This window comes from Gobius niger (genome assembly GCF_951799975.1).
Source record: "Gobius niger genome assembly, chromosome: 24".
NCBI classification, from domain to species: domain Eukaryota; kingdom Metazoa; phylum Chordata; class Actinopteri; order Gobiiformes; family Gobiidae; genus Gobius; species Gobius niger.
Genome location: NC_136875.1, coordinates 16700327 through 16843926, shown reverse-complemented (window position 1 = coordinate 16843926; position 143600 = coordinate 16700327). Strand labels below are relative to the sequence as shown.

The following is a 143600-nucleotide window of genomic DNA, read 5'->3' as shown; positions in this document are numbered from 1 at the left end:
TAACCCTAACCCTAACCCTAACCCTAACCCTAACCCTAACCCTAACCCTAACCCTAACCCTAACCCTAACCCTAACCCTAACCCTAACCCTAACCCTAACCCTAACCTAACCCTAACCCTAACCCTAACCCTAACCCTAACCCTAACCCTAACCCTAACCCTAACCCTAACCCTAACCCTAACCCTAACCCTAACCCTAACCCTAACCCTAACCCTAACCCTAACCCTAACCCTAACCCTAACCCTAACCCTAACCCTAACCCTAACCCTAACCCTAACCCTAACCCTAACCCTAACCCTAACCCTAACCCTAACCCTAACCCTAACCCTAACCCTAACCCTAACCCTAACCCTAACCCTAACCCTAACCCTAACCCTAACCCTAACCCTAACCCTAACCCTAACCTAACCCTAACCCTAACCCTAACCCTAACCCTAACCCTAACCCTAACCCTAACCCTAACCCTAACCCTAACCCTAACCCTAACCCTAACCCTAACCCTAACCCTAACCCTAACCCTAACCCTAACCCTAACCCTAACCCTAACCCTAACCCTAACCCTAACCCTAACCCTAACCCTAACCCTAACCCTAACCCTAACCCTAACCCTAACCCTAACCCTAACCCTAACCCTAACCCTAACCCTAACCCTAACCCTAACCCTAACCCTAACCCTAACCCTAACCCTAACCCTAACCCTAACCCTAACCCTAACCCTAACCCTAACCCTAACCCTAACCCTAACCCTAACCCTAACCCTAACCCTAACCCTAACCCTAACCCTAACCCTAACCCTAACCCTAACCCTAACCCTAACCCTAACCCTAACCCTAACCCTAACCCTAACCCTAACCCTAACCCTAACCCTAACCCTAACCCTAACCCTAACCCTAACCCTAACCCTAACCCTAACCCTAACCCTAACCCTAACCCTAACCCTAACCCTAACCCTAACCCTAACCCTAACCCTAACCCTAACCCTAACCCTAACCCTAACCCTAACCCTAACCCTAACCCTAACCCTAACCCTAACCCTAACCCTAACCCTAACCCTAACCCTAACCCTAACCCTAACCCTAACCCTAACCCTAACCCTAACCCTAACCCTAACCCTAACCCTAACCCTAACCCTAACCCTAACCCTAACCCTAACCCTAACCCTAACCCTAACCCTAACCCTAACCCTAACCCTAACCCTAACCCTAACCCTAACCCTAACCCTAACCCTAACCCTAACCCTAACCCTAACCCTAACCCTAACCCTAACCCTAACCCTAACCCTAACCCTAACCCTAACCCTAACCCTAACCCTAACCCTAACCCTAACCCTAACCCTAACCCTAACCCTAACCCTAACCCTAACCCTAACCCTAACCCTAACCCTAACCCTAACCCTAACCCTAACCCTAACCCTAACCCTAACCCTAACCCTAACCCTAACCCTAACCCTAACCCTAACCCTAACCCTAACCCTAACCCTAACCCTAACCCTAACCCTAACCCTAACCCTAACCCTAACCCTAACCCTAACCCTAACCCTAACCCTAACCCTAACCCTAACCCTAACCCTAACCCTAACCCTAACCCTAACCCTAACCCTAACCCTAACCCTAACCCTAACCCTAACCCTAACCCTAACCCTAACCCTAACCCTAACCCTAACCCTAACCCTAACCCTAACCCTAACCCTAACCCTAACCCTAACCCTAACCCTAACCCTAACCCTAACCCTAACCTAACCCTAACCCTAACCCTAACCCTAACCCTAACCCTAACCCTAACCCTAACCCTAACCCTAACCCTAACCCTAACCCTAACCCTAACCCTAACCCTAACCCTAACCCTAACCCTAACCCTAACCCTAACCCTAACCCTAACCCTAACCCTAACCCTAACCCTAACCCTAACCCTAACCCTAACCCTAACCCTAACCCTAACCCTAACCCTAACCCTAACCCTAACCCTAACCCTAACCCTAACCCTAACCCTAACCCTAACCCTAACCCTAACCCTAACCCTAACCCTAACCCTAACCCTAACCCTAACCCTAACCCTAACCCTAACCCTAACCCTAACCCTAACCCTAACCCTAACCCTAACCCTAACCCTAACCCTAACCCTAACCCTAACCCTAACCCTAACCCTAACCCTAACCCTAACCCTAACCCTAACCCTAACCTAACCCTAACCCTAACCCTAACCCTAACCCTAACCCTAACCCTAACCCTAACCCTAACCCTAACCCTAACCCTAACCCTAACCCTAACCCTAACCCTAACCCTAACCCTAACCCTAACCCTAACCCTAACCCTAACCCTAACCCTAACCCTAACCCTAACCCTAACCCTAACCCTAACCCTAACCCTAACCCTAACCCTAACCCTAACCCTAACCCTAACCCTAACCCTAACCCTAACCCTAACCCTAACCCTAACCCTAACCCTAACCCTAACCCTAACCCTAACCCTAACCCTAACCCTAACCCTAACCCTAACCCTAACCCTAACCCTAACCCTAACCCTAACCCTAACCCTAACCCTAACCCTAACCCTAACCCTAACCCTAACCCTAACCCTAACCCTAACCCTAACCCTAAACGTTGCCACATATGCAAATGAGAGTCTTGGCTTTCCAGAGTCATCTGCACTTTCTTCTCTAACCCTAACCCTAACCCTAACCCTAACCCTAACCCTAACCCTAACCCTAACCCTACCCTAACCCTAACCCTAACCTCCACTAGGGAGTTGGGTCTAACTCATAAACCTAACCCTAACCCTAACCCCCTAACCCTAACATAATCCTTATTTAGATTTAGGAGATTTCTCCCACTTTCTACAATATTTCTTTGGAATCTTATGAACTACATTATTTTTTCCCCTCAATTAAGAAACCATAAACCAACTACAATAACCAATTGACCACCTAAAATCAACCAATACCAAACACTGGTCCCTTAGGATAAACTTTAAAGTGGACCCCTTTAAACAGCATCCGTTCCAAAATAATCTTAGTATAAACCCAGCCCAAACACGTACGATCCTTACATAAAAACACAAAAATACGACTTTTAAAACGCATGTATCGACACTTCCTTTTAAATACAGTTTTTTCTCACTATTTACCACGTTTTAAATTAGAAACTCGCCCCAAAACCTACTATATTATCGCTTTAACTCCGGCTTTGGAACTCCAACTAATGGTTAATCATCACTCTAGCTAAGATCCTTTACCTTGAACAAAACTATTATTCTAAGACACAATTTTTAGCGCCGCTGGAATAAGGAAACTGCAGATGACGCAAGTGGGCCAGTCTAACCTAACCCCAAAGGGCCAATGTTAGCATCATTAATCCAAACCTAACCCATTTTCATGAGTGGAACTAATTGGAGATGAGCTCAGGTATGTTACAAAAAAGGACTCTGAAGAAACACAGACAATATATGTTTAATGTGTGACATAAAGCTTTTACTGACTGTGGAGCGAGTAACTTTTCTTTTACTCAAGTAAAAGTACAGATACTTCATTATAATTTTACCCAAACTAGGTTTCAGCAAATGTGTGAAAGTGATTTCGGAAACAAGCAGAGTTTTCTGCTGAAGTGTTTTGAGAAACACATTTAAACTTCAGAAAATATCTGATTTGAGATAAACGTGCCAAAGCGTCGGGGAAAAGGGTGACGCCACAGGACGATCTTATCAGTTCAGAGAAAAGGAAGCTCAGCCTGACAATGAACTCAGTAACTTTGACTGACAAACACCTCATATCTTCAGCCTCATTTTTTTGTAGTAAAACAACATTAGTTGTGCCCTCTTTTAGTTTATTGTAAACTCAGACATTTGTAGGAAAAACACACTTTAAAACTTTTGTATCAATTTATTGATTTATTGATTGTAGCATTTCTGCAACACTGAACAATGACCCTGAACAATGACCCTGAACGTAATTCGAAACAGGGACACTCGAGGTGCCCGGGTCACACTGTAGGAAACAGGGTCACACTGTGGGAAACAGGGTCACACTGTGGGAAAAGGGGACACTCGAGGTGCCCGGGTCACACTGTGGGAAACAGGGATACTTGAGGTGCCCGGGTCACACTGTGGGAAACAGGGACACTCGAGGTGCCCGGGTCACACTGTGGGAAACAGGGACACTCGAGGTGCCCGGGTCACACTGTGGGAAACAGGGACACTCGAGGTGCCCGGGTCACACTGTGGGAAACAGGGACACTCGAGGTGCCCGGGTCACACTGGGAAACAGGGACACTCGAGGTACCCGGGTCACGCTGTGGGAAACAGGGACACTCGAGGTGCCCGGGTCACACTGTGGGAAACAGGGACACTCGAGGTGCCCGGGTCACACTGTGGGAAACAGGGACACTCGAGGTGCCCGGGTCACGCTGTGGGAAACAGAGACACTCGAGGTGCCCGGGTCACACTGTGGGAAACAGGGACACTCGAGGTGCCCGGGTCACACTGTGGGAAACAGGGACACTCGAGGTGCCCGGGTCACACTGTGGGAAACAGGGACACTCGAGGTGCCCGGGTCACACTGTGGGAAACAGGGACACTCGAGGTGCCCGGGTCACACTGTGGGAAACAGGGACACTCCAGGTGCCCGGGTCACACTGGGAAACAGGGACACTCGAGGTACCCGGGTCACGCTGTGGGAAACAGGGACACTCGAGGTGCCCGGGTCACACTGTGGGAAACAGGGACACTCCAGGTGCCCGGGTCACACTGTGGGAAACAGGGACACTCGAGGTGCCCGGGTCACACTGTGGGAAACAGGGACACTCGAGGTGTCCGGGTCACACTGTGGGAAACAGGGACACTCGAGGTGCCCGGGTCACACTGTGGGAAACAGGGACACTCGAGGTGCCCGGGTCACGCTGTGGGAAACAGGGACACTCGAGGTGTCCGGGTCATGCTGTGGGAAACAGGGACACTCGAGGTGCCCGGGTCACACTGTGGGAAACAGGGACACTCGAGGTGTCCGGGTCATGCTGTGGGAAACAGGGACACTCGAGGTGCCCGGGTCACACTGTGGGAAACAGGGACACTCGAGGTGCCCGGGTCACACTGTGGGAAACAGGGACACTCGAGGTGCCCGGGTCACGCTGTGGGAAACAGGGACACTCGAGGTGTCCGGGTCACACTGTAGGAAACAGGGACACTCGAGGTGCCCGGGTCACACTGTGGGAAACAGAGACACTCGAGGTGCCCGGGTCACACTGTGGGAAACAGGGACACTCGAGGTGCCCGGGTCACACTGGGAAACAGGGACACTCGAGGTGCCCGGGTCACACTGTGGGAAACAGGGACACTCGAGGTGCCCGGGTCACACTGTGGGAAACAGGGACACTCGAGGTGCCCGGGTCACACTGTGGGAAACAGAGACACTCGAGGTGCCCGGGTCACACTGTGGGAAACAGGGACACTCGAGGTGCCCGGGTCACACTGTGGGAAACAGGGACACTCGAGGTGCCCGGGTCACACTGTGGGAAACAGGGACACTCGAGGTGCCCGGGTCACACTGTGGGAAACAGGGACACTCGAGGTGCCCGGGTCACACTGGGAAACAGGGACACTCGAGGTGCCCGGGTCACACTGTGGGAAATAGAGACACTCGAGGTGCCCGGGTCACACTGTGGGAAACAGGGACACTCGAGGTGCCCGGGTCACACTGGGAAACAGGGACACTCGAGGTGCCCGGGTCACACTGTGGGAAATAGAGACACTCGAGGTGCCCGGGTCACACTGTAGGAAACAGGGACACTCGAGGTGCCCGGGTCACGCTGTAGGAAACAGGACACTCGAGGTGCCCGGGTCACACTGTGGGAAACAGAGACACTCGAGGTGCCCGGGTCACACTGGGAAACAGGGACACTCGAGGTGCCCGGGTCACACTGTGGGAAACAGGGACACTCGAGGTGCCCGGGTCACACTGTGGGAAACAGAGACACTCGAGGTGCCCGGGTCACACTGTGGGAAACAGGGACACTCGAGGTGCCCGGGTCACACTGGGAAACAGAGACACTCGAGGTGCCCGGGTCACACTGTGGGAAACAGGGACACTCGAGGTGCCCGGGTCACGCTGTGGGAAACAGGGACACTCGAGGTGCCCGGGTCACACTGTGGGAAACAGGGACACTCGAGGTGCCCGGGTCACACTGGGAAACAGGGACACTCGAGGTGCCCGGGTCACACTGGGAAACAGGGACACTCGAGGTGCCCGGGTCACACTGTGGGAAACAGGGACACTCGAGGTGCCCGGGTCACACTGTGGGAAACAGAGACACTCGAGGTGCCCGGGTCACACTGTGGGAAACAGGGACACTCGAGGTGCCCGGGTCACACTGGGAAACAGGGACACTCGAGGTGCCCGGGTCACACTGTGGGAAACAGGGACACTCGAGGTGCCCGGGTCACACTGTGGGAAACAGGGACACTCCAGGTGCCCGGGTCACACTGTGGGAAACAGGGACACTCGAGGTGCCCGGGTCACGCTGGGAAACAGAGACACTCGAGGTGCCCGGGTCATACTGGGAAACAGAGACACTCGAGGTGCCCGGGTCATACTGGGAAACAGAGACACTCGAGGTGCCCGGGTCACACTGTGGGAAACAGGGACACTCGAGGTGCCCGGGTCACACTGTGGGAAACAGGGACACTCGAGGTGCCCGGGTCACACTGTGGAAACAGGGACACTCGAGGTGCCCGGGTCACACTGTGGGAAACAGGGACACTCGAGGTGCCCGGGTCACACTGTGGGAAACAGGGACACTCGAGGTGCCCGGGTCACACTGTGGGAAACAGGGACACTCAAGGTGCCCGGGTCACACTGTGGGAAACAGGGACACTCGAGGTGCCCGGGTCACACTGTGGGAAACAGGGACACTCGAGGTGCCCGGGTCACACTGGGAAACAGGGACACTCGAGGTGCCCGGGTCACACTGTGGGAAACAGAGACACTCGAGGTGCCCGGGTCACACTGGGAAACAGGGACACTCGAGGTGCCCGGGTCACACTGTGGGAAACAGGGACACTCGAGGTGCCCGGGTCACACTGTGGGAAACAGGGACACTCGAGGTGCCCGGGTCACACTGGGAAACAGGGACACTCGAGGTGCCCGGGTCACACTGGGAAACAGGGACACTCGAGGTGTCCGGGTCACACTGTGGGAAACAGGGACACTCGAGGTGCCCGGGTCACACTGTGGGAAACAGGGACACTCGAGGTGCCCGGGTCACACTGGGAAACAGGGACACTCGAGGTGCCCGGGTCACACTGTGGGAAACAGGGACACTCGAGGTGCCCGGGTCACACTGTGGGAAACAGGGACACTCGAGGTGCCCGGGTCACACTGTGGAAACAGGGACACTCGAGGTGCCCGGGTCACACTGTGGGAAACAGGGACACTCGAGGTGCCCGGGTCACACTGTGGGAAACAGGGACACTCGAGGTGCCCGGGTCACACTGGGAAACAGGGACACTCGAGGTGCCCGGGTCACACTGGGAAACAGGGACACTCGAGGTGCCCGGGTCACACTGTGGGAAACAGGGACACTCGAGGTGCCCGGGTCACACTGTGGGAAACAGGGACACTCGAGGTGCCCGGGTCACACTGTGGGAAACAGGGACACTCGAGGTGCCCGGGTCACGCTGGGAAACAGAGACACTCGAGGTGCCCGGGTCACACTGTGGAAACAGGGACACTCGAGGTGCCCGGGTCACACTGTGGGAAACAGGGACACTCGAGGTGCCCGGGTCACACTGGGAAACAGGGACACTCGAGGTGCCCGGGTCACACTGGGAAACAGGGACACTCGAGGTGTCCGGGTCACACTGTGGGAAACAGAGACACTCGAGGTGCCCGGGTCACACTGTGGGAAACAGGGACACTCGAGGTGCCCGGGTCACACTGTGGAAACAGGGACACTCGAGGTGCCCGGGTCACACTGGGAAACAGGGACACTCGAGGTGCCCGGGTCACACTGTGGGAAACAGGGACACTCGAGGTGCCCGGGTCACACTGTGGGAAACAGGGACACTCGAGGTGCCCGGGTCACACTGTGGGAAACAGGGACACTCGAGGTGCCCGGGTCACACTGTGGGAAACAGGGACACTCGAGGTGCCCGGGTCACACTGTGGGAAACAGAGACACTCGAGGTGCCCGGGTCACACTGTGGGAAACAGGGACACTCGAGGTGCCCGGGTCACACTGTGGGAAACAGGGACACTCGAGGTGCCCGGGTCACACTGTGGGAAACAGGGACACTCGAGGTGCCCGGGTCACACTGTGGGAAACAGGGACACTCGAGGTGCCCGGGTCACACTGTGGGAAACAGGGACACTCGAGGTGCCCGGGTCACACTGTGGGAAACAGGGACACTCGAGGTGCCCGGGTCACACTGTGGGAAACAGGGACACTCGAGGTGCCCGGGTCACACTGTGGGAAACAGAGACACTCGAGGTGCCCGGGTCACACTGTGGGAAACAGAGACACTCGAGGTGCCCGGGTCACACTGTGGGAAACAGGGACACTCGAGGTGCCCGGGTCACACTGTAGGAAACAGGGACACTCGAGGTGCCCGGGTCACACTGTGGGAAACAGGGACACTCGAGGTGCCCGGGTCACACTGTGGGAAACAGGGACACTCGAGGTGCCCGGGTCACACTGTAGGAAACAGGGACACTCGAGGTGCCCGGGTCACACTGTGGGAAACAGGGACACTCGAGGTGCCCGGGTCACACTGTGGGAAACAGGGACACTCGAGGTGCCCGGGTCACGCTGTGGGAAACAGGGACACTCGAGGTGCCCGGGTCACACTGGGAAACAGAGACACTCGAGGTGCCCGGTTCACACTGTGGGAAACAGGGACACTCGAGGTGCCCGGGTCACACTGTGGAAACAGGGACACTCGAGGTGCCCGGGTCACACTGGGAAACAGGGACACTCGAGGTGCCCGGGTCACGCTGTGGGAAACAGGGACACTCGAGGTGCCCGGGTCACACTGTGGGAAACAGGACACTCGAGGTGCCCGGGTCACACTGTGGGAAACAGGGACACTCGAGGTGCCCGGGTCACACTGTGGGAAACAGGGACACTCGAGGTGCCCGGGTCACACTGTGGAAACAGGGACACTCGAGGTGCCCGGGTCACGCTGTGGGAAACAGGGACACTCGAGGTGCCCGGGTCACACTGTGGGAAACAGGGACACTCGAGGTGCCCGGGTCACGCTGTGGGAAACAGGGACACTCGAGGTGCCCGGGTCACACTGTGGGAAACAGGGACACTCGAGGTGCCCGGGTCACACTGTGGGAAACAGGGACACTCGAGGTGCCCGGGTCACACTGTGGAAACAGGGACACTCGAGGTGCCCGGGTCACACTGTGGGAAACAGGGACACTCGAGGTGCCCGGGTCACACTGTGGGAAACAGGGACACTCGAGGTGTCCGGGTCACACTGTGGGAAACAGGGACACTCGAGGTGCCCGGGTCACACTGGGAAACAGGGACACTCGAGGTACCCGGGTCACACTGTGGGAAACAGGGACACTCGAGGTGCCCGGGTCACACTGTGGGAAACAGGGACACTCGAGGTGCCCGGGTCACACTGTGGGAAACAGGGACACTCGAGGTGCCCGGGTCACACTGTGGGAAACAGGGACACTCGAGGTGCCCGGGTCACGCTGTAGGAAACAGAGACACTCGAGGTGCCCGGGTCACACTGTGGGAAACAGGGACACTCGAGGTGCCCGGGTCACACTGTGGGAAACAGGGACACTCGAGGTGCCCGGGTCACACTGTGGGAAACAGGGACACTCGAGGTGCCCGGGTCACACTGTGGGAAACAGGGACACTCGAGGTGCCCGGGTCACACTGGGAAACAGGGACACTCGAGGTGCCCGGGTCACACTGTGGGAAACAGGGACACTCGAGGTGCCCGGGTCACACTGTGGGAAACAGGGACACTCGAGGTGCCCGGGTCACACTGGGAAACAGGGACACTCGAGGTGCCCGGGTCACACTGTGGGAAACAGGGACACTCGAGGTGCCCGGGTCACACTGTGGAAACAGGGACACTCGAGGTGCCCGGGTCACGCTGTGGGAAACAGGGACACTCGAGGTGCCCGGGTCACACTGTGGGAAACAGAGACACTCGAGGTGTCCGGGTCACACTGTGGGAAACAGGGACACTCGAGGTGCCCGAGTCACACTGTGGGAAACAGAGACACTCGAGGTGCCCGGGTCACACTGTGGGAAACAGGGACACTCGAGGTGCCCGGGTCACACTGGGAAACAGAGACACTCGAGGTGCCCGGGTCACACTGTGGGAAACAGGGACACTCGAGGTGCCCGGGTCACACTGTGGGAAACAGGGACACTCGAGGTGCCCGGGTCACACTGGGAAACAGGGACACTCGAGGTGCCCGGGTCACGCTGTGGGAAACAGGGACACTCGAGGTGTCCGGGTCACACTGTGGGAAACAGGGACACTCCAGGTGCCCGGGTCACACTGGGAAACAGGGACACTCGAGGTGCCCGGGTCACACTGGGAAACAGGGACACTCGAGGTGCCCGGGTCACACTGTGGGAAACAGGGACACTCCAGGTGCCCGGGTCACACTGTGGGAAACAGGGACACTCGAGGTGCCCGGGTCACACTGTGGGAAACAGGGACACTCCAGGTGCCCGGGTCACACTGTGGGAAACAGGGACACTCGAGGTGCCCGGGTCACACTGTGGGAAACAGGGACACTCGAGGTGCCCGGGTCACACTGTGGGAAACAGGGACACTCGAGGTGCCCGGGTCACACTGTGGGAAACAGGGACACTCGAGGTGCCCGGGTCACACTGTGGGAAACAGGGACACTCGAGGTGCCCGGGTCACACTGGGAAACAGGGACACTCGAGGTACCCGGGTCACACTGTGGGAAACAGGGACACTCGAGGTGCCCGGGTCACACTGTAGGAAACAGGGACACTCGAGGTGCCCGGGTCACACTGTAGGAAACAGGGACACTCGAGGTGCCCGGGTCACACTGTGGGAAACAGGGACACTCGAGGTGCCCGGGTCACACTGTGGGAAACAGGGACACTCGAGGTGCCCGGGTCACACTGTAGGAAACAGGGACACTCGAGGTGCCCGGGTCACACTGGGAAACAGGGACACTCGAGGTGCCCGAGTCACACTGTGGGAAACAGGGACACTCCAGGTGCCCGGGTCACACTGTGGGAAACAGGGACACTCGAGGTGCCCGGGTCACACTGTGGGAAACAGGGACACTCGAGGTGCCCGGGTCACGCTGTGGGAAACAGGGACACTCGAGGTGCCCGGGTCACACTGTGGGAAACAGGGACACTCGAGGTGCCCGGGTCACACTGTGGGAAACAGGGACACTCGAGGTGCCCGGGTCACACTGTGGGAAACAGGGACACTCGAGGTGCCCGGGTCACACTGTGGGAAACAGGGACACTCGAGGTGCCCGGGTCACACTGGGAAACAGGGACACTCGAGGTGCCCGGGTCACACTGGGAAACAGGGACACTCGAGGTGCCCGGGTCACGCTGGGAAACAGGGACACTCGAGGTGCCCGGGTCACACTGTGGGAAACAGAGACACTCGAGGTGCCCGGGTCACGCTGTGGGAAACAGGGACACTCGAGGTGCCCGGGTCACACTGGGAAACAGGGACACTCGAGGTGCCCGGGTCACACTGGGAAACAGGGACACTCGAGGTGCCCGGGTCACACTGTGGGAAACAGGGACACTCGAGGTGCCCGGGTCACACTGTGGGAAACAGAGACACTCGAGGTGCCCGGGTCACACTGTGGGAAACAGAGACACTCGAGGTGCCCGGGTCACACTGTGGGAAACAGGGACACTCGAGGTGCCCGGGTCACACTGTGGGAAACAGGGACACTCCAGGTGCCCGGGTCACACTGTAGGAAACAGGGACACTCGAGGTGCCCGGGTCACACTGGGAAACAGGGACACTCGAGGTGCCCGAGTCACACTGTGGGAAACAGGGACACTCCAGGTGCCCGGGTCACACTGTGGGAAACAGGGACACTCGAGGTGCCCGGGTCACACTGGGAAACAGGGACACTCCAGGTGCCCGGGTCACGCTGTGGGAAACAGGGACACTCGAGGTGCCCGGGTCACGCTGGGAAACAGGGACACTCGAGGTGCCCGAGTCACACTGTGGGAAACAGGGACACTCCAGGTGCCCGGGTCACGCTGTAGGAAACAGGGACACTCGAGGTGCCCGGGTCACACTGGGAAACAGGGACACTCGAGGTGCCCGAGTCACACTGTGGGAAACAGGGACACTCCAGGTGCCCGGGTCACACTGTGGGAAACAGGGACACTCGAGGTGCCCGGGTCACACTGTGGGAAACAGGGACACTCGAGGTGCCCGGGTCACACTGGGAAACAGGGACACTCGAGGTGCCCGGGTCACACTGTGGGAAACAGGGACACTCGAGGTGCCCGGGTCACACTGGGAAACAGAGACACTCGAGGTGCCCGGGTCACACTGTGGGAAACAGGGACACTCGAGGTGCCCGGGTCACACTGTGGGAAACAGGGACACTCGAGGTGCCCGGGTCACACTGTGGGAAACAGGGACACTCGAGGTGCCCGGGTCACGCTGGGAAACAGGGACACTCGAGGTGCCCGGGTCACACTGTGGGAAACAGGGACACTCGAGGTGCCCGGGTCACACTGTGGGAAACAGGGACACTCGAGGTGCCCGGGTCACACTGTGGGAAACAGGGACACTCGAGGTGCCCGGGTCACACTGTGGGAAACAGGGACACTCGAGGTGCCCGGGTCACACTGGGAAACAGGGACACTCGAGGTGCCCGGGTCACACTGGGAAACAGGGACACTCGAGGTGCCCGGGTCACACTGTGGGAAACAGAGACACTCGAGGTGCCCGGGTCACACTGTGGGAAACAGGGACACTCGAGGTGCCCGGGTCACACTGGGAAACAGGGACACTCGAGGTGCCCGAGTCACACTGTGGGAAACAGGGACACTCGAGGTGCCCGGGTCACACTGGGAAACAGAGACACTCGAGGTGCCCGGGTCACACTGTGGGAAACAGGGACACTCGAGGTGCCCGGGTCACGCTGGGAAACAGGGACACTCGAGGTGCCCGGGTCACACTGTGGGAAACAGGGACACTCGAGGTGCCCGGGTCACACTGTGGGAAACAGAGACACTCGAGGTGCCCGGGTCACACTGTGGGAAACAGGGACACTCGAGGTGCCCGGGTCACACTGTGGGAAACAGAGACACTCGAGGTGCCCGGGTCACACTGTGGGAAACAGAGACACTCGAGGTGCCCGGGTCACACTGTGGGAAACAGGGACACTCGAGGTGCCCGGGTCACACTGTGGGAAACAGAGACACTCGAGGTGCCCGGGTCACACTGTGGGAAACAGGGACACTCGAGGTGCCCGGGTCACACTGTGGGAAACAGGGACACTCGAGGTGCCCGGGTCACACTGGGAAACAGGGACACTCGAGGTGCCCGGGTCACACTGGGAAACAGGGACACTCGAGGTGCCCGGGTCACACTGTGGGAAACAGGGACACTCGAGGTGCCCGGGTCACACTGTGGAAACAGGGACACTCGAGGTGCCCGGGTCACACTGTGGGAAACAGGGACACTCGAGGTGCCCGGGTCACACTGTGGAAACAGGGACACTCGAGGTGCCCGGGTCACACTGTGGGAAACAGGGACACTCGAGGTGCCCGGGTCACACTGTGGAAACATTAGCCCATATAATTATTAACAAACAAATCAAAATCAAACCATTCACATTAACCCGGATCTAAAAATGTCTTGAAAAAAGCCTAAAAAGAGCGACAAAAAAAAGCAAAAACTTAGACAAAAAAAGAGACGAAAACACGACACAAACATTTAAAAAATGTGACTAATATGCGGCGACAACGTGACAAAAAAGAACGATCAATTTTGTCAATCTAGGTTTTTAAATGAGGTGTATCTCTGGCTAATAGGCTGTAGCCTTTTAGATTTGGGTAAAGCTGAAGTAGAGAAAATGTGTTTGGTTAAATTGGGGCATAACAGGTTAATAACAAATCAAGACACTCCATAAAATATTAATAATGTATTTTTTAAATTCTACATGATCTGACGACGCCTGATTTCAACACATTCACATCAGTGACGCAGGTTCTGGTTTTCAGTTGAAAAACCTCAGATGATCAGATAAGAACGTGTTGAAAGAGGATGTTCAGCAGGTCCTGCTTCAGATCTGCTCTGAGACGCCTCTGAAACATGTCTCTCCTCGTGCTCAGCGTGGTCTCGTTTCTCTGCACACACGGTAAGTGGAGACTCATTTCGTAATAGAGCCACATTCTGCTATAAGTCACTATGTCACGCTGTCAAAGCATTTGTAAATCATTATTATTGATATATTATCATTTATGAGTAATTACCTTCCTTTGTTTAGAGGCTATAAAAGACACAAACCCTTATGATCAGTGTTTACTTTTACAAACTTAATACAATCAAATACAAGCAGTTATTTTATTGCAGAGGTCATGTCTTTAAAGTCAGCATTAATGTGACTTTAAACTATAGAAGCAGTATTTGATCAGGCTGTTTCCTCATTTGGTATTGACCTCTTTTCTCCTCTTGACTCACTGCTGTGGGTCTAAAATCCTCTGAACACTGACTTTGATCTAGATTTGTATTTCTATTCCACTCACAAAGTCCAAGACATGGCGGTCCCTTATGTTGCCTCAGGAGCCCCTCAGTAATAATAATAATAATAATATACAAAGGAATTTGTTATTATTTTACTGCTAAAGTAACATTAAAAGTGAGACTTAGATCTGCATTAATCGACTGCTGCTTCTTTGCTTTGGCTTTAAATCACATTGAGCTGGACATTTTGATGATGCTGCAGTGTTTATTTTTTGTTCTGTTTTACATTTTGTTTTATTATTTTGTTTAGTTGTTGTTGTGCAGTTTGTATTTTTGCTTTGAACGTGGAAACACTTTTACTACTTCCTACATTATAGCAGATAAAGCCTGTGAGGCCCCCCCACTTTGGGAGCCTCTTTCTAGCACTTTCTAATTCAAAACCATGAAAGCAATGATGCTTTAACTTTGAATTCTCCATATTCCTGTTATTGTAAAAGACACTGATACATTTTAAAAATGCCCAAACTGTGCGTGAGACTCTGACTTTGAAAGTGTGGAAAGTAACGTAAAATTCTGTACGCAAAGTTTGTTTCCTATATTGTATATATCCTGTATTGTTTCTATAAAATCCTTCGTATGCGCCGGTACCGCACCTGACCGCAATCTTTCCTCCATTGACAACACCTGGACCCAAAGTGACTTATGAATGAGACGATCATGAGTGTCCGGGTGGTGTGAGTGAGGAGAGGTCAGTGTCCGGGTGGAGTGAGTGAGGAGAGGTCAGTGTCCGGGTGGACTGAGGAGAGGTCAGTGTCCGGGTGGAGTGAGTGAGGAGAGGTCAGTGTCCGGGTGGACTGAGGAGAGGTCAGTGTCCGGGTGGAGTGAGTGAGGAGAGGTCAGTGTCCGGGTGGTGTGAGTGAGGAGAGGTCAGTGTCCGGGTGGAGTGAGGAGAGGTCAGTGTCCGGGTGGAGTGAGGAGAGGTCAGTGTCCGGGTGGAGTGAGGAGAGGTCAGTGTCCGGGTGGAGTGAGTGAGGAGAGGTCAGTGTCCGGGTGGAGTGAGTGAGGAGAGGTCAGTGTCCGGGTGGTGTGAGTGAGGAGAGGTCAGTGTCCGGGTGGAGTGAGTGAGGAGAGGTCAGTGTCCGGGTGGAGTGAGTGAGGAGAGGTCAGTGTCCGGGTGGAGTGAGTGAGGAGAGGTCAGTGTCCGGGTGGTGTGAGTGAGGAGAGGTCAGTGTCCGGGTGGAGTGAGTGAGGAGAGGTCAGTGTCCGGGTGGAGTGAGTGAGGAGAGGTCAGTGTCCGGGTGGAGTGAGTGAGGAGAGGTCAGTGTCCGGGTGGAGTGAGGAGAGGTCAGTGTCCGGGTGGAGTGAGTGAGGAGAGGTCAGTGTCCGGGGGGAGTGAGTGAGGAGAGGTCAGTGTCCGGGTGGAGTGAGTGAGGAGAGGTCAGTGTCCGGGTGGAGTGAGTGAGGAGAGGTCAGTGTCCGGGTGGAGTGAGGAGAGGTCAGTGTCCGGGTGGAGTGAGTGAGGAGAGGTCAGTGTCCGAGTGGAGTGAGTGAGGAGAGGTCAGTGTCCGGGTGGAGTGAGTGAGGAGAGGTCAGTGTCCGGGTGGAGTGTGTGAGGAGAGGTCAGTGTCCGGGTGGAGTGAGGAGAGGTCTGTGTCCGGGTGGAGTGAGTGAGGAGAGGTCAGTGTCCGGGTGGAGTGAGGAGAGGTCTGTGTCCGGGTGGAGTGAGTGAGGAGAGGTCAGTGTCCGGGTGGAGTGAGGAGAGGTCAGTGTCCGGGTGGAGTGAGTGAGGAGAGGTCAGTGTCCGGGTGGAGTGAGGAGAGGTCAGTGTCCGGGTGGTGTGAGTGAGGAGAGGTCAGTGTCCGGGTGGAGTGAGTGAGGAGAGGTCAGTGTCCGGGTGGAGTGAGTGAGGAGAGGTCAGTGTCCGGGTGGAGTGAGTGAGGAGAGGTCAGTGTCTGGGTGGAGTGAGTGAGGAGAGGTCAGTGTCCGGGTGGTGTGAGTGAGGAGAGGTCAGTGTCCGGGTGGTGTGAGTGAGGAGAGGTCAGTGTCCGGGTGGAGTGAGTGAGGAGAGGTCAGTGTCCGGGTGGAGTGAGTGAGGAGAGGTCAGTGTCCGGGTGGAGTGAGGAGAGGTCAGTGTCCGGGTGGAGTGAGGAGAGGTCAGTGTCCGGGTGGAGTGAGTGAGGAGAGGTCAGTGTCCGGGTGGAGTGAGTGAGGAGAGGTCAGTGTCCGGGTGGAGTGAGGAGAGGTCAGTGTCCGGGTGGAGTGAGGAGAGGTCAGTGTCCGGGTGGAGTGAGTGAGGAGAGGTCAGTGTCTGGGTGGAGTGAGTGAGGAGAGGTCAGTGTCCGGGTGGAGTGAGGAGAGGTCAGTGTCCGGGTGGAGTGAGTGAGGAGAGGTCAGTGTCCGGGTGGAGTGAGGAGAGGTCAGTGTCCGGGTGGAGTGAGTGAGGAGAGGTCAGTGTCCGGGTGGTGTGAGTGAGGAGAGGTCAGTGTCCGGGTGGAGTGAGGAGAGGTCAGTGTCCGGGTGGTGTGAGTGAGGAGAGGTCAGTGTCCGGGTGGTGTGAGTGAGGAGAGGTCAGTGTCCGGGTGGAGTGAGGAGAGGTCAGTGTCCGGGTGGTGTGAGGAGAGGTCAGCGTCCGGGTGGAGTGAGTGAGGAGAGGTCAGTGTCCGGGTGGAGTGAGGAGAGGTCAGCGTCCGGGTGGAGTGAGTGAGGAGAGGTCAGTGTCCGGGTGGTGTGAGTGAGGAGAGGTCAGTGTCCGGGTGGAGTGAGGAGAGGTCAGTGTCCGGGTGGAGTGAGGAGAGGTCAGTGTCCGGGTGGTGTGAGGAGAGGTCAGTGTCCGGGTGGAGTAAGGAGAGGTCAGTGTCCGGGTGGTGTGAGGAGAGGTCAGTGTCCGGGTGGAGTGAGTGAGGAGAGGTCAGTGTCCGGGTGGAGTGAGGAGAGGTCAGTGTCCGGGTGGAGTGAGTGAGGAGAGGTCAGTGTCCGGGTGGAGTGAGTGAGGAGAGGTCAGTGTCCGGGTGGTGTGAGTGAGGAGAGGTCAGTGTCCGGGTGGAGTGAGGAGAGGTCAGTGTCCGGGTGGAGTGAGGAGAGGTCAGTGTCCGGGTGGTGTGAGGAGAGGTCAGTGTCCGGGTGGAGTAAGGAGAGGTCAGTGTCCGGGTGGTGTGAGGAGAGGTCAGTGTCCGGGTGGAGTGAGGAGAGGTCAGTGTCCGGGTGGAGTGAGGAGAGGTCAGTGTCCGGGTGGTGTGAGGAGAGGTCAGTGTCCGGGTGGAGTGAGGAGAGGTCAGTGTCCGGGTGGAGTGAGGAGAGGTCAGTGTCCGGGTGGAGTAAGGAGAGGTCAGTGTCCGGGTGGTGTGAGGAGAGGTCAGTGTCCGGGTGGAGTAAGGAGAGGTCAGTGTCCGGGTGGTGTGAGGAGAGGTCAGTGTCCGGGTGGTGCATAAAGACGGCCTCGTCTGAAGGTCATGTGACCCGAGCTTTGGACCTAAACCCAGTTGGTCAGACTTAAGTCCAGAGACGACTCAGGACAGCGGTCATTCCTGCTTCCCGTTGAAAAGGCTTTAGCGCCAGTGCCCATACGTGCACGGGTACGAGCGTGCACGGGTACGAGCGTGCACGGGTACGAGCGTGCACGTATGGGCGCACCAGTATTCACAAATATATATTGATAAGTATATTTGTTATTGTTGCTTATTTCATTATAATCTTTGTAGTTGCTGAAGAAAGTAAATTCAAACCTGACTTCCTCACAGTCCTGTCTCTCACGTCTCTCAGTGTTTCTGAAAAGTTCAGACTTCGTACGGCAGATCTTTAGTTTACGTGGACGAGCACAATGTTTCACGTTCAGTTTGTTTTCTATAAATACCAACTTTGGCGCAGAGGAGCGGCTATGCAAAGATTTGGCCTCATTTTGTGAGCAGCAAGTTTGATAAATGAGGCCCCAGGATGTTCCACAGGAGAAGAGGTGCTTTTACAGCTAATCCTGCAGCGCCCTCTACTGGGCTCATGTGGTATTACTCATGTAAACTCTAATTACTCATATTTGGATGTTGAAAACAAACAAAACAAAATATGTTTTATTTTTTAATAAATTGAATTTTGAAATGGAAACAATAGAAAATATGTAATAATTTGTGATTGATTGATTGATTGATTGATTGATTGATTGATTGATTGATTGATTGATTGATTGATTGATTGATTGATTGATTGATTGGACTGACAGAGCAGTTTTTAAGCTGTACCTGCAGCAGAGCTTATGTGCGCCTACCCCTCATTCATCATTATTGATCACCCTCGTGCTGTACATATTCAGTAGTACCTTTGAGTTCTGTTTTGTTTGTTTTTTTCAACAGCAAAACAAATCAGAATTACTTTTGTTTCTATACTCAAGTATACACACAGTAACATGCATGCACTTGCCTCTTCCAACCATTCAAGGCAAGGCAAGTTTATTAGTAGAGCACAATTCATGCACAAGGCAGTTCAAAGTGCTTCACAGTTGCATCAAATTACAAGAAAACAGACAAAATTAATAAAAAATTAACATAAAAAATGATCAATTACAGTAAAAGGCGAGAGTGCAGATAAAATACTTTCAGTGTCATATTCACAGATAAAAAGAACTGTTTTCAGCCTGGGTTTGAACATTGTCAGAGTCGAGGCCTGTCTCACATCCACAGGTTTCAGCTTTAGCCTCAGTGTGTTTATCCCTCGTGTTCAGTTAAGAAACACCGCCTTCTTCTCATGTCAGTGCTTTTTTTGACGGCTGTAAAAATATTGTAGATGAACAATTTTTCTAACTTTTATTTACATTAATTTTATGTAAAGTTGAGTTTTTGCATTTTCTGCCTCCTAGACTCAATTATAAACTTTCTGCCGTCACACTTTAAAATCCGATTTTTTTTATTATTTGTGGTTTCTTCTGACATTTGGGATTTTTACAGCTCAAACTGAATTTTGAGTATTTGGGAAAATCCTAATATCACAATGAAGCTGTTTCTGTGGAGTTCTGAGGCTCATTGGGGCATATACCAATCAACACTGGCAGATAACTCCTATACTGGCCACTGTTTAACACTAAGTCATAAAGCAACATTTAAGTGTTAAAAACTCCAATGTATTTAAACCTGAAATGTTAAAACTGCAGTTTTTTCTGTGTACACACCACCCCAGGTCATTATACCCTAACACACACCAATGCTCGAAATTCAGTTTGAACTGTAAAAATCACAAATGTTTCCTCCTCTGATCAGAAGAAACATCAAATAATCCAAAAACATGATTTTAAAATACAGCTTCATTTTCCTTCATTTTCATTTTTAAACTAAATAAACAGGGTCCAACAGGTCGGTTGTGTTTTCTGTTTCAGGAGCTGCAGCTGAGAATGAGAACTTAACAGGTAAATACAACACACGGCTAACCACTCTGCCACTGACACAGCTAACCACTCTGCCACACAGCTAACCACTCTGCCACTGACACACTAACCACTGTGCCACCCTGCCTGTTGTTTCAGAGCCGTGGCTGCGGTTGGTCGGTGGTAACAGTCGGTGTCAGGGGCAGCTGCAGGTGGAGAGGGCGGGTCTGCAAGCAAAGAGGGCGGGGCTAAAGGTGGAGAGGGCGGGACAGGACTGGGCTGAACTGACTCCATTTGTAGCCCCTTATTGGGTCGGTATCAAACTGTGTGAGTATTTGGACTGTGGCCCAGCTCTGAGTGTGAAGAAGAAAACAGTACCAGAAAGAGAAGCACTCTTTCTCAATACTCACCACTGTTTCGATTCCTCACTGATCACCTGTTTTGGGTCACATCCATTTCCCTCTGACGAAAGTCTGGAGCTGACCTGTTCAGGTGAGTCTGAAATACTGCAATAATAGATAATCCTACTTATACTTTTCAGTGACATCACTAAAAGTATCTACTTTCAGAAGTACTTTCACTAAAAAGAATTTGAGACATAATTCACACTTTAACCACTGTGAGGTCAGGCTGGGGTCACTGTGTTTACACACCCTGTTTGATATTTTGGTAAGTTTTCAGAGAATTTGAAAGATAACATTTTTTTTTTTTAGTGGTTGTGCAAAGCTATTTAGAGTCAAACAACTGAGTTTACTCTTTTTAAATGAAAATGACAAAAGACTCTCTAAGAAACATTACTGACCTTTACTACATAAAGGAGAGACTTCCTGCAGAGCCGCTCACACTGTGACCTCATCTTCATACACAGACTCGGTGCGGCTGGTCGGGGGGAGCCTGTGTTCAGGATCTCTGCAGATCCAGGACCGATCCTTGGGCCAGTCCTGGGCCGGGGTCTGTGAGGGGGCCTTGGACCGTCGCGGGGCAGAGGTGCTGTGCAGGGAGCTGAGCTGTGGGGCTCCTCTCCTCCAGGGGGCGCTCTCTCCTCTGGGGCAGACGTTCCACTGTGAGGGCAACGAGTCTAAGCTGATGGACTGTCCCCGGACCAGGACCGGCCCAGAGACCTGCCCCACTCTCAACCTCACCTGCACAGGTAAGGGGCGGGGCCAGGGGCGGGGCCTGTAGAGGGGCGGGGCTCACCTGTGTTTGTGTCCAGAGCTGAGGCTGGTGGGAGGGGCCAGTCGCTGTGAGGGGACGGTGGAGCTGGAGCGCAGTGGACAGTGGAGTCGAATGTGGACCTATGACACCCTTGGCCCCTGGGACCTGGACGCAGCGACCGTCGTGTGTCGAGACCTGGACTGCGGCGTCTCGGTTCTTGCAGAAAAGAGGAGCTTGTTAGAATATCGTGATATTTGGGGCGTCGGCGCGGACTGTCTAAAGAAGAGAGCGACTGTGAGAGGCTGTAATGAACATTATTCCTCAGGTGATTACGGCCTCCAGCTCGTCTGCTCAGGTACGTTTAAATCCAGAGCTTCTTCTTCTCCAGAGCTGCTCACACTCTCAGGTCAGCGCCCCCTAGAGGAGGACACAGATAATCCGCTGCTCCCATTGGCCGAGGCGGGGAGTACTCAGTTACTTTTACTCAGTTACTTTTATTTAACCTGTTACCACCCACCTTAACAGAGCACATTTTCACCAGTTCAGCTTTACCCAAATCTAAATCTTCTCTAAAGGACTTTACAGTCTATAGGCCAGAGCAACGCCTCATTTGAAAGCTTAGAACTAACTGATCTGTTCCTTTAAGTTGTTGCCATGTTGTCGTCAGTTTTTTCACTTTCTTTTTTATTTAATTTTTGCCACATTTGTGTTGCTTGTTCTGGTCACATTGTGATGTTTGTTTTGTGGCGTTTTCACCCCTGTTTTCTTTTCATTTTTTGTCACTATTTTGACGCTTTTTTCAAGAAGCTTTTAGATTTCTACAGTAGTTTATTTAGAATTAACAGTAGAGTCGACTATTCTCATCTCCTTTGACTAATGGACAAATGTTTACTTTTTTGTCCTGTTTCCATGAAATTGAAACATAAATCAGACTTTTACTCAAGAATTTCACCAAGTACTTCATTACTTTTACTGGAGTATGGTTATGGCGATATCCTTGAGTGACATCCTTTTAAATTCGCGTTACTCTTATGTGGCTGAATATTGTGGCGTCTCTGCCATTGGTCGATTTAGTCACGTGACCATAAGGACGTCTCCCTGACCACCTCCCCCTTTGTCTCCTCAGATCTGCTGAATGTCCCGGAGGTGTCTGTGTCTGAGGGGGTGTGGGCACCGCGGGCAGAGGGCGAGCTCTGGGGGCCGCGGGCACAGGAGGGTGAGTGGGCGTCGCCGGGAGAGGGCGGGGTCTGGGTGCAGATGGGGGCACATTTCCGGGTCAAATGCTCCGTGGAGCCTCAGTACCCGGGAGGCTCCTTCCAGCTGCTCTCTCCCACTCTCAACCTCACCCTGCCGGCCGTCAATCACTCCGCCCACTTCCTGTTTACTGACGTGGGCCCCGCCCACAAAGGGAACTACACCTGTGTTTACCTCCTGCAGGTGTTCAACCACAACTTCACCTCCAACAGCTCCCTCTACATCCACCCAGGAGGTAAGGGGTCCGGGGGGAACATAATTAAGTTCTTCTACACAGCAGTTTATAGATCGGTGCCGAGAACTACATGGGCCCGAACGGGAGATCAAATGGGGATCATATGGGAGGACTGGGATCGTTTCTTGTTCTGGGGATAAAATATTCCAGAAAAGTGAAAAACAAACAATAATAATATTCATTTATTCATTTATATTTCTGTGTTTTTCTCTCGTGCACACGCACAAAGCATCTTTCTGAATTTTCACTTTTGGTTTTCGGATTCTTTCCCCCTAATATGTCAGGGGCTGTACAAAAGTGCATTGAATGATCGTCTTCATATTCTAGATTTTAGTTTAATAGGATTTAACTTTGCTGCAGTAGAAGCAGGATGTCAATCTGATAAAGGGCTTCACAAAGACGGTCCATCTCGGAAAACCTCAAAAATGTAAACTCCTCCTTCTGCAGCCTGTACTGTCTGCCGGTTTGGTGGGTCATCACGTCCACAGCACAAAGAACGGGATGAAATGGCACCAACACTGGTCTTGGCAAGTCTGCAGGCAACTATTGAGAATCAGATTCTCACTGCCAAGGACATGTACAAATGGGCAAGTGCAAATATCAAAGGAGTACTTTTCTTCTGTCTCACCAAGGACAATATCCAACAGAAGTCCTCTTCATTTGGCTGAGAGCAACGTTTTACAGCTGCAAAGACTGTTGTTGGCACATGTTCGCATCATTTGTTTATTCCAGTGTCTAATGGTAAAATGGAAATGCGAAGAGTATCTGACGACCGTGTCTGTACTGGTGTGGACTGAGCCTCTCAACAGTACTAATACACCTTGAACGTTTGCACATTGTGTCACATTTACAACCATAAACATATAGATTTTATTTAGATTTTTTTACTAAAAAAGTTCTCACACAAGTAACAGACAACTGTGAAGTGAAATGATACATGATTCTGTTATTTTTCAAAACATAGAAAAGTGAAAAGTGGGGCGTGCATAAGTATCATACAGCATTTTCTGAGTGCATTAAATTGCCTTTAAAACATTCCTAATGACTCCAGAATGTTCACTCCTTGGCCTAACGGTTAAATAGAGGCACCTGTGTGTAATCTACTCTCAGTATAATTACAGCTGTTCTTTCAGGCCCTCAGAGCTGTGGTCGGAGTGGCCCAAATGCAAAAAAGAGGAATGGGCTAAAATGTCAGTCTCTACATGTGCTAATCTTGTACAGTCAGACCCCAAGACTTGCTGTTATTATTGCAGTAAAAGGGGTTCCACAAAGTATTCATTCATGCTGTATGATACTTATGCACTTTCACTTCACAGTTGTCTGTTACTTCAGTAAAACAATTCAAAATAAAATCTTTATGTTTATGGTTGTGTGAGGAAGCAAAGTTAAACCGGTTTCCTCCGGCCACATGGTCCAGCCTGAGATTTTAAAATGGCCGACAAAGACCACGCCCCTTCCTTTCTCACCAGGTGGTTCAGGTAAATGTCTGAGTAAGTTTTAAATGGACAATGTGATATAAATATTAAGTTATACATGAATCTGAGGGTAATTGTCGGCTGGTGTTTATGCAAATGAGACAAACAAAGCAAAGTAACCAAAACACATAATGGGACAAACCCACTTTGTCACAGGTTGTAAACATCAAAAAATGTGCAAAGGTTCAAGGTATATTAGCACTTTCCAGAGGCTCTGTATTCAAAAAATTGGCGATGTTGATGATGGCGGAGCATGGACCTCCTGGGGTTCAAAAATGAAAGCACAATTAGGCGCCCCCTCCAGCAGATGGCGCCGTAGGCGGCTGCCTGGGTCGCCTATGCCCTGTCAGAGCCGTTCTCTCTCACGGACACATCAGTTTACTGTCAGAAGATGATTGGGAGCTATTCTATTTTGTGTGTGAAAATATTTGCGCGAGTTCCCAGCTCAAATACTACTAGATCCTTAAAGTCTACTGAAGTACAGTACTTGAGTAAATGTACTCTGTTACTGACCCTCTGGATAGTGTGTGTGATGTCCCGGTTTGTCCCGGTTTAGTGGCATTTGTCCCATGTGTTCCAGAGTCTGACTCCGAGTTCCTCATCCGAGCACTGGTTCTTCTCCTGCTGCTGTCGCTGAACTTCATCCCGTTCTTCTTCTTCCGTCAGGTACGAGCTCACGTCCTAACTCCGCTCGTTGTTTTCTCGTTACCGTGGTTACACACTGGGCCGTGCACCGCAAGTTGGGAAACAGTGATCGTGATTAAAAATGAACCCTAATTCTTTTGTGCGGTGCTGTTTCAGGCCACCAGGGGGAGTGAGAGGGCGCAGAGAGCCAGGAGACGCAGAGCCCGCGCTGAAGAAGAACTCACTGACGTCGTCTTCGACCAGATGTGATCGACAAACTTCTCCTGCTCACATCATCACCGAAGATTAATCATGACAGACACGCCTCTAAACATCCAAATATGGGCATGACAAGCGAGCAGAGGCCACACTTTTCTGTTACTAGAGCAACTTTTTGAAGCAATTTTACTTTTTTTATTCAGTCATTTTGAATAAATCTACGTTACAAGACCTTCATGTAACGTGACCTGTAATGTTGCATTGTCTGACACAAGAGATGTGAGCAGGATGAACGAAAACTCTGTTCTGTGGCCATTAATATGTGATTCTAAAGTTTAATTCATTAAACTTACATGTAATCACATGACGATCTCGAAAGTCGTCCTTTTCTAAACTGTAATCTACAGCTTTTTGACTGATATTAGAATTGGTCAAACTCTTGAAACGACATCACCTCCTCGTTGTTAAAGTGACTGAAAACATTAAAGGAGGAAGAAGCACGTGTTAAACTTAATGTTCCATATAAAGTCACAGCGCCCCCTAGTGTGGCTGAGAAAACGAGCGTGACAACCAGCCCCAGTCTCTCCTCCAACTCAGGAACAGCCGACGGTGAAAGTGCCACAGGACAGGTGTAAATATCCAAACGTTTGAAGAGTTTCTATGATGTGTGTTTTTATACTTTTAATAGTTTTACTTTGGTGTTTCTGTGTTTTTTGCTGTAAACTCTTTGGTAACTCAAATGTAAACAGGAAATAGATGACAGATCGATCGATGCTTTGGCGGATTCTGCTACTTTCATAATATTACTTTTGTTGCATTGATTCATTTTTTAGACAAAAAAAAAAAAAAAATTCCATGAGAAACAGCCACAGAAAAGAGTGACGTCTCTGTTAGTTTTCTCTACTCCCTAGTCTTTACTCCTTAAGCTGATTCTGATCTACAGTAAATCTCCAAAAGTCTGGATTTATAACCAGGTTCTGACAGAAGCAACATCTGGAAACATCTGGAAACATCTGGAAACATCTGGAAACATCTGGAAACATGTGCGTTGATCCTTCAGAGTTTGTGATGTTTGAGGCTAATGCATCAGCGGAGAATGAAGAGTCCAACATTTATTTTTTCAGTTTTTATTTCACTTAAATCTTAAAAACATTTGTCATTAATAAAAACAGTTCGTCAGAATGAAAGTCCCGCTCCTGATCCGCCCGGCAACTGCGAGGCTCCGCCGTCCAATCAGAAGCAGCGAGCTCCCGATCCGCCCGGCGACAGCGTGATCCGACCGTCCAATCAGAAGCAGGAGAGCCACGTGTCTCTGATTGTTGTTTTTTTTCACGTTTTCAAAATCTTTATTGGGACAAAACTGAACCTCGGCGACGTTTTCCGGAAGAGTCCGTTTCACAGCAGCTCCAAAGACGAAACGACAGAGTTTGAAAAGGACCAGACTTTTCCTACAGAGCGAAACGTACAAACAAACGCTGAGGACGAGAGATTCTGGGTTTCTATATTTGAAGATCTTTTTCTCTATTAAAATCCAAAAATGTATTGTCTGGCCAAGCCTCACTCTGCAACACATTCCATTTTTGTTTGCCACATGGACATGGGGCAAGGTTTAAAGAGTAGTCATCTGTACTTGGTTGAAGCCAAATCTCGTCTTTGACCCCCCAAACACCTCCCAAAGACCTCTTGGAGACTCCGCTGGAATCGCACCTGTTTGTTTCACCGAGTACCTGGAGACTCGCCGTATCCCCATGAGATGTTTTGGGGACATCTCCGTGACTAGCGGTAACTCGAGTCTCCAACTCCACTACCTGACTCTGAAAAGGCTCCCGGACTGGCCGACTTGCTAACTGTCTTCATACGCCGCTTCTGCGCCATATTGTTTACATTTCTTCTCCTTTTTTTTGCGTTTTCTGACACACTTCCAGCGCCCTCTGGTGGTAGCTTTCAATAACACACGCTGGACATTAGGAGTGTGTGGAAGCATAAATGCAGCGACCGTAACTGCGCTTGGAACACATGGATCTCTTTACGTACGAAATGGGAGATGAATGACCCTTAAACAGCGCAGCTAATGCTACAACAGTCGGCTAATAAGACGCTAACCTTATTCGTTTCTTCACCTGGAAAATGACGTCGTACTGAAGGCTTCAGCCAGTGCTCAGGAGAGGACTTCTTTAGTTACAGAATACGGAACAAGTGTAATCAGGTATCGGTGTCTTCAGAGTTTCAGTTCAGCCCAAAGTCTGAACGTGGCCAACGAGGCGCCTGCTGCTGCTGCAAGTGCTCCTCTGGTGGTGAGGAGTGAGACTGCGCCCGTTCTCCGGCCTGTGACACTGTTCTGTTTGTGTCTTTGCTGCTGTGAAACCGGACTCCTCCAGAAGGGGGCGCCGCTCTACGAAGTTCCTACCTACGTCACGTCTACGTTAAACTGGAGTTAAACTGCGTCTTAGTGCAACGTTAGTCCACACCCACGGAGCCCTCTGATTGGTTCATCACAGCTCAGGAACAGCCCAGATGCATGATGGGAACAGACGCGGCCATGTGACCAGAGCGAGCCAATCAGCCGCTCAGACACTTTTACCCAAACATCAATCATCCACCAGAAACAGTTCTTTTCTTTCTTCGTTTTTAGCCCTTAATCTGCCCGACGACAGCGGCCACTCGACCATTACGGCCAATCACGCGCCAAAGAACGTATTATCGACATGTTGTGTAATCATCGAAGTAAGTCTCGTTATTCAGTCACACTGATCGATGGTTTTGATGCAGACTCCATAATGCACAGTAATGCAGATAAAAGAGTCGATACATGATCCACGGCTCGATATTCACGATTCATCATGATCTTTATCCTTTTTAAACATGATTCACAAACAGCTGCAAACTCCCTGTTTTTATGATGTACTTTAGCGTTCACGTGTCCCCTTCTGACTCCATCTTTACTCTGTTTCTGTTGGATGTTTGATTTTGAAATTGTTCTGTCATTTAATTGCGTCCTTTCCCCATCTCCTTCTCTCCTCGTCTCCTCTCCTCGTCTCCTCGTCTCCTCTCCTCGTCTCCTTGTCTCCTTGTCTCCTCTCCTCGTTTCCTCTCCTCGTCTCCTCTCCTCGTCTCCTCGTCTCCTCGTCTCCTCGTCTCCTCTCCTCGTCTCCTCTCCTCGTCTCCTCGTCTCCTCGTCTCCTCGTCTCCTCTCCTCGTCTCCTCTCCTCGTCTCCTCGTCTCCTCGTCTCCTCGTCTCCTCTCCTCGTCTCCTCTCCTCGTCTCCTTGTCTCCTTGTCTCCTCTCCTCGTTTCCTCTCCTCGTTTCCTCTCCTCGTCTCCTCTCCTCGTCTCCTCGTCTCCTCGTCTCCTCGTCTCCTCTCCTCGTCTCCTCGTCTCCTCGTCTCCTCTCCTCGTCTCCTTGTCTCCTCGTCTCCTCTCCTCGTCTCTTCTCCTCGTCTCCTCTCCTCGTCTCCTCGTCTCCTCGTCTCCTCGTCTCCTCGTCTCCTCGTCTCTTCTCCTCGTCTCCTCTCCTCGTCTCCTCGTCTCGTTCCCTTCGTCCTCGCCTCCTCTCCTCGTCTCCTCGTCTCCTCCTCTCCTCTCCTCGTCTCCTCTCCTCGTCTCCTCTCCTTGTCTCCTCTCCTCATCTCCTCGTCTCCTTGTCTCCTCTCCTCGTCTCCTCTCCTCGTCTCCTCCTCTCCTCGTTTCCTCTCCTCCTCGTCTCTTCCAGTGGACTTCCTGCTGGGCTCCGCAAACAGGAAGACTTCTCGTTGTTGTCGCTGGTCACATGATGAAGGAACCCCCGCCCCTTTTCAAAGAAGAGGATGATCACGGGCCACGCCCCCTTTAGGGCTGAGCCAATGGGAACGCAGAGCAGCTCCAACTGAACTCTAGTCTTTTAAAGGTGCGATTGTAATCGCAGTGCAGAGAGCGGAGCGCACGATAACAGCGGACTTTCCAATATGTAAACCCTTCATATTTATTATTGCTCGAGTCTGTTCTAAAGAGCTGATGGAGCTGCTCTCTGCTGTGTCTCCTCTGGAGTCTCTGCTCCAGGAGGAAACATGAGTCTGTTCTAAAGAGATGATGGAGCTGCTCTCTGCTGTGTCTCCTCTGGAGTCTCTGCTCCAGGAGGAAACATGAGTCTGTTCTAAAGAGATGATGGAGCTTCTCTCTGCTGTGTCTCCTCTGGAGTCTCTGCTCTGGGAGGAAACATGAGTCTGTTCTAAAGAGATGATGGAGCTGCTCTCTGCTGTGTCTCCTCTGGAGTCTCTGCTCTAGGAGGAAACATGAGTCTGTTCTAAAGAGCTGATGGAGCTGCTCTCTGCTGTGTCTCCTCTGCTGTGTCTCCTCTAGGAGGAAACATGAGTCTGTTCTAAAGAGCTGATGGAGCTGCCCTCTGCTGTGTCTCCTCTGCTGTGTCTCCTCTAGGAGGAAACATGAGTCTGTTCTAAAGAGCTGATGGAGCTGCTCTCTGCTGTGTCTCCTCTGCTGTGTCTCCTCTAGGAGGAAACATGAGTCTGTTCTAAAGAGCTGATGGAGCTGCTCTCTGCTGTGTCTCCTCTGCTGTGTCTGCTCCAGGAGGAAACATGAGTCTGTTCTAAAGAGCTGATGGAGCTGCTCTCTGCTGTGTCTCCTCTGGAGTCTCTGCTCCAGGAGGAAACATGAGTCTGTTCTAAAGAGCTGATGGAGCTGCTCTCTGCTGTGTCTCCTCTGGGAGGAAACATGAGTCTGTTCTAAAGAGCTGCTGGAGCTGCTCTCTGCTGTGTCTCCTCTGCTGTGTCTCCTCTGGGAGGAAACATGAGTCTGTTCTAAAGAGCTGAAGGAGCTGCTCTCTGCTGTGTCTCCTCTGGGAGGAAACATGAGTCTGTTCTAAAGAGCTGATGGAGCTGCTCTCTGCTGTGTCTCCTCTAGGAGGAAACATGAGTCTGTTCTAAGGAGATGCTGGAGCTGCTCTCTGCTGTTTCCCACTGTCGCCTTCATGGACCCACAGAACCTCAGGAAACCCCACTTTCATGAACTGTGCCGTGTTTTGTTCATATTAAAGTTCATAAGATATGTGTCTCCTTGACGTTTGACTTGTATTTATGGATTTTTCTGCCTCTCTTCACTTGGAACTCTTCGATACCACAGACGGTAAACCAGGATTAGCTCGGCTCTCGTTGGCCCTCGCTGAGCTTGTTTACCGGCTCAGTCTCGATGATCGGGCAAAGGTCGCTATGAAGTTTAGCAAAAGGTCTTTTATTTGATGTTTTTCAGCCGGACACTAAAGTCTGCTTCTCACGGCAGGATATTGAGGCTGATTTTAGCCCTTATTCTCCGATCATGATGACACTGATTTTATCGACAGAACTCTCTTCAGTTTGGACCCGGAAGTGGCTCGGTTATCGCGTGTGATGTCATACCTGATTGGGCTCTGATTGGTCAGGCTAAGGAAGTAAAGCCTCTGTGGTGTTTTTCTAGACCTAACTACAGCGGTGGGGTTTCCCGAGGTTCCCTTGGCGCCTGAAAGCAGCCTGCTCCTCACCTGTGGACGTGGCGCCCTCCGGTGGTGCGTCTGTAAAAAGGCGGTCTGTCCGTGCTGCTGTGGTGTGTCCGTGTGCTGCTCCGTAAAGTGCTCATTATTTCGTGGTTATTACGGTTATTGTCGTTATTAAAACAGTGCTTTTCCTGCTCCGTCCCCGAAAAGGGCAAAATAAATCTCCCGGAATGTCTCTGTCACAACAACAGTCCCGCTCCACCGTCGCCTCCGCGCTGTCAGACCGAACTGGAGCCCGGCGCCTGCAACAGGAAGTGACACATTTACACAGGAAGTGACACATTTACACAGGAAGTGACACATTTACACAGGAAGTGACACATTCACACTTCCATACAAACGTCAGGACATGTATCAACCAATCAGCTTCACCCTGAGCCCGCCCTAAACACTGACCTAACGTCTTAAGGCGAGACACGGCAGGTGGAAGTATTGATGTTTCACGCAGTGGTCGAAGTGGAGTTTTATCTTTTTTCCTCCCTTTACATCGTAGTTTTCATGTCAGATATAATAATGACAGAACTCACCCACATGATGCTTATTTTATGACGTTCTGTCGCCTGTGAGGCCGAGGTAACCGGGAAATAACCCAAAGACCGTCTTTCCCAAAGGGTGTTCCCAGATTTTACTGCCTAATTATCCTAATTCTAATCCTGATTTATTCAGCTTTGAACCATAAAAAACAAGGCAGATTTTGAGCTTTACAGATTTTTTTCACTTAGGTTAGGGTTAGCGAGTTTAGGGGGGATTAGTTTATTGGAAAACTAATCAATTTATCCAAAATCCCCTCTGAAAACATCTCACATTTTAATCTGTCTCAATCCATCACCATTTCATTTTTTTACATGAAAACATAAAATGAAAAATTGCAATACATTTTTTCTCATATTTATATCAGTAATGTTCAGCAAAAGTTTCAAATTGACATCTCTACATTTATTTGTTTTTTTCCCTGTTCACCTGCAGTGTCTCGCCTTAACCCCTGCCTCAACCCAGGACATTTTCTCCAGTTTGGCTTTACACAAATCTAGAAGCTTCTTGACAAAAGGGTGAACATAGCTACTTCATATGAGGCGTTACTCTGGCCTATAGGCTGTGAGAAGCCTTTAGATTTGGGTAAAGCTGAACTGGAGAACATGCGCTTGGTTCAGGCGGGGGTTAAGAGGTTAATACATCTCTGATTGGATGATACATGTTAGTGGCATCAGCAGAAGGAACAGCGTAATAAATAATGATGAAAGACTGAAGTGGATGAAACTTAAAAGATGGACAAAATAAATAAAACATAAAGAACTCGTATGAAAATAAACCTTGAAAGTAGAAAAATAAAACTTACATCTCTATTATCCTACAAGAAAGAAATAGCTCCCAGGCCCTTTGGTACAGGATTGGACATGTTTGTGACATTTATACCGTGCCTGTTGATACATGTACGGCTTCTGCTAACGGCCATGGAGAAAATACACTGAGCTAATGCTAATGCTAATGGATATAGAGGGAATACTTTGAGCTAATGCTAATGCTAATGGATATAGAGGGAATACTTTGAGCTAATGCTAATGCTAATGGATATAGGGGGAATATATTGAGCTAATGCTAATGGATATGGGGATAATACATTGAGCTAATGCTAATGGATATAGGGGGAATACATTGTGCTAATGCTAATGCTAATGGATATAGGGGGAATACATTGAGCTAATGCTAATGGATATAGGGATAACACATTGAGCTAATGCTAATAGCTATAGGGGAAATACATTGAGCTAAGGCTAATGGCTAAAGGGAAAATACATTGAGCAGGTTAATGCTAATGCTAACTAGTTTAGTATATATATCCATATACAAACGCAGCATCAGCCGTGATTAACCTGAGCTAATGATCAGCACCGAGCTGGAAGTGTCTTTTTACAACTTTTACGAATTGAGATCTCTGGATACCTGGAAACTCTAGGTTTTGAACATGTTTTGGACTTATATTATTTATCCTCTTACCTGCGTTTTTGTCACATTTTCAGCTCTTTTTGTTACATTTGCATCCTTGTTTTTGTCGCTTTTTGACGAGGGTTATAAGATTAAACTTGTTAAAGGATGTATTTGATCAATTTCATACTAACTGTGTTTTTGATTGTGAGGGTCTTATATAAATCACGCTATTTACAGACGTTTAGCTCATCATGCTGTGATGTTTTGTAATAGATCGTTGATAAATATGTTTACGTGTGACTAGGGCTGGGCACCGTTAAACAATATCAGTCTGGTATCGGAAAAACTGAAGTATCGAAAACTGGAACCGAAAATCTTCTCTCTTTAGATCCAGGTTTTGATGCTGTTGGGACAGGAGTAAAGGAAGTGACTTGTTTATTTCAGCTCAAATAAAGGATCCCCCCCCCAAATTTTACTAGTTTTTTACTAATTCTTTTTCAATTGTTTTGCCCAATCTTTTAGAATTTTTCCCATTTTTATTTTCCTCAAATTTATTCCACTTTTTTCCCCCAAATTATTCCACATTTATTTTCAATTGAGATGAACCTGATGTTGTAAATGACCTTCCACACATTATTGTTCTGTTTTCTGCTTCTAGACGATATGATGTTTATCCTTTGAAGATAATCTCTTGAATACGTATCTTTTATACACAAACTAAGTTATGACAATTGTGAAATACAAATCAAAGGCAAACTGGGTCAAACCAATTGACAGGACACTGGGCACTATTTGGGCTTTTTATGTGAGGAAGGCAGAGTCTCTCAGCACGTATGATGGAGCTTCTTTCTCTCTGAGTAATTATGGGCCCTGTAATACTGCTCGTTCGAAAATGAAAAGTTAGTGTTGAACCACATGACATGCAGAAAACGGCCAAAACATATATGGGACATAGATATTCCATGCATGCGCTCAAACCATGTGACATTTTTGGAACGTGGACAGGATTTTCACTGAAACATTTTGATGTCCTGATGAAAGATTTAGTATGTTGTAATAAAACCCATATGAGGCATCTTTAAATTAAATATTTGACATTTTGTATTTATTTTTTATTGAAATAAACATATTATGTCACTGACCCAAGGAAATAATTGTATCTTGTAACGTGAACAGTTTGTGCAGAGGCTGATGTTGATTCGATAAAGGGGACGGGACAGTTAGCATAAGATCAGTTTAGCTAACTGTCAGTTAAATCTACCTTTTATTTCTATGGATTATATTATAAAACTTTCATTTACAAATCCAGCTGTAAAGTTTTTGCTCAATCGATGTTATATTTTAAGTCAGTGTTTTTCTCAGTGTGCCGTGAGATATTGTCTGTGTGCCTTGGAAAATTATCCAATTTCACCAAGTGCTGTCTAGAGTAGAGTAACCATGTAATAAATACTCCATATTAGGCTATTTTCTTTGAAACAAGAGAAATAGTGATGCTTGGATGCGACAGGTGGCGGTGACTGTGAGACTATACGCTGTTCCTATTCAAGACACTTTGATGAGAACGACTGAATACAGGCTACAGGGTTACATTTTTAAATATTTTCTGCTGGTGGTGCCTCATGATTTTTTCAATGACAAAAATGTGCATTGGTTCAAAAAAGGTTGAAAACACTGTTTTAAGTTACTTTAAGTTTTATGTTAATAATTATTCCTACAGAACACACCAGTGGCACAAACTGCCATTAACGTTTTGTCAAACTGATTGTAATAACCACATAAAGTGACCAAAATAACAATATGAACTTTAAATTATAATTTATACCTGAGGAAGGTAACTCTGCTGTTTTGTAGTGACTGATTAAAACTGCACAGGAAACTTTGCTCTGGTTGTGAGCCGTAAAGCTCCTGCTTCAAACCAAAATGCTAACGAACGCTAACTACAAATGAAAGGTGAAGGCAGCGACAGTACAGCGAAGTGTGACATATTTCACAGTATTTATATACTTTTCTGTGGTTTCTTTATCATGTACAAATCATAAGGTGATGTTTATCAGATGTGTATTTGTAAATCAGACCCATGATAATCAGAAACTTTAGCTTTTACACACTAATTTGAATCTAAAGTAAATTATCCAAAGGTCTGTACATGTAATGATTATTTCTAACTAGGCTTTGGCCTCCCCTAGATGTGGTCGATGGGTTACAACATCTGAAAACATCTGAATTGTTCATAATTGGAGATGTTTGGTGGCTAATGCTAACGGCTATAGGGAAAAGACATTGAGCAAGCTAACAGAATCTGAAAAGTCTAACAGAGTAGCTTCTTTGCTAACTGTCCGCATGCGTAAGGATCGAATGACGCTTCTACTTTTTATTTCTATAGATACAGACGACATCTCTGGAATCACCCATATATGGTGATGTTTTGAAGCAGTTAAGGAAACAAAAATTATGAATATAGTTTTGTACTAAATAAAGATATGAAGACATGGGATGTGGTTCAACATAATTACAGAAATAATGGAGAATGCTAACATCATGCTACATGCTAACGTTAGCTACGACTAAATGGCAGTCGTTTTGCTTCTACTGAAGAATCTGCTGAGAAACATCCACATGGACCCGATTTACACTTGACTTTATTTGTGATAAATTCAAATTCTGCCAGAAAATGTCTAAGAAGAGAGAGAAACTTGTGTTTGCCAAAAGAATCTTGACTCAAAATGAAAAGTGGAAGTGATGGTAAATAAACTGACTTAATGCGTTTTTTTAACGATATCACGCCATTCAAAGGAAAATCGATTCAAATGGATTAATTAAACCCAGTGGTATTAGTCTTATTATAATAATGAGAGAATGAAGTGAATGAATGAAATAAATGGATGAAACTAAAAAGATGAATCTGTTTATTAAGAAACATTCGTCACAAAGGCACAAAATAAACAAAGGCACAAATGACAAAATAAACAAAACAAAATTGTATAAAAATATAGTTTAAAATAGAAAAATAAAAATGATGTAGAGACAAAATGGCGTCAGTTCGTGCGGTTAGTTCTGTGGGCGTCACGCGGCGGCTGGCTTCGTGTGGGCGGGGCCAGTGCTGTGGGCGGGGCTTGTGCGTGTGTGGGCGTGTGTGAGCGGCGTGCAAAGCAGGAAGAGCGTGCACGTGGGCAGGTAGAGCCCCAGGAAGAGCAGGAAGTCCTCAGTGAAGGTCTGGACCAACGCGGGGTCCCGGGCCGTCACCAGGTCCACCACCAGAGCCAGAGCCAGGACGGGCACGTGACACGCCTCAAGCTCCGCCCACTCCTCACTCTGAAGCTCCGCCCACTCCTCACTCTGAAGCTCCGCCCACTCCTCGCTCTGAAGCACCGCCCCCTCCTCGCTCTGTAGCACCGCCCCCTCCTCACTCACCATGGGCTCCGACTCCGCCCCTTTCACTCGCCGCCGGCTCAAGCCTCGCTCCACGCGGCGACTGCTCTCCACGAACTCCTGCAACGACCAGAGGAAGATTTAGCATCAGAAGAACACAAGCACCAGAAGAACACAAGCATCAGAAGAACACAAGCATCAGAAGAACACAAACGAGGAACACGAGTGAAGCTCCATGGCGACTGCACTCCACAAACTTCTGCAACGACCAGAGGAAGATTCAGGAACAGGAACACAAACATCAGAAGAACACAAGCATCAGAGGAACACAAGCATCAGAAGAACACAAGCACCAGAAGAACACAAGCATCAGAAGAACACAAGCATCAGAAGAACACAAGCATCAGAAGAACACAAGCACCAGAAGAACACAAGCATCAGAAGAACACAAGCATCAGAAGAACACAAGCATCAGAAGAACACAAGCATCAGAAGAACACAAGTGAAGCTCCGTGGTGACTGCTCTCCATGAACTCCTGCTAAAACATCAGAAGAAGATAGATAGATTTGTCTTTGTGACAGTTCCACCTCCTCTGTCTGATCCACCGCTCCGTTCCTCGACCACAAAAATACGAATCAAGTCAAGTCTATTTTCGGCTCCGTCCCACACAGGAAAGAGAAACAACATCTGGAAGGAAATAACTTCTACACAGGCTTGATTTGAATAAACAACAAAAGTCTCACTGTTTGAGTATAACTATGATTTATTACAGTTGTATATGGACTCACTGGCTGCTGAGCCTATACAGGAGATAAATGTATTGTTTTTATGTGTGTTTTTTCTTTTAATATGGACCATATTCTAGTGTCCGGAATAAAGTCAATAATAATAATTGATCGGCTTCAAAAATCATCACACACAATCATTGCACTCATTCATGTAACTTTCCTTCTCTCATGTCACTGCAGTAGAACGAGTCTTATTGTGAAAGGTTCACATTTACAGCAGCATTTACCAAACCCAGTCTTCTCGTCTTATATTTACTTTCATTTTGTTTTTTTGTTATGTTTTTTCATCATTTATTGCGAGTTTGTTACTGTGTCGGTACAAGTTTATTTTCTACAGTGTGTAATTTAAGTTCTATTTGTCATTGTGAATAAACTGTGATGTTTTTCTAGAATATAATATATTATTTGCTCTTCATTTGGCCATAGCCTTTTCCATATTTGAGATATTAGAATAATTCTTTGTTACAAAGCGTATTTTGACCAACATTTGGCCCACAGCGTGTCTCACCATCAGGGCTTTGTCCATGTAGAACTCTTTTCCTGGCGTGCCGTCGTTGTACTTGGTGTCGATGGCGAAGCACAGGAACAGCACGTCCACCACGATCTCGAACACGGACAGGAAGCAGTGAGCCACGAGGAAGGCGCCGAGACACACGCACACCAGGGGGAGGAGCCACTCCGACAGGTCGCGCTGGTAATTCAGCACCAGGACGCCAGCGAAGGCCGTGCACGACACGATCAGGACCTGGAGAGAGGACGCAGAGGACGGGACAGGACTGAAGACTTTAATAAGACCTAACGGGAAAGTGTTTGATGAGACAGAGGACGAGGTCAGACACGAGGCCTGGGTTCCATTAAAATATCAATGTGGTATTGAATAAAAGAGGTTCATTTCAACTGATATCGAAATAACAAGTATGGAAAGCAGAAACTGGAAAAAATCTTATATATTGCCCCTTAGACAATCCAGCTTTACAGAACTGCAGGGTGTAAGATGCTGCAGGGAAAGCAGAGTATGGGCTGGAAACCCCAAGGTCAAAGTGGGAAACACTTCCAAAGGTGGTGGAGAACGACCGAGCCAAGATCCTGTGGGACGTCCAGATCCAGACGGACAGAAGGTGATGAACCAACCGGACATTGTGGTGGTGACAAAGAGCAGAGGAAACATCACCAAGACTTCAACATCAGGAAAAAGGAACGGGAGAAACTAGAGAAATACCAGGGGCTCAGAGAAGAGCTGGAGAAAACCTGGAGGGTGAAGCATCAGTGGTGCCCGTGGTCGTTGGGGCACTCGGGGCAGTGACCCCCAAACTGGAGGAGCGGCTCCAGCAGATCCCAGGAAATACATCAGACATCTTGGTCCAGAAAAGTGCAGTTCTAGGAACAGCAAAGACACTGAACCCTCAAGCTCCCAGGACGACGGTACCCGAGCTTAGAGGAAAACGAGACCGCGAACGGTGGGTGAGGAAGAGTTTTTTATATATAGTTTTGAGGCTGTTGGTCCAGGGACAGGATTAAAGAAATTGACTTGGTTTCAGCTAAAAAAAAAAATTTTCTCCTCCAATTTTCTCTTCTTATTTTTGCCCCATTTATTCCTTTTTTTCCCTTAATTCTCTCTGGTGCTTACGCCTGTTTAGCCTCTTTGAAAACTAAGAAGAATATCCGTATGATCCACCGGTCTTTGCTCGTTTCTCCCAGTGTTTTGAGAAGCCGCGTGCGAGTGTGTGACTTCACTGTGGCTCTGCTTCTCTGTGATTGGCTTCAGGACTGACCTTGAACCAGCCCCTATGTGTGTGTATGAGCTGGGACCATGCGCCATCTACTGGTCACTGTCATGTTTGCATGTGTTTGAGCGCAGGACTAATAAAAACAAGTCAGTTTTCTGTTATGTGGCAAAATCATGATGCATCAAACTACAAAGATTATATGGGTTATATGAGGGGCTGAAGAAGGTAAACTTTAACTGAGATGATGCTGCATAATCTATATCTGGCTCGATGCTTCCATGACTTTACGGTCCTGTCATGAGTGAAAAGTGTCTGACCTTTCTGAGGAACAGTATCTGGCTCGATGCTTCCATGACTTTACGGTCCTGTGATGAGTGAAAAGTGTCTGATCTTTCTGAGGAACAGTATCTGGCTCGATGCTTCCATGACTTTACAGTCCTGTCATGACTGAAAAGTGTCTGACCTTTCTGAGGAGCAGTATCTGGCTCGATGCTTCCATGACTTTACAGTCCTGTCATGAGTGAAAAGTGTCTGACCTTTCTGAGGATCAGTATCTGGCTCGATGCTTCCATGACTTTACGGTCCTGTCGTCAGTGAAAAGTGTCTGACCTTTCTGAGGAACAGTATCTGGCTCGATGCTTCCATGACTTTACAGTCCTGTCATGAGTGAAAAGTGTCTGACCTTTCTGAGGAGCAGTATCTGGCTCGATGCTTCTATGACTTTACGGTCCTGTCATGAGTGAAAAGTGTCTGACCTTTCTGAGGAACAGTATCTGGCTCGATGCTTCCATGACTTTACAGTCCTGTCATGAGTGAAAAGTGTCTGACCTTTCTGAGGAGCAGTATCTGGCTCGATGCTTCCATGACTTTACAGTCCTGTCATGAGTGAAAAGTGTCTGACCTTTCTGAGGAACAGTATCTGGCTCGATGCTTCCATGACTTTACGGTCCTGTCATGAGTGAAAAGTGTCTGACCTTTCTGAGGAGCAGTATCTGGCTCGATGCTTCCATGACTTTACAGTCCTGTCATGAGTGAAAAGTGTCTGACTTTCTGAGGAGCAGTATCTGGCTCGATGCTTCCATGACTTTACAGTCCTGTCATGAGTGAAAAGTGTCTGACTTTCTGAGGAGCAGTATCTGGCTGGATGCTTCCATGACTTTACAGTCCTGTCATGAGTGAAAAGTGTCTGACTTTCTGAGGAACAGTATCTGGCTGGATGCTTCCATGACTTTACGGTCCTGTCGTGAGTGAAAAGTGTCTGATCTTTCTGAGGAACAGTATCTGGCTCGATGCTTCCATGACTTTACGGTCCTGTCATGAGTGAAAAGTGTCTGACTTTCTGAGGAACAGTATCTGGCTCGATGCTTCCATGACTTTACGGTCCTGTCGTGAGTGAAAAGTGTCTGATCTTTCTGAGGATCAGTATCTGGCTGGATGCTTCCATGACTTTACGGTCCTGTCGTGAGTGAAAAGTGTCTGATCTTTCTGAGGATCAGTATCTGGCTCGATGCTTCCATGACTTTACGGTCCTGTCGTCAGTGAAAAGTGTCTGACCTTTCTGAGGAACAGTATCTGGCTCGATGCTTCCATGACTTTACAGTCCTGTCATGAGTGAAAAGTGTCTGACCTTTCTGAGGAGCAGTATCTGGCTCGATGCTTCTATGACTTTACGGTCCTGTCATGAGTGAAAAGTGTCTGACCTTTCTGAGGAACAGTATCTGGCTCGATGCTTCCATGACTTTACAGTCCTGTCATGAGTGAAAAGTGTCTGACCTTTCTGAGGAGCAGTATCTGGCTCGATGCTTCCATGACTTTACAGTCCTGTCATGAGTGAAAAGTGTCTGACCTTTCTGAGGAACAGTATCTGGCTCGATGCTTCCATGACTTTACGGTCCTGTCATGAGTGAAAAGTGTCTGACCTTTCTGAGGAGCAGTATCTGGCTCGATGCTTCCATGACTTTACAGTCCTGTCATGAGTGAAAAGTGTCTGACTTTCTGAGGAGCAGTATCTGGCTCGATGCTTCCATGACTTTACAGTCCTGTCATGAGTGAAAAGTGTCTGACTTTCTGAGGAGCAGTATCTGGCTCGATGCTTCCATGACTTTACAGTCCTGTCATGAGTGAAAAGTGTCTGACTTTCTGAGGAACAGTATCTGGCTGGATGCTTCCATGACTTTACGGTCCTGTCGTGAGTGAAAAGTGTCTGATCTTTCTGAGGAACAGTATCTGGCTCGATGCTTCCATGACTTTACGGTCCTGTCATGAGTGAAAAGTGTCTGACTTTCTGAGGAACAGTATCTGGCTCGATGCTTCCATGACTTTACGGTCCTGTCATGAGTGAAAAGTGTCTGACCTTTCTGAGGAACAGTATCTGGCTCGATGCTTCCATGACTTTACGGTCCTGTCATGAGTGAAAAGTGTCTGACCTTTCTGAGGAACAGTATCTGGCTCGATGCTTCCATGACTTTAAAGTCCTGTCATGAGTGAAAAGTGTCTGACCTTTCTGAGGAACAGTATCTGGCTCGATGCTTCTATGACTTTACGGTCCTGTCATGAGTGAAAAGTGTCTGACCTTTCTGAGGAACAGTATCTGGCTCGATGCTTCCATGACTTTACAGTCCTGTCATGAGTGAAAAGTGTCTGACCTTTCTGAGGAACAGTATCTGGCTCGATGCTTCCATGACTTTACGGTCCTGTCATGAGTGAAAAGTGTCTGACCTTTCTGAGGAACAGTATCTGGCTCGATGCTTCCATGACTTTACAGTCCTGTCATGAGTGAAAAGTGTCTGACCTTTCTGAGGAACAGTATCTGGCTCGATGCTTCCATGACTTTAAAGTCCTGTCATGAGTGAAAAGTGTCTGACCTTTCTGAGGAACAGTATCTGGCTCGATGCTTCCATGACTTTACGGTCCTGTCATGAGTGAAAAGTGTCTGACCTTTCTGAGGAACAGTATCTGGCTCGATGCTTCCATGACTTTAAAGTCCTGTCATGAGTGAAAAGTGTCTGACCTTTCCGAGGAACAGCACGAAGTCTCCCACAGCGTTGATGGTGGCGACTCTCAGAGCGTTCTCCACCAGGATCACGAAGGCGTCGCGCGCAGACACGCAGAAACTGGTGCTGTTGATGGCCGTGGCCGCGTACGCGTTCTGCAAAAGGGGAGGAAGGAGAGAGAGAGGAGACGATGAGTCTGCGACTGTCCTGCAAAGTCATCTTGAAATGGTAAATGGTCTCAGATTTTCTCCTGTAATTCAGCCCAAAGTGCTTTACAGCAAGAAACTACTGGCCCATTCACCCTCTCATTCATCTGGTGCACACTGACATGAGCTCATGAGCTCCTCCTCAAACCTAACTCTAACTCACACCACACTCCACCGAGTCCTGACCTGGTTCAGGTAGTTGAGGCACTTCTCCAAACACCAGAGGCAGCAGATGCAGGACTTGAGTAGGCAGCGAGCGCAGGCGTTCTCCTGAAACAACACCAGAGTGTCAGATGTCCCGCCCACCACTAGGGTTAAGGTTGGGACCGGCTGTTAGGGTTGGGACCAGCCTCTCAGGGACCGGCCGTTAGGGTTGGGACCGGCCGTTAGGATTTGGACCGGCCGTTAGAGTTGGGACCGACCGTTAGAGTTGGGACCGGCCGTTAGGGTTGGGACAAGCCGTTAAGGTTGGGACCGGCCGTTAGGGTTTGGACCGGCCGTTAGGGTTGGGACCGGCCGTTAGGGTTGGGACAAGCCGTTAGGGTTTGGACCGGCCGTTAGGGTTGGGACCGGCCGTTAGAGTTGGGACCGACCGTTAAGGTCGGGACCGGCCGTTAGGGTTGGGACCGCCCGTTAGAGTTGGGACCGGCCGTTAAGGTTGGGACCGGTCGTTAGGGTTGGGACCGACCGTTAAGGTTGGGACCGGCCGTTAGGGTTGGGACCGACCGTTAAGGTTGGGACCGGTCGTTAGAGTTGGGACCGACCGTTAAGGTTGGGACCGGCCGTTAGGGTTGGGACCGGCCGATAGGGTTTGGACCGGTCGTTAGGGTTGGGACCGACCGTTAAGGTTGGGACCGGCCGTTAGGGTTGGGACCGGCCGTTAGAGTTGGGACCGACCGTTAAGGTCGGGACCGGCCGTAAGGGTTGGGACCGCCCGTTAGAGTTGGGACCGGCCGTTAAGGTTGGGACCGGTCGTTAGGGTTGGGACCGACCGTTAAGGTTGGGACCGGCCGTTAGGGTTGGGACCGGTCGTTAGGGTTGGGACCGACCGTTAAGGTTGGGACCGGTCGTTAGAGTTGGGACCGGTCGTTAGAGTTGGGACCGACCGTTAAGGTTGGGACCGGTCGTTAGGGTTGGGACCGACCGTTAAGGTTGGGACCGGTCGTTAGAGTTGGGACCGACCGTTAAGGTTGGGACCGGTCGTTAGAGTTGGGACCGACCGTTAAGGTTGGGACCGGCCGTTAGAGTTGGGACCGACCGTTAAGGTCGGGACCGGTCGTTAGAGTTGGGACCGACCGTTAAGGTTGGGACCGGCCGTTAGGGTTGGGACCGACCGTTAAGGTCGGGACCGGCCGTTAGGGTTGGGACCGGCCGATAGGGTTGGGACCGACCGTTAAGGTCGGGACCGGCCGTTAGGGTTGGGACCGGCCGATAGGGTTTGGACCGGCCGTTAGAGTTGGGACCGACCGTTAGGGTTGGGACCGGCCGTTAGGGTCGGGACCGGCCGATAGGGTTTGGACCGGTCGTTAGGGTTGGGACCGACCGTTAAGGTCGGGACCGGCCGTTAGAGTTGGGACCGACCGTTAGAGTTGGGACCGACCGTTAAGGTCGGGACCGGCCGTTAGGGTTGGGACCGGCCGATAGGGTTTGGACCGGTCGTTAGGGTTGGGACCGACCGTTAAGGTTGGGACCGACCGTTAAGGTCGGGACCGGCCGTTAGAGTTGGGACCGACCGTTAGGGTTTGGACCGGTCGTTAGGGTTGGGACCGACCGTTAAGGTTGGGACCGGTCGTTAGGGTTGGGACCGGTCGTTAGGGTTGGGACCGGCCGTTAGAGTTGGGACCGACCGTTAAGGTTGGGACCGGCCGTTAGAGTTGGGACCGACCGTTAGAGTTGGGACCGGCCGTTAAGGTTGGGACCGGCCGTTAAGGTTGGGACCGACCGTTAAGGTTGGGACCGGCCGTTAGAGTTGGGACCGGTCGTTAGGGTTGGGACCGGTCGTTAGGGTTGGGACCGGTCGTTAGAGTTGGGACCGGCCGTTAAGGTTGGGACCGGTCGTTAGGGTTGGGACCGACCGTTAAGGTTGGGACCGGCCGTTAGGGTTGGGACCGGTCGTTAGGGTTGGGACCGACCGTTAAGGTTGGGACCGGTCGTTAGAGTTGGGACCGGCCGTTAGAGTTGGGACCGACCGTTAGAGTTGGGACCGGCCGTTAAGGTTGGGACCGGCCGTTAAGGTTGGGACCGACCGTTAAGGTTGGGACCGGCCGTTAGAGTTGGGACCGGCCGTTAGAGTTGGGACCGGCCGTTAAGGTTGGGACCGGCCGTTAGAGTTGGGACCGACCGTTAGAGTTGGGACCGGCCGTTAGAGTTGGGACCGACCGTTAAGGTTGGGACCGGCCGTTAGAGTTGGGACCGACCGTTAGAGTTGGGACCGGCCGTTAGAGTTGGGACCGGCCGTTAGAGTTGGGACCGACCGTTAAGGTTGGGACCGACCGTTAAGGTTGGGACCGGCCGTTAGAGTTGGGACCGACCGTTAGAGTTGGGACCGACCGTTAGAGTTGGGACCGACCGTTAAGGTTGGGACCGGCCGTTAGAGTTGGGACCGACCGTTAGAGTTGGGACCGGCCGTTAGGGTTGGGACCGGCCGTTAGGGTTGGGACCGACCGTTAAGGTTGGGACCGGCCGTTAGGGTTGGGACCGGCCGATAGGGTTTGGACCGGTCGTTAGAGTTGGGACCGGCCGTTAGGGTTGGGACCGACCGTTAAGGTTGGGACCGGTCGTTAGAGTTGGGACCGACCGTTAAGGTTGGGACCGGTCGTTAGAGTTGGGACCGACCGTTAAGGTTGGGACCGGCCGATAGGGTTTGGACCGGTCGTTAGGGTTGGGACCGACCGTTAAGGTTGGGACCGGTCGTTAGGGTTGGGACCGGTCGTTAGGGTTGGGACCGACCGTTAAGGTTGGGACCGGCCGTTAGGGTTAGGACCGGTCGTTAGGGTTGGGACCGACCGTTAGAGTTGGGACCGACCGTTAAGGTTGGGACCGCCCGTTAGGGTTGGGACCAGCCTCTCAGGGACCGCCCGTTAGGGTTGGGACCAGCCTCTCAGGGACCGCCCGTTAGGGTTGGGACCAGCCTCTCAGGGACCGCCCGTTAGGGTTGGGACCAGCCTCTCAGGGACCGGCCGATAGGGTTGGGACCGGCCGATAGGGTTGGGACCGACCGTTAAGGTCGGGACCGACCGTTAAGGTCGGGACCGGCCGATAGGGTTGGGACCGGCCGTTAGGGTTGGGACCGGCCGTTAGAGTTGGGACCGGCCGTTAGGGTTGGGACCGGCCGTTAAGGTTGGGACCGGTCGTTAGGGTTGGGACCGGTCGTTAGGGTTGGGACCGGTCGTTAGGGTTGGGACCGGTCGTTAGGGTTGGGACCGGTCGTTAGGGTTGGGACCGGCCATTAGGGTTGGGTCCGCCCGCTAGGGTTGGGACCAGCCTCTCAGGGACCGCCCGTTAGGGTTGGGACCAGCCTCTCAGGGACCGCCCGTTAGGGTTGGGACCAGCCTCTCAGGGACCACCCGTTAGGGTTGGGACCAGCCTCTCAGGGACCGTCCGTTAGGGTTGGGACCAGCCTCTCAGGGACCGCCCGTTAGGGTTGGGACCAGCCTCTCAGGGACCGGCCGTTAGGGTTGGGACCAGCCTCTCAGGGACCGCCCGTTAGGGTTGGGACCAGCCTCTCAGGGACCGCCCGTTAGGGTTGGGACCAGCCTCTCAGGGACCGCCCGTTAGGGTTGGGACCAGCCTCTCAGGGACCGTCCGTTAGGGTTGGGACCAGCCTCTCAGGGACCACCCGTCGGGGGGTTGGGACCAGCCTCTCAGGGACCGGCCGTTAGGGTTGGGACCGGCCGTTAGGGTTGGGACCGGCCGTTAGGGTTGGGACCGGCCGTTAGGGTTGGGACCGGCCGTCGGGGTTGGGACCAGCCTCTCAGGGACCGCCCGTTAGGGGGTTGGGACCAGCCTCTCAGGGACCGGCCGTTAGGGTTGGGACCGGCCGTTAGGGTTGGGACCGGCCGTTAGGGTTGGGACCGGCCTCTCAGGGACCGGCCGTTAGGGTTGGGACCGGCCGTCGGGGTTGGGACCGCCCGTTAGGGTTGGGACCGGCCGTTAGGGTTGGGACCGGCCTCTCAGGGACCGCCCGTTAGGGTTGGGACCGGCCGTCGGGGTTGGGACCGGCCGTTAGGGTTGGGACCGGCCGTTAGGGTTGGGACCGGCCTCTCAGGGACCGCCCGTTAGGGTTGGGACCGGCCTCTCAGGGACCGCCCGTTAGGGTTGGGACCGGCCGTCGGGGTTGGGACCGGCCGTTAGGGTTGGGACCGGCCGTTAGGGTTGGGACCGGCCTCTCAGGGACCGGCCGTTAGGGTTGGGACCGGCCGTCGGGGTTGGGACCGCCCGTTAGCGTTGGGACCGCCCCTTAAAGACTCACCCGGCCGCGCAGCTGGTTGTGCAGGTACATGAGCAGCAGCCGCGGCGCTTTGACCAGTGTGATGATGAACGAGCCTTTGGCCACGGTGCCCAGGTGGTAACGCACCAACCGCAGCACTGACGACAGGATGGGCGTGGCCGGGAGGCGGGCCTTATCCCTGAAACAGAAGCAGGTGAAGCAGTTAGAGGAAGGGAGAATGTCACTCTGAAACTTCTACTGGAGATTACAGACAGAACGATGGGAAGATTCCTCTCAGAAAGGTGTAAATCTAAATAAAATCTAATCTAAATCATGTTCAATCTCTGTTTCAAGGCGACACCAGGGGGCGCTCTGACCACCAGGGGGCGCTCTGACCACCAGGGGGCGCTCTGACCACCAGGTGGCGCTCTGACCACCAGGGGGCGCTCTGACCTGGTGAAGTAGTACGTGACCACGGCTCCGGCGATGGTCATCTGCTGACACGCCAGGATGAACTCGGAGATCCACACCAGCCCCACGGCGTGGAACCAGGGCAGGTACTGGAGGTTCCCCTGGAGCCGAAACTCCACCAGCCCCGAGTCCGGGTCCGGGACCGGCTCCCCCGACGTCCCTGCAACAACGGGGACACAGACTCATGACGGGACACGGACTCATGACGGGACACAGACTCATGACGGGACACGGACTCATGACGGGACACAGACTCATGACGGGACACACGGACTCATGACGGGACCGTGTGTGTGTGTGTGTGTGTGTGTGTGTGTGCATGTGTTTGTGTGTGTGTGTGTGTGTGTTTGTGTGTGTGTGTGTGTGTGTGTGTGTGCATGTGTTTGTGTGTGTGGTACCCAGGAAGAGCAGCACGAGGACCCAGTAGGCCCAGAAGAGCAGCAGGAACAGCAGGGTGATGAAGGGCAGCGCGGCCAGCAGGGGGAGACACAGGAAGACCTTCCCCGCCACGTGGAACAGCGCCACCGTCAGGGCAACGCGCTTCCTCATGAAGAGCATGAGCAGCAGCAGCACCAGCTGAGGAGAGAGAAGGAGACCGGGTCAGGACCAGAGAGACCGGGTCAGGACCAGAGAGACCGGGTCAGGACCGGGTCAGGACCGGGTCAGAACCGGGTCAGGACCAGAGAGACCGGGTCAGGACCAGAGAGACCAGGTCAGGACCAGAGAGACCAGGTCAGGACCAGAGAGACCAGGTCAGGACCAGAGAGACCAGGTCAGGACCGGGTCAGAACCAGAGAGACCGGGTCAGGACCAGAGAGACCAGGTCAGGACCAGAGAGACCAGGTCAGGACCGGGTCAGGACCGGAGAGACCAGGTCAGGACCAGAGAGACCGGGTCAGGACCAGAGAGACCGGGTCAGGACCAGGTCAGGACCGGGTCAGGACCAGAGAGACCGGGTCAGGACCAGAGAGACCGGGTCAGGACCAGAGAGACCGGGTCAGGACCGGGTCAGGACCAGAGAGACCGGGTCAGGACCAGAGAGACCGGGTCAGGACCGGGTCAGGACCAGAGAGACCGGGTCAGGACCAGGTCAGGATCGGGTCAGGACCAGAGAGACCGGGTCAGAACCAGAGAGACCGGGTCAGGACCGGGTCAGGACCAGAGAGACCGGGTCAGAACCGGGTCAGGACCGGGTCAGGACCAGAGAGACCGGGTCAGGACCGGGTCAGGACCAGGTCAGGACCAGAGAGACCGGGTCAGGACCAGAGAGACCGGGTCAGGACCGGGTCAGGACCGGGTCAGGACCAGAGAGACCGGGTCAGGACCAGAGAGACCGGGTCAGGACCGGGTCAGAACCAGAGAGACCGGGTTAGGACCAGAGAGACCGGGTCAGGACCAGAGAGACCGGGTCAGGACCAGAGAGACCGGGTCAGGACCAGAGAGACCGGGTCAGGACCAGAGAGACCGGGTCAGGACCAGAGAGACCGGGTCAGGACCAGAGAGACCGGGTCAGGACCAGAGAGACCGAGTCAGGACCAGAGAAACAAAACAAAATAATAAAAAATATAAAGTGTTTTTTCATGGTTGTTTCACCTCAATAAAAAAAATTCATTGGAAGGAAAATCCATCAGTATTTCTCTGTTTCCTGGTTCTCTGTTTCTCTGTTTCCTGGTTCTATGTTTCCTGGTTCTCTGTTTCCTGGTTCTATGTTTCCTGGTTCTATGTTTCCTGGTTCTCTGTTTCCTGGTTCTCTGTTTCCTGGTTCTCTGTTTCCTGGTTCTCTGTTTCCTGGTTCTCTGTTTCCTGGTTATGTTTCCTGGTTCTCTGTTTCCTGGTTCTCTGTTTCCTGGTTCTCTGTTTCCTGTTTCTCTGTTTCCTGGTTCTCTGTTTCCTGGTTCTCTGTGTCCTGGTTCTATGTTTCCTGGTTCTCTGTTTCCTGGTTCTCTGTTTCCTGGTTCTCTGTTTCCTGGTTCTCTGTTTCCTGGTTCTCTGTTTCCTGGTTCTCTGTGTCCCGGTTCTATGTTTCCTGGTTCTCTGTTTCCTGGTTCTCTGTTTCCTGGTTCTCTGTTTCCTGGTTCTCTGTGTCCTGGTTCTATGTTTCCTGGTTCTCTGTTTCCTGGTTCTCTGTTTCCTGGTTCTCTGTTTCCTGGTTCTCTGTTTCCTGGTTCTCTGTTTCCTGGTTCTCTGTGTCCTGGTTCTATGTTTCCTGGTTCTCTGTTTCCTGGTTCTATGTTTCCTGGTTCTCTGTTTCCTGGTTCTCTGTTTCCTGGTTCTCTGTTTCCTGGTTCTCTGTTTCCTGGTTCTCTGTTTCCTGTTTCTCTGTTTCCTGTTTCTCTGTTTCCTGGTTCTCGGTTTCCTGGTTCTTTGTTTCCTGGTTCTCTGTTTCCTGGTTCTCTGTTTCCTGGTTCTCTGTTTCCTGGTTCTCTGTTTCCTGGTTCTCTGTGTCCTGGTTCTATGTTTCCTGGTTCTCTGTTTCCTGGTTCTATGTTTCCTGGTTCTCTGTTTCCTGGTTCTCTGTTTCCTGGTTCTCTGTTTCCTGGTTCTCTGTTTCCTGGTTCTCTGTTTCCTGTTTCTCTGTTTCCTGTTTCTCTGTTTCCTGGTTCTCGGTTTCCTGGTTCTTTGTTTCCTGGTTCTCTGTTTCCTGGTTCTCTGTTTCCTGGTTCTCTGTTTCCTGGTTCTCTGTTTCCTGGTTCTCTGTTTCCTGGTTCTCTGGTTAACGGTATCTTCAGCCCTGGTCCTGGATAAACTGAACTGAATCTGTTTGATCTTTTAGCTCAGAGACACTTTGTATCAGGCTCCTCCTGATCTAACGTGAATCTCCTACAGTCGGAACATTCATGAAGGACGTAGAACCAGCTGGAAACATCTGGATGTGACTCACGGTGAAGACGGTCGCGGCCGCTGCGTAAACCAGCAGCGCCTGGTTCTTCGTCACCGCGTCTTTCGCGTCGCTGTTGCCGCGGTTCCCGTCGCCGCGCGGCCGGACCGCCGTGGTGGTGTCGTTCCCATGGAGACGGTGGTCGATGTACAGCCACCAGAGGACGCCGGTGCCCCCTGCAGGACGGAGGTCGATTGTGAATCACATGATTAAAGCAGCAGCTCTTCCACACACTGACAGTTTCAAACATTCACTCGCCATCTGTCATACGGCCTTACGTCAATCAAGACATTCTCCATAAAAGGCCTTAAACTTGTGTAAAGCGCAGGACTGTAGCAGCTGTAGGAGCTTATTAAGGAGGTTTGGAGATATACTTTAACATATAGTTATGAAGAAAAGTTGTTTTCGTGAGCAACATAAAAACATATTACTGAGAAGATCTGAAACACAGCTGCAAACATCTCCCTTTAATAATATGCAGAGGATTTGTATTAATCTGGATTCTTCCCATTGAGTTCCTTTCGAGCCAATCTGATGGAAAAACCATTATTGCCATCCAGTTTTGAGCAACAGATTTGAATGATTTACCCAAAGATCCGAGCACCACGAGCCCAGTGAGGACCCAGACCAGGACGGTGGAGATGTAGCGGATGATGAGCATCAGCAGCATGGACAGCACTGCGGGAAAAAGAGCACACGTGAGACTTCAGCACCACGGACAGAGACTTCAGCACCACAAACAGAGACTTCAGCACCACAAACAGAGACTTCAACACCACAAACAGAGACTTCAGCACCACAAACAGAGACTTCAGCACCACAAACAGAGACTTCAGACACAAACAGAGACTTCAACACCACAAACAGAGACTTCAGACACAAACAGAGACTTCAACACCACAAACAGAGACTTCAACACCACAAACAGAGACTTCAGACACAAACAGAGACTTCAACACCACAAACAGAGACTTCAGACACAAACAGAGACTTCAACACCACAAACAGAGACTTCAACACCACAGACAGAGACTTCAACACCACAAACAGAGACTTCAGACACAAACAGAGACTTCAACACCACAAACAGAGACTTCAGACACAAACAGAGACTTCAACACCACAAACAGAGACTTCAACACCACAAACAGAGACTTCAACACCACAAACAGAGACTTCAACACCACAAACAGAGACTTCAACACCACAAACAGAGACTTCAACACCACAAACAGAGACTTCAACACCACAAACAGAGACTTCAGCACCACAGACAGAGACTTCAACACCACAAACAGAGACTTCAGACACAAACAGAGACTTCAACACCACAAACAGAGACTTCAACACCACAAACAGAGACTTCAACACCACAAACAGACACTTCAACACCACAAACAGAGACTTCAGACACAAACAGAGACTTCAACACCACAAACAGAGACTTCAACACCACAAACAGAGACTTCAACACCACAAACAGAGACTTCAGCACCACAAACAGAGACTTCAACACCACAAACAGAGACTTCAACACCACAAACAGAGACTTCAGACACAAACAGAGACTTCAACACCACAAACAGAGACTTCAACACCACAAACAGAGACTTCAACACCACAAACAGAGACTTCAACACCACAAACAGAGACTTCAACACCACAAACAGAGACTTCAACACCACAAACAGAGACTTCAACACCACAAACAGAGACTTCAGCACCACAGACAGAGACTTCAACACCACAAACAGAGACTTCAGACACAAACAGAGACTTCAACACCACAAACAGAGACTTCAACACCACAAACAGAGACTTCAACACCACAAACAGAGACTTCAGACACAAACAGAGACTTCAGCACCACAAACAGAGACTTCAGCTCCAAAAACAGAGACTTCAGCAACACAAAACGAGACTTCAACACCACAAACAGAGACTTCAACACCACAAACAGAGACTTCAGCACCACAAACAGAGACTTCAGACACAAACAGAGACTTCAGCACCACAAACAGAGACTTCAACACCACAAACAGAGACTTCAACACTACAAACAGAGACTTCAACACCACAAACAGAGACTTCAGCACCACAAACAGAGACTTCAACACCACAAACAGAGACTTCAACACCACAAACAGAGACTTCAACACCACAAACACAGACTTCAGCACCACAAACAGAGACTTCAGCACCACAAACAGAGACTTCAACACCACAAACAGAGACTTCAACACCACAAACACAGACTTCAGCACCACAAACAGAGACTTCAGCACCACAAACAGAGACTTCAACACCACAAACAGAGACTTCAACACCACAAACACAGACTTCAGCACCACAAACAGAGACTTCAACACCACAAACAGAGACTTCAGCACCACAAACAGAGACTTCAACACCACAAACAGAGACTTCAGCACCACAAACAGAGACTTCAACACCACAAACAGAGACTTCAGACACAAACAGAGACTTCAGACACAAACAGAGACTTCAGCACCACAAACAGAGACTTCAACACCACAAACAGAGACTTCAGCACCACAAACAGAGACTTCAACACCACAAACAGAGACTTCAGCACCACAAACAGAGACTTCAACACCACAAACAGAGACTTCAGCACCACAAACAGAGACTTCAGCACCACAAACAGAGACTTCAGCAACACAAACAGAGACTTCAGCACCACAAACAGAGACTTCAGCACCACAAACAGAGACTTCAGACACAAACAGAGACTTCAACACCACAAACAGAGACTTCAGCACCACAAACAGAGACTTCAGCACCACAAACAGAGACTTCAACACCACAAACACAGACTTCAACACCACAAACAGAGACTTCAACACCACAAACAGAGACTTCAACACCACAAACAGAGACTTCAGCACCACAAACAGAGACTTCAACACCACAAACAGAGACTTCAACACCACAAACAGAAACTTCAACACCACAAACAGAGACTTCAGCACCACAAACAGAGACTTCAACACCACAAACAGAAACTTCAACACCACAAACAGAGACTTCAGCACCACAAACAGAGACTTCAACACCACAAACACAGACTTCAGCACCACAAACAGAGACTTCAACACCACAAACAGAGACTTCAACAACACAGACAGAGACTTCAACACCACAGACAGAGACTTCAACACCACAAACAGAGACTTCAGACACAAACAGAGACTTCAACACCACAAACAGAGACTTCAACACCACAGAGACTTCAACACCACAAACAGAGACTTCAACACCACAAACAGAGACTTCAGACACAAACAGAGACTTCAGACACAAACAGAGACTTCAACACCACAAACAGAGACTTCAACACCACAAACAGAGACTTCAACACCACAAACAGAGACTTCAGCACCACAAACAGAGACTTCAACACCACAAACAGAGACTTCAACACCACAAACAGAGACTTCAACACCACAAACAGAGACTTCAACACCACAAACAGAGACTTCAACACCACAAACAGAGACTTCAACACCACAAACAGAGACTTCAACACCACAAACAGAGACTTCAACACCACAAACAGAGACTTCAGACACAAACAGAGACTTCAACACCACAAACAGAGACTTCAACACCACAAACAGAGACTTCAACACCACAAACAGAGACTTCAACACCACAAACAGAGACTTCAGCACCACAAACAGAGACTTCAACACCACAAACAGAGACTTCAACACCACAAACAGAGACTTCAACACCACAAACAGAGACTTCAACACCACAAACAGAGACTTCAACACCACAAACAGAGACTTCAACACCACAAACAGAGACTTCAACACCACAAACAGAGACTTCAACACCACAAACAGAGACTTCAGACACAAACACAGACTTCAGCACCACAAACAGAGACTTCAACACCACAAACAGAGACTTCAACACCACAAACAGAGACTTCAACACCACAAACAGAGACTTCAGCACCACAAACAGAGACTTCAGCACCACAAACAGAGACTTCAGACACAAACAGAGACTTCAGACACAAACAGAGACTTCAACACCACGGACAGAGACTTCAGCACCACAAACAGAGACTTCAGCACCACAAACAGAGACTTCAGACACAAACAGAGACTTCAACACCACAAACAGAGACTTCAACACCACAAACAGAGACTTCAACACCACAAACAGAGACTTCAGCACCACAAACAGAGACTTCAACACCACAAACAGAGACTTCAACACCACAAACAGAGACTTCAACACCACAAACAGAGACTTCAGCACCACAGACAGAGACTTCAACACCACAAACACAGACTTCAGACACAAACAGAGACTTCAGCACCACAAACAGAGACTTCAACACCACAAACAGAGACTTCAACACCACAAACAGAGACTTCAGCACCACAAACAGAGACTTCAACACCACAAACAGAGACTTCAACACCACAAACAGAGACTTCAACACCACAAACAGAGACTTCAACACCACAAACAGAGACTTCAGCACCACAAACAGAGACTTCAACACCACAAACAGAGACTTCAACACCACAAACAGAGACTTCAACACCACAAACAGAGACTTCAACACCACAAACAGAGACTTCAGCACCACAAACAGAGACTTCAACACCACAAACAGAGACTTCAACACCACAAACAGAGACTTCAGCACCACAAACAGAGACTTCAGCACCACAAACAGAGACTTCAGACACAAACAGAGACTTCAGACACAAACAGAGACTTCAACACCACGGACAGAGACTTCAGCACCACAAACAGAGACTTCAGCACCACAAACAGAGACTTCAGACACAAACAGAGACTTCAACACCACAAACAGAGACTTCAACACCACAAACAGAGACTTCAACACCACAAACAGAGACTTCAGCACCACAAACAGAGACTTCAACACCACAAACAGAGACTTCAACACCACAAACAGAGACTTCAACACCACAAACAGAGACTTCAGCACCACAGACAGAGACTTCAACACCACAAACACAGACTTCAGACACAAACAGAGACTTCAGCACCACAAACAGAGACTTCAACACCACAAACAGAGACTTCAACACCACAAACAGAGACTTCAGCACCACAAACAGAGACTTCAACACCACAAACAGAGACTTCAACACCACAAACAGAGACTTCAACACCACAAACAGAGACTTCAACACCACAAACAGAGACTTCAGCACCACAAACAGAGACTTCAGCACCATGGACAGCGCCGCCTATAGACCCTTCATTAGCTCCATGAAGAGAAATGACTCCACAGTAACCCCTTCATACACAGTAACCCCTTCATACACAGTAACCCCTTCATACACAGTAACCCTTTCATACACAGTAACCCCTTCATACACAGTAACCCCTTCACAGAACCCCAGTTACCCCCAGTTACCCCTAGTTACCGAGGGCCAGGAAGCACAGTCCGATGATGACGTCGCGACTCGCCGACACGCCTGCGATCAGACGGTGTAAAACGCTGTCGTCTCCGACAAACGTCACCACGGCAACGGCCAGGCGGGCGTAACACGACACCTGCACAGGTGAGCAACGCCGCAGCAGGGGGAGGGGCTTACTGTGGAACGAGAGAGTTCAGCCAATGGTAAATTCATCAAGACATAATAATCTACTAAAACTAAATCAAAACATGTCAAAATAACAATGGAATTATCAGGAACAGAAGAAAATAAAGACAAAGCAGTAGTAGTAGTAGTAGTAGTAGTAGTAGTAGTAGTAGTAGTAGTAGTAGTAGTAGTAGTAGTAGTAGTAGTACTAATACACACCTGCGGGGCACGGGCAGTTTGGGGCAGCGGTCGAACCTCTCCGGTAGAGACGGGTATTTGTGGGCGGGGAGTTCGTACGAGCACAACTCGGAGCCTGGACAAAAACATTCAGACATTAGAAAACAAACCAACATCCAGCGTTTTCCTGGACACATTGTGTTATTCATTCACTCCAGACTCGGTGGTGGTAGCTACTATTGTAGCCACAGCTGCCCTGGGGCAGACTGACGGAAGTGAGGCAACCAGTCAGTGCCATCAGCGTCTCCCACCACTACATTCACCCAGGCTTCCTGGTGTTTCCACACGGTCTCCAGGGCTGGATCCTCTGCTTTAGTTTAGATACAACACACTGTCCAGTGAAGCAGCTCCTGTTGTGATATCGGGTTATACAAACCAAGAACTCCTCCAGCCAATCATGTTCATATGTTCTGGTCCTGCTAAAAAATTCACCTCCTGTGGCTTAATATTTTTACACTAATAAATTCTGCACTTGATAAGTCATTACAACCACGCCCCCTATTGGCCATATTTGGTGCCTCCAACATTCCAGGCTTAAAGCTGAGCCAGACTCCATGTCTTCATCTCACTTTTGGCCCATCGAATTATTTTATTCAAATGGAAAGATCACCTGCCACCCACCTATACACAGTGGGTTCATGATTTTCTTTTATGTCTAAAACTTGAAAAAATCAAGTTTACCCTGCGCGGAAACTTAAATGCTTTTTACGCCCAGTGGAATCCACATCTGTCTGCCTTAAAACAATGTGTTCTGCAAACTCCAACTTCATCTTTCTAATACATATGTACAACGAATCATATCCATAGCCCATGAATCAGCCTTTGTCTGTGTGTGAGAGAACGTGTGTGACTGTGTTATTAGTATTATTTTTTATTTATCCCCTGCTGCAAAACAGAGACTCAAGAGACCCAAATGTATCCAACGCTGGTGTTAAGACCGGGAGGAAGTGGTACAAAAGCAGAGTCAGGACTGCACTAAAAGGCAGGTCCAGGAGGAACTTTGAGCTGGCCTGGATGAGGAGAGATCTTACAGAACACTTTTATTTTAGTAGTGCTGGTGCTACCAACCTTTTCATTTGGTCGCACAGACTCGAGACACAATATCAAAATTCATAATTTTAATAAATCAAAACAAAGACAATTATAAACATGTTCAATCACTAATAATTGATCTTAATAATGGTTAAAATAATCTAGTTTAGTTTTTAGCTAATCGTAAGTGAAAAAATCTGAATTAAAAATTCAAATGTCTTTTTTGGGGGTTCGAAGATCAATAAATCTGACAGGAATCAGCTGTTGTACTGGAGACGTAACTCTGCTCCTCACAAAAGGCGTCTCTGTTGTTTGTTTATTTATTGGTTTATTTGGACAGTGCATGTTAATGAACATACATGGGTCTCATGCATGTAAACAAGCCACCCTGGTTCACTGTGTTCATGTTTTCTCCTCTGGGTCGGGTTATGGTGCTGGACTCACCGTTGTTCATGGCGAAGCTCTGCAGGTCCTCGTAGGTTCTCAGCTCGCGGCCGGGGCACTGCGACACGCACAGCGCCATGGAGCGGATCCGCCGCTGCACCAGGTCGATGTCACACGGGTCCAGGAAGAACACGAACCTGTGACAGACAGAGAGGAGTCAGAGCGAGCAAGAAGAACATGAACCTGAGACAAACAGAGGAGTCAGAGCGAGCAAGAAGAACAAGAACCTGAGACAGACAGAGAGGAGTCAGAGCGAGCAAGAAGAACATGAACCTGTGACAGACAGAGGAGTCAGAGCGAGCAAGAAGAACATGAACCTGTGACAGACAGAGAGGAGTCAGAGCGAGCAAGAAGAACAAGAACCTGAGACAAACAGAGGAGTCAGAGCGAGCAAGAAGAACATGAACCTGTGACAGACAGAGGAGTCAGAGCGAGCAAGAAGAACATGAACCTGTGACAGACAGAGGAGTCAGAGCGAGCAAGAAGAACAAGAACCTGAGACAAACAGAGGAGTCAGAGCGAGCAAGAAGAACATGAACCTGTGACAGACAGAGAGGAGTCAGAGCGAGCAAGAAGAACAAGAACCTGAGACAGACAGAGAGGAGTCAGAGCGAGCAAGAAGAACATGAACCTGTGACAGACAGAGGAGTCAGAGCGAGCAAGAAGAACAAGAACCTGAGACAGACAGAGAGGAGTCAGAGCGAGCAAGAAGAACATGAACCTGAGACAGACAGAGGAGTCAGAGCGAGCAAGAAGAACATGAACCTCTGACAAACAGAGGAGTCAGAGCGAGCAAGAAGAACATGAACCTGAGACAGACAGAGAGGAGTCAGAGCGAGCAAGAAGAACATGAACCTGAGACAGACAGAGGAGTCAGAGCGAGCAAGAAGAACAAGAACCTGAGACAGACAGAGAGGAGTCAGAGCGAGCAAGAAGAACATGAACCTGAGACAGACAGAGGAGTCAGAGCAAGAAGAACATGAACCTGTGACAGACAGAGGAGTCAGAGCGAGCAAGAAGAACATGAACCTGAGACAGACAGAGAGGAGTCAGAGCGAGCAAGAACATGAACCTGTGACAGACAGAGAGGAGTCAGAGCGAGCAAGAAGAACATGAACCTGTGACAGACAGAGAGGAGTCAGAGCGAGCAAGAAGAACATGAACCTGTGACAGACAGAGAGGAGTCAGAGCGAGCAAGAAGAACATGAACCTGTGACAGACAGAGAGGAGTCAGAGCGAGCAAGAAGAACAAGAACCTGAGACAGACAGAGAGGAGTCAGAGCGAGCAAGAAGAACATGAACCTGAGACAGACAGAGAGGAGTCAGAGCGAGCAAGAAGAACATGAACCTGTGACAGACAGAGGAGTCAGAGCGAGCAAGAAGAACATGAACCTGAGACAGACAGAGAGGAGTCAGAGCGAGCAAGAAGAACAAGAACCTGAGACAGACAGAGAGGAGTCAGAGCGAGCAAGAAGAACATGAACCTGTGACAGACAGAGGAGTCAGAGCGAGCAAGAAGAACATGAACCTGTGACAGACAGAGGAGTCAGAGCGAGCAAGAAGAACATGAACCTGTGACAGACAGAGGAGTCAGAGCGAGCAAGAAGAACATGAACCTGTGACAAACAGAGAGGAGTCAGAGCGAGCAAGAAGAACATGAACCTGAGACAGACAGAGGAGTCAGAGCGAGCAAGAAGAACATGAACCTGTGACAGACAGAGGAGTCAGAGCGAGCAAGAAGAACATGAACCTGAGACAGACAGAGGAGTCAGAGCGAGCAAGAAGAACATGAACCTGTGACAGACAGAGAGGAGTCAGAGCGAGCAAGAACACGAACCTGTGACAGACAGAGAGGAGTCAGAGCGAGCAAGAACATGAACCTGAGACAGACAGAGAGGAGTCAGAGCGAGCAAGAAGAACATGAACCTGTGACAGACAGAGAGGAGTCAGAGCGAGCAAGAAGAACAAGAACCTGTGACAGAGAGAGAGGAGTCAGAGCGAACAAGAAGAACATGAACCTGTGACAGACAGAGAGGAGTCAGAGCGAGCAAGAAGAACAAGAACCTGTGACAGAGAGAGAGGAGTCAGAGCGAGCAAGAAGAACATGAACCTGAGACAGACAGAGGAGTCAGAGCGAGCAAGAAGAACATGAACCTGAGACAGACAGAGGAGTCAGAGCGAGCAAGAAGAACAAGAACCTGTGACAGACAGAGGAGTCAGAGCGAGCAAGAAGAACATGAACCTGAGACAGACAGAGAGGAGTCAGAGCGAACAAGAAGAACATGAACCTGTGACAGACAGAGAGGAGTCAGAGCGAGCAAGAAGAACATGAACCTGAGACAGACAGAGAGGAGTCAGAGCGAGCAAGAAGAACATGAACCTGAGACAGACAGAGAGGAGTCAGAGCGAGCAAGAACATGAACCTGTGACAGACAGAGAGGAGTCAGAGCGAGCAAGAAGAACATGAACCTGTGACAGACAGAGAGGAGTCAGAGCGAGCAAGAAGAACATGAACCTGAGACAGACAGAGAGGAGTCAGAGCGAGCAAGAAGAACATGAACCTGAGACAGACAGAGGAGTCAGAGCGAGCAAGAAGAACATGAACCTGAGACAGACAGAGAGGAGTCAGAGCGAGCAAGAAGAACATGAACCTGAGACAGACAGAGGAGTCAGAGCGAGCAAGAACATGAACCTGTGACAGACAGAGAGGAGTCAGAGCGAGCAAGAACATGAACCTGAGACAGACAGAGAGGAGTCAGAGCGAGCAAGAACATGAACCTGAGACAGACAGAGAGGAGTCAGAGCGAGCAAGAAGTCCAGCTCTATCATAGACCCACCTGTGGTCCAGCTCTATCATAGACCCACCTGTGGTCCAGCTCTATCATAGACCCACGTGTGGTCCAGCTCTATCATAGACCCACCTGTGGTCCAGCTCTATCATAGACCCACGTGTGGTCCAGCTCTATCATAGACCCACCTGTGGTCCAGCTCTATCATAGACCCACCTGTGGTCCAGCTCCATCATAGACCCCCCTGTGGTCCAGCTCTACCATAGACCCACCTGCGGTCCGTGTGGTCCAGCCCGCTGAGCTGAACGCCCTCCAGCCGCTCGTTTCGGTCTCCACACGTGTTTCCGAAGCTGTCGTATCCAAAGAGCAGGCGTGCGGCGCCCCCGGTGGCCACAGTGAAGCTGCAGATCCCGCCCTGAAACACACGAGACACGATTATTATTAACTATAAACGACTGAAACACACGATTATTATTAACTATAAACGACTGAAACACATGATTATTATTAACTATAAACGACTGAAACACGTGATTATTATTAACTATAAACGACTGAAACACATGATTATTATTAACTATAAACGACTGAAACACGTGATTATTATTAACTATAAACGACTGAAACACACGATTATTATTAACTATAAACGACTGAAACACGTGATTATTATTAACTATAAACGACTGAAACACATGATTATTATTAACTATAAACGACTGAAACACGTGATTATTATTAACTATAAACGACTGAAACACATGATTATTATTAACTATAAACGACTGAAACACGTGATTATTATTAACTATAAACGACTGAAACACATGATTATTATTAACTATAAACGACTGAAACACGTGATTATTATTAACTATAAACGACTGAAACACATGATTATTATTAACTATAAACGACTGAAACACATAATTATTATTAACTATAAACGACTGAAACACATGATTATTATTAACTATAAACGACTGAAACACACGATTATTATTAACTATAAACGACTGAAACACACGATTATTATTAACTATAAACGACTGAAACACACGATTATTATTAACTATAAACGACTGAAACACACGATTATTATTAACTATAAACGACTGAAACACACGATTATTATTAACTATAAACGACTGAAACATGTGATTATTATTAACTATAAACGACTGAAACACGTGATTATTATTAACTATAAACGACTGAAACACATGATTATTATTAACTATAAACAACTGAAACACGTGATTATTATCAACTATAAACGACTGAAACACGTGATTATTATTAACTATAAACGACTGAAACACGTGATTATTATTAACTATAAACGACTGAAACACATGATTATTATTAACTATAAACGACTGAAACACGTGATTATTATTAACTATAAACGACTGAAACACATGATTATTATTAACTATAAACAACTGAAACACGTGATTATTATCAACTATAAACGACTGAAACACGTGATTATTATTAACTATAAACGACTGAAACACGTGATTATTATTAACTATAAACGACTGAAACACGTGATTATTATTAACTATAAACGACTGAAACACATGATTATTATTAACTATAAACGACTGAAACACATGATTATTATTAACTATAAACGACTGAAACACGTTATTATTATTAACTATAAACGACTGAAACACGTGATTATTATTAACTATAAACGACTGAAACACATGATTATTATTAACTATAAACGACTGAAACACGTGATTATTATTAACTATAAACGACTGAAACACATGATTATTATTAACTATAAACGACTGAAACACATGATTATTATTAACTATAAACGACTGAAACACATGATTATTATTAACTATAAACGACTGAAACACATGATTATTATTAACTATAAACGACTGAAACACGTGATTATTATTAACTATAAACGACTGAAACATGATTATTATTAACTATAAACGACTGAAACACATGATTATTATTAACTATAAACGACTGAAACACATGATTATTATTAACTATAAACGACTGAAACACGTGATTATTATTAACTATAAACGACTGAAACACGTGATTATTAATAACTATAAACGACTGAAACACGTGATTATTATTAACTATAAACGACTGAAACATGATTATTATTAACTATAAACGACTGAAACACATGATTATTATTAACTATAAACGACTGAAACACGTGATTATTATTAACTATAAACGACTGAAACACATGATTATTATTAACTATAAACGACTGAAACACATGATTATTATTAACTATAAACGACTGAAACACGTGATTATTATTAACTATAAACGACTGAAACACGTGATTATTATTAACTATAAACGACTGAAACACGTGATTATTATTAACTATAAACGACTGAAACACGTGATTATTATTAACTATAAACGACTGAAACACATGATTATTATTAACTATAAACGACTGAAACACATGATTATTATTAACTATAAACGACTGAAACACATGATTATTATTAACTATAAACGACTGAAACACATGATTATTATTAACTATAAACGACTGAAACACACGATTATTATTAACTATAAACGACTGAAACACACGATTATTATTAACTATAAACGAATGAAACACATGATTATTATTAACTATAAACGACTGAAACACATGATTATTATTAACTATAAACGACTGAAACACACGATTATTATTAACTATAAACAACTGAAACACATGATTATTATTAACTATAAACGACTGAAACACATGATTATTATTAACTATAAACGACTGAAACACATGATTATTATTAACTATAAACGACTGAAACACATGATTATTATTAACTATAAACGACTGAAACACACGATTATTATTAACTATAAACGACTGAAACACATGATTATTATTAACTATAAACGACTGAAACACACGATTATTATTAACTATAAACAACTGAAACACATGATTATTATTAACTATAAACAACTGAAACACATGATTATTATTAACTATAAACGACTGAAACACATGATTATTATTAACTATAAACGACTGAAACACGTTATTATTATTAACTATAAACGACTGAAACACGTGATTATTATTAACTATAAACGACTGAAACACATGATTATTATTAACTATAAACGACTGAAACACGTGATTATTATTAACTATAAACGACTGAAACACATGATTATTATTAACTATAAACGACTGAAACACATGATTATTATTAACTATAAACGACTGAAACACATGATTATTATTAACTATAAACGACTGAAACACATGATTATTATTAACTATAAACGACTGAAACACATGATTATTATTAACTATAAACGACTGAAACACATGATTATTATTAACTATAAACGACTGAAACACATGATTATTATTAACTATAAACGACTGAAACACATGATTATTATTAACTATAAACGACTGAAACACGTGATTATTATTAACTATAAACGACTGAAACACGTGATTATTATTAACTATAAACGACTGAAACACGTGATTATTATTAACTATAAACGACTGAAACATGATTATTATTAACTATAAACGACTGAAACACATGATTATTATTAACTATAAACGACTGAAACACATGATTATTATTAACTATAAACGACTGAAACACATGATTATTATTAACTATAAACGACTGAAACACATGATTATTATTAACTATAAACAACTGAAACACATGATTATTATTAACTATAAACGACTGAAACACGTGATTATTATTAACTATAAACGACTGAAACACATGATTATTATTAACTATAAACGACTGAAACACATGATTATTATTAACTATAAACGACTGAAACACGTGATTATTATTAACTATAAACGACTGAAACACATGATTATTATTAACTATAAACGACTGAAACACGTGATTATTATTAACTATAAACGACTGAAACACGTGATTATTATTAACTATAAACGACTGAAACACAAGATTATTATTAACTATAAACGACTGAAACACGTGATTATTATTAACTATAAACGACTGAAACACACGATTATTATTAACTATAAACGACTGAAACACAAGATTATTATTAACTATAAACGACTGAAACACATGATTATTATTAACTATAAACGACTGAAACACATGATTATTATTAACTATAAACGACTGAAACACATGATTATTATTAACTATAAACGACTGAAACACGTGATTATTATTAACTATAAACGACTGAAACACGTGATTATTATTAACTATAAACGACTGAAACACGTGATTATTATTAACTATAAACGACTGAAACACGTGATTATTATTAACTATAAACGACTGAAACACATGATTATTATTAACTATAAACGACTGAAACACGTGATTATTATTAACTATAAACGACTGAAACACGTGATTATTATTAACTATAAACGACTGAAACACGTGATTATTATTAACTATAAACGACTGAAACACATGATTATTATTAACTATAAACGACTGAAACACATGATTATTATTAACTATAAACGACTGAAACACATGATTATTATTAACTATAAACGACTGAAACACATGATTATTATTAACTATAAACGACTGAAACACGTGATTATTATTAACTATAAACGACTGAAACACATGATTATTATTAACTATAAACGACTGAAACACACGATTATTATTAACTATAAACAACTGAAACACACGATTATTATTAACTATAAACGACTGAAACACATGATTATTATTAACTATAAACGACTGAAACACGTGATTATTATTAACTATAAACGACTGAAACACATGATTATTATTAACTATAAACGACTGAAACACATGATTATTATTAACTATAAACGACTGAAACACATGATTATTATTAACTATAAACGACTGAAACATGTGATTATTATTAACTATAAACGACTGAAACATGATTATTATTAACTATAAACGACTGAAACACATGATTATTATTAACTATAAACGACTGAAACACATGATTATTATTAACTATAAACGACTGAAACACACGATTATTATTAACTATAAACGACTGAAACACATGATTATTGTTAACTATAAACGACTGAAACACGTGATTATTATTAACTATAAACGACTGAAACACATGATTATTATTAACTATAAACGACTGAAACACATGATTATTATTAACTATAAACGACTGAAACACATGATTATTATTAACTATAAACGACTGAAACACGTGATTATTATTAACTATAAACGACTGAAACACGTGATTATTATTAACTATAAACGACTGAAACACATGATTATTATTAACTATAAACGACTGAAACACATGATTATTATTAACTATAAACAACTGAAACACATGATTATTATTAACTATAAACGACTGAAACACACGATTATTATTAACTATAAACGACTGAAACACATGATTATTATTAACTATAAACGACTGAAACACATGATTATTATTAACTATAAACGACTGAAACACATGATTATTATTAACTATAAACGACTGAAACACATGATTATTATTAACTATAAACGACTGAAACACACGATTATTATTAACTATAAACGACTGAAACACATGATTATTATTAACTATAAACGACTGAAACATGTGATTATTATTAACTATAAACGACTGAAACACGTGATTATTATTAACTATAAACGACTGAAACACATGATTATTATTAACTATAAACGACTGAAACACGTGATTATTATTAACTATAAACGACTGAAACACACGATTATTATTAACTATAAACGACTGAAACACATGATTATTATTAACTATAAACGACTGAAACACATGATTATTATTAACTATAAACGACTGAAACACATGATTATTATTAACTATAAACGACTGAAACACATGATTATTATTAACTATAAACGACTGAAACACATGATTATTATTAACTATAAACGACTGAAACACATGATTATTATTAACTATAAACGACTGAAACACATGATTATTATTAACTATAAACGACTGAAACACACGATTATTATTAACTATAAACGACTGAAACACATGATTATTATTAACTATAAACGACTGAAACACATGATTATTATTAACTATAAACGACTGAAACACATGATTATTATTAACTATAAACGACTGAAACACATGATTATTATTAACTATAAACGACTGAAACACATGATTATTATTAACTATAAACGACTGAAACACACGATTATTATTAACTATAAACGACTGAAACACATGATTATTATTAACTATAAACGACTGAAACACACGATTATTATTAACTATAAACGACTGAAACACATGATTATTATTAACTATAAACGACTGAAACACATGATTATTATTAACTATAAACGACTGAAACACATGATTAACATTAACTATAAACGACTGAAACACATGATTATTATTAACTATAAACGACTGAAACACGTGATTATTATTAACTATAAACGACTGAAACATGATTATTATTAACTATAAACGACTGAAACATGATTATTATTAACTACTAACGGTAGATCGAGCAAAGTCAGTGCCGCATTGTAGCTTTTCCACATAAATATGATGTCGTGTTATAGCCTGTGTTTTACGTTTCACGTAATTGAGCCACAAATAAACTTGTAAAACTGTTGTTAAACATCATGATTGTCATATATTACATTTCAGCTTCATCAGCAACAAGATACAAATCTGTGAGAGACAAAGAGGCGTTTAAGCAGCTCTGAAAACAAACCCCACGTGTGTCTCGCACAAACACGCTCGTAACAAACAGCGAGTGTCACAGAATCATCATTTGTTCATGAATCGAGCTGAGGACGTGGAAAAAGCCCATGACCTACACGTACATGCGTCTCACTGTGTTAAACTGTGTCGAAATGTAACATGTTTACGGGTTTTTCACCTAAACATGAGGCGGATTTTCATAAAACAGCAGCGTTTTACAGTTTGTGATTCGGTGAATGCATTTCTGCAGCTGAATAAGGAGAAAGAGTGAGACATTTAATAAGAAGCTTCTTAAACGCCTCTTTGCCTCTCGCAGATTTGGATCGAACAGTTTCAGAAGTTTATCTACCGCTCAAGTGCATGAAAAATAAAACATATGCTACATATGAAATATTAAAATCTAATCTCAATTAGGTTTTGTGTTAAAGTCGTGAAGCCCTTGTTTGATTGATTTGTTTTCTTTGATATGGACATAGACACAGATGGGTCTGATGTCGGTCTCATAGAGACAGCTCTTCACGTCTAATACAGAGATCCGTGAGAACAGAGATGAATCTGCTTTTTACCACCTGAACCTGAACCTGCTCTGTGAATAAAAGATGATTCCTGGTCCTTGAACGATTCCGACCCACAGGCGCCAAACGCACCTTATTTTGTTCATCAGTTTGTGGAGTTTGTTTTCAGCGACTGAGGCTCCATGTTCTGATGAACATGAGGAGCGAGGCAGAAATAAAACCACCTCAGCTTTGAGGTTCAGCTCCTGCAGCTCAAACCTGAGCTTCACTGATGCTTTAGGAGCAAACTTAAAACCCACCGGTTTCTGGGCGACGCAGCACCAGCAGATTAAGGTAAAGCTCTGGACATTCATTACAGGGACGATCCCTCATTTTGAACCTTTTTAGTTCAAATGTGACGAAATGTGTATTTGTAGCATCACGGTCGTCACAAACTGATCCTGAGTCAGATCAACAAATCACGTTACCATGCCGACGCAGAAGGCGGTGAAGAGCAGGAACCAGGGCAGGTCTGTGCAGCTGCGGTCCTCCAGGGGGCGCCACTCTCTCTTAGGCCTCTGCCAGAAACAAATCACAACACGGCTTTAAACACGGGAACAAGGAAACACGGGAACAAGGAAACACGGGAACAAGGAAACACGGGAACAAGGAAACACGGGAACAAGGAAACACGGGAACAAGGAAACACGGGAACAAGGAAACACGGGAACTAGGAAACACGGGAACAAGGAAACACGGGAACAAGGAAACACGGGAACAAGGAAACACGGGAACAAGGAAACACGGGAACAAGGAAACACGGGAACAAGGAAACACAGGAACAAGGAAACACGGGAACAAGGAAACACGGGAACAAGGAAACACGGGAACAAGGAAACACAGGAACAAGGAAACACGGGAACAAGGAAACACAGGAACAAGGAAACACGGGAACAAGGAAACACGGGAACAAGGAAACACGGGAACAAGGAAACTCCGTTGTAAATATAAATAAATAAATAATAAATAAAAAAGGAAGTGCCTGAGGCGTCCGCTCTGTCCCTGCAGAGAAAACAAACCTGAGTGTCTGAACAGACGTCATGTTTGCTCTGAAAGCTGAAGAAGGAGCTCTTTCTAACCCACTCTGGACACGCCTGTGCTTTTCCTAACGATAACGTCACGGGCAAAAGCGCGTTTGGCTACGAGGACTTTATTCAACCTTCCTAAAGCAGAGGCCGCTCGCCAGGAGTTGGTTTTTCTCTCCGGCGACTTTCACCAAAACAGTGTTTTCTGTGACTCTGTGTCTCTGATGGATGTTTGTGAACCAGAACCTGAACCAAAGTGGCTGGCCCCGCCCACCAGGACCGGCCCCGCCCACCAGGACCGGCCCCAGGCCTGGCCCCGCCCCACCGGGACCGGCCCCGCCCCACCAGGACCGGCCCCGCCCCACCAGGACCGGCCCCGCCCCACCAGGAAACAGCGACTGCACTTTATATCAGAAGTGTCTCATAGTGATTAACCTCTTACTCCCGCCTTAACAGAGCACATTTTCTCCCGTTCGGCTTTACCCAAATCTAAAGCTTCTCGACCGGAGTTCACAGCCTCTGGACCAGAGCAACGCCTCATTTGAAAGCTAAGACCTTCAAAACTGATCCTCTCTGTTTGTAAGTAAGAAGCTTTTAGATTTGGATAAAACCAAACTGGAGAAAACGTGGGGGTTAAGAGGTTAAACCTTCAGTCTCAGCCCTAACCCTTGAGCAAGACACTCTCTGGGACAGAAGGACATTGTCTCCTCAGTCCACTCTCTGGGACAGAGTCTCCGCTCTCTGGGACAGAGTCTCCGCTCTCTTGGACAGAGTCTCCGCTCTCAGGGACAGGGTCTCCACTCTCTGGGACAGAGTCTCCGCTCTCAGGGACAGGGTCTCCACTCTCTGGGACAGAGTCTCCGCTCTCTGGGACAGAGTCTCCGCTCTCTGGGACAGAGTCTCCGCTCTCTGGGACAGAGTCTCCGCTCTCTGGGACAGAGTCTCCGCTCTCTTGGACAGAGTCTCCGCTCTCAGGGACAGGGTCTCCACTCTCTGGGACAGAGTCTCCGCTCTCAGGGACAGGGTCTCCGCTCTCAGGGACAGAGTCTCCGCTCTCTGGGACAGAGTCTCCGCTCTCTGGGACAGAGTCTCCGCTCTCTGGGACAGAGTCTCCACTCTCTGGGACAGAGTCTCCGCTCTCTGGGACAGAGTCTCCGCTCTCTGGGACAGAGTCTCCGCTCTCTGGGACAGAGTCTCCGCTCTCTGGGACAGAGTCTCCACTCTCTGGGACAGAGTCTCCGCTCTCTGGGACAGAGTCTCCGCTCTCTGGGACAGAGTCTCCGCTCTCTGGGACAGAGTCTCCACTCTCTGGGACAGAGTCTCCGCTCTCTGGGACAGAGTCTCCGCTCTCTGGGACAGAGTCTCCGCTCTCTGGGACAGAGTCTCCACTCTCTGGGACAGAGTCTCCACTCTCTGGGACAGAGTCTCCGCTCTCTGGGACAGGGTCTCCGCTCTCTGGGACAGAGTCTCCGCTCTCTGGGACAGAGTCTCCGCTCTCTGGGACAGAGTCTCCGCTCTCTGGGACAGAGTCTCCACTCTCTGGGACAGAGTCTCCGCTCTCTGGGACAGAGTCTCCGCTCTCTGGGACAGAGTCTCCACTCTCTGGGACAGAGTCTCCGCTCTCTGGGACAGAGTCTCCGCTCTCTGGGACAGAGTCTCCGCTCTCTGGGACAGAGTCTCCACTCTCTGGGACAGAGTCTCCGCTCTCTGGGACAGAGTCTCCGCTCTCTGGGACAGGGTCTCCGCTCTCAGGGACAGAGTCTCCGCTCTCTGGGACAGAGTCTCCGCTCTCTGGGACAGAGTCTCCTCAGTCCACTCTCTGGGACAGAGTCTCCGCTCTCTGGGACAGAGTCTCCACTCTCTGGGACAGAGTCTCCGCTCTCTGGGACAGAGTCTCCGCTCTCTGGGACAGAGTCTCCGCTCTCTGGGACAGAGTCTCCGCTCTCTGGGACAGAGTCTCCTCAGTCCACTCTCTGGGACAGAGTCTCCGCTCTCTGGGACAGAGTCTCCGCTCTCTGGGACAGAGTCTCCGCTCTCTGGGACAGAGGGACAGAGTCTCCGCTCTCTGGGACAGAGTCTCCGCTCTCTGGGACAGAGTCTCCGCTCTCTGGGACAGGGGCCTGCAGAGGGACAGGTCTCACACTCAGAGCTGCTCTCGCTTTAATCGCTTTTATCGCTTCTTCTAAAGGAACAAAGCGCGCCCGTGACCTGCGTGTGCGCCGCGTGTGCGCCGCGTGTGCGCCGCGTGTGCGCCGCGTGTGCGCCGCGTGTGCGCCGCGTCCCGCCGCCTCTCGGTCCCGGACAGGCTCGGTTCTGACGGTCCCGGGCGCGGACCTGGGCCTGGGCCGCAGGAGGCGCGTGAGGAGCGCGCGGTGCTCGGATTAGCGCGGCTCTAATCTGGGCCTGAGTCCTGAGTCTGAGTCCTGAGTCTGAGTCCTGGGCCCGGATTAGAGCCAGAGTCGGTGGCAGGTGTCGGTTCCGTTCCTCTCCCCGCACGTACGTACCTCCGCGCTGCCGCAGCATCCCATCGCAGAGCCCCGGCAGCAGAGCCCCCCGGCGGCAGAGGAGCAGGAGGAGGCGCTGCTGATGCAGGAGGAGCAGGAGGAGCAGGAGGAGGACACGGAGCGCTTCCTGTGGCCGCGTCAGGCGCTTTGGCCAGGAGCATGCGCAGAGCGAGGCATTTTAATAACGCGGATACAAAGGGCTGCAGTACCGCGAGCGGCCACTGAAGGGACGTGTACGGGCAAAGGGCGGCGCTGTGGAGCCCGTTTATACAACGGTTAAACCGCCTAAAAGAGACGTTTCATCAGAATCATGTTTCTGTGTCAGATAATAATGAAGCTCATCCTTATATTAGTTTGTGTTTAATATGGTTTTATTATTATTATTTAAAACTTGTGTCATTTAAATGTTTCATATAAGAAATAAAGCGTTTTATTCATAAAAATGGATAATAAATTGCTGGTATTTTTGATGAACAAATCTAAATTAAAGCCGCAAGCGGCATTGAACGGCCCTGGTGCCTCCATCACCGCACCTACAACCCTGCAGGGGGCGCCAACGCGGCCACTGCGTTCTATTGATTGGTCTCTTGTTTCCTGATGAACCAGACTTTAGCCTATAGGAGTGTCCGTGTGGGGGCGTGTGGGGGATCAGCCTATAGGAGCGCCCGTGTGGGGGCGTGTGGGGGATCAGCCTATAGGAGCGCCCGTGTGGGCCCGTGTGGGGATTACCCGGTAGTATCTGGTCTGGCTTTGGCCGCTGCTCTGTCGTTTGTACTCCTCCATCTCTGGGTCTCCTGCTCTTCGTCCTGTTGCTCCGTCTCCGTGAGTCAAAGACCTGATCCTCCAGACCTGATCCAGACCGGCCTCAGAGGGTGGTCCTCAGAGGGTGGTCCTCAGAGGGTGGTCCTCAGAGGGTGGTCCTCAGAAGGTGGTCCTCAGGGCCCCGCCCCACTCCGCCATGGCCCCTGTGAAAAAGTCGTATGTGAGGAGTCGTCCAACATGTGTAGGATTAAAACCCCTAACACTCCAGTCAAGGAAATGTTTAGATTTGGGTAAGGCCGAACTGGAGGCCCCTTTGTATTGAAGTGTCCGGTATCTGCGTCCAAATCTAAAAGCTGGACTGGAGCCCATGGGCCAGGGTGACGCCTGTGAAAGCTCAGACCTAAGACCTAAGATTAGTCCTTTAGTCGTCTCTTTACAGCAGAAACAGCATCATAGAGCCTGGAAACAACAAGACAAAGGATCATTATTAAAAACACTAAACGTCTGTGTTGATGAACAAACAAGAAAAACCCTAAAAAACACGAATCCAGATAAACTCTGGTGAAGAAGAACTATAGTTTGTGGTAATGTCGAGAAAACAAAACATGAGGGAAAGAAAAGGAAATCTCTGACTGCACTTTTGGGTATTATGACTATTTTTACTTTTACCCCATACTCCCGGAGCACCCCCCACAGGGCACCACGAGGGCCCCGGACCCCATACTCCCGGAGCACCCCCACAGGGCACCACGAGGGCCCCGGACCCCATACTCCCGGAGCACCCCCACAGGGCACCACGAGGGCCCCGGACCCCATACTCCCGGAGCACCCCCACAGGGCACCACGAGGGCCCCGGACCCCATACTCCCGGAGCCCCCCCCACAGGCACCACGAGGGCCCTGGACCCCATACTCCCGGAGCACCCCCCACAGGCACCACGAGGGCCCTGGACCCCATACTCCCGGAGCACCCCCCACAGGCACCACGAGGGCCCCATACTCCCGGAGCACCCCCCACAGGGCACCACGAGGGCCCTGGACCCCATACTCCCGGAGCACCCCACACAGTGCACCACGAGGGCCCTGGACCCCATACTCCCGGAGCACCCCACACAGTGCACCACGAGGGCCCCATACTCCCGGAGCCCCCCCCACACAGGGCACCACGAGGGCCCCGGACCCCATACTCCCGGAGCACCCCCCACAGTGCACCACGAGGGCCCTGGACCCCATACTCCCGGAGCACCCCCCACAGGCACCACGAGGGCCCTGGACCCCATACTCCCGGAGCACCCCCCACAGGCACCACGAGGGCCCCATACTCCCGGAGCACCCCCCACAGGCACCACGAGGGCCCTGGACCCCATACTCCCGGAGCACCCCCCACAGGCACCACGAGGGCCCCATTCTCCCGGAGCACCCCCCACAGGGCACCACGAGGGCCCTGGACCCCATACTCCCGGAGCACCCCCCACAGGGCACCACGAGGGCCCCATGCTCCCGGAGCACCCCCCACAGGGCACCACGAGGGCCCCATACTCCCGGAGCCTCCGCACAGGGCACCACGAGGGCCCCATACTCCCGGAGCACCCCCCACAGGGCACCACGAGGGCCCTGGACCCCATACTCCCGGAGCACCCCCCACAGGCACCACGAGGGCCCCATACTCCCGGAGCACCCCCCACAGGGCACCACGAGGGCCCTGGACCCCATACTCCCGGAGCACCCCCCACAGGCACCACGAGGGCCCCATACTCCCGGAGCACCCCCCACAGTGCACCATGACGACGTGGGCAGAGGCCCGACCACCAGGCGCTCACATTCATACCCAACCCCAGGCCTGCCAACAGATTCTTGCTCATCTACTTTCTGTGGACAGCGCCCTCTTCTGGAGGGAATCACAGAGCGTTTAAACACTTTAGAATCTGCTTTCTGAGGACGGGGGAAAAAGAAAAATGGATGGGAGACCGTTTGGTAACACCAGGAAGCCTGGGGTGAATGTGGTGTGTGAGTGAGTGGTTGGTGGTGGTCGGAGGGGCCGATGGCGCAGACTGGTTGCCTCGCTTCCGTCAGTTTACCCCAGGGCAGCTGTGGCTACAACAGTAGCTTATCACCACCGAGTATGGAGTGAATGAATAATGACGACAATGTAGCGCTTTGAGAAACTTGTTAATACAGGCTTGTAAAGCGCATTACAAGTGTAAGGCATCAAGAAAAAGAAACAAAAACAAAAACAATCTTCTTTCTTTAGATCCAAGTTCTGATGCCGTCGGTCCAGGGACCGGATTAAAGGAAGTCACTTGGATGAATCTAGTCATTTTTTCACTCATTTTCATGACCAATATTTTCCCACATTCTGTGACGTTGCAGATGAACCTGATATTGTAAATGTGCAGATCGTCCAAACATTCTGTTTTCTGGTTCCCAGCCCAGATCAAAGGCCCTTAAAGTGCTCGAGGAATGTGGAAAATACTGTCAGAACATTTAGGTCAATTACGACGTAAACACCGGCGTTTGGAGAAAGTGATGCTTTAACCTTCGTCTTTTAACGGTAAGAAAACTGTCCTTTCACTGAACCCACGTCTGCACTTCCTGGTTTACTTTACATCGCTGTTAAAACTCCGTCGTCCACATTTTTAAAGCCCGTAATCCAACGTTAAAGTTTCTCAGGACTAAAGTTAGTCTTTAAGGAGCTGTTCCTACAGTGGCCAGCAGGAGGCGCTGCAGCTCCAGGCCTGGGTTTCACTGTTTCTGTTTCATGTTTCAAAGCTGAGTCTCCAACATCGATCTTTTATTATGGGAGTAATATCTGAGCTTTAGATGGAAGTAATGACACCTGTAAGTGTAAGGTGTAATAACGACGCACAAACAGTAATAAAGGCGTAAAACCTGTGTGTTTAATGACGGCCCGCGCTCAGAAACACGTCACAACACGGCATTAAACACATTTAAAGTCATTATATTGTGCCTAAAATCAAGGCCTTAAATGTCAAACACTGGCCATGGATCTAAACCTCTCTGAACATTAGTTTCCATAAGAGCTAACACATGTTCTGCTGCATTCTCCAGTTCAGCTTTACACAAATCTAAGGGTTTACAGCCTCTAGGCCAGAGTAACGCCCATTTGAAAGCTAAGACCTACGAAACGCATTGTAACTTTTTATTGCAGTTTTTAAGCGTTTTGGTCACTTTTGAATCGCAGTTTCGTGGCTCTTTCCTCGCTCTCTTGTTGATTTGGTTTCGCTCTTTTGCTTCTAGATTTGGGTAAAGCCAACCTGGAGAAAATGCCCTCGGTCAAGGCGGGGGTTAAGAGGTTACATCATGCACTTTAATGTGTAATGAGAGGACTCTAACTAAAGCCGCTCTCACCTCCGCTGACGGTCAGAAGTGTCCGGCCCCACAGGCGTCCGAGATGAACCAGACTCGGGAGGATTCAGTCGAGTGGCCCGTTCTTTTTGTCGGGGGTTTGGAGACTCTGCGCAGCTCCAGGACGGAGCCAGACCTGGACCCCGGTCTCAGAGACGAGTCAGATCCATCCCCGGGATTCAGTTCAGTTTGGGATAAAGTCTCGAGAAACACGCTCGGGTTAATCCACGGAGATCCAATGATTAAACCAGGACTAACCGAGGACTAAAAATGATCCAAACCAGGTCCAAACCAGGTCTAAACCAGGTCTAAAGCCGGACTAAAGTGTAAAGCTCTCCCTGGGTCCGGGTTGAGTCCGGTTGTAGTCCCGGAGCGTCAGAGACAGTGGAGGCTTTGTCCCGTTGTTTATCACTGTACCAGCCGAGCTCTGTCTCAGCATCTCCCCCCCCCCCCCCCCCCCCGGCCCCCCTCGCTCCCCCGTGGACCCCCCCTCCCCCCCCCCCCCCCCTTCAGTCCATCCACAAAAGGAGCTGCCAACTCTGCGTCGAAGCCTCATTCTGCTGATGAGACGAACGACTAAATCCAAAGACTAAAAACATGTCCGTTATTTCAGAAACTAAAACTGGCTCCAGCAGAGACTCGTTTTTATAAAGTTCTCCCTGGGCCTTTTAGCAACGCACATTATAGAGTTCATGAACACTGAGGTGGGACTGAGGAGGATCAGACTCACATGATGGAACTGTTTATCTGGAGTTTGGGTGAGTTTAGAGGAAGCTCTGATGAAGAGCTTGATCCAAACATTAGTTTCTTTGGCGTAACGGCTCGTCTTCATCACTGCCCCTCGACACACACGACACTGGCCTTTCACTTAAAGAACAAATCATTCGTCTGGAATAAGATCCACCTTCCTCTTGATGCAGAACGTGTACAATAAAAGGACACTCTGAAACGTCCACATGATCTAAGGTCACATGACTCAAGTCTCATGAAGGCGTCACATTTGCTCCACAGTTTTACACATTTTTCAGATTTTTATTTATTTATCTTAAATTTTTTTCTACAAATTTGCTCAAATTTTAATACAAAATGGTGCACACTTTCTCGCTCTCCCAAAAGCGCATTCCTTTCCCCACGGTCAAAACGCTGGATATCGTGACTTGGTTCTATAAAAATGTTTCTCTTCCATCACTGATTCCTGACTTAAAACAGGGGTTCTCAATCATCTCATCAAAAGGTCCAAAAATGTGTTCTGTCATTGCACTAAAAGGGTAACATTTAAATAAGGTAAAGTTCTATAACGTGGGGCGGATGTAAACGGACATCACTCAGACAGCTGCGACTGGAGTTCTTTAATAATAACTTTATCACAGTGAATGTGCTTGAACATGTTGTATTATTGTGTCTAAAAGGAGCGGCACTCCCCTACAGGCCAAAGCTGGAACTGCACTTACGTTAATGCAGCACGTTCTGCTCTGGCCCCCGGGGGCCAAATCACCTCGAGGTCCGCAGAGACTCAAACCACACTGGCATCGGATAAAAGAAAGCATCGAAAGTAGGAACCGAAAAAACCTCCTCTCTTTAGATCCGAGTTTTGATGCTGTTGGAACAGACAGGACTAAAGTGACTTTGTTTCAGCTCAAATAAAAGATCTTGCCCAACATGTGTTGCTTTTTCCATAAAAAAATAAGTTTGCTCCATTTCTCTAAAATGTTTCTACATATTTTTTGTTCTTATTTTTGCTCCAATCTTTTCCCAAATTTACGCTAATTTATGCAAATTTTCCGCTCACGTCTTGACATTGGAGTTTAATCCGATATTGTAAATGAGCAGATGTTCCACACATTATTCCTGTGTTTTCTGCTTCTAAAAGAACTGATATCGAACATAATGTAACGACACCAAGCCCTATATACACAAGAGCGACTGGTCCTCAGTTTGAGACGCCTGTGTGTTTGAGACGCCTGTGTGTTTGAGACGCCTGTGTGTTTGAGACGCCTGTGTGTTTGAGACGCCCGTGTGTTTGAGACGCCTGTGTGTTTGAGACGCCTGTGTGTTTGAGACGCCTGTGTGTTTGAGACGCCCGTGTGTTTGAGACGCCCGTGTGTTTGAGACGCCTGTGTGTGTGAGACGCCTGTGTGTCAGTGTGACCTCACTGGGATTGGGTCATCCCTCTGCCCTCACTCAGAGACGCCCATTCAGCCGGACACAAGAACTAACATCATTTAACCTCTTCACCACCGCCTCCACCCAGTGCATTTTCTCCAGTTCGGCTTTACCCAAATCTAACAGCTTCTGGAAAAAAAGCAAAAAAGAAACGAGGATGAAAACCCCCAAAAAAGCCTAAAAACATGGCAACAAAAAGGTCAGGGTCAGTTTTGTAGGCCTTAGCTTTCAAATTAGGCAGTCTCAGAACTCAAACTCTAACAAAGGTTTGCAAAAACAGCCTTTTATTCACAAATCATAATAAAAACTCTTCATTTAACAAGAACAGACTTTTACTTTTACAGGATCTGATACAGATGAATGTAGAGAGACTTCTGTTGTAGAGACTGACATAAATAAATACAAAGTTTTCTGTCATTTTATCTTTTCCAAAACTTTCCGAATGTTTAAGTTAAAGTCAAGTGTGAAAAGTTCAGCTGGATTTTCTCCTTCTGAGAAAAAAACGTGTCTGTTCAAAAGAGAACAGTCTTTGACACAAAATGTCCGCCTCAGAGCCGCAGCGTCACTTCCTGGTCTTCCTGCCTCCCGATTGGCCGCTCAAGCTCAGGGGCGTAGTCAGGTCACTTCCTGGTCTTCCCGCCACCCGATTGGCCGCTCAGGGACAGGGGCGTAGTCGGGTCACTTCCTGGTCTTCCCGCCTCCTGATTGGCCGCTCAGGGACAGGGGCATGGTTGGGTCACTTCCTGGTCTTCCCGCCACCCGATTGGCCGCTCAGGGACAGGGGCGTGGCCGGGGGCTTGCGGGGTTTGTAGGCGGAGCTCTTGCGGATGCGCGCTCCTCTCAGCATCACCACACGGGGCAGCAGAGAGGGCGCCCTCACCGTCACCCCGCCCCCTTCAGGAGACCACACCCTCAGCTGGATGACATCACCGGGGGGAGGAGTCACCGCCACCCAACCTGTGAAGGGTTAAAGAGTTAGAAAACACAGTTATTAAGTCAGGACAAACGTTTCTTCTGATCTAAAGTCGAGGCCAAACCGAACGTGTGAAATCCTGTCACTCGTTTCTGTTTTGTCTCTTGAAGCGGTTGTGCTCGAGTTGCATTAATTCGAGATCCTTGACATTTCCTTCAGTGAAACAGGTCGTGGAGAGAGATGGAGTTTGTGGCTTTACCAGAGCTTGTGCCGTGACATCGGTGAAAAGCCTCATGTCCGAGAGACTTTACTGTGAGTCTGTAACTGCAGTAACACTGGGGCTCTTGTGGTTTTTATTACATTTTAGTTTTGATGTACTTTATACATGCCCTTGAAGTTTTAATACTTTATTATTTAAGTTTTATGTTTCATGCGATTGCTCTGAAGAAAATTCCAACTGTGTGACTTTATTCAACTTCTAGGCATTTACCATTTAGCCTTTCCTTCATACACGATCATCGTAATCCCTCCTCCCCCAAACAATGCTGAGAGAAACATGTTCATGTCGCCAAATCATTATATGTATGAAAGTAAAGATGAGTTATTCTGCTTTTAGTACAATTCATATATAATGTGTAATTTTCAGGAAAGAATCTCCCCAATAAGTCGACATTTAATTTAGCTTGTGCCACCTGCTATTGGAAATGTAAAACTAATTACACTACATTTGATTGGCCGATACTGATATTTGTAAAAGTGTCTGCTCTATAATCCTGTGTATGAAGCTTCTAAACGTGTGACAGCAGGGGGCGCTGTACATTCATGTTTAGTCGGTTCATCAGTTCATTGTCTCTGATGGTTCTGAAATTATGCACAAAAGTCTCCAACATAAAACATATAAAACAGGTGACAAAACGTTTTTCACCTCGATGTTTCTACACTGCCCTGAGGCCCAGGAAGTTTTGATCCCTTTCGGTTCTGGAGATATCGGCCAATATCGGCCAATATCGGCCAATATCGGCCGAGTTATTGTGAAATACCTCATATCGGTCGGGCCCAAATAACAATTTAAATTTTTTAATTCACCGTTTCTAAAAATAAAAACAGCTTTAAGACTCTTTTACGTTAAAGAAATACATAGAATAATACAAAACAATGTCAACTTTACAGCTTTATCATTATTTAGGCCACAATCAAGTCTAGGTTTTAAGTCTTCAAACTGATGTCAGATGTTTAGATGAACAGACTAAAGTGCAGTAACGGGACTCGCTTTAAAAGCAGATTTTATTAGTTTCTGTTCATTTCGCTGAAGCTGAGGAGCTTTAGCTTTTCTGTTTTCAGTTGTTTACGAACATTTGGACAAACTTTATTGTGAATTATTGTTTCCTTGCCTTGGACATTAACAGCGAAGGATTATCTCCAAGATGCTGTTTCATATTCGACGTATCAGCTCCTTTTGCTGCAACTTTACAGACACAAGGTCCTCTTTAAAAAGGAACAGGCCAGATCTCAGTCTGGAAGAACTGGCCTGTTCCTCTAAGATCTCCACAGAGGTCCCCACAGAGGTCCCCATGGAGGCACCTCTGGAGGAGAACGTCCTTCTGCCTCGCTCAGTTATCAGTGAGCTCAGGGCGTTTGTGTCGTACGTTGACCTTTAACCTTTGATAATGGCGGTCATCGTAAAAATCCCTACTGACCGGTGGAGGAGATGTTGATGTCGGCCGCCGCCTCCCTCTGGCTCCGCCCCTCCACCTGGACGTCCATCGCAGTCAGTTTGGGGAAGGTCTTCATTCGCTCAGCGCCGCCCATCGGCACCTGATCACAGAAATCACAGACCGAGATCACAGACCGAGATCACAGACCGAGATCACAGACCGAGATCACAGACACAGATCTGATAGCGTGTCTCTGGCGTGTCTGTGGGGTGTCTGTGGCGTGTCTGTGGCGTGTCTGTGGCGTGTCTGTGGCGTGTCTGTGGCGTGTCTGTGGCGTGTCTGTAGCGTGTTTGTAGCGTGTCTGTAGCGTGTCTGTAGCGTGTCAGTAGAGCGCTTTACCCCGAGCAGTCGTTCTCCTGCGTGTTTCTCGTAGACGCTCTCCGCTCGCTCCACAGGCGACATGTGCAGCGGGAGCAAACCAGAGACGAGGACCGAGAACCAGACCGAGCGAGGACCCTGTGACAACATTATTATTAAACACCGAGCAAGGACCCTGTGACAACATTATTATTATTATTATCAAACACTGAGTGAGGACCCTGTGACAACATTATTATTATTATTATCAAACACCGAGCGAGGACCCTGTGACAACATTATTATTATTATTATTATTATCAAACACCGAGCGAGGACCCTGTGACAACATTATTATTATTATCATTATCAAACACCGAGCGAGGACCCTGTGACAACATTATTATTATTATCATTATCAAACACCGAGCGAGGACCCTGTGACAACATTATTATTATTATCAAACACCGAGCGAGGACCCTGTGACAACATTATTATTATTATTATTATTATTATCAAACACCGAGCGAGGACCCTGTGACAACATTATTATTATTATCATTATCAAACACCGAGCGAGGACCCTGTGACAACATTATTATTATCAAACACCGAGCGAGGACCCTGTGACAACATTATTATTATCAAACACCGAGCGAGGACCCTGTGACAAAATTATTATTATTATCATTATCAAACACCGAGCGAGGACCCTGTGACAACATTATTATTATCAAACACCGAGCGAGGACCCTGTGACAACATTATTATTATTATCAAACACCGAGCGAGGACCCTGTGACAACATTATCATTATCAAACACCGAGCGAGGACCCTGTGATAACATTATTATTATTATCAAACACCGAGCGAGGACCCTGTGACAACATTATCATTATCAAACACCGAGCGAGGACCCTGTGACGACATTATTATCATCAAACACCGAGCGAGGACCCTGTGATAACATTATTATCATCAAACACCGAGCGAGGACCCTGTGACAACATTATTATTAAACACAGAGCGAGGACCCTGTGATAACATTATTATTATTATCAAACACCGAGCGAGGACCCTGTGACAATAACATTATTATTATTATCAAACACCGAGCGAGGACCCTGTGACAACATTATTATTATCAAACACCGAGCGAGGACCCTGTGATAACATTATTATTATCAAACACCGAGTGAGGACCCTGTGACAACATTATTATTATTAAACACCGAGCGAGGACCCTGTGACAACATTATTATCAAACACCGAGCGAGGACCCTGTGACAACATTATTATCAAACACCGAGCGAGGACCCTGTGACAACATTATTATTATTAAACACAGAGCGAAGACCCTGTGACAACATTATTATTATCAAACACCGAGCGAGGACCCTGTGACAACATTATCATTATCAAACACCGAGCGAGGACCCTGTGACAACATTATTATTATTAAACACCGAGCGAGGACCCTGTGACAACATTATCATTATCAAACACCGAGCGAGGACCCTGTGATAACATTATTATTATCAAACACCGAGTGAGGACCCTGTGACAACATTATTATTATTAAACACCGAGCGAGGACCCTGTGACAACATTATTATCAAACACAGAGCGAGGACCCTGTGACAACATTATTATCAAACACCGAGCGAGGACCCTGTGACAACATTATTATTATTAAACACAGAGCGAAGACCCTGTGACATCATTATTATTATTATCAAACACCGAGCGAGGACCCTGTGACAACATTATTATTATCAAACACCGAGCGAGGACCCTGTGACAACATTATTATCAAACACAGAGCGAGGACCCTGTGACAACATTATTATTATCAAACACAGAGCGAGGACCCTGTGACAACATTATTATTATCAAACACCGAGCGAGGACCCTGTGACAACATTATTATTATCAAACACCGAGCGAGGACCCTGTGACAACATTATTATTATCAAACACCGAGCGAGGACCCTGTGACAACATTATTATCAAACACCGAGCGAGGACCCTGTGACAACATTATTATTATCAAACACCGAACGAGGACCCTGTGACAACATTATTATTATTATCAAACACCGAGCGAGGACCCTGTGACAACATTATTATTATCAAACACCGAGCGAGGACCCTGTGACAACATTATTATTATCAAACACCGAGCGAGGACCCTGTGACAACATTATTATTATTATCAAACACCGAGCGAGGACCCTGTGACAACATTATTATTATCAAACACCGAGCGAGGACCCTGTGACAACATTATTATCAAACACAGAGCGAGGACCCTGTGACAACATTATTATTATCAAACACCGAGCGAGGACCCTGTGACAACATTATTATTATCAAACACCGAGCGAGGACCCTGTGATAACATTATTATTATCAAACACCGAGCGAGGACCCTGTGATAACATTATTATTATCAAACACCGAGCGAGGACCCTGTGACAACATTATTATCAAACACCGAGCGAGGACCCTGTGACATTATTATTATCAAACACCGAGCGAGGACCCTGTGACAACATTATTATCAAACACCGAGCGAGGACCCTGTGACATTATTATTATCAAACACAGAGCGAGGACCCTGTGACAACATTATTATCAAACACCGAGCGAGGACCCTGTGACAACATTATTATCAAACACCGAGCGAGGACCCTGTGACAACATTATTATCAAACACCGAGCGAGGACCCTGTGACAACATTATTATTATCAAACACCGAGCGAGGACCCTGTGACAACATTATTATCAAACACCGAGCGAGGACCCTGTGACAACATTATTATCAAACACCGAGCGAGGACCCTGTGACATTATTATTATCAAACACCGAGCGAGGACCCTGTGACAACATTATTATCAAACACCGAGCGAGGACCCTGTGACATTATTATTATCAAACACCGAGCGAGGACCCTGTGACAACATTATTATCAAACACCGAGCGAGGACCCTGTGACATTATTATTATCAAACACCGAGCGAGGACCCTGTGACATTATTATTATCAAACACCGAGCGAGGACCCTGTGACAACATTATTATCAAACACCGAGCGAGGACCCTGTGACAACATTATTATCAAACACCGAGCGAGGACCCTGTGACAACATTATTATCAAACACAGAGCGAGGACCCTGTGACAACATTATTATCAAACACCGTCTTCACTCCACACACGGAGATCATCCAGCCAGGAGAGAGGACAGAGGGGGGTGAGGACACAGGGTGAGGACAGAGGGTGAGGACAGAGGGTGAGGGGGTGAGGACAGAGGGTGAGGACAGAGGGTGAGGGGGTGAGGACAGAGGGTGAGGACAGAGGGTGAGGGGGTGAGGACAGAGGGTGAGGACAGAGGGTGAGGGGGTGAGGACAGAGGGTGAGGACAGAGGGTGAGGACAGAGGGTGAGGGTGTGAGGACAGAGGGTGAGGACAGAGGGTGAGGACAGAGGGGGTGAGGACAGAGGGACAGAGGGTGAGGACAGAGGGTGAGGACAGAGGGACAGGGGGTGAGGACAGAGGGTGAGGGGGTGAGGAAATGGGGAGTGACTGACGCTGATGAAGTCGATCCGGGCGATTCCTCCGATGAAAAGGGCGGAGCCAGGCTTCAGCACAAACGTCCGAGGAACCAGAGCCTGGACCGGGACCACGGCCCGGACCTCCTCCTCCGTCAGCAACGCCAACATCTGCAGCACACGCAATGAACACGCCATGAACACGCCATGAACTCATGAACACGCCACAGGTATAAGAGAAGCACCGGTCAGACAGATTTATTCAATTTTTACAGATTTTGTTTTTTTCACTAATAACTAGTTTATTCCCAAACTCAACCAGATCCAAAGTCCCTCAGAGCCACTCGTTAAAAGAAGAAAGTCCCGTCTCTAAAGTCTCTAAAGTCTCTAAAGTCTCTAAAGTCTCTAAAGTCTCTACGTCTCTAAAGTCTCTAAAGTCTCTAAAGTCTCTAAAGTCTCTAAAGTCTCTAAAGTCTCTTACGTCATTGTCTCGGATGATTCCTGGAGTGTCGTAGAACCAGTGAGCATCTTTCAGCTCGTGAGGAGGCAGCTCCTCCTGCACCTTCTCCACAACTACAGAAGAGATCAGATCAGATCAGATCAGATCAGATCAGATCAGATCAGATCAGATCAGATCAGATCAGAACAGATCAGAACAGAGCAGAACAGATCAGAACAGAGCAGAACAGATCAGATCAGAACAGAGCAGAACAGATCAGAACAGAGCAGAACAGATCAGATCAGAACAGAGCAGAACAGATCAGAACAGAGCAGAACAGATCAGAACAGAGCAGAACAGATCAGATCAGAACAGAGCAGAACAGATCAGAACAGAGCAGAACAGAAGAGAACAGAACAGAACAGAACAGATCAGAACAGAACAGAAGAGAACAGAACAGAGACACGGATTTAAGACTTTAAACTAACACAATAATCTGCACACTTCAGTTCTTACAGAAGGGTCATGAGTAAAGCAGTCACTGGGCTGAAGAACACCCTCTGACCTGTATCATGTAATAACCATGTAATAACCCTGTAATAACCCTGTAATAACCCTGTAATAACCCTGTAATAACCCTGTAATAACCCTGTAATAACCATATAATAACCCTGTAATAACCCTGTAATAACCCTGTAATAACCATATAATAACCATGTAATAACCCTGTAATAACCCTGTAATAACCCTGTAATAACCCTGTAATAACCCTGTAATAACTCTGTAATAACCCTGTAATAACCCTGTAATAACTCTGTAATAACCCTGTAATAACCCTGTAATAACCCTGTAATAACCCTGTAATAACCCTGTAATAACCCTGTAATAACTCTGTAATAACCCTGTAATAACCCTGTAATAACCCTGTAATAACCCTGTAATAACCCTGTAATAACTCTGTAATAACCCTGTAATAACTCTGTAATAACCCTGTAATAACCCTGTAATAACCCTGTAATAACCCTGTAATAACCCTGTAATAACCCTGTAATAACTCCGTAATAACTCCGTAATAACCCTGTAATAACCCTGTAATAACCCTGTAATAACCCTGTAATAACCCTCTGACCTGTATCATATAATAACCCTGTAATAACCATGTAATAACCCTGTAATAACCCTGTAATAACCCTGTAATAACCCTGTAATAACCCTGTAGTTACCCTGTAATAACCCTGTAATAACCCTGTAATAACCCTGTAATAACTCTGTAATAACTCTGTAATAACTCTGTAATAACTCTGTAATAACCCTGTAATAACTCTGTAATAACCCTGTAATAACCCTGTAATAACCCTGTAATAACCCTGTAATAACCCTGTAATAACCCTGTAATAACCCTGTAATAACCCTGTAGTTACCCTGTAGTTACCCTGTAATAACCCTGTAATAACCCTGTAATAACCCTGTAATAACCCTGTAATAACTCTGTAATAACTCTGTAATAACTCTGTAATAACTCTGTAATAACCCTGTAATAACTCTGTAATAACCCTGTAATAACCCTGTAATAACTCTGTAATAACTCCGTAATAACCCTGTAATAACCCTGTAATAACCCTGTAATAACCCTGTAATAACTCTGTAATAACTCTGTAATAACTCTGTAATAACTCTGTAATAACCCTGTAATAACTCTGTAATAACCCTGTAATAACCCTGTAATAACCCTGTAATAACCCTGTAATAACTCTGTAATAACCCTGTAATAACTCTGTAATAACCCTGTAATAACTCTGTAATAACCCTGTAATAACTCTGTAATAACCCTGTAATAACCCTGTAATAACCCTGTAATAACCCTGTAATAACTCCGTAATAACTCCGTAATAACCCTGTAATAACCCTGTAATAACCCTGTAATAACTCTGTAATAACCCTGTAATAACTCTGTAATAACCCTGTAATAACCCTGTAATAACTCTGTAATAACCCTGTAATAACCCTGTAATAACCCTGTAATAACCCTGTAATAACTCCGTAATAACTCCGTAATAACCCTGTAATAACCCTGTAATAACCCTGTAATAACCCTCTGACCTGTATCATATAATAACCCTGTAATAACCCTGTAATAACCCTGTAATAACTCTGTAATAACCCTGTAATAACCCTGTAATAACTCTGTAATAACCCTGTAATAACCCTGTAATAACCCTGTAATAACCCTCTGACCTGTATCATATAATAACCCTGTAATAACCCTGTAATAACCCTGTAATAACTCTGTAATAACCCTGTAATAACCCTGTAATAACCCTGTAATAACTCTGTAATAACCCTGTAATAACCCTGTAATAACTCCGTAATAACCCTGTAATAACCCTGTAATAACCCTGTAATAACCCTCTGACCTGTATCATATAATAACCCTGTAATAACCATGTAATAACCCTGTAATAACCCTGTAATAACCCTGTAATAACCCTGTAATAACCCTGTAATAACTCCGTAATAACTCCGTAATAACCCTGTAATAACCCTGTAATAACCCTGTAATAACCCTGTAATAACCCTCTGACCTGTATCATATAATAACCCTGTAATAACCATGTAATAACCCTGTAATAACCCTGTAATAACCCTGTAATAACTCCGTAATAACTCCGTAATAACCCTGTAATAACCCTGTAATAACCCTGTAATAACCCTGTAATAACCCTCTGACCTGTATCATGTAATAACCCTGTAATAACCCTGTAATAACCCTGTAATAACCCTGTAATAACTCTGTAATAACTCTGTAATAACTCTGTAATAACTCTGTAATAACCCTGTAATAACCCTGTAATAACCCTGTAATAACTCTGTAATAACTCTGTAATAACCCTGTAATAACTCTGTAATAACCCTGTAATAACCCTGTAATAACTCTGTAATAACCCTGTAATAACCCTGTAATAACCATATAATAACCCTGTAATAACCCTGTAATAACCCTGTAATAACCATATAATAACCCTGTAATAACCCTGTAATAACCCTGTAATAACCCTGTAATAACCATATAATAACCCTGTAATAACTCTGTAATAACTCTGTAATAACTCTGTAATAGCCCTGTAATAACCCTGTAATAACCCTGTAATAACCATATAATAACCCTGTAATAACCCTGTAATAACCCTGTAATAACCCTGTAATAACCATATAATAACCCTGTAATAACCCTGTAATAACCCTGTAATAACCATATAATAACCCTGTAATAACCATATAATAACCCTGTAATAACCCTGTAATAACCCTGTAATAACCCTGTAATAACCATATAATAACCCTGTAATAACTCTGTAATAACCCTGTAATAACTCTGTAATAACCCTGTAATAACCCTGTAATAACTCTGTAATAACCCTGTAATAACCCTGTAATAACCATATAATAACCCTGTAATAACCCTGTAATAACCCTGTAATAACCATATAATAACCCTGTAATAACCCTGTAATAACCCTGTAATAACCCTGTAATAACCATATAATAACCCTGTAATAACCCTGTAATAACCCTGTAATAACCCTGTAATAACCCTGTAATAACCCTGTAATAACCCTGTAATAACCCTGTAATAACCCTGTAATAACCCTGTAATAACCATGTAATAACCCTGTAATAACCCTGTAATAACCCTGTAATAACCCTGTAATAACCCTGTAGTTACCCTGTAATAACCATATAATAACCCTGTAATAACCCTGTAATAACCCTGTAATAACTCTGTAATAACCCTGTAATAACCCTGTAATAACCCTGTAATAACCATATAATAACCCTGTAATAACTCTGTAATAACCCTGTAATAACCCTGTAATAACCCTGTAATAACCATATAATAACCCTGTAATAACTCTGTAATAACTCTGTAATAACTCTGTAATAGCCCTGTAATAACCCTGTAATAACCCTGTAATAACCCTGTAATAACCCTGTAATAACCATATAATAACCCTGTAATAACCCTGTAATAACCCTGTAATAACCCTGTAATAACCCTGTAATAACCCTGTAATAACCCTGTAATAACCCTGTAATAACCCTGTAATAACCCTGTAATAACCCTGTAATAACCCTGTAATAACCCTGTAATAACCCTGTAATAACCCTGTAATAACCCTCTGACCTGTATCATATAATAACCCTGTAATAACCCTGTAATAACCCTGTAATAACCCTGTGATAACCCTGTAATAACCCTGTAATAACCCTGTAATAACCCTGTAATAACCCTGTAATAACCCTGTGATAACCCTGTAATAACCCTGTAATAACCCTGTAATAACCCTGTAATAACCATATAATAACCCTGTAATAACCCTGTAATAACCCTGTAATAACCCTGTAATAACCCTGTAATAACCCTGTAATAACCCTGTGATAACCCTGTAATAACCCTGTAATAACCCTGTAATAACCCTGTAATAACCCGGTAATAACCCTGTAATAACCCTGTAATAACCCTCTGACCTGTATCATATAATAACCCTGTAATAACCCTGTAATAACCCTGTAATAACCCTGTAATAACCCTGTAATTACCCTGTAATTACCCTGTAATAACCCTGTAATAACCCTGTAATAACCCTGTAATAACCCTGTAATAACCCTGTAATTACCCTGTAATTACCCTGTAATAACCCTGTAATAACCCTGTAATAACCCGGTAATAACCCTGTAATAACCCTGTAATAACCCTCTGACCTGTATCATATAATAACCCTGTAATAACCCTGTAATAACCCTGTAATAACCCTGTAATAACCCTGTAATTACCCTGTAATAACCCTGTAATTACCCTGTAATAACCCTGTAATTACCCTGTAATAACTCTGTAATAACCCTCTGACCTGGCCGGGTCAGGAGTCCGTCCTCCGTCTCTCCAAAGGCCAGCAGATCTGGATCAAACTGGATCTCCTTTGGTCTGGAGCTGCTCTGGAACGTTCTCCCCACATGACCTGGAGAAGGAGCAGACCTGAGGTGAGCCCGTGAGGCTCTGCAGTAGATCTGATATAGTTATCATAGATATCAGTCTGGTATCGGGAACAAGTGGAAGCAGATGTTCCTCACATTATTGATCTGGTTCCAGACGACACAAGTTTTAGCAGTAACGGAGAAGTTTCTTTCAGGAATCGGTTTTGAAAACCACGTGTTGTTAAAATGCTGGTCTGGAAACTGCTCGGACTCGCCTGAGACGTACGCAGGCCGGCCGTGCTCCCGCCCCCTCCTGTCCCGCTCCGGTACTGCGCTCTCCATGGTCTGGTCCTGCTCCCCGAGGCGCTGCTCCTCCCTGAGGCGCTGCTCCTCCCTGAGGCGCTGCAGGCGGCGCTGGAGCCGGACCGGGGTCGGGTTCAGGATCGGGAACTTCAGCAGGTTCAGAGTCGTACCTGGACCCAAGACCCGGGGCTCAGATCAGGACTAGACCAGGACTGAACCAGGACTAAGACTAAGGACTAAACCAGGACTAAGACTGAGGACTGAACCAGGACTAAGAGTAAGGACTAAACCAGGACTAAGACTAAGGACTGAACCAGGACTAAGAGTAAGGACTGAACCAGGACTAAGAGTAAGGACTGAACCAGGACTAAGACTAAGGACTGAACCAGGACTAAGACTAAGGACTGAACCAGGACTAAGACTAAGGACTGAACCAGGACTAAGACTAAGGACTGAACCAGGACTAAGAGTAAGGACTGAACCAGGACTAAGAGTAAGGACTGAACCAGGACTAAGAGTAAGGACTGAACCAGGACTAAGACTAAGGACTGAACCAGGACTAAGACTAAGGACTGAACCAGGACTAAGAGTAAGGACTGAACCAGGACTAAGACTAAGGACTAAACCAGGACTAAGACTAAGGACTGAACCAGGACTAAACCAGGACTAAGAGTAAGGACTGAACCAGGACTAAGACTAAGGACTGAACCAGGACTAAGAGTAAGGACTGAACCAGGACTAAGACTAAGGACTGAACCAGGACTAAACCAGGACTAAGAGTAAGGACTGAACCAGGACTAAGACTAAGGACTGAACCAGGACTAAGACTGAGGACTGAACCAGGACTAAGACTAAGGACTAAACCAGGACTAAGACTAAGGACTGAACCAGGACTAAGACTAAGGACTGAACCAGGACTAAGACTAAGGACTGAACCAGGACTAAGACTAAGGACTAAACCAGGACTAAGACTAAGGACTGTTTTTGCTTATAGTTATAGTAGTAGTGATAGTAGTAGTACTCGTACCTGGCCAGGGCGACTCCGTGGCTCTGTTATTAGACCCTGACAGTCTGTTATAATCCGACTCCAGCAGGGCGTTGAGTGTAGTAGTAGTAGTTATAGTAGTAGTTATAGTAGTAATAGCAGTAGTAGTATTAATAGTAGTAGTAGTAGTAGTAGTAGTGGTACTCGTACCTGGCCAGGGCGACTCCGTGGCTCTGTTATTAGACCCCGACAGTCTGTTATAATCAGACTCCAGCAGGGCGTTGAACAGCGTGGACTTCCCCGCGTTAGTCGACCCCAACAGAACCACGTCTCCCTTGTGTCTCCAGACTCGATGAAGCGCCGACACCAGGTCCTCGACGCCGAAGCCCGTTTTAGCGCTGACCACGCCCACGTGCAGCGGCTGGAGGCGGGTCGCGGCGCCCACAGAGTCACGCAGACGCCTCTTCACCGAGCTCAGGTCTAAGGGAGTCAGCACCGGCAGCAGGTCCAGCTTCGTACCCACAACCACCACCTGCAGGACACAGGGTTTAAACCTCTGTAAACTCTGACCCACAACCACCACCTGCAGGACACAGGGTTTAAACCTCTGTAAACTCTGGCCCACAACCACCACCTGCAGGACACAGGGTTTAAACCTCTGTAAACTCTGACCCACAACCACCACCTGCAGGACACAGGGTTTAAACCTCTGTAAACTCTGACCCACAACCACCACCTGCAGGACAGAGGGTTTAAACCTCTGTAAACTCTGACCCACAACCACCACCTGCAGGACACAGGGTTTAAACCTCTGTAAACTCTGACCCACAACCACCACCTGCAGGACAGAGGGTTTAAACCTCTGTAAACTCTGACCCACAACCACCACCTGCAGGACACAGGGTTTAAACCTCTGTAAACTCTGACCCACAACCTCCACCTGCAGGACACAGGGTTTAAACCTCTGTAAACTCTGACCCACAACCTCCACCTGCAGGACACAGGGTTATTACAGAGGGTTTAAACCTCTGTAAACTCTGGCCCACAACCACCACCTGCAGGACACAGGGTTTAAACCTCTGTAAACTCTGACCCACAACCACCACCTGCAGGACAGAGGGTTTAAACCTCTGTAAACTCTGACCTACAACCACCACCTGCAGGACACAGGGTTTAAACCTCTGTAAACTCTGACCTACAACCACCACCTGCAGGACACAGGGTTTAAACCTCTGTAAACTCTGACCCACAACCTCCACCTGCAGGACACAGGGTTATTACAGAGGGTTTAAACCTCTGTAAACTCTGACCCACAACCACCACCTGCAGGACACAGGGTTTAAACCTCTGTAAACTCTGACCCACAACCACCACCTGCAGGACAGAGGGTTTAAACCTCTGTAAACTCTACTGACCCACAACCACCACCTGCAGGACACAGGGTTTAAACCTCTGTAAACTCTGACCCACAACCACCACCTGCAGGACACAGGGTTTAAACCTCTGTAAACTCTGACCCACAACCACCACCTGCAGGACACAGGGTTTAAACCTCTGTAAACTCTACCCCTGACCCACAACCACCACCTGCAGGACACAGGGTTTAAACCTCTGTAAACTCTACCCCTGACCCACAACCACCACCTGCAGGACACAGGGTTTAAACCTCTGTAAACTCTGACCCACAACCACCACCTGCAGGACACAGGGTTTAAACCTCTGTAAACTCTACCTCTGACCCACAACCACCACCTGCAGGACACAGGGTTTAAACCTCTGTAAACTCTGACCCACAACCACCACCTGCAGGACACAGGGTTTAAACCTCTGTAAACTCTACCCCTGACCTACAACCACCACCTGCAGGACACAGGGTTTAAACCTCTGTAAACTCTGACCCACAACCACCACCTGCAGGACACAGGGTTTAAACCTCTGTAAACTCTACCTCTGACCCACAACCACCACCTGCAGGACACAGGGTTTAAACCTCTGTAAACTCTGACCTACAACCACCACCTGCAGGACACAGGGTTTAAACCTCTGTAAACTCTACCTCTGACCCACAACCACCACCTGCAGGACACAGGGTTTAAACCTCTGTAAACTCTGACCCACAACCACCACCTGCGGGACACAGGGTTTAAACCTCTGTAAACTCTGACCCACAACCACCACCTGCAGGACACAGGGTTTAAACCTCTGTAAACTCTACCTCTGACCCACAACCACCACCTGCAGGACACAGGGTTTAAACCTCTGTAAACTCTGACCTACAACCACCACCTGCAGGACACAGGGTTTAAACCTCTGTAAACTCTGACCCACAACCACCACCTGCAGGACACAGGGTTTAAACCTCTGTAAACTCTACTCCTGACCCACAACCACCACCTGCAGGACACAGGGTTTAAACCTCTGTAAACTCTGACCCACAACCACCACCTGCAGGACACAGGGTTTAAACCTCTGTAAACTCTGACCCACAACCACCACCTGCAGGACACAGGGTTTAAACCTCTGTAAACTCTGACCCACAACCACCACCTGCAGGACACAGGGTTTAAACCTCTGTAAACTCTACCCCACAACCACCACCTGCAGGACACAGGGTTTAAACCTCTGTAAACTCTGACCCACAACCACCACCTGCAGGACACAGGGTTTAAACCTCTGTAAACTCTGACCCACAACCACCACCTGCAGGACACAGGGTTATCACTGAGGGTTTAAACCTCTGTAAACTCTGACCCACAACCACCACCTGCAGGACACAGGGTTTAAACCTCTGTAAACTCTGACCCACAACCACCACCTGCAGGACACAGGGTTTAAACCTCTGTAAACTCTACCCCTGACCCACAACCACCACCTGCAGGACACAGGGTTTAAACCTCTGTAAACTCTACCCCTGACCCACAACCACCACCTGCAGGACACAGGGTTTAAACCTCTGTAAACTCTGACCTACAACCACCACCTGCAGGACACAGGGTTTAAACCTCTGTAAACTCTACCCCTGACCCACAACCACCACCTGCAGGACACAGGGTTTAAACCTCTGTAAACTCTACCCCTAACCCACAACCACCACCTGCAGGACACAGGGTTTAAACCTCTGTAAACTCTGACCCACAACCACCACCTGCAGGACACAGGGTTTAAACCTCTGTAAACTCTACCCCTGACCCACAACCACCACCTGCAGGACACAGGGTTTAAACCTCTGTAAACTCTGACCCACAACCACCACCTGCAGGACACAGGGTTTAAACCTCTGTAAACTCTACCTCTGACCCACAACCACCACCTGCAGGACACAGGGTTTAAACCTCTGTAAACTCTGACCCACAACCACCACCTGCGGGACACAGGGTTTAAACCTCTGTAAACTCTACCTCTGACCCACAACCACCACCTGCAGGACACAGGGTTTAAACCTCTGTAAACTCTGACCCACAACCACCACCTGCAGGACACAGGGTTTAAACCTCTGTAAACTCTGACCCACAACCACCACCTGCAGGACACAGGGTTTAAACCTCTGTAAACTCTGACCCACAACCACCACCTGCAGGACACAGGGTTTAAACCTCTGTAAACTCTAACCCTGACCCACAACCACCACCTGCAGGACACAGGGTTTAAACCTCTGTAAACTCTGACCCACAACCACCACCTGCAGGACACAGGGTTTAAACCTCTGTAAACTCTGACCCACAACCTCCACCTGCAGGACACAGGGTTTAAACCTCTGTAAACTCTACCTCTGACCCACAACCACCACCTGCAGGACACAGGGTTTAAACCTCTGTAAACTCTACCTCTGACCCACAACCACCACCTGCAGGACACAGGGTTTAAACCTCTGTAAACTTTACCTCTGACCCACAACCACCACCTGCAGGACACAGGGTTTAAACCTCTGTAAACTCTGACCCACAACCACCACCTGCAGGACACAGGGTTTAAACCTCTGTAAACTCTGACCCACAACCACCACCTGCAGGACACAGGGTCATCACTGAGGGTTTAAACCTCTGTAAACTCTGACTCTGACCCACAACCTCCACCTGCAGGACACAGGGTTTAAACCTCTGTAAACCCTGACCCACAACCACCACCTGCAGGACACAGGGTTTAAACCTCTGTAAACTCTACCTCTGACCCACAACCACCACCTGCAGGACACAGAAAAATGGTGGAAAGAATTGTAGAAAACTGTTTAGATAATGGAGCTGTGAGTACAGACTTGTTTGTTGGTCCCGATCAGCTCCTGAAGGTCTGGGACGATGGAGCTCGGCAGATCCAGGAGGTCGACCACGAGCAGAACCAGAGCTCGGCTCGAGCGAAGTCTGGACGAGATCTGAACAAAGTTAAATGATGGAGATATAAGATAAACTCTTTTTAAAGACGTTTAGTTCAGACGTTTGTTACTCACGATGCGTCTGAAGTGCTCCTGGTCCAGCTGCACCTCCAGCAGGTGGCGCTGGTGAGTGAGGGTGTGGCAGCGCTGGCACAGAGTCCGCTCCGAGGCCCGGTCCTGGTCTGGGTTCAGGAGGGTCTGGAGGTGATGTGGAGGAAGGAACCCCGGGATCACGGGGTCCATGGCCTGAAGCAGCGCCCCACAGCCGGAGCAGGGCTGCGACGAGACCAGGTCCAGGAAAGAGTCTGGGGCCAGGTCCAGCTCCGGGTCCAGGTCCAGCTCCGGGTCCAGGGCAGAGTCTGCGTCCACCACCAGGTCCAGGGCAGGATCCGGGTCTGGGGCAAAGGCAGGAGACGGGCAGGTCAATACATAACTAGAGCTGGGTCCCGTTAAACGATCCCAGTCTGGCTCCACTGGCCTCAGCAAAATGAAAGTATCGACAACAGGAACTGAAAGAAACCTTCTCTCTTTAGATCCAAGTTTTGATGCCGTTGGTCCAGGGACTAAGGACGGGACACTTATTAAGTATTTAATGCTCTGCATAAAGTATCCATACTCATTTGCATATGTAAAAGAAGGCGCGGCAGCAATTAAACACAAAAGGAGGATTTATGTCGTTGTTCTGAGAAACACACACTCACATTATTGTTGTTTTCTGGTTCTACACGACGTATCGTTCAGGTATCGGTATCGAAAACCAAGTATCGTTGAAGTCTTGGTATCGGAAAAACAAGTAAAAATATAAAATATACTAAATAAAACGAGAAAACTGCCGTCATAATAATAATCCCATGGATCACCTGGGCCACATTTATAAAGACGATTACACACGTTACAACTAAACCTTACATTCAAACCTTTCTGCACCAAACCAGCTTCCCCGACTTCCTGATTCACTAACCAATCAGAGAAAAGCAGGATTCGTGTTTAGTCGACTAAAACTAAACTCTGATCAAAATCATCTGCTTTCCCTGTTCTTCCCACAGATCTGGGATCAGCAGGACTTCCCCTGTGACTGTGATCGACAGGCGTATGAACCAATCAGAGAGAGGTTTTCCTCCAAGACACGAATGTGAAACGTTTGGACAAAAACACTTTGAGTGGAGGCACCGAGAGGACAAGATGAAGCTTCAACATCTCCTTCTAGATCAGCGGCTCCCAAACTTTACTTCCTCTTTTGCTACTTCATGGCAGAAAACATCCATTTATTTTGGATATTAGAAAGGATTTCACAGATTGTATTCCATTTTACACAAAAAATGTACTATAAACAGTATTTATCTCATGGTGAAACATCTGAGGACACGAGGCCTTTGGGAACCACTGCTCTCGAGAAATGAAAGTCCAAACTGGAGGACAGAGAAGCTCCCAGGGTGAAGTTTTAGGGATGATGAGTTCATGTGGCCTGAGGATAATCAGGAGAAAAAGCACTGATCTATAACCTTTTACTTTTGTAATAATTATAATAACAAAACAGAGGTGGTCTGTGATTGGACGGATGTGATGGCTGTTGTTAGTAAAGAATAGGTGAAGTGGGCGGCTGGAGCCACTCGGTTCTGGTTCTGTTGTGGTTCTGACCTGGTCCGGTCCGGCTCAGACTCGGGGCAGAGTCCTGGTCCTGGTCCGGCTCCTGGACCAGGGTCTTCAGCGCCTGCAGCTGCCGCTCTAAGCCCCGCCTCCTCTTCGTGGTGCGTTCAGGAGGAGCTCGGATCAGATCTGGACCAGAGGAGATGAAGAAGAAGAAAGACTGGTTTAACTCGGTGTTTAAGGCCCGACTCTGAAGAGGAACATTCAGTTACTTACAAAAGATTCAAAAGGTTTCTGTGATTTAGAGTTTGAGGAAACAGATTCTCTTAGTATCAGTGAGTTCCTAAAGCCCAAACTATCCAATACTAAATAACAAAGCCTCTAATGATCACAGTTCTGCAGGTCTTAGCTTTCAAATGAGGCCTATAGGCAGTGACATGGTACGTGCTCGATTAAGAGGTTAAGAAACTTGACTGAGGCACACAACAAAAACAGTGTGTCAGCTCATTCCCATATTCCTATAACTTAAAGTAAAGCAAAACAGTAAAATAATGGAAAAGAAACGGTGAAAATAAAGGATTGGTTTCACTAAATGTGGCTAAAACCAAATACACCACCACATCAATAAAGTTTAAAGACACAGCAACAAAAGAGTGACAAAAACTACGAAAACATGACAAAAACACTTCAATAATATGACACAAAAGAGACGACAACAGAAACAAAAACGTTTGGAGGTCTTAGCTTTCAAATGAGTGTGTGTGAGATGCTTTTAAATCTAAAACTGAACTGGAGAAAATGCATTGGGTTAAGGTCAGGGGTGAAGGTCAGGGGTGAAGGTCAGGGCCAGGAGCTGGAAAAAGCTAAAGTTTAGAAACAGTAAGGGTGAGGGTTATTTATCGATATAAGACATGACAGTTATAAATCAAGTTTGTCTAATAACTGATCATTTATTTAATCTCTTAAACCAACAATAAGTGAATAAAAGAAGACGGTAAAAGCAAAAAAAAAAAAGTTTGTGAAGGGGTGACGTCAGAGCTCTACTTCCTGGTTCGCAAATGTGCGAGAAACTACGAAGAACTCTTTAAAACCACAATCAATATTTGTGAAAGTCTTTAAAGAGTTACTGACCAGACTTATTCATCAGAACCATGAGCCAAACATGAACCTGCTGCTGTAAAAGTCATGTTTACCAGAATCACTACATCCGGGTTAGCAGAGAGAAATGCTAACGGCACAGCAGCTACGCTAACCCAAATACTGACTTCCGTAAATATGACTTTTTAAGCAGCATTTGTGGCTAATGAGTCTGAGAAGGTAGGCAGGTAAAATGGTTGTTTTTAAGAATTTTTTGATGTTTTTCTCACATATTTGCTGGTCTGCTGGGACCCGGAAGCGGCAGTCGTGACGTCACACGGGAAACCTCCTTTAGAGAACTGCCAATTTAAGATTGTTTAGTATTTTTACAAATGTTGCAGAGAGTTGTAAACGACGGGATTGAAGCTGCGCGCGCTGTAAGGCGTTAGCTTGGATTCGGCAGAAACAAATGCAGCTTTTGTCCTCGAGTTCTCTATCTTATGCCGTTTTAGTTCAAGGGATAATTGTATCGACTGAACTTTTCTTTGGTTTCTCTCTGACTCCGTCCTCACCCTGCAGCTCCCGGTGCAGCTCCTGGTCCGGGTCCTGGTCCCGGTCCTGGTTCTGGTCCTCACAGTCCACGAACACGAACCGCTCGGAGAGTCCGGGCTCCACGGTGCAGCTGTGGCTCTGAGGCCGAGACACGGAGCTCCTGAGGCGGCTGTGGGAGAGCAGCGGCCCGCGGAGCACGGAGCTCCGGCAGAGACACGCTCTGAGGCCGGGGACGGAGGCTCTCAGGCCGGGGAGAGAGGCTCTGAGGCCGGGGAGCATGGTGACGGTGACGGTCCGGAGTCACAGGGTAAACAACATGTGTGACCTCCGCTCTTCTTCTGCAGAGAGAAGACGCAGAGGCCGCTGTACCGCCCCCGCCTGGAGCCCACAGGAACTGCAGTAATTCTTTCTTTCACTTCTTAACCCCCGCCTGAACCGAGCACATTTTCTCCAGTTTGGCTTTACCCAAATCTTAAAAACTAACTAAACTAACTTAACTAACATGTACAGGCTTATGAAAATAAACTGACATGGACTCAGGAAGGATCGTTTATTGTTTATCTGATGTAAAAGTAACGTCTGAACTGTAACATCATCAAATACAAATGTGATTTATACGAACAAGATAAGCTTCTGCTTTGAAAATATAAAACTCAAATAAACTACTACTACTACTACTACTACTACTGCTACTACTTCTACTACTGCTACTTCAACTACTACTACTTCTACTACTACTACTACTCCCTCTACTACTACTACTTCTACTACTACCTCTACTTCTACTACTTCTACTACTACCTCTACTTCTACTACTACTACTACTACTTCTACTACTACTACTTCTACTACTACCTCTACTACTACTACTTCTACTACTACCTCTACTACTACTACTACTACTACTACCTCTACTACTACTACTTCTACTACTACTACTACTACTACTACTACCTCTACTTCTACTACTACTACCTCTACTTCTACTATTACTACCTCTACTTCTACTACTACTACCTCTACTTCTACTACTACTACTACCTCTACTTCTACTACTACTACCTCTACTTCTACTACTACTACCTCTACTTCTACTATTACTACCTCTACTTCTACTACTACTACTACTACTTCTACTACTACTACTACCTCTACTTCTACTACTACTACCTCTACTTCTACTATTACTACCTCTACTTCTACTACTACTACTTCTACTTCTACTACCTCTACTTCTACTACTTCTACTACTACCTCTACTTCTACTACTACTACTACTACCTCTACTTCTACTACTTCTACTACTACCTCTACTACTACTACTTCTACTACTACCTCTACTTCTACTACTTCTACTACTACCTCTACTTCTACTACTTCTACTACTACCTCTACTTCTACTACTACTACTACTACCTCTACTTCTACTACTTCTACTACTACCTCTACTTCTACTACTACTACTACTACCTCTACTTCTACTACTTCTACTACTACCTCTACTACTACTACTTCTACTACTACCTCTACTTCTACTACTTCTACTACTACCTCTACTTCTACTACTTCTACTACTACCTCTACTTCTACTACTACTACTACTACCTCTACTTCTACTACTTCTACTACTACCTCTACTTCTACTACTACTACTACTACCTCTACTACTACTACTTCTACTTCTACTACCTCTACTTCTACTACTTCTACTACTACCTCTACTTCTACTACTACTACTACTACCTCTACTTCTACTACTTCTACTACTACCTCTACTACTACTACTTCTACTACTACCTCTACTTCTACTACTTCTACTACTACCTCTACTTCTACTACTTCTACTACTACCTCTACTTCTACTACTACTACTACTACCTCTACTTCTACTACTTCTACTACTACCTCTACTTCTACTACTTCTACTACTACCTCTACTTCAACTACTACTACTTCTACTACTACTACCTCTACTTCTAGTACTTCTACTACTACCTCTACTTCTACTACTTCTACTACTACCTCTACTTCTACTTCTACTACTACTACCTCTACTTCTACTACTACCTCTACTACTACTACTTCTACTACTACCTCTACTACTACTACTTCTACTACTACCTCTACTTCTACTACCTCTACTACTACTACTACCTCTACTACTACTACTTCTACTACTACCTCTACTACCACTACTTCTACTACTACCTCTACTTCTACTACTTCTACTACTACCTCTACTTCTACTACTTCTACTACTACCTCTACTACTACTACTACTACTACTACTTCTACTACTACTACTTCTACTACTACTACTACCTCTACTACTACTACTACTACTACTACCTCTACTACTACTACTTCTACTACTACTACTACCTCTACTTCTACTATTACTACCTCTACTTCTACTACTACTACCTCTACTACTACTACTACTACTACTACTACTACTACTACTACCTCTACTTCTACTACTACTACCTCTACTTCTACTACTTCTACTACTACTGCTCCTGGTGCTACTACTTTGTTTTGTTAAAATATGGACATTAGTGTAAACTTGTGAGTAAAAATAAATCAAAACAACTTTTTTAAGTCATGTTTTCTGTTTTAACCATTGTTGCTGTAATGAACGTGTCTCTGTTTACTTCCTGATCCCAGCATGTCTGTTTACTTCCTGATCCCAGCATGTCTGTTTACTTCCTGATCCCAGCATGTCTGTTTACTTCCTGATCCCAGCATGTCTGTTTACATCCTGATCCCAGCATGTCTGTTTACTTCCTGATCCCAGCATGTCTGTTTACTTCCTGATCCCAGCATGTCTGTTTACATCCTGATCCCAGCATGTCTGTTTACTTCCTGATCCCAGCATGTCTGTTTACTTCCTGATCCCAGCATGTCTGTTTACTTCCTGATCCCAGCATGTCTGTTTACTTTCTGAGTTTATCAGTTAGACCCGCCCACCCCACATCACTGCTCTGTGATTGGCTGAGCAGGTCACATGTTTTATAGGAATCACCCAGGCTCCAGATAACGGTCCTCAGAGCTGCTTCTGTCTGTGAGCATCAGATCACGGTGAGTTTTTAGATTTATTTATTATTAAAGACATTTTCCTAAAGCTCATTCTGTATCAAAGAGGATGAACTTAGACTCAGTGGAAACAGGACCAGACTTTAACACAGTTCAGACAGAGACCAGAGCAGGACCAGACGTCTGTTTCCCTTTGTTCCTCCTTGTTTCAGAGTGAAGCCTCCACACCTTGTTTATGTAAAGTCTGCTGAGATATTAACCCGCCTTAAACAAGTGCCTTTTCTCCAGTTCAGCTTTACCCAAATCTACAAAACTGATCTACAGGGGTCATTTCCCTCGTGTTGTTGCTGCGTTGTCGTCACTTTTTGGACTTTCGTTTCCTCAAATTTTCATAGCTTTTTGTTGCATTTTCCCCAGAGGCTTTTAGATTTGGGTAAAGCCAAACTGGAGAAAGTTCCCTCTGTTCAGGCGGGGGTTAAGGGGTTAAGAGGTGTGTCCACGTCCTGCACTTCCTGCTCGTGTTGTTCATGACTGAAGGAGACTGAGTACCAGTTCTTCCTGTTCAAGCCCACACACGTGTCGTAGTTAAACGGAAACACTTTCACAGATTGTAGAGACACAGTCGTCCGTGTAGAGAAAACAGAAGTGACAGAACCAGCTGTGAACTCCAGTGGTTTTCAGATTTCCAGTGGGTAAACTGTAATTGTTAGCAGGCACATGGGATCGTATATTCGATGCACTGAAAAATGATTAAAACCGTTCAATTTGTCCATCACATATTAATAATGTCACAGACAATTAAATAGATGATAAACAAAACTGTATTAAATGTTATTTAGACCTAAAGGATTGTTTAGTCACAGGCTGAGACTAAATGAGGCTGTGGGACAGAAACATGACCTTAGTGCTGCTAAATGAATAAAGTCCAGTCTCTGACCAACCCCTCACACTCTGAGGTAAAGACTCTCGTAATGTAGAGCGAGTCACTGCATGCACAGCCAACTGTTCACAAGCTTTACAAACTTTTCCAGCTTTTTAGTCTTTTGAAAAACTGTACTTTACTTCCTGATACTTCCTGGATAAATCTCCGACTCAAAGACACAAAACGCCAGAGAATAAACATGTTTTTTACTCTGACAGAGTTAAAGTCTCCGCTTTGACCACTGTGTGAAACATGTTTTCTGCTGCAGCGTCGATGAAGCTGTTTCTGCTTCAGTCCCTGAAATGACCAGGATCCTAGTTCACTGCTACAGTCTTCAGGACTGACATTTAAACTACTCACTTTTTACAGGGGAGGGTCATGTGTGGACTTTGAGGAACATAAACCAGTGGACATGTTGGAAACATTTGATTTGAACAAAGGCAGATGAGTTTTAAAATGTCAAAGATAAATGTATAATAACCATGTGTTCCTCCTGCTGCAGGTGTCGGTGACTCTTCCCTCAGAGTAAAACATGGCAGAAGCGCTCTGGAGATGCAGAAGTATAGAAGGCCTGATCGACTTCACCTCACACTTTGACAGAAACAAACCCTGGATGAAGAGGATCGTGTCTCAGCTGGACGAGATCTGTGAAGAAACAAGACAGAGGAAAGATAAAGTCCCGAGAAACACCAAACTTGCTGCAGTTGCAGGAGGCGCTGTAGCAGCTCTCTTATCAGCTCCTTTGACTGGAGGCCTCAGTCTGGCAGCTGCAGCAGGAACAGCTGCCGTCGCTGGAGGTGTAGGTGCTGTTGGAGCAGCTGCAGGTGTTGTTGTTCATGATAAAATCACTGACAAACGCACACTGGATGAGGTGAAGAACCTGGTCACTGAGTTCTGTGACTTGGTCCAACCCCTGAGGGACGTTCACACAGAGAAGACAGAGATGTTTGAGACGCTGGACAGAAAAGTAGAAGAAATGTTCACTCTTTTACAGACTCTGATTAAAAACCTGTTTGTGTTGTATATTGACTTTAATAAAGATTCCACAGTACAGCGCCTCCAGGAGGTCACTGGGCAGTGCAGGTACATTCTGAAGGACCTGGAAGAGCTGGCAGAACTGGTAAAGCTGGAGGAGCAGAAGAAGCTGGACGCACGGGCAAAGTGAAGCTTCATGAATCTCCTGGTGAAGCTGAAGAAGCTGTAGGGACGAGCAAAGTGAAGCTTCATGGATCTCCTGGAGGAGCTGAAGAAGCTTCATGGATCTCCTGGAGGAGCTGAGGACAAACATGAGCCCTGGGTCTGCAGGATCTGTGTGTTTCACTGGTTCCTCCTGATCGTGTCATTAAACCTGTGACTCTGGACGACTGTACAAAGTTTATTCCTCTCCTTGATTCGTTTGTTCCTTTACAGACCATATGTTCTATAGTTTGTTCCTTTACAGACCATGTGTTCTATAGTTTGTTCCTTTACAGACCATATGTTCTATAGTTTGTTCCTTTACAGACCCTATGTTCTATAGTTTGTTCCTTTACAGACCATATGTTCTATAGTTTGTTCCTTTACAGACCATATGTTCTATAGTTGTGCTTTTACACGTCCACATTTACATTATAATCACATCGCTGCTGTTCTTGTTTTAAATAAAGCTTTTCTCATAAACCTTTGGTCTGAATTCTGACGATTCTTTTCTTTTACAAAACAATAATAAAATCTGTTTGAGAGTCTGAGCTCACAGAGAGAGAGAGAAAAGGCCTGAGCCGGGTCTGAGGTGACAGACAAGTGTGGCAGTACAGACTTACACCTGCAGGGGGCAGCAGCTACAGCAGGGGCCAATAAACAAAAAGCTCCAGGAAAATCTGTTTTTATTGGCAAATATTAACATATCTGTGAAAAACATAAATTAAACTAAAACTAAGTCATTCTTAAAAACAGGAGCACGAGACGATTTACATCCGTTTAAATCTGATCAAAATGAAGCTTTTGCTGCTTAAATATTCACTTTAGTAAGAAACACATAGTTCATTATAATTTTACTCAGATAGAAGTACAATTCAAAAAGTTACTCAAGTACATGAATGTAACTGAGTATTATGTTTCATATGTTACTGCATTGTAAAAGGAAGCGCCGAAATGACAGTGATAGTTTTTCAAAAATCCTGCTGTTTCTGTTCACCTCTTATCCCTGCTTTAACTGAGTGCATTTTCTCCAGTTCAGCTTTACCCAAATCCCCTCTCTGACCTTTGACCCCCTTTGTCTTTGAACTGTTTCTCTCACTCATCTCTCTCTCCTGATGAACAAACCACATGGGGATGAGCAGAGGTTTGTCAAATAAAAACGATCAGTGAATGTTACAAATAATATTTCCTTTATTTTCACACAAATGAATCTAAACAGTTTTTTCCTGCTCTTAAACTTAAACCTGACCCAGAACCGTCTCCAGGACAGATTCTGATGTGATGAATGAACTTCAGGTTTACTTGAGAGGAGAGAACGGCAGAGGGAACAGCAGTTTGTTGGAGAAAGATTCCAGATGTTCCAGAGGTTCTCGCGCTGCAACAGAAACATTCAGGGTTTTAAAAGGTCAGAAGCAGCAGGAACAGAAGCAGGTCAGATGTTTCCAGATGTTTCCAGTTCTGACTCGGGAAACTTTAAAGGAACTGATTCACTTTCACACAAATGTGGACGTTTGTCAAATATGTTTATAATAAAACATTCATCAACAGCTCTGGGTAAAACTGTTCCACTAACTAACTAGCTAACTAACTAACTAACTAACTAACTAACTAACTAACTAACTAACTAACTAACTAACTAACTAACTAACTCACTAACTCACTAACTAACTAACTAACTAACTAACTAACTAACTAACTAACTAACTCACTAACTCACTAACTAACTAACTAACTAACTAACTAACTAACTAACTAACTAACTAACTAACTAACTAACTAACCCGAGTCTTACCCGTCTGGAGCTGGTCCTTGGACTCGGCCCAATGATCCGGACTCTGGAACCATCGCAGGACCTGGACTGAACACAGACACATGTGTGACACAAAGAGAAGTAAAGTAAAGTAAAGTAAAGTAAAGTAAAGTAAAGTAAAGTAAAGTAAAGTAAAGTAAAGTAAAGTAAGACAAGGCTGAGTTGAGTTGAGTTAAGTTATGTTAGGTTAGGGAAGGTTACGTTAGGCAAAGTCTGGGTAAAGTGTGGGTAAAGTTAAGGTAAGTTGACTGTAGGTAAAGTTCTCTCCGATGTGGTTTTAAGTTAAGTTAAATTAAGTTAAGTTAAAAGTAAGTTAGGTAAAGTGTTGATAAAGTTCTCACCGATGTCGTTTTCTCTGATGTTGTTTTAAGTAAAGTTAGGTAAAGTGTGGGTAAAGTGTGGGTAAAGTGTGGGTAAAGTTAAGTTAAGTTAAGTTAAGTAAAGTTAGGTGAAGTGTGGGTAAAGTTCTCACCGATGTCGTTCTCTCCAATGTTGTTTTAAGTTAAGTTAAGTTAAGTTAAGTAAAGTTAGGTAAAGTTTGGGTAAAGTGTGGGTAAAGTGTGGGTAAAGTGTGGGTAAAGTTAAGTTAGGTAAAGTGTGGGTAAAGTTAAGTTAAGTTAGGTAAAGAGTGGGTAAAGTTAAGTTAAGTTAAGTAGGTAAAGTTTGGGTAAAGTTAAGTTAAGTTAAGTTAAGTAGGTAAAGTTTGGGTAAAGTTAAGTTAAGTTAAGTTAAGTTAGGTAAACTGTGGGTAAACTGTTGGTAAAGTTCTCACCGATGTCGTTTTAAGTTAAGTTAAGTAGGTAAAGAGTGGGTAAAGTGTGGGTAAAGTTAAGTTAAGTTCGGTAAAGTTTGGATAAAGTTCTCACCGATGTCGTTCTCTCCGATTGTGGTTTTAAGTTAAGTTAAGTTTAGATAGGTAAAGAGTGGGTAAAGTTAAAGTAAAGTTAGGTAAAGTTCGGTAAAGTGTGGGTAAACTGTTGGTAAAGTGTGGGTAAACTGTTGGTAAAGTGTGGGTAAACTGTTGATAAAGTTCTCACCGATGTCGTTCTCTCCGATTGTGGTTTTAAGTTAAGTTAAGTTAAGTTAGGTAAAGAGTGGGTAAAGTTAAGTTAAGTGGGTAAAGTTAGGTAAACTGTGGGTAAACTGTTGATAAAGTTCTCACCGATGTCGTTCTCTCCGATGTCGTTGGCGAAGGCTCCCAGCACTTGCCCCGGTGCATTCTGGGAGCAGACGTGGTCCTGCAGGCCCCGCCCTCCCGGCCTTATATGGAAGCGCTGCAGTTCGACCACGCCCCCCTCTGTGGGCGGGGCTCGCAGCGGTTGCCACGGCAGCAGGCGGGCCACCTCATTGGTCTGTTTGGAGAGCATGGGGATGGCCTTAGAGATGTACTGCTGCAGCCAATCAGGATCCTGCGCCAGCGATGACCTCACGGCGGCGCGGGCGGAGTAACTGTCTGAGAGAGGAGTACTCGAGTAACTGAGAGAAGAGTACTCGAGTAACTGAGAGAAGAGTACTCGAGTAACTGTCTGAGAGAGGAGTACTCGAGTAACTGAGAGAAGAGTACTCGAGTAACTGTCAGAGAGGAGAGTACTCGAGTAACTGAGAGAGGAGTACTCGAGTAACTGAGAGAAGAGTACTCGAGTAACTGAGAGGAGAGTACTCGAGTAACTGTCTGAGAGGAGAGTACTCGAGTAACTGAGAGAGGAGTACTCGAGTAACTGAGAGAGGAGTACTCGAGTAACTGTCAGAGAGGAGAGTACTCGAGTAACTGAGAGAGGAGTACTCGAGTAACTGAGAGAAGAGTACTCGAGTAACTGAGAGAAGAGTACTCGAGTAACTGTCAGAGAGGAGTACTCGAGTAACTGTCTGAGAGAGGAGTACTCGAGTAACTGAGAGAAGAGTACTCGAGTAACTGAGAGAAGAGTACTCGAGTAACTGTCTGAGAGAGGAGTACTCGAGTAACTGAGAGAAGAGTACTCGAGTAACTGTCTGAGAGAAGAGTACTCGAGTAACTGTCTGAGAGAAGAGTACTCGAGTAACTGTCTGAGAGAAGAGTACTCGAGTAACTGAGAGAAGAGTACTCGAGTAACTGAGAGGAGAGTACTCGAGTAACTGTCTGAGAGGAGAGTACTCGAGTAACTGAGAGAGGAGTACTCGAGTAACTGAGAGAAGAGTACTCGAGTAACTGAGAGAAGAGTACTCGAGTAACTGTCAGAGAGGAGTACTCGAGTAACTGTCTGAGAGAGGAGTACTCGAGTAACTGAGAGAAGAGTACTCGAGTAACTGAGAGAAGAGTACTCGAGTAACTGTCTGAGAGAGGAGTACTCGAGTAACTGAGAGAAGAGTACTCGAGTAACTGTCTGAGAGAAGAGTACTCGAGTAACTGTCTGAGAGAGGAGTACTCGAGTAACTGTCTGAGAGAGGAGTACTCGAGTAACTGAGAGAAGAGTACTCGAGTAACTGTCTGAGAGAGGAGTACTCGAGTAACTGTCTGAGAGAGGAGTACTCGAGTAACTGTCTGAGAGAGGAGTACTCGAGTAACTGTCTGAGAGAAGAGTACTCGAGTAACTGTCTGAGAGAGGAGTACTCGAGTAACTGTCAGAGAGAGGAGTACTCGAGTAACTGAGAGAGGAGTACTCGAGTAACTGTCTGAGAGAGGAGTACTCGAGTAACTGTCAGAGAGGAGTACTCGAGTAACTGTCAGAGAGGAGTACTCGAGTAACTGTCTGAGAGAAGAGTACTCGAGTAACTGAGAGAGGAGTACTCGAGTAACTGAGAGAGGAGTACTCGAGTAACTGTCAGAGAGGAGTACTCGAGTAACTGAGAGAGTACTCGAGTAACTGAGAGAAGAGTACTCGAGTAACTGAGAGAGGAGTACTCGAGTAACTGTCAGAGAGGAGTACTCGAGTAACTGTCTGAGAGAGGAGTACTCGAGTAACTGAGAGAAGAGTACTCGAGTAACTGAGAGAAGAGTACTCGAGTAACTGTCTGAGAGAGGAGTACTCGAGTAACTGAGAGAAGAGTACTCGAGTAACTGTCTGAGAGAGGAGTACTCGAGTAACTGAGAGAAGAGTACTCGAGTAACTGTCTGAGAGAGGAGTACTCGAGTAACTGTCTGAGAGAGGAGTACTCGAGTAACTGTCTGAGAGAGGAGTACTCGAGTAACTGTCTGAGAGAAGAGTACTCGAGTAACTGTCTGAGAGAGGAGTACTCGAGTAACTGAGAGAAGAGTACTCGAGTAACTGTCTGAGAGAGGAGTACTCGAGTAACTGTCAGAGAGAGGAGTACTCGAGTAACTGAGAGAGGAGTACTCGAGTAACTGTCAGAGAGGAGTACTCGAGTAACTGTCTGAGAGAAGAGTACTCGAGTAACTGAGAGAAGAGTACTCGAGTAACTGAGAGAGGAGTACTCGAGTAACTGAGAGAGGAGTACTCGAGTAACTGTCAGAGAGGAGTACTCGAGTAACTGAGAGAGTACTCGAGTAACTGAGAGAAGAGTACTCGAGTAACTGAGAGAGGAGTACTCGAGTAACTGTCAGAGAGGAGTACTCGAGTAACTGTCTGAGAGAGGAGTACTCGAGTAACTGAGAGAAGAGTACTCGAGTAACTGAGAGAAGAGTACTCGAGTAACTGTCTGAGAGAGGAGTACTCGAGTAACTGAGAGAAGAGTACTCGAGTAACTGTCTGAGAGAAGAGTACTCGAGTAACTGTCTGAGAGAGGAGTACTCGAGTAACTGTCTGAGAGAGGAGTACTCGAGTAACTGTCTGAGAGAGGAGTACTCGAGTAACTGTCTGAGAGAAGAGTACTCGAGTAACTGTCTGAGAGAGGAGTACTCGAGTAACTGAGAGAAGAGTACTCGAGTAACTGTCTGAGAGAGGAGTACTCGAGTAACTGAGAGAAGAGTACTCGAGTAACTGTCTGAGAGAGGAGTACTCGAGTAACTGAGAGAAGAGTACTCGAGTAACTGAGAGAAGAGTACTCGAGTAACTGTCTGAATGATGATGAATGATGACGTCATTAGCACAGGCTATGAGGGTTAATGTCAAGACCTTTCAGGTGCCCTTTGCCCATAGTTTATATGTTCTGCTTTAAAGAGGGCGTGTTCTGCTTTAAAGAGGGGGTGTTCTGCTTTAAAGAGGGGGTGTTCTGCTTTAAAGAGGGGGTGTTCTGCTTTAAAGAGGGGGTGTTCTGCTTTTGTCAGTCCCATAGCACCAGTCTATATCTCACTACAATGATGACAAACCTTCTGTTGGTCTGTAAATGCAGTAAATTAGAATAACTGCCTTGTATAAAATGGCTGTAGTGAATGTCTTGAAATAGGCCTCTGTCTCTTTAAGAACCTCTGAGCCTTTAGACACGCCCCCTCCACACGCTGTCTGTGGCATCAGTGGGGAGGGGGTTCTGCTGAGGAGCAGTGGTTGGTTACTCGGCTGGTGACCAAAGCTCGGAGGCGTCTCCAGGAGGTGGGGGCGTTCCTAGGAGGACTCAGGCAAACCTAGCCCTAAAATGGCCGCCATCAGGCAAACCTATCCCTAAAATGGCCGCCATCAGGCAAACCTATCCCTAAAATGGCCGCCATCATGTTTATTTATTTGCTCTAAATAGGAGTTTGTTTTGTACAAGGTTTGATTAGTTTGCAGCGTTTAGAACTGAATTATTATTAATGTTACAACTTAATGTTACTTAGACCTGGTTTAATCCTGGTTTACTCCTATATTTACCATATTTCCAGATGTGGAACACCTGGTTGAGGGCTCCGTACTCCACGCTCCAGTAGCCAATGAGCTGCGAGTGGGCGGTGCGCAGGTGGATCTTCTGATTGGTCAGCTGGAGGAAGGGCGTGTACAGATGTGGCTGGACGTCGTAAACCCGGAACTCGTACAGGGCGCGGTCTGAGGGGGGCGCCGCGGAGCAGGACCCGAAGCTGAACCCGGAGCTGAACCCGGGGCCGCCCTGTAAGCCAAAGACGAGCTCATTCACAACAACAGTCACGTCTTATGCGTGGGTCTTGTTTGCCGATTTTAGCTCAGCCTCTGATACTCAGAGACTTACAAGTGAATCCAGCCCTAGTGAAGTGGTTTCTGTGCTTTCTAGCAAACAGAGAGCGATAGGTTAGAGTCAATGGCCCCCTCTCGAAAGTGAGAAACTGTAGCACAGATGAGCCGCAGGGTGCTGTGTGCTCTTCTATTTTGTTCACTGTTTACACAAATGACTGTCGAAGTTCTGCTCCAAACATCAAGACGACTAACTTCTCTGCTGACACCGTGACTGTGAGCCTCCTGTAGGAAGGTCACTCCTCGTACTACGCAGAGACTCCTTCATCTCCTGGTGTGAGGACCACCTGTCACTAAATACAGTCAATAATAAGGAGGTTGTTTTTGATCCTAGAGCTACACAAAAACATGACCCGGTGGTGATCGGAGGCAAACAGATCCAGCAGGTCAGATCCTTCAAGTATCTGGGTGTATAGACACTGATGACCTGCTCAGACGGGACGTGAACATCGAGCACTTGTGTCTAAACTGTCCCAAAGACTCCACTTCTTAAGGAGGCTGGGTCTGTTTGGTGTGAGCACAGACATGTTGACTCACTTGTACAATGCCAGTGTACAGAGTATTATCTGGTACGATCCTCTGACTGTGAAGAGTGTGGAAATGTGTGTCTTCTTGTTTGCAGTTTTCTAAATATAATATGTTCTTAGCTTAAAGCGAAACAACAGTTGTTTCTTTGCCATCTCCTGTGACCTCCTGTTGACCTAAGTTGGCCTTCTTCTGCTGACCTGAGTGACCATGAAATAAAGCTAGATTACAGTTGTCCACTTGTTGTTACAGTTGTATTTACGACATCTGTTTAAAGACATCTATTTTAGTGTCCTGGTAAAGAATGCTTTGTTGTAAACCACTATAAAGCTGGCTGTTTTGGTAAACTTACAGACTCTCCTGAGACTGTCTTCACGCTGTCATCTTGTGCTAATAAAGGATCTAAGAACTACTTTGCTTTTAGCATTTTTCTTAGCATTTTGGTTTGCATCAACATCCACAAGAGCAAAACACAAACTGAGAGACTGAGAGACCAACACAAAAGAGTTTCCGTCCATGAAAGAAACCTTTGAAAGCTCTGTCCTCATCCAAGCTCAGAAAATCACTGAGAATCATCACATTTTCTGAACGGTGAATATGAAATTTTCCCATCAGGACGACGGTTCAGAGACACAGTTTCAACAGATACAAGCTCTCATTCCTCCCAACTCTGTGTCTCTTTTAAACAAACGGAGGATAAAGAGCAGGTGAAGAGTCAGAACTGAGATGGACTCAAAGGCTTTATTGATGTACTGGCTGCACTGACTGAACTGTTTTATATGAATGGACTGTACTGTATGTGTGGCAGCTGCGGCAATGAGCCCAAGACAAATTTCCTGCTGTTAGTAGTAATATTAGAAAGACTGTGGTTAAACATGAAGTGTCCAGAGTCCAAAGACCAGACAGACCCGACACAAACAGGCCTCGAACAGAAACACGTGAGAGCAGGAAACAGCAGCCACAGCATCAAGTCAACATGGAAGAAACATTTACTGCAACTGTAAGAAACAAACACGACATTTTTAAAGTCTGAGCAGATTTAATCTCTCTGCAAACATTCCATCAAACAGAGGAATGAGGGAAATGTCACTATTCAGAAGAAATGCAAGTTAGCTGGACTTTTACTTAGACAAACCTCTCCTCATTTGTTTTTAGTTACTCTCAGAACTAACACGACCACTAACCACTAACCACTAACCACTAACCACTAACCACTAACCACTAACCACTAACCACTAACCACTAACCACTAACCACTAACCACCAACCACCAACCACTAACCACTAACCACTAACCACTAACCACTAACCTGCAGGAAGTTTCTGTGTTGGGAAGTTTCTGGTAACTTTCTTCACTGAGTCACTGACCTGTTTGTGCAGCAGAACTCGCCTCAGTCCAGACCAGCGCATCATGGCTTTAGGTCCTGCTCAGTCCCGGTCCTGGTCTCTCTCTGCTCCCGGTCCTGGTCTCTCTCTGGTCCCGGTCCTGGTCTCTCTCTGGTCCCGGTCTGGTCCTGCAGCTGTGGGGGTAAAGTTCGAGGGGAGGAGCACACACAGATCCTCTCAGAGCTCAGCGCTCACTCTGCCCAGAACGACCACGTTAAAGATGGCCGCGGGTGAAAGGTCGCTGTCGCCGGGGCAACGAGCCGCGGGTCATAAAGCAGCTCAGGCAGAGTTTACTGCAGCTCACTCCTCCCTGTTCTTTTCTTTTTATTTTCCAAGTGAAAAACAAAAACAATGTACAAAGCGGTGCATATCGCCTCCTGGTGTGAACCCTTAGTGAATTACTGAGTGTTTTGCTTTCATGATGGAATGTTATGAATTCACCGTTACCATGGAGATCCGCCATGTTTGTGGATGCTAGCAAACATGCGCTACAAACTGCATGAACAGTGGAGAAACTGCATTAGCTCGGAGTCAGTGATAACTCCATCTACCTCCCTGTCGAGTCCAGGATGTGACGTCACTGTCCTGAACTCACACTACATTACACTACATTACATTATACTATATTATATTATATTATATTATTACTATAGTATATTATATTACATTATTTGGCAGAGACTTTGTCCATCAGACGCTCTATTGACTTTTATTCATTTTTACAGTTGGACAATTTTGGTCCCAGACAGAAAAACATATATATCAGCCTAAAGAAATACATTTCTTTAGGGTTTAGGGTCCCCACATTCATTCATTCATTCATTCAAAGCAAATATGTGTCAAAAACAACAGGCACTTATGCAGCGAGGGGGAGAAGTCAAACCTATTCAACCTCTTCTGCAAATATTATATTATATATGATATAAACATGATCAGAAACAGAGAGTATAAATATAAAATAGCCGGGAAATCTGAAACTGATTTTACAGAGAAAACTACAAAGTCTCCTGAAAAAGAGCGTTAGATTATTTAACAGTCCCCGTTTCAGAGCAGAACAAACAGTTTTAGACAAAAGTCAGAAGTTTGATCTAAAATGAACCGACGGCAGAAGATCCTCAGAAACATTCAGTTTATCAGCAGCAAAAACATGTCCATGAGTCTCTACCACCACTCCAGCGCCTCCTCCTGGTCAGTCCTCCTCACTGTCGTCCCGCGCCTCCTCCTGGTCAATCCTCTTTAGCGCCTCCTCCTGGTCAGTCCTCCTCCTGGTCAGTCCTCCTCACTGCTGTCCCGCGCCTCCTCCTGGTCCGTCCTCTTTAGCGCCTCCTCCAGGTCAGTCCTCCTCACTGTCGTCCAGCGCCTCCTCCTGGTCAGTCCTCCTCCTGGTCAGTCCTCCTCACTGTCGTCCAGCGCCTCCTCCTGGTCAGTCCTCTTTAGCGCCTCCTCCTGGTCAGTCCTCCTCACTGTCGTCCAGCGCCTCCTCCTGGTCAGTCCTCCTCACTGTCGTCCAGCGCCTCCTCCTGGTCAGTCCTCTTTAGCGCCTCCTCCTGGTCAGTCCTCCTCCTGGTCAGTCCTCCTCACTGTTGTCCAGCGCCTCCTCCTGGTCAGTCCTCTTTAGCGCCTCCTCCTGGTCAGTCCTCCTCCTGGTCAGTCCTCTTTAGCGCCTCCTCCTGGTCAGTCCTCCTCACTGCTGTCCCGCGCCTCCTCCTGGTCAGTCCTCCTCCTGGTCAGTCCTCCTCACTGCTGTCCCGCGCCTCCTCCTGGTCAGTCCTCCTCACTGCTGTCCCGCGCCTCCTCCTGGTCAGTCCTCCTCACTGCTGTCCCGCGCCTCCTCCTGCTCGCCTCCTGCGCTCTCTTCTTCTGCGCTCTTGCGTCGCAGTGAGATGAACTCGCTCTGCTGCCTCCGCAGGTCGCACAGCTCCCTCTGCAGGCGCTCCAGGTGAAGCGCACGCCGACTCCTCACAGCGCGGCGGGAAAACGGGTTCAGCTCGTCGAACGCCACCGACGACAGACGCCTGTGAAGAACAACACGGTCACGGAGCTGTGGGGGACGCAGGTGTGTGGAGTCCCGGGACTCACCTGTAGTCCGGGACGGTCTTGGTCAGGACTCGGAAGTACTGGTGCAGCTCCAGGGGGGTGGACAACTGCAGGATCTCAGGCTCCTTCAGTTTGAACAGAGCCAGACTGAACCGGAACAACACCTGCACACACCAGCATCATACGTGTTTCTCACACCAGCATCACACGTGTTTCTCACACCAGCATCACACGTGTTTCTCACACCAGCATCACACGTGTTTCTCACACCAGCATCACACGTGTTTCTCACACCAGCATCACACGTGTTTCTCACACCAGCATCACACGTGTTTCTCACACCAGCATCACACGTGTTTCTCACACCAGCATCACACGTGTTTCTCACACCAGCATCACACGTGTTTCTCACACCAGCATCACACGTGTTTCTCACACCAGCATCACACGTGTTTCTCACACCAGCATCACACGTGTTTCTCACACCAGCATCACACGTGTTTCTCACACCAGCATCACTCGTGTTTCTGAAGCGTCTCCACTTTCTGACGCCTTCATGAGGAATTAATCAGACCTCAGATCATTTGAGCTGAAGAGACGACTTTAACTTTGGGACAGTTTTTGTTTCATGTGACTCGGCCTCAGGAATTACAGAGAAATGAGCGACAAACGAAGACTAGAAATCTGCATGAAGACGGTTACCATAGTTACGCATGACACACATTGTTACGGCGGCCATTTTAAATACACGAAGTAGAATTATGCAGGATTACAACATGTAACAATAGATACAGACGGCATCTCTGGACTCGCCCATATATGGTCATTTATGAAAACAGTTAAGGGCGAAAACAATTTTGAAAAAATGTAAATTTTCTCTAATTATTCAGAAACTACTTTAACAAATGCTGAATTATGAATATAGTTTCTACTAAATAAAGATACAAAGACATGGGGAGGAGCAAAGTGGTTCAACAGCCCATAAATACATGAATAACGGAGAATGCTAACATGATGCTACATGTTAGCATCGTGCTAATGCTAACGGTTAGCTAGCGCTAGCTACGACTGCCGTTTTTTTTCACTTCTACTGAACAATCTGCTGTGAGAAAATATCCATATGGGCCCGATTTACACTTGACTTTATTTATGTGATAAATAAGTTCATATTCCCCCAGAAAATGGAAAAAAAAGAGGGAAAATTGTGTTTCTCTAAAGATTCTATTTTCCCCCTCGGTGAAGCCACGCCCCCTTCTATGACGAGATGCGTCTGTATCAATATTTCTACTCAGGATGAAAATGAAAGACGACTAAGACAGTGTTTTTTTGTAATCACTGCTCATGAAGAAAACAGTCAAAACAAACGTGAAGAAACCAAATCTGTGTCTGTGGAGCGACAGCAGGATTTACTAAAGAGCTGCTTCACTCTGAAGACTTAAGGAACACATCAAAGAGAAAACAGAAAACCTTTCTGTGATTTTTAGTCTGAGTCAGTGTTTAAGCTGCTCAAGACATTAGCATGCTACTGGTTAGCAACTGTCAAGCTTCAACACGATCTGTGAAACTGAAGAAATACTACAGTAACAGCTCAGCTCCTCTGTCACATGTCGTATCCAAGGCCAGATGTTTGTGGTTCAGGGCTTTCTCTTGGAGAGGTCAGAGCTGAGCTGTTGAAGCTAAATGCTAACTGGTAGCATGCTAACGTCCCACAGCAGGATGTGTTAGTGTTGTGTTCGTACCTTACTGCCCTCGTACAGGAGGGCGTCCCACAGCAGGATGTGTTAGTGTCGTGTTCGTACCTTACTGCCCTCGTACAGGAGGGCGTCCCACAGCAGGATGTGTTAGTGTTGTGTTCGTACCTTACTGCCCTCGTACAGGAAGGCGTCCCACAGCAGGATGTGTTAGTGTTGTGTGTTCGTACCTTACTGTCCTCGTACAGGAAGGCGTCCCACAGCAGGATGTGTTAGTGTTGTGTTCGTACCTTACTGCCCTCGTACAGGAGGGCGTCCCACAGCAGGATGTGTTAGTGTCGTGTTCGTACCTTACTGCCCTCGTACAGGAAGGCGTCCCACAGCAGGATGTGTTAGTGTTGTGTTCGTACCTTACTGCCCTCGTACAGGAGGGCGTCCCACAGCAGGATGTGTTAGTGTTGTGTTTGTACCTTACTGTCCTCGTACAGGAAGGCGTCCCACAGCAGGATGTGTTAGTGTTGTGTTCGTACCTTACTGCCCTCGTACAGGAGGGCGTCCCACAGCAGGATGTGTTAGTGTTGTGTGTTTGTACCTTACTGCCCTCGTACAGGAAGGCGTCCCACAGCAGGATGTGTTAGTGTTGTGTTCGTACCTTACTGCCCTCGTACAGGAGGGCGTCCCACAGCAGGATGTGTTAGTGTTGTGTTCGTACCTTACTGCCCTCGTACAGGAGGGCGTCCCACAGCAGGATGTGTTAGTGTTGTGTTCGTACCTTACTGTCCTCGTACAGGAGGGCGTCCCACAGCAGGATGTGTTAGTGTTGTGTTCGTACCTTACTGCCCTCGTACAGGAGGGCGTCCCACAGCAGGATGTGTTAGTGTTGTGTTCGTACCTTACTGCCCTCGTACAGGAGGGCGTCCCACAGCAGGATGTGTTAGTGTTGTGTTCGTACCTTACTGTCCTCGTACAGGAAGGCGTCCCACAGCAGGATGTGTTAGTGTTGTGTTCGTACCTTACTGCCCTCGTACAGGAAGGCGTCCCACAGCAGGATGTGTTAGTGTTGTGTGTTCGTACCTTACTGCCCTCGTACAGGAGGGCGTCCCACAGCAGGATGTGTTAGTGTTGTGTGTTCGTACCTTACTGCCCTCGTACAGGAGGGCGTCCCACAGCAGGATGTGTTAGTGTTGTGTGTTCGTACCTTACTGCCCTCGTACAGGAGGGCGTCCCACAGCAGGATGTGTTAGTGTTGTGTGTTTGTACCTTACTGCCCTCGTACAGGAGGGCGTCCCACAGCAGGATGTGTTAGTGTTGTGTGTTCGTACCTTACTGCCCTCGTACAGGAGGGCGTCCCACAGCAGGATGTGTTAGTGTTGTGTTCGTACCTTACTGCCCTCGTACAGGAGGGCGTCCCACAGCAGGATGTGTTAGTGTTGTGTTTGTACCTTACTGCCCTCGTACAGGAAGGCGTCCCACAGCAGGATGTGTTAGTGTTGTGTGTTTGTACCTTACTGCCCTCGTACAGGAGGGCGTCCCACAGCAGGATGTGTTAGTGTTGTGTGTTCGTACCTTACTGCCCTCGTACAGGAGGGCGTCCCACAGCAGGATGTGTTAGTGTGTTCGTACCTTACTGCCCTCGTACAGGAGGGCGTCCCACAGCAGGATGTGTTAGTGTGTTCGTACCTTACTGCCCTCGTACAGGAGGGCGTCCCACAGCAGGATGTGTTAGTGTTGTGTTCGTACCTTACTGCCCTCGTACAGGAGGGCGTCCCACAGCAGGATGTGTTAGTGTTGTGTTTGTACCTTACTGCCCTCGTACAGGAAGGCGTCCCACAGCAGGATGTGTTAGTGTTGTGTTCGTACCTTACTGCCCTCGTACAGGAAGGCGTCCCACAGCAGGATGTGTTAGTGTTGTGTGTTCGTACCTTACTGCCCTCGTACAGGAAGGCGTCCCACAGCAGGATGTGTTAGTGTGTGTTTGTACCTTACTGCCCTCGTACAGGAAGGCGTCCCACAGCAGGATGTGTTAGTGTTGTGTGTTCGTACCTTACTGCCCTCGTACAGGAAGGCGTCCCACAGCAGGATGTGTTAGTGTGTGTTTGTACCTTACTGCCCTCGTACAGGAAGGCGTCCCACAGCAGGATGTGTTAGTGTTGTGTGTTTGTACCTTACTGCCCTCGTACAGGAAGGCGTCCCACAGCAGGATGTGTTAGTGTTGTGTTCGTACCTTACTGTCCTCGTACAGGAGGGCGTCCCACAGCAGGATGTGTTAGTGTTGTGTTCGTACCTTACTGCCCTCGTACAGGAGGGCGTCCCACAGCAGGATGTGTTAGTGTTGTGTTCGTACCTTACTGCCCTCGTACAGGAAGGCGTCCCACAGCAGGATGTGTTAGTGTTGTGTTCGTACCTTACTGTCCTCGTACAGGAGGGCGTCCCACAGCAGGATGTGTTAGTGTTGTGTTCGTACCTTACTGCCCTCGTACAGGAGGGCGTCCCACAGCAGGATGTGTTAGTGTTGTGTTCGTACCTTACTGCCCTCGTACAGGAGGGTGTCCCACAGCAGGATGTGTTAGTGTTGTGTTCGTACCTTACTGCCCTCGTACAGGAGGGCGTCCCACAGCAGGATGTGTTAGTGTTGTGTTCGTACCTTACTGTCCTCGTACAGGAGGGCGTCCCACAGCAGGATGTGTTAGTGTTGTGTTCGTACCTTACTGCCCTCGTACAGGAGGGCGTCCCACAGCAGGATGTGTTAGTGTTGTGTTCGTACCTTACTGCCCTCGTACAGGAGGGCGTCCCACAGCAGGATGTGTTAGTGTTGTGTTCGTACCTTACTGTCCTCGTACAGGAAGGCGTCCCACAGCAGGATGTGTTAGTGTTGTGTTCGTACCTTACTGCCCTCGTACAGGAAGGCGTCCCACAGCAGGATGTGTTAGTGTTGTGTGTTCGTACCTTACTGCCCTCGTACAGGAGGGCGTCCCACAGCAGGATGTGTTAGTGTTGTGTTCGTACCTTACTGCCCTCGTACAGGAGGGCGTCCCACAGCAGGATGTGTTAGTGTTGTGTTTGTACCTTACTGCCCTCGTACAGGAAGGCGTCCCACAGCAGGATGTGTTAGTGTTGTGTTCGTACCTTACTGCCCTCGTACAGGAAGGCGTCCCACAGCAGGATGTGTTAGTGTTGTGTGTTCGTACCTTACTGCCCTCGTACAGGAAGGCGTCCCACAGCAGGATGTGTTAGTGTGTGTTTGTACCTTACTGCCCTCGTACAGGAAGGCGTCCCACAGCAGGATGTGTTAGTGTTGTGTGTTCGTACCTTACTGCCCTCGTACAGGAAGGCGTCCCACAGCAGGATGTGTTAGTGTTCGTACCTTACTGTCCTCGTACAGGAGGGCGTCCCACAGCAGGATGTGTTAGTGTTGTGTGTTCGTACCTTACTGCCCTCGTACAGGAAGGCGTCCCACAGCGGCAGTAAGATGTGACTGGGCAGCACCTCCACAAACACCACCAGGAACCAGGTGAAGGTGGAGGAGGAGACGTCCACGCCCACACGCTCCAGGTGAGACGAGAGGCGGGGCAACTTCTCCGCCAGGAAGTCTTTCAGCACCAGCTGGTCGGCCTGGGAACCAAAATGATGTGACAAACACGCAACAAGAATGACTAAAACGTGACAACAAAAAGAAGGAAGAAGCTTAGATGAGTTTTGTAGGTCTTAGCTTTCAAAAAAGGCGTACTCTGGCCTAAAGGCTGTAAGCTGAGCAGTAAACACTCAGAGTCAGAGAGTCAGTCTCACCTGTGAGCCGACCAGGCTGGGGCTGTAATACTCTGGGGGCATGATGTTCTCCACCACGGCCTTCAGAGCCCAGAACGAGTCCTCCTCTGAGCCCAGGACCAGGAGGAGCAGCCCCGCGATCCTGCAGCAACCACAGGAGGTCTCAGTCAGGAGAGGAGGTCTAAGAGAGGCCTGAGTCTAAGAGAGGCCTGAGTCTGGTCTAAGAGAGGCCTGAGTCTGGTCTAAGAGAGGCCTGAGTCTGGTCTAAGAGAGGCCTGAGTCTGGTCTGAGAGAGGCCTGGGTCTGGTCTAAGAGAGGCCTGAGTCTGGTCTAAGAGAGGCCTGGGTCTGGTCTAAGAGAGGCCTGAGTCTGGTCTAAGAGGGGCCTGAGTCTGGTCTAAGAGAGGGCTGAGTCTGGTCTAAGAGAGGCCTGAGTCTGGTCTAAGAGAGGCCTGAGTCTAAGAGAGGCCTGAGTCTGGTCTAAGAGAGGCCTGAGTCTAAGAGAGGCCTGAGTCTGGTCTAAGAGAGGCCTGAGTCTGGTCTAAGAGAGGCCTGAGTCTGGTCAAAGAGAGGCCTGGGTCTGGTCTAAGAGAGGCCTGGGTCTAAGAGAGGCCTGAGTCTGGTCTAAGAGAGGCCTGAGTCTGGTCTAAGAGAGGCCTGAGTCTGGTCTAAGAGAGGCCTGAGTCTGGTCTAAGAGAGGCCTGAGTCTGGTCTAAGAGAGGCCTGAGTCTGGTCTAAGAGAGGCCTGAGTCTGGTCTAAGAGAGGCCTGAGTCTGGTCTAAGAGAGGCCTGAGTCTGGTCTAAGAGAGGCCTGAGTCTGGTCTAAGAGAGGCCTGAGTCTGGTCTGAGAGAGGCCTGGGTCTGGTCTAAGAGAGGCCTGAGTCTGGTCTAAGAGAGGCCTGGGTCTGGTCTAAGAGAGGCCTGAGTCTGGTCTAAGAGGGGCCTGAGTCTAAGAGAGGCCTGGGTCTGGTCTAAGAGAGGCCTGAGTCTGGTCTAAGAGAGGCCTGAGTCTGGTCTAAGAGAGGCCTGGGTCTGGTCTAAGAGAGGCCTGAGTCTGGTCTAAGAGGGGCCTGAGTCTAAGAGAGGCCTGGGTCTGGTCTAAGAGAGGCCTGAGTCTGGTCTAAGAGAGGCCTGAGTCTGGTCTAAGAGAGGCCTGGGTCTGGTCTAAGAGAGGCCTGGGTCTGGTCTAAGAGAGGCCTGAGTCTGGTCTAAGAGAGGCCTGAGTCTGGTCTAAGAGAGGCCTGGGTCTGGTCTAAGAGGGGCCTGAGTCTGGTCTAAGAGAGGCCTGGGTCTGGTCTAAGAGAGGCCTGGGTCTGGTCTAAGAGAGGCCTGGGTCTGGTCTAAGAGAGGCCTGGGTCTGGTCTAAGAGAGGCCTGAGTCTGGTCTAAGAGAGGCCTGGGTCTAAGAGAGGCCTGGGTTCACCTGTTCAGACCCTAAAGGAAACCCACCTGTTCAGACCCTAATTGAAACCCACCTGTTCAGGCCCTGGCAGTAGCCGATGGACGGGTTCTCCCAGCTGAAGGCCAATAGGATCCTGCGCAGCTGCTGGAGGGCGGGGCTTGAGGGCGAGCTGAAGTGCTGATTGGTGCAGAGAGTCCGGGGCAGGTCCAGGTCGATCTGTCTGGACCAAGGTCTGGACCCGGACTGAGGACTGGACTCCATCTGCTCACACAACTGCAACGAAAACACGGAGGGAACGTTTTACTGCAGCTGGGACGAGGACTGAGGACTGAGGACTGGACTCCATCTGCTCACACAACTGCAACGAAAACACGGAGAGGAACGTTTTACTGGGACGAGGACTGAGGACTGGACTCCATCTGCTCACACAACTGTAACGAAAACACGGAGAGGAACGTTTTACTGCAGCCGGGACGAGGACTGAGGACTGAGGAGTGGACTCCATCTGCTCACACAACTGCAACGAAAACACGGAGAGGAACATTTTACTGCAGCCGGGACGAGGACTGAGGACTGAGGACTGGACTCCATCTGCTCACACAACTGTAACGAAAACACGCTCATACTTCTACTCACGGTTAAAGAAGAGGAGACATGCATTTTAATCGGCACACGGAGAGGAACGCAGTAGTAGTACTGTAGTAGTACTGTAGTAGTAGTAAAGTACCTGTTGGTAGTGTAGTGGGTCCTGTAGTAGCAGTAGTAGTACTGTAGTAGTACTGTAGTAGTACTGTAGTAGTAGTAAAGTACCTGTTGGTAGTGCAGTGGGTCCTGTAATAGCAGTAGTAGTACTGTAGTAGTACTGTAGTAGTAGTAAAGTACCTGTTGGTAGTGTAGTGGGTCCTGTAATAGCAGTAGTAGTACTGTAGTAGTAGTAAAGTACCTGTTGGTAGTGTAGTGGGTCCTGTAATAGCAGTAGTAGTACTGTAGTAGTACTGTAGTAGTACTGCAGTAGTACTAAAGTACCTGTTGGTAGTGTAGTGGGTCCTGTAGTAGCAGTAGTAGTACTGTAGTAGTAGTAAAGTACCTGTTGGTAGTGTAGTGGGTCCTGTAGTAGCAGTAAAGTACTGTAGTAGTAGTAGTAGTACTGTAGTAGTACTACAGTAGTAGTAAAGTACCTGTTGGTAGTGTAGTGGGTCCTGTAGTAGCTGTAGTAGTACTGTAGTAGTACTGCAGTAGTAGTAAAGTACCTGTTGGTAGTGCAGTGGGTCCTGTAGTAGTAGTAGTAGTACTGTAGCAGCAGTAGTAGTCCTGTAGTAGTACTGCAGTAGTAGTCCTGTAGTAGTACTGCAGTAGTAGTAAAGTACTGCAGTAGTAGTAAAGTACCTGTTGGTAGTGCAGTGGGTCCTGTAGTAGCAGTAGCAGCAGTAGTAGTACTGTAGTAGTAGTAAAGTACCTGTTGGTAGTGTAGTGGGTCCTGTAGTAGCAGTAGTAGTACTGTAGTAGCAGTAGTAGTACTGTAGTAGTAGTAAAGTACCTGTTGGTAGTGCAGTGGGTCCTGTAGTAGCAGTAGTAGCAGTAGTAGTACTGTAGTAGTACTGTAGTAGTAGTAAAGTACCTGTTGGTAGTGCAGTGGGTCCTGTAGTAGTAGCAGTAGTAGTACTGTAGTAGTACTGCAGTAGTAGTAAAGTACCTGTTGGTAGTGCAGTGGGTCCTGTAGTAGTAGCAGTAGTACTGTAGTAGTACTGCAGTAGTAGTAAAGTACCTGTTGGTAGTGCAGTGGGTCCTGCAGTAGTAGCAGTAGTAGTACTGTAGTAGTACTGCAGTAGTAGTGAAGTACCTGTTGGTAGTGCAGTGGGTCCTGTAGTAGCAGTAGTAGTACTGTAGTAGTACTGTAGTAGTAGTAAAGTACTGCAGTAGTACTAAAGTACCTGTTGGTAGTGCAGTGGGTCCTGCTGCCGCTGAGTCCTGGTGTGGATGATCCAGTTCCAGACTTGGGGCCTGAGGCGGGGCGGGACGCCGGTTCGGATCAGGCTCTTCAGTTCGGGGGAGGGGCTTAACTCGCCACGGCAACCGGACATGAACTGGTCCCATCGAGCCACCAGGGGGCGCTCCACGGTGTCCTGCACATCAGAACCTGAGAGTCAGAGCTGGGATCCATGTAGGATACTCTGAATACTCTGAATACATCGAGCCACCAGGGGGCGCTCCACGGTGTCCTGCACATCAGAACCTGAGAGTCAGAGCTGGGATCCATGTAGGATACTCTGAATACATCGAGCCACCAGGGGGCGCTCCACGGTGTCCTGCACATCAGAACCTGAGAGTCAGAGCTGAGATACATGTGGGATACTCTGAATACATCGAGCCACCAGGGGGCGCTCCACGGTGTCCTGCACAGTTCATTTCTTTAGATAAATCTGATTCTCTCGACACAAACATCAAACGTCCATCAGAACCTGAGTCAGAGCTGGGATCCATGTAGGTATCTGGATACTCTGAATACTCTGATACTTCAGTACTTTCTACTGCAAATACTTCAGTACTTTCTACTGCAAATACTTCAGTACTTTCTACTGCAAATACTTCAGTACTTTCTACTGCAAATACTTCAGTACTTTCTACTGCAAATACTTCAGTACTTTCTACTGCAAATACTTCAGTACTTTCTACTGCAAATATTTCAGTACTTTCTACAGTCAGGCTGTACCTGACTCTGAGGATCAGTCAGGCTGTACCTGGCTCTGAGGATCAGTCAGTCTGTACCTGGCTCTGAGGATCAGGCTGTACCTGGCTCTGAGGATCAGTCAGGCTGTACCTGGCTCTGAGGATCAGTCAGGCTGTACCTGACTCTGAGGATCAGTCAGGCTGTACCTGGCTCTGAGGATCAGGCTGTACCTGGCTCTGAGGATCAGTCAGTCTTTACCTGACTCTGAGGATCAGTCAGGCTGTACCTGACTCTGAGGATCAGTCAGGCTGTACCTGACTCTGAGGATCAGGCTGTACCTGGCTCTGAGGATCAGTCAGGCTGTACCTGACTCTGAGGATCAGTCTGTACCTGACTCTGAGGATCAGTCAGGCTGTACCTGACTCTGAGGATCAGTCAGGCTGTACCTGACTCTGAGGATCAGTCAGGCTGTACCTGGCTCTGAGGATCAGTCAGGCTGTACCTGGCTCTGAGGATCAGTCAGGCTGTACCTGACTCTGAGGATCAGTCAGGCTGTACCTGGCTCTGAGGATCAGTCAGGCTGTACCTGGCTCTGAGGATCAGTCAGGCTGTACCTGGCTCTGAGGATCAGGCTGTACCTGGCTCTGAGGATCAGTCAGGCTGTACCTGGCTTTGGGTGGACTTCAGATCTGGAGCCTGGATCTTGATCAACAGTTTAATGTCCTCCACCTCGAAGTCCTGGACGAGCTGGAACCCGTACTGGTCTCTGTCCCTGAGGGAAAACAAAACATGTACAATCAGAGACAAAGTATTTTCTGTTATTATGACGAACATGAGCCGTGTGACTTTTGTAAAGGTTTAAACTACAGGATTAGTCACTTAAACGCAGGATAAGACACAGAAAAGATGTGTTTTTATCATAAATAAATCTTATATTCACAGAGTGGAGCTGGAAACGTCCCTGTGGTTTAGGGGCAGAGGCGACAAAGTACATTTACTAAAGTACTCTTGTTTACTTTAGTAAATGTGGTGTCGAGAACAAATTACTTTGACTCCATGACATTTGTAAATGTAGTTTAATGTAGTGAAATAATTCTCTTCAATTTGAGTCTAGTTTCAGTCGACATGAGAAGCAGCTGGAGACAAACAGATGTGTCTGAGTCCGACCTCTGTCCCTGGTTCTGCAGCTGACTCTGCTCCAGACTCAGGGCGTCCTGGATGATGTTCCTGAGGTCCTCACTTTGAGCCGTGTCCCTCAGGCTGACCTCCTGCAGCTCCCTGAGGACCCGCAGATACTGCCCCCTCTGGGCCGACACCTGCAACACAACAACGGTCAGATACTGCCCCCTCTGGGCCGACACCTGCAACACAGGCAACAGTCAGATACTGCCCCCTCTGGGCCGACACCTGTAATACAACAACGGTCAGATACTGCCCCCTCTGGGCCGACACCTGCAACACAGGCAACGGTCAGATACTGCCCCCTCTGGACCGACACCTGTAACACAACAACGGTCAGATACTGCCCCCTCTGGACCGACACCTGTAACACAACAACGGTCAGATACTGCCCCCTCTGGGCCGACACCTGCAACACAACAACGGTCAGATACTGCCCCCTCTGGACCGACACCTGTAACACAACAACGGTCAGATACTGCCCCCTCTGGGCCGACACCTGCAACACAACAACGGTCAGATACTGCCCCCTCTGGGCCGACACCTGCAACACAGGCAACAGTCAGATACTGCCCCCTCTGGGCCGACACCTGTAATACAACAACGGTCAGATACTGCCCCCTCTGGGCCGACACCTGCAACACAGGCAACGGTCAGATACTGCCCCCTCTGGGCCGACACCTGCAACACAACAACGGGTAGATACTGCCCCCTCTGGCCGACACCTGCAACACAACAACGGTCAGATACTGCCCCCTCTGGCCGACACCTGCAACACAACAACGGTCAGATACTGCCCCCTCTGGGCCGACACCTGCAACACAACAACAGTCAGATACTGCCCCCTCTGGGCGACACCTGCAACACAACAACGGTCAGATACTGCCCCCTCTGGGCGACACCTGCAACACAACAACGGTCAGATACTGCCCCCTCTGGCCGACACCTGCAACACAACAACGGTCAGATACTGCCCCCTCTGGGCCGACACCTGCAACACAACAACGGTCAGATACTGCCCCCTCCGGGCCGACACCTGCAACACAACAACGGTCAGATACTGCCCCCTCTGGCCGACACCTGCAACACAACAACGGTCAGATACTGCCCCCTCTGGGCCGACACCTGCAACACAGGCAACGGTCAGATACTGCCCCCTCTGGGCGACACCTGCAACACAACAACGGTCAGATACTGCCCCCTCTGGGCGACACCTGCAACACAACAACGGTCAGATACTGCCCCCTCTGGCCGACACCTGCAACACAACAACGGTCAGATACTGCCCCCTCTGGGCGACACCTGCAACACAACAACGGTCAGATACTGCCCCCTCTGGGCGACACCTGCAACACAACAACGGTCAGATACTGCCCCCTCTGGGCCGACACCTGCAACACAACAACAGTCAGATACTGCCCCCTCTGGACCGACACCTGTAACACAACAACAGTCAGATACTGCCCCCTCTGGGCCAACACCTGCAACAGCAATAACCGCTGACTCCCACATGGTCCCACATGAACAAAGCTCATGAACTCGATATTGTGAGTCATCTTCCACACGTTGTTCTGTTTTCTGGTTCACGACGACACATGTTTTAGTATCGGTGTATCGGTGTATCAGTGTATCGTGTATCGGTGTATCGTCCCGGGACAGACCTTGCTCATCAGGACCCTCTGGCTCTCGGTGTATCGGTGTGTCGTGTATCGGTGTATCGTGTATCGGTGTATCGTGTATCGTGTATCGGTGTATCGTGTATCGGTGTATCGGTGTATCGGTGTATCGTTGTATCGGTGTATCGTCCCGGGACAGACCTTGCTCATCAGGACCCTCTGGCTCTCGGTGTATCGGTGTATCGGTGTATCGGTGTATCGGTGTATCGGTGTATCGTGTATTGTTGTATCGCTGTATCGGTGTATCGGTGTATCGGTGTATCGGTGTATCGGTGTATCGGTGTATCGTATCGTCCCGGGACAGACCTTGCTCATCAGGACCCTCTGGCTCTCGGTGTATCGGTGTATCGGTGTATCGGTGTATCGGTGTATCGGTGTATCGTGTATTGTTGTATCGCTGTATCGGTGTATCGGTGTATCGGTGTATCGTGTATCGGTGTATCGGAGTATCGGTGTATCGTGTATCGGTGTATCGTATCGTCCCGGGACAGACCTTGCTCATCAGGACCCTCTGGCTCTCGGTGTATCGTTGTATCGGTGTATCGGTGTATCGTTGTATCGGTGTATCGTTGTATCGGTGTATCGGTGTATCGGTGTATCGTGTATCGTGTATCGTGTATCGTGTATCGTGTATCGTGTATCGGTGTATCGGTGTATCGTATCGTCCCGGGACAGACCTTGCTCATCAGGACCCTCTGGCTCTCGGTGTATCGGTGTATCGGTGTATCGGTGTATCGTGTATCGGTGTATCGTGTATCGGTGTATCGGTGTATCGGTGTATCGGTGTATCGGTGTATCGTGTATCGGTATCGGTATCGTCCCGGGACAGACCTTGCTCATCAGGACCCTCTGGCTCTCCGTGCTCGTCCTCCACAGGCCGCTCAGGTGGTGGATCTCCGAGTTCAGGAAGTGGTTCTGTTTCCTGAAGGCCCTCAGATCGTCCTGGAGGTTCAGGTTCTGCTGGACCAGGCTCTGGACACTGCCCTGGTCCACGTCTGAAGACTGCTCCGCCCACTGGGACATGGAGGAGGACAGTTTCTGGATCACCTGCAACAGTTTGAACATAAAACATCCTTTACTTTCAGCGAGGAAATCGAAATGATGTTCAGAGCCAGGTTTAAACTAGTGTGGAGTCTTATGGAGCGACTTCTCACCTGCTGTTTGACCTGGTTCTTCTCACCTGTTGTTTGACCTGGTTCTTCTCACCTGTTTGACCTGGTTCTTCTCACCTGCTGTTTGACCTGGTTCTTCTCACCTGTTGTTTGACCTGGTTCTTCTCACCTGCTGTTTGACCTGGTTCTTCTCACCTGCTGTCTGACCTGGTTCTTCTCACCTGTTTGACCTGGTTCTTCTCACCTGCTGTTTGACCTGGTTCTTCTCACCTGTTTGACCTGGTTCTTCTCACCTGCTGTTTGACCTGGTCCTTCTCACCTGTTTGACCTGGTTCTTCTCACCTGTTTGACCTGGTTCTTCTCACCTGCTGTTTGACCTGGTTCTTCTCACCTGTTTGACCTGGTCCTTCTCACCTGTTGTTTAGCCTGGTTCTTTTCACCTGTTTGACCTGGTTCTTCTCACCTGTTTGACCTGGTTCTTCTCACCTGTTTGACCTGGTTCTTCTCACCTGTTGTTTGACCTGGTTCTCCTCACCTGTTGTTTGACCTGGTTCTTCTCACCTGTTTGACCTGGTCCTTCTCACCTGCTGTTTGACCTGGTTCTTCTCACCTGTTTGACCTGGTTCTTCTCACCTGTTTGACCTGGTCCTTCTCACCTGTTTGACCTGGTCCTTCTCACCTGTTTGACCTGGTTCTTCTCACCTGTTTGACCTGGTCCTTCTCACCTGTTTGACCTGGTCCTTCTCACCTGTTGTTTGACCTGGTTCTTCTCACCTGTTTGACCTGGTTCTTCTCACCTGTTTGACCTGGTCCTTCTCACCTGTTGTTTGACCTGGTTCTTCTCACCTGTTTGACCTGGTTCTTCTCACCTGTTTGACCTGGTCCTTCTCACCTGTTTGACCTGGTTCTTCTCACCTGTTTGACCTGGTCCTTCTCACCTGTTTGACCTGGTCCTTCTCACCTGCTGTTTGACCTGGTTCTTCTCACCTGTTTGACCTGGTTCTTCTCACCTGTTTGACCTGGTTCTTCTCACCTGTTGTTTGACCTGGTTCTTCTCACCTGTTTGACCTGGTTCTTCTCACCTGTTTGACCTGGTTCTTCTCACCTGTTTGACCTGGTTCTTCTCACCTGTTTGACCTGGTCCTTCTCACCTGTTTGACCTGGTCCTTCTCACCTGTTTGACCTGGTCCTTCTCACCTGTTTGACCTGGTTCTTCTCACCTGTTGTTTGACCTGGTTCTTCTCACCTGTTTGACCTGGTTCTTCTCACCTGTTTGACCTGGTTCTTCTCACCTGTTGTTTGACCTGGTTCTTCTCACCTGTTTGACCTGGTTCTTCTCACCTGTTTGACCTGGTCCTTCTCACCTGTTTGACCTGGTTTTTCTCACCTGTTTGACCTGGTTCTTCTCACCTGTTTGACCTGGTTCTTCTCACCTGCTGTTTGACCTGGTCCTTCTCACCTGTTGTTTGACCTGGTTCTTCTCACCTGTTTGACCTGGTCCTTCTCACCTGCTGTTTGACCTGGTCCTTCTCACCTGTTGTTTGACCTGGTTCTTCTCACCTGTTTGACCTGGTCCTTCTCACCTGTTTGACCTGGTTCTTCTCACCTGTTTGACCTGGTTTTTCTCACCTGTTTGACCTGGTTCTTCTCACCTGTTGTTTGACCTGGTTCTTCTCACCTGTTGTTTGACCTGGTCCTTCTCACCTGTTTGACCTGGTTCTTCTCACCTGTTTGACCTGGTTTTTCTCACCTGTTTGACCTGGTTCTTCTCACCTGTTTGACCTGGTTCTTCTCACCTGCTGTTTGACCTGGTCCTTCTCACCTGTTGTTTGACCTGGTTCTTCTCACCTGTTTGACCTGGTCCTTCTCACCTGTTTGACCTGGTTCTTCTCACCTGTTTGACCTGGTTTTTCTCACCTGTTTGACCTGGTTCTCCTCACCTGTTTGACCTGGTTTTTCTCACCTGTTTGACCTGGTCCTTCTCACCTGTTTGACCTGGTTCTTCTCACCTGTTTGACCTGGTTCTTCTCACCTGTTTGACCTGGTTTTTCTCACCTGTTTGACCTGGTTCTTCTCACCTGTTTGACCTGGTTCTTCTCACCTGTTTGACCTGGTTCTTCTCACCTGTTGTTTGACCTGGTTCTTTTCACCTGTTGTTTGACCTGGTTCTTCTCACCTTTCTGACCTGGTTCTTCTCACCTGCTGTTTGACCTGGTTCTTCTCACCTGTTTGACCTGGTTCTTCTCACCTGCTGTTTGACCTGGTTCTTCTCACCTGCTGTTTGACCTGGTTCTTCTCACCTGTTGTTTGACCTGGTTCTTCTCACCTGTTTGACCTGGTTCTTCTCACCTGCTGTTTGACCTGGTTCTTCTCACCTGTTGTTTGACCTGGTTCTTCTCACCTGTTTGACCTGGTTCTTCTCACCTGTTTGACCTGGTTCTTCTCACCTGTTTGACCTGGTTCTTCTCACCTGCTGTTTGACCTGGTTCTTCTCACCTGCTGTTTGACCTGGTTCTTCTCACTCAGCTCCCGCACCTCCTTCTTCATCTCCAGGATGGTCTGGTCTCTCTGGGTCAGGCTGGTCTTCAGCTCCTCCACCTCGGCCTGGGTCTGCTCCAGACGCCTCCTCTGATCCTCCAGGACCTCTGTGGACCGGCTCTGGTCCTCCAGGTCCGGGTCCTGGTTCAGCACAGCCTGTGAGCGTCTCTCAGACTGACACAGCTCCAGGGCCTTCTGCAGAACCAGCACCAACTCCTGAGCAGACCAGAGCGAGCAGTTTAGAGCTGTCGTTATTACTCCTTCACTCCAGACTCAGTGGTGGTAAATGACTGCTGTAGCTGCCCTGGGGCAGACTGACGGAAGCGCCATCAGCCCCTCGCTGGCTCACAACATTCACTCAGGCTCCCTGCGGTTTCCAAACACTCTCCATCCCAGGACCAGCCAGTCCCTCCTCAGGTACAAAACTCGGATCCAAAGGTATAATAGAATCAGAATAGTTTTAACTGCCATTGTTTTTAAACTAGGATTTTCTCAGTGAGACGTGCAAGATTAAACATAAAAACAAATAACACAGAGTTTAGATCAAAAAAAGCTATAAAACTGTAAACTCTAAGGCTATGGGGCTCACTGCTCTGGCTTCGTACCTTCTGGTCCTGGAGCTCCTGCTGAAGGCGGTTCCTCTCGCTCCAGGTGGAGGTGCTTCTCCTCAGGAACGACCGGCTCCTCCTCCTCATCGTCACGTGACCTGCAGGGGGTGTGGTCTGAGGCGCGAGGGGCAGGGTCAGTATGGCTGTGGGCGGGGTTTATGAGGATTAGTTAGTTACACAATATGAAAAACATTCTGAACTTCTCGTCATTTCCACCTTCAAGGACTCACCTGGACTGGACTTCCTGTGGGCGGATCTTAAGTCTCGTTCTGTTTCCTGATTGGCGGTGGGCGGGGCGGTGGGCGGGGCAGTGGGCGGGGTCGGGGGCAGATTCGGTAAGTAGAACACGCTTTGGCGGCAGTCATTGGACGAACGGCGCCTCAGACTCTGCACAGAGTTCCTGTCGGAGACGATCAGGTGTTAGACCAGGGTTAGACCGGGTGTTAGTAGTGAGGACCAGCTGAATGGTGTGAGGGTGTAAACTGTGCTTCACTCACTGCAGCTCGATGAACGGGTGCTTCAGACTCAGCTGAAGTATAAGAGGTTGACCTGTGGTTTCTTCTTCTGTGTTCACTTCCTCCACACACTGGAGCTGAGGAAACAGCTCTGCCCCTGCAGGACGAGAGGAGAACTGCAGGTGAAGACTGTACAGCGAGGTGGATCAGAGGTTCAAATCATGTGAACACTGAGCAAAAGACTCTGCAGTGTCAAGGCAAAAGCTAATGTGGTCTTAATAAACAAAGATCAGCAGCAGCATCAGAAGCACTGGCAGCAGTAGCAGTAGCAGTAGTAGTAGTACTAGTAGTATTAGTAGTACTAGTAGTCAGTAGTACCTGTGTCAGTTTCCTGGGTCTCAGACTGAGGCCGCTGGGCCTGAGGCTGGTGGATCCAGCGTCGCAGCTGCAGCTGTTGGAGCCAGTGGAACTTCAGCTCCTCGTTCTGAGCCTGAAACAAAACAGTTTCTTTATGAAGCCCTGACTCTAACCCCAAAAAACACCTACACCCCAACCCTGACTCTAACCCCACGTGAGTGAGAAACACACCGGCCAGTTCAGTTTATCAGAGCTAATCAGCTGCTTTAGCCACTGTCCAAATACACGTGATCAGCCTGAGAACGTTACTCAGGACAGACGTGTTTGAGAAACGCTCTGACAGCCGTGTGAACAGCAGGTTATTTAAAACAAACAAACAAAAGAACATAGAGTGTGACAAAGTGGGTTTGTCCCTTTATGTATTTTGGTTACTTTGCTTTGTTTGTCTCATTTGCATAAACACCAGTCAACAATAACCCTCAGATTCATGTATAAGTTAATAATTATATCACATTGTCCATTTAAAACTTACTCAGACATTTACCTGAACCACCTGGTGAGGAAAGAAGGGGCGTGGTCTTTGTCGGCCATTTTAAAATCTTCGGCTGGACCATGTGGCCGGAGGAAACCGGTTTAACTTTGCTTTGTGTTTCTTTTGTGTTTGATGTTTGATTTTTGATTTGTTTTTGTCTTTGTTTTTGATTTGAACAAATATCATTTCCTTTTATGTAAAATGTTAATAACTTTCCTGCTGAACTTTCATGTGGAACTTACCCACTGAGCTAATGGTACTTTCCGGTGGGAGGTCCTTTCCCGTTAGGGGGAAGTATAAAACCTGACCTCGTCACTGGCGGCCATTTTGTAAGTGACATGTGGGTCCCTGAGAAGTTCTGTTGGTCTTGCAAAGTAAATGTCTGGTAAGAGCTGTATTTGTCGAGTCTGCCTGAGCATTTCGACCCCTCGTGGCCTCGTCCTCACACAGAGGCTCGTCTAACGTGTGCAGTGATGTGTCCGACAGTATCATCAGAACCATGACAGAATCATCAGAACCATGACAGTATCATCAGAACCATGACAGTATCATCAGAACCATGACAGTATCATCAGAACCATGACAGTGTCATCAGAACCATGACAGTGTCATCAGAACCATGACAGTATCATCAGAACCATGACAGTGTCATCAGAACCATGACAGTATCATCAGAACCGTGACAGTATCATCAGAACCGTGACAGTATCATCAGAACCGTGACAGTATCATCAGAACCATGACAGTATCATCAGAACCATGACAGTATCATCAGAACCATGACAGTATCATCAGAACCATGACAGTGTCATCAGAACCATGACAGCATCATCAGAACCATGACAGTATCATCAGAACCATGACAGTATCATCAGAACCATGACAGTATCATCAGAACCATGACAGTATCATCAGAACCAAACGGTTAATGCTGAGCAGGTTTGATTCAAAACAGAATAAAGTCCCCAGAATAATGTTGATGAAATAACATGATCATTTCCCAGGACGATTAATCGATGATTAAAAGAATGTTTCATGCCAGACGTACCTTGAGCGTGACCGTCCGCTCCGGCGTGTGCAGGTAGAAGACTCCAGGCTCCGCCTCCTCGCAGGTGAAGGAGGCGTGGCTCAGACACACCTGTCCCAGAGGCGTCAGGTCCCGCGGGGTCCGGAAGTAAACCACGGAGTTCCTCTCCTCCGCGAACACGAACCAGCGCTGCTTCCACGCCTTCAGAGCCCCGCCCCTTTTCATCAGGTAACCGCGGAGACGGGGAGGCGGGGGCTGGAGAGAGAGGGGCGGGGGCTGGAGAGAGAGGGGCGTGGGCTGGGGAGGAGAGGGCGTGGGCTGGGGAGAGAGGGGCGGGGGCTGGAGAGAGAGGGGCGTGGTCTGGAGAGAGAGGGGAGTGGTCTGGAGAGGAGTGGGAGTGGTCTGGAGAGGAGTGGGAGTGGGCTGGGGAGGAGTGGGAGTGGGCTGGGGAGGAGTGGGAGTGGTCTGGAGAGAGAGGGGCGTGGTCTGGAGAGGAGTGGGCGTGGTCTGGAGAGGAGTGGGCGTGGGCTGGAGAGGAGTGGGCGTGGGCTGGAGAGGAGTGGGAGTGGTCTGGAGAGGAGTGGGAGTGGTCTGGAGAGGAGTGGGAGTGGTCTGGAGAGGAGTGGGCGTGTTTTTAAAAGCAGGGGCGGGGTTTATGACGTCATTCATGTACAGGATTAGTTCATGATTGACAGAAGCCGTTTCCTCGACGTTTTCACCAACTTCCTCTCGAGGAGGCGTGGCCACTGCTACTAAAGGAGGCGTGTCTGCTCCTAATGAGGGCGTGGCCAGTGCATTAGCCACGTCTGAGCAGAGATGATCGACAGCTGTAGATCCAAAGACGATATTCCCCGACGTAAATTCATTTTCAGAGCTGGTCTTGTCAGAAGAACCGGCTCCTGAACCGTCTGCGGCGGCTTTACCCGGATCTCCGTGAGCTTCGTGATTCTCTGTTTCCAGGATCGTGGTCAACACCGGCCGCTCTGCGTGATGTAAGGAGGACTGAGAAACACCTCCAGGCTGAAGATCAGGAACTGTGGATCTGGCAAAGTCCTGGGTCTTTTCTCTCGACGCCAGTTTGTCCATGTGAGCCGTTTCTGTCTCTGTTCTCGTTTCCTGTGCAGCTTCTGGAACACAGTCTCGCTCCATCCTCCTCTCCAGCACATCAGCAGCAGCTTTCACAGACGACTTTCGAGGTTTCGCAGCTGGTTTGACGATTTCTGAACCGACATTTTCCACCTTTAGATCGAGCTGCTCGACGTTTCCATGAGGGTCACAGTCAGGAGCAGCGTTCTGGAGTCCCTCAGAGGGTAAATCCTGCTCCTGTGGCTCCTTCTCTGAGTCTTTCTCTCGGGTCAGGTTTAATCTGAAAACCGTGCGTTTCTCTCCCGCCGGGCGCGGTTCTTTCTCCGCCGGGTTTGGAGAAGCTCTGCCCGGGGTTTCCTGGTTCCTCGGTCCTGGTTCAGAAGCAGAAGAACTCATACTAAAGGCTTTCCTGAAGTGAAGAGTCAGACGTGGATCATCTTCAGGCGCTGGAAAAGAGCAGAACAAAGAGAAGGTCAAACACTTTCACACTTTGAGTTTCCAGGAGCACATTATGGTTTAGTAAGAAGTTACATTGAAATGTTTTGACTCAAGTATAAAGTGAGAATAATGGAGATGAGCTCAGATGAAGCTAAACTGGTGCGTCTGTGAAGAAACTCTGTTACAGTTGGTCCTAAAAGGCCTCGGACTCGGTGATTCATTCACAAAGAGGAAATCCTTCTGTAAATGTGAGTCACGGAGCTTCTGCTGAAATAAGGAAATCTTAAAACGAACCGGACACAGGCTGGAACTGAGCCACAACTGTCCATTAACCCATCACAGGTTATTCATGAAGTGCTTTACAACAACACCAGGACTAAACTATTGAAAAACAACAGAGGCGTCGCCTTCTGCAGGTCTAACCCAGCGTTACAGCCCGGCTCAGCGGGTTAAGGGGAAGGAACAAAAAACAACCTGTGAGATGGAGTTTAATTTATAACCAAACAATAGACACACATTTACAAGTTAACTGAAGCGAACTAACCAAAATATGCCCGAAACAAGTGTCACATACAGGCCTAAAGAAAACAAGTGACACAAACTCGCACAAAGGAACACACAACACAATCCAACACACACAGCACAGTTAAACAACACAATCCAATCCACTGTATTTATATATAAAGTATACCTTAACCTGTTAAAGCGCTGAAATATTATTTTTGTTCTCAGATCTTAAATCTTGGCGTTTGGTCACATTTGAGCCCCGCCCACTGTGAGTCTCTGTGATCTGATTGGCTGCAGAGCTACACTGTAGGTCAGACACTGTGAGTCACAATAACATGACGCTAAATAGTGAGCTCTATTTTCTGCAAAAACGCTGAGGCCTCATTGCTCTTCAGTCACAGACTGAGCAGTGAAGAAGGAAGTCATGGAGATTCTGTTGGTGTAACAATAAAAGATAGAAATTCAAGTATTCATAATATGTGTTAAAAATACTTTATATAACTAATATATTGATAATTATTAATGACTCTCATAAAACAAAAACAAACCCAGGTCATGTGTATCTGCTGTAGGTCATGTGTGTCCCAGTTCCTCTGAGTCGTGGTGCAGCAGGACTGATGTGGACAGATGTTACAGAAGAAGCTTGTGAGGTTCATTTCTTCAACAGTTACTATAGTAACTATTTTCTCCAAAGTAAAAGTACCACAGTCCTGTCCACATCTGTCACGGTCCACATCTGTCACGGTCCACATCTGTCACGGTCCACATCTGTCATGGTCCACATCTGTCACGGTCCACCATGACCCACCACGACTCAGAGGAACTGGGACAGACATGACTCTACATCAGATAATACACATGGATTATTTTTTTAACCTTTAAAAGCATCAATTGTGTGATAAAAAACACCTGAAAGAAATAATAAGAGCTTAACTAGAATTCTCATCTCATTCTTCATTTATTTACTGCATTCTTTAGTTTTACAGTTCTCAGCAGAGTCTGAAGTTCTGTCTAAAGCAGAAGCTCCACGACTTCCTTCTTCACTTCTCAGTCTGTGCCTGAAGAATAATGAGGCCTCAGCCTTTTTACTAGAGACAAAGAGCTCACTGTGTTTAGCCTCATGTTACTGTCACTCATGTCTGACCTAAAGTCTCTCTCTGAAGAAAGTCCACTCACATTTACACTGAGAAGGTTGGAAGGGCGCCCCCTGGTGTCACCTTGCATCCAAATGCCCGGAACATGACAGCGGGTCCTAAACGGGATCAGGTATTTTAAGGGGTTAACCTTAACCTTAACCGTATAAAGCACATTAAACAACACACTGTTTCCAAAGTGCTGCACACGCAACCACAAACACAATAAAACAACACAAATGAGCTCTACTGCGAGATGACTGTAAAACGACAAGTATAAATAAAACTGTTTAAAAGAATCAATATGCGGGGCCGTTCAAAGCTTTAAAAACAAACCCATTTTGGATTTTGGATCTTGTTTAGTTTTAAAATAAAATCTGTGAATGATTAATTATTAGAATCAGTGAAAAATCAAGAGTTTTTGTTTTGAGTTTTTCAGTTGAGACGAGATTCGGCCAAAACCTGAAAACTGAAGAAAAAGAGCCTCAAAAACACATGAGTGAAACATCAATGTCAGTCAGTCCATCGCCTGTAGGGGGCGCAATAACGCTGTATTTGTTCTGAAGAGTCGGGAGAAACACTTTGACTCACTTTGGGTCATTTGAACATTAGATCATTAGAGCGTTAGAACATTAGAGCATTAGAACATTAGAGCGTTAGAACATTAGAGCATTAGAACATTAGAGCGTTAGAACATTAGAGCATTAGAACATTAGAGCGTTAGAACATTAGAGCATTAGAACATTAGAGCGTTAGAACATTAGAGCATTAGAACATTAGAGCGTTAGAACATTAGAGCATTAGAACATTAGAGCGTTAGAACATTAGAGCATTAGAACATTAGAGCGTTAGAACATTAGAGCATTAGAACATTAGAGCGTTAGAACATTAGAGCATTAGAACATTAGAGCGTTAGAACATTAGAGCATTAGAACATTAGAGCGTTAGAACATTAGAGCATTAGAACATTAGAGCATTAGAACATTAGAGCGTTAGAACATTAGAGCATTAGAACATTAGAGCGTTAGAACATTAGAGCATTAGAACATTAGAGCGTTAGAACATTAGAGCATTAGAACATTAGAGCATTAGAACATTAGAGCGTTAGAACATTAGAGCATTAGAACATTAGAGCGTTAGAACATTAGAGCATTAGAACATTAGAGCATTAGAACATTAGAGCATTAGAACATTAGAGCATTAGAACACTAGAGCATTAGAACACTAGAACATGATCACAGGGAAAAGTGTCACAGGTTTGACTCAACATGTGTTTACATTCTGTTATTATTATTATTATTATTATTATTATTATTGTTATTATTATTATTATTATTATTATTATTATTATTATTATTATTGTTATTATTATTATTATTATTATTATTATTATTATTGTTATTGTTATTATTATTATTATTATTATTATTATTATTATTATTATTATTATTATTATTATTATCACATGAAGGGCTTTTATTTAAAGTATTGACACAAAGTGCTGAAGTTCTCGGCTGTTGTTATGTCTGTGAGAGTTTTACCTGAACCAGGTGTGTCTGTTCCGTCTGTTTACTCTTTATTCTGTTTACTCTTTATTCTGTTTACTTTCTTTCTCTCAGCTTTAGCTCAGCTTTGTCTCGCTCCCGACTTTAGGAGGAAGGAAAGGAAGAGAGAAAGTACTACTGACCGTGTACTTGTACTTCTGCTGTTTGTAGTTTGTAGAAGTAGTTTTTCCTTCCTTCTTCTCGTCCTCACTCCCTCCTCCTCCCCCTCATTCCTCCCCCTCAGGCTCCTCCCCCTCCTCCTCTTCCTGTAAGACACTTCACAGACTTAAAGAAACAGGCTCCTCCCTCTCAGGCCCCTCCTCCTCAGGCTCCTCCCCCTCAGGCTCCTCCTCCTGTTAGACACTGCACAGAACAGGCTCAGACGTGTCTCGCTCCGTCTCCAGCGTCAGAAACTATTTATGGTTTTCTCCCTTTGGGTCCAGAGGGTTAAGGTTAGGGTATATAGTTCTATGGGTTAAGGTATATAGTTCTATGGGTTAGAGTATATACTTCTATGGGTTAGGGTATATAGTTCTATGGGTTAGAGTATATACTTCTATGGGTTAGGGTATATAGTTCTATGGGTTAGGGTATATAGTTCTATGGGTTAGGGTATATAGTTCTATGGGTTAGAGTTAGGGTATATAGTTCTATGGGTTAGAGTTAGGGTATATAGTTCTATGGGTTAGAGTATATACTTCTATGGGTTAGGGTATATAGTTCTATGGGTTAGAGTTAGGGTATATAGTTCTATGGGTTAGGGTTTATAGTTCTATGGGTTAGAGTTAGGGTATATAGTTCTGTGGGTTAGGGTATATAGTTCTATGGGTTAGGGTATATAGTTCTATGGGTTAGGGGATATAGTTCAAAATGATCAAAAGAGGGGAAAAAGTTGTTCAAAAAATTGGGGAAAAAATTAGGAATTTGAATTTTTGAAAAAATTAAATGAAAAAGTCAACAGAATCCGAATTAATAATTGAAGAAAAATATTAAGTTTAGGCATGTAAACCCTGACCCTAGGATTAGGGTTAGGGTCAGAGGTCAGAGGTCAGAGGTCAGGATTAGGATTAGGGTCAGAGGTCAAAAACCTTTTAGAAAAATGAAAATTTAGGATTAGAGGAAAAACCCACTGACCTTAAGATTAGGTTTAAGGTAAGGTCAGGGTTAAAAAGAACTTGTTTAGAGTGTGAACCATTTGGACAGGAAGTCATCAGCACAGAAAAAACAATCTGTAAAACCAACTGGGAATAAAGGTAATGCTAACCATCAAAACAACATAAAGAAGGAGAAACACAGCAGTTGTGGGTCAACCCATTTATTAAAGAATGATGATCGTAATATAAACAGAGACACAGGGCTCTGTGGCACTCAAAAAACAGAGTCATACCTCCCCTGTATTTTTTTTGTTTTTTTTGTTTTTTGTGACAAATTATGAGCACAATAAAGTAAGAGAAACCTATAAAACATGTCATTTAAACTTAAAGCAGGTTTAAACCAAAAACCCAGGGAATAAAGTAAACAAACAGGTAAACAAACATCCCGTCCGCCTCAGGTCCCAAGCCTAGGCCTGATTTAGGCCACAAGGAGATGGTGTGTTTAGTTTGGAGATCCATGCCCTCTCCTGTCTCCGCCTCTGCCACACTGACCAAACCACCTGCGACTCCAGACCAAAGATGGAGAAATGCTGGAGCGAGTGTTCCTGGAAATGAGCCACCAGCAGCGTGTCTTTCTGATTGTGTCTAATGTCCGAGAGATGTTGCTTTAACCTGTCTATAAGCATTTGGCCAGTTTCCCCTATATATATATAGGAGCCCACACTGTTTGCACTGGATGCAATAAACCAGATTTCTGCATTGGAGGCTGAGGGGAAGCATAATTGGAGCTCCCACCCCACCTAGTGGGTTGAAAATGAAATGCAGCTTTGCAAAGGCCCAGTGCATTAGAGGGGACGGACATTATTCAGGCCTACAAATGCAGATTTGACCAGTAAATCTTTAGGATTTTTATTCTTTCGAAAAGCCGCTATGGGTCTACACTTCCCCAAAAGGGAGTCCGCCGAGTAGGCCTCTGAGTAGTTGTGTTTAATTTGGTGCTGCAAATGTAAATAAGGAGTGGAATAGGTGGAAACAAAAGGGATGATTCTGTTTACAGTGTTTGAAAGACGCAGTGGCTCATCTCCAGGCATCGAAGGGTTAACTGGACGCTCGTTGATTGGTGGAGCGCAGGAACCTGTGTAGCCAGTGATCTAAACGTGCTACTTTTACTACTTCATCAGGTTCATCCGCCATGTCAGGAAACGTGAGAGAAATGCGGAGGATTTGGAGGAAACGATCAGGGAAAAATGGGAGAAAATGTGGCAAAAATTGACCAAAAGTGCACTTTTCTCTCCATTCTGTTCACTTTAATTATATTTTGTTAATTCAAAGCTTTCCTGTGGTCCTGGTTCAGTTCTAACAAACAACAGACTATTTTAATCACTCTTTTCCGAAACGAACCTGGTTAGTTCCTCGTTTGATTTCAAAGATCAGCAGCTTAGAGAGAGGATGAGAGAGGAGTCTCAAAACGCTCTGTCCATCGGCCGCATCGTCATGGACTAAGGTGTGACAGTTTTTCATGATCTAAAAAATAACTTTAGCCATTTTTCCACAGAGCACAACTCAGTCTCAGTCTAGTTTTCCAATGGCAGACTCGACTCAGTGCTTGGTCAGTGCTTGGCGAGCTTCTCCACTGTCTAAGTTCATGACCGACCTCGAGCTAATGCTAACGTTGTGCTAACAGCTTCTGAAGAGCAGCCTCTCAGTCCAGCAGAGAAACCGAGGAGCCGTAATCCCAGAGCATGAACCCAGGAAGAGGAGGCTCAGTGAAGGAGGTGCTGAAGGTGTGGAGGTGGACCAGTCGCTCAGAGGAGACGGTGTAGAAGGACAGGGATCCGGCAGCACAGTCCACATACACCGCCACTGTCCCCGAGGAGGAGGAGGACGAGGAGGACGAGGAGGAGGGGCGGGGCTGAGGGAGGAAGATCCGCTTGCTCTTATGAAACACATGAAACCCCTCTTTGGAGCAGGACAGACTCCAGGACAGGTGGTTCCCTCCGAACATCCCGTCCACGGCGTCTCCTTTCCGGGCGATTCCTCTGTGGGACAGCGAGATGAAGAGGCCTCTGCTCCACCGGACCTCCCAGTAACAGCGGCCCGTCACCGCGGAGCCGCACAGGAGCTGAGGCCAGTGGTCAAAGCGGGCCGGGTGGTCCGGGTACGGCTGCTCTTCACTCACACACGTCGCCCTCTTGTTGTTATCGGACAGTTTCAGTTCCTTCTGGGCCGTGTTTGGATCCAGAGAGAGCGGACAGCGGTCTGAGAGGGAAGACACGACATCAGATTATACCAGTAATTTTGTACAATGGAGCGCACCTAAATTTAAACTACACCAACAAAATATATAAAGTTTTTGTTTTACACCGAGTTCCAAATGTTTTTGCAAATAGTGTTTCAATAAAAAGTTCTTCAATGAAACTCATAGATGGTTTTGTGTCTCAGTTTGAATCACTGACATTAATCTCAGAGACCTGGGATGATTGGTTTTCAGGTTAAGCCCAGTTAAGGGAAAAACTACTGAAAAAGGATGTTCTACCATTTTCAAGCAATATGGGAAGAAAAAGGATCTCTCTGCTGATGAAAAGCGTGAAATAGTTGAATGTCTTGGTCTGGGTCTGAAAAATGTGACAAAAAAGTGACAAAAACACAATAAAAATGTGACAAAAATTCAACAAAATTTCAACAAAAATGTGACAAAAACTCAATAAAAAAGTGACAAAAAATCAACAAAAATCAACAAAAATGTGACAAAAATTAATCAAAAAGTGACAAAAACTCAATAAAAATATGACAAAAATTCAACAAAATTTCAACAAAAATTAATCAAAAAGTGTCAAAAATGTGACAAAAATGTGACAAAAATGTGACAAAAACACAATAAAAATGTGACGAAAATTCAACAAAAATGTGACCAAAATTCAACAAAAATTCAACAAAATTTCAACAAAAATGTGTCAAAAACTCAATAAAAACTCAATAAAAATGTGACAAAAATTCAACAAAATTTCAACAAAAATTAATCAAAAAGTGTCAAAAATTAGACAAAAATGTGGGGGGAAACTACTGAAAAAGGATGTTCTACCATTTTCAAGTAATAAGGTAAAGAAAAAGGATCTCTCTGCTGATGAAAAGTGTGAAATAGTTGAATGTCTTGGTCTAGGAATGAAAACCTTCGATATTTCAGTAAAGATGAAGCGTAATTATCGAACTGATCAGAGATTTGTGGATGATTCAGAAACACTCGGGTTTGTGCAGATAAAGGCACAATGAGGACGGTTTCTGCCAAACAAACACATCAGATTAAGAGAACAGCAGCTACAAAAACAGGTATTTGAAGCTGCTGGAGCCTCTGGAGTCTCTGAACATGAAGGTGTCGGACCCTCCAGAGGCTGCAGTTGTGCATAAACCTTCTCTCCGACCTCCCCTAAACTGTTAATTGAAGCTGAAGCAGAAACGGCTGCAGTGGCTCAGAAATACATGAGACTCATTTTCAAACAGTCTTGTTCACTGATGAGGCCGTGTGACCCTGGATGGTCAGATGGATGGAGTAGTGGATGGTGGTGAATGACCACCATGTCCCAACAAGGCTGTGACGTCAGTAAGGAGGGGGCGGAGTCATGAGGAGAGAGGTGGTCAGTCCCTTTAGGCCCTTTTAGGATCCCTGAAGGTGTGAAAATGACCTCTTTCTGACTGACCACTGTCTTCATCTTCATCATAACAACGCACCATGTCCTGCTGTAAAGAAAACCTCTGCATCACTGGCTGCTATGGGCAGAAAAGGAGAGAAACTCATGATGTGGACCCCCTCCTCCCCTGACCTCAGCCCTGTTGAGAACCTTTGGAGCCTCAACAAAAAGAACATTTATGAGGGTGGAGAAACAGCAGCTCTGAGGTTATTCTGACATCCTGTAAAGAAATCCAAGTTTAATGGATTTAAGTATTTTGAAGCTGCTCAAAGAAGCTCCTATGGTGAAATATAACTCGACCTGTTAAGATCAAGATCACGGTCAAATGTACCGACCCGGTTTCCCATGATGCAGTGCGTCTCTTTACACTCTAAACCAGTCTTGTATTAGAAAGAGTGACTCACACTTCCTGAGTCCTGGTGTTAGAAACTGAGCTCCAGCCGGCTCCAGCCTGAAGGAAACACAAACAGGTTCATATTTAACCTGATGTTCCGTTAGAGCCTCTTCAGGCCAGATGTTTGGAAGGTTTTAGTTATTTTATTCACATAGTTCAGCAGCTCAGAAGAAACCACGAATAACAATCATGATGTTCTACTGTGGTGAGATCCAGAGCAACGTAACAGGAGGAACAATGCAGATGTTCAGGAGGTCCTCACCTGAGCGTGTGCAGATGTTCAGTAGGTCCTCACCTGAGCAGATGTTCAGTAGGTCCTCACCTGAGCAGATGTTCAGGAGGTCCTCACCTGAGCAGATGTTCAGTAGGTCCTCACCTGAGCAGATGTTCAGTAGGTCCTCACCTGAGCAGATGTTCAGGAGGTCCTCACCTGAGCAGATGTTCAGGAGGTCCTCACCTGAGCAGATGTTCAGCAGGTCCTCACCTGAGCAGATGTTCAGCAGGTCCTCACCTGAGCAGATGTTCTGTAGGTCCTCACCTGAGCTGATGTTCTGTAGGTCCTCACCTGAGCGTGTGCAGATGTTCAGTAGGTCCTCACCTGAGCAGATGTTCAGTAGGTCCTCACCTGAGCAGATGTTCAGCAGGTCCTCACCTGAGCAGATGTTCAGCAGGTCCTCACCTGAGCAGATGTTCTGTAGGTCCTCACCTGAGCTGATGTTCTGTAGGTCCTCACCTGAGCGTGTGCAGATGTTCAGTAGGTCCTCACCTGTGCAGATGTTCAGCAGGTCCTCACCTGAGCGTGTGCAGATGTTCAGGAGGTCCTCACCTGAGCAGATGTTCTGTAGGTCCTCACCTGAGCTGATGTTCTGTAGGTCCTCACCTGAGCAGATGTTCAGCAGGTCCTCACCTGAGCGTGTGCAGATGTTCAGTAGGTCCTCACCTGTGCAGATGTTCAGCAGGTCCTCACCTGAGCGTGTGCAGATGTTCAGCAGGTCCTCACCTGTGCAGATGTTCAGTAGGTCCTCACCTGAGCGTGTGCAGATGTTCAGGAGGTCCTCACCTGAGCAGATGTTCACTAGGTCCTCACCTGAGCAGATGTTCAGCAGGTCCTCACCTGAGCGTGTGCAGATGTTCAGGAGGTCCTCACCTGAGCGTGTGCAGATGTTCAGCAGGTCCTCACCTGTGCAGATGTTCAGTAGGTCCTCACCTGAGCTGATGTTCAGGAGGTCCTCACCTGAGCGTGTGCAGATGTTCAGTAGGTCCTCACCTGAGCTGATGTTCAGGAGGTCCTCACCTGAGCGTGTGCAGATGTTCAGCAGGTCCTCACCTGAGCGTGTGCAGATGTTCAGCAGGTCCTCACCTGAGCGTGTGCAGATGTTCAGCAGGTCCTCACCTGAGCGTGTGCAGATGTTCAGCAGGTCCTCACCTGAGCGTGTGCAGATGTTCAGCAGGTCCTCACCTGAGCGT

General features: G+C 47.4%; 5 protein-coding genes and 1 long non-coding RNA gene across 8 annotated transcripts; 1 reads left to right on the top strand and 5 right to left on the bottom strand.

Moving 5' to 3' along the window:
• Positions 1–22172: 22172 nt before the first annotated feature.
• LOC306982534 (uncharacterized protein) lies at positions 22173–25091 on the top strand (the record flags this gene model as incomplete). The annotated part of the gene is made up of 4 exons (XM_079582495.1): positions 22173–22188; positions 22314–22676; positions 24732–24817; positions 24953–25091. 4 exons carry the CDS (start codon positions 22173–22175, stop codon positions 25043–25045), a joined length of 558 nt encoding a protein of 185 aa, XP_079438621.1. The 3' UTR covers positions 25046–25091.
• Positions 25092–28649: 3558 nt separating this feature from the next.
• slc44a1b (solute carrier family 44 member 1b) lies at positions 28650–71152 on the bottom strand. 2 transcript variants are annotated; one of them, XM_079582361.1, is made up of 17 exons: positions 70976–71152; positions 67146–67235; positions 59680–59822; positions 56619–56755; positions 55125–55218; positions 54747–54916; positions 49888–49977; positions 49303–49475; positions 46820–46997; positions 46404–46581; positions 45993–46149; positions 41708–41791; positions 41333–41470; positions 37104–37340; positions 35849–35926; positions 30500–30753; positions 28650–28780 (listed from the first exon to the last, which is right to left on the bottom strand). In XM_079582361.1, exons 1-16 carry the CDS (start codon positions 71027–71029, stop codon positions 30730–30732), a joined length of 2025 nt encoding a protein of 674 aa, XP_079438487.1. In that variant the 5' UTR covers positions 71030–71152; the 3' UTR covers positions 28650–28780; positions 30500–30729. The 2 variants fall into 2 exon arrangements, with proteins under 2 accessions (XP_079438487.1, XP_079438488.1); XM_079582362.1 differs by lacking the exon at positions 70976–71152 and adding an exon at positions 70247–70518.
• LOC306982347 lies at positions 29090–30072 on the bottom strand. Its single transcript, XR_013794192.1, has 2 exons — positions 29944–30072; positions 29090–29310 (listed from the first exon to the last, which is right to left on the bottom strand). It is a non-coding gene; the product is annotated as an uncharacterized lncRNA (long non-coding RNA).
• Positions 71153–77073: 5921 nt separating the features above from the next.
• Positions 77074–97684, bottom strand: noa1 (nitric oxide associated 1). The gene is made up of 13 exons (XM_079582294.1): positions 97318–97684; positions 95720–95857; positions 94157–94440; positions 93968–94081; positions 89926–90247; positions 88703–88900; positions 88364–88471; positions 83499–83590; positions 83057–83188; positions 79504–79620; positions 79147–79264; positions 77296–77493; positions 77074–77237 (listed from the first exon to the last, which is right to left on the bottom strand). The coding sequence occupies exons 1-13, from the start codon at positions 97574–97576 to the stop codon at positions 77215–77217; spliced, it is 2103 nt and encodes a 700-aa protein (XP_079438420.1). The 5' UTR covers positions 97577–97684; the 3' UTR covers positions 77074–77214.
• A 6005-nt stretch (positions 97685–103689) lies between these two features.
• Positions 103690–111304, bottom strand: nipsnap3a (nipsnap homolog 3A (C. elegans)). 2 transcript variants are annotated; one of them, XM_079582547.1, is made up of 5 exons: positions 111177–111294; positions 108963–109194; positions 105404–105694; positions 104224–104289; positions 103690–103806 (listed from the first exon to the last, which is right to left on the bottom strand). In XM_079582547.1, the coding sequence occupies exons 1-5, from the start codon at positions 111231–111233 to the stop codon at positions 103730–103732; spliced, it is 723 nt and encodes a 240-aa protein (XP_079438673.1). In that variant the 5' UTR covers positions 111234–111294; the 3' UTR covers positions 103690–103729. The 2 variants fall into 2 exon arrangements, with proteins under 2 accessions (XP_079438673.1, XP_079438674.1); XM_079582548.1 differs by having other exon boundaries at positions 103703–103806; positions 111189–111304.
• A 1703-nt stretch (positions 111305–113007) lies between these two features.
• LOC306982533 (TBC1 domain family member 2A-like) lies at positions 113008–135118 on the bottom strand (the record flags this gene model as incomplete). The annotated part of the gene is made up of 17 exons (XM_079582494.1): positions 113008–113221; positions 113286–113407; positions 118361–118546; positions 118721–118841; positions 120173–120372; positions 122031–122222; positions 123434–123539; positions 123935–124083; positions 126454–126669; positions 129231–129488; positions 129878–130023; positions 130111–130280; positions 130378–130492; positions 130714–130825; positions 132273–132468; positions 132676–133783; positions 135091–135118. The coding sequence occupies 17 exons, from the start codon at positions 135116–135118 to the stop codon at positions 113008–113010; spliced, it is 3639 nt and encodes a 1212-aa protein (XP_079438620.1).
• Positions 135119–143600: the final 8482 nt, after the last annotated feature.

Coding starts and splice junctions, on each gene's coding strand:
- nipsnap3a (XM_079582547.1), bottom strand. CDS start 111,233: ATGATGCGCTGGTCTGGACTGAGGCGAGTTCTGCTGCACAAACAGGTC. Junction 109,195..111,176: donor ACAAACAGGTCAGTGACTCA/GTGAAGAAAGTT, acceptor TTTGGCTTACAG/GGCGGCCCCGGGTTCAGCTC. Junction 104,290..105,403: donor CATCGGAGAGAACGACATCG/GTGAGAACTTTA, acceptor GTCTGTGTTCAG/TCCAGGTCCTGCGATGGTTC.
- noa1 (XM_079582294.1), bottom strand. CDS start 97,576: ATGCTCCCCGGCCTCAGAGCCTCTCTCCCCGGCCTGAGAGCCTCCGTC. Junction 90,248..93,967: donor TGATCGGGACCAACAAACAA/GTCTGTACTCAC, acceptor TGTGTCCTGCAG/GTGGTGGTTGTGGGTACGAA. Junction 88,472..88,702: donor CCGGCCTGCGTACGTCTCAG/GCGAGTCCGAGC, acceptor CTCCTTCTCCAG/GTCATGTGGGGAGAACGTTC.
- slc44a1b (XM_079582361.1), bottom strand. CDS start 71,029: ATGGAGGAGTACAAACGACAGAGCAGCGGCCAAAGCCAGACCAGATAC. Junction 56,756..59,679: donor CTGGACCACACGGACCGCAG/GTGGGTCTATGG, acceptor TGTCTGTCACAG/GTTCGTGTTCTTCCTGGACC. Junction 55,219..56,618: donor GAGCTTCGCCATGAACAACG/GTGAGTCCAGCA, acceptor GTTTTTGTCCAG/GCTCCGAGTTGTGCTCGTAC.